Here is a 144,179-nt window from a genome sequence, read left to right on the forward strand (position 1 = left end):
GCAATAAACTCAATAGCAAACACTGTAAGATCGTTTGAAAACTCCAGAAAAAATACAAAATGGATTTAAACAGCACGTTTTCAATCAATACGAGGGTTCGTGGTCCCGGTTAGGCGTTTCATTTTCGACAAAAAGGTGAGAGCGACTAACTAAAAAAGCTGTTGGCTAATGCTAGCTGGCTTGTGACTTTAATTTTACGTGTGAGAAAATTATTTGACAGCACAGTTCATCTCACCTGTTGTAGCTCCAACTAAATCAGCTTTTTTTCTGGTCACATTGTGTTAAAAGTCTAATAGCGCTTCTGACAGAGTAGTGCCTTAAGTTAGCATCACAACCCCAGGACATGTTGACGACAGCGGCTGCAAAGTATCAATTGTGACAAGCAGGTAGGATGTGTCCCATTGGCTTATTGAAATTCAGTAAGTGCGCATCAGTGAGCACAGTAATAATGCACGTAGTTTGTATAAGAAAGTAACAGTAGTAGTATTAGTAGTAGTATTAGTAGTAGTAGTAGTAGTAATAGTAGCAGTAGTGTGTATTGCAGTGCAGTGTCCATAACCCCTGAGTCACGCGTCAGAGAAGACAGGCAAACGTACAAATGATAAACTCTGGTTCAAACATCTTGTCTTTAAAAAGTGGCAGGAAATAGTTTATACACTTTAAATATGTCGACCTTGTATTGGCGTAGTATTCTAATAGGCAAAAATAAATAAATAAAATAAATAAATATGCTTTAAAGAGGAGGCATTACACTTAGTACGGCATATTAATGGATAACATGTAAGCTATTTAGATTGCCATGTGACCTTTTATTCTGAAAACGCTTTATTTGACCAAAAACAATGCACTGAAATGATTATTAGTTTCAGTCGTCGATTTTGCATAATACCCCCTCTTTAAGTTACAGTTTAAATTATATTCATATTTTTTATAATCATATGTCAAATGTGTGATCTTGGATTGTAAATTTCACCACATTCTGATAAATCATGTGTGTTTGTTCAAGTGCATCCGTAAGTAGTTAGTTTAAGTAGTTATAATATTTGGTATTCCATAAAAATACACTTGTTTTCTCAAATGTGTTGCCTTTTTTAGGGTTTAGCCATCGTTGTGATTCTGCCTCAAAGACCGAAGTTTTCTCACAATCATACGGACATATTTATACAGGGGACTGAACCGACAACCTCCTGGTCAGTGGGCATAAGTGTCAGTTGACTGAGCTACTGCCCCTTAAACTGTGTGGCTCGTAATCTATTAGAAAACTATTTTATCAATCATTGTATAAATAGGTCAAGTGTCAGTTTTTTCTGTTTGTATAACGTACAGAAAATACTCATAGCTTATTCAACGGGTGGAATTTTAAAAGGTGCATTATGTAACATTTCTGGAGGAGAGTTCACTGCCTGTTTGCCTCCATGGAGATGTTATTACCTGAAATGTTCCGACACATAGCATTTAACTTATCCATCTCTATGAAGTGAAGCAAGCAGGTGACACCATCAGGCTAAATTATAAGTCAGATCTGTGCAGAGGCGAGCCCACTCACAGTAAGAATGCATGTTTATCGAGTTATTTTTGGCAGTAAAAACACCTGTATTTTATAAAATGCAAGACAGATCAATTAAATGCTATATTGTGTAACATTCCAGGCAAAGTCAAAGCATCACCATGGAGACAAGAAGCAGGCTGATCCTCTATTAGAAAAGTGGCATAGTGCACCTTTTAAATAACTTTGAGGCTTAACTCTTGATGTTCTGTAATGTTTTATAATAGTACTGAGGGGACCCATCAGAACGACCTAAGAAGGATCGGTCTTGAATATTTCTTAGACGTCGCAGTGAGTCTAATGTTTTAATATCATGTGTTAATGACATTAGTTAGGGCATCTGATGTAAAAGATTACAGAAGAATTTACACAGAACGCTTTACGAGTCCTCCAGACAGCTCCAGCGTCTCTACTGTTACAATATGTAACCGATTCTAATATACTGAAAACTGCAGTACTTATTATTATTCCATCACTGCAGTAAACAGTATTATATTCACATGCATGATTATTTAAAAAAAACTTACTTCTAATTTACCAAGCAAAAGAACAATACAAATGTCTGTGCCAGCATGCCGATTCAAAGTCTATGCTTAGTAAAGCACACGTGAGCCGCTATGGGCCAGGGCTGTCCGAGTCTGGTCCGTGGGGGTGCGGGGGGGCGTCGGTGTGGGGCAGAGATGAGGAAGAGGAGGAGGGGAGGATGAAGGCTGGGTGCGTGTGGGGCATAGGTTGTAGCTGCTGTGATTCCGGATGTTGTTCGATAAAGTCCTGTCCCAGTAGTGCTGTAAGGCTGTCCTCTGACGCAGTGGCCAAACTCGAGTCTTTGGGGTCATCGATCGACGGCTCTGCTTTGAGAGCCGGGCCCTGAGGAAAGAGAGAGAAGTTCAGTCTAAATATAAAGCACAGAACTTGTGCTGAAACAATGTTTCTAATGTTTATACAGCACAAAATATGATTTAAGGGTTATGCTAATATGTTGAGGCAGCTGATGATCTTAAACAAATGGATAGATATAGTTTCAATTCTAAATCCATGTCATTATTGGGTGGGGTGTCACCTACCTGCTCCCCCATCCACCACTACTCTGTACTCACTTATGATTATTTAAACATTCAGAGTCCGCTTCATACGTGTAGGGTTCAGAAATTTCACATAGATGCATCTGCAGCTAGTGTAGGCATAACTAGCTGAAGGATTACCCTGTTTTGTGCCGTCTACTGCCTCAAGGAACTCATTATTTCCACAGAATTCACACAAACACACACTCATGCATACATCCGTACAGTGTACACGGACATTGGAGGCAGGTATCATCTTGCTCAAATATATAATGGCACTAACGAGATTGACAGGATTGACTTTAAGATGACTGATGATGTTTTTGAAGGGACTGGGCTCTTGCTGTAGCTGGTCCCAGACTCTGAAACAATCCTCCTCTGTGTCTTAGAACAGTCCAGTCTTTACATATTCTTAAATCTTTGTTGAAAACTCATTTGTTTACACCGGCTTTTAGCACGAGCTGAGTGGGACATTTGGATTACCGGTATATTGTATCTGTTTTGTTTTATCGTGTTTTTGCATGTTTTGTTCTATAAGACTGTACTTTAAATTGCCTTTGTACAGAACTTTGGGCAGCTGTGGTTGTTTTTAAATGCACTTTATAAATGAATTTGACTTGACTTGGTTTGACTAACAGGAATTAAACCATCAAATTACCAACACTACATCAGACATCATGGTTCACTATACTAGAAGTGAACAAAATCTATGCATTTTCTAATTTGTTTAAAAGTCGTACCTGCGCCCCTGTATGGCTGAACAAGTGGCTGGTGGACAGGGGGACAGGCTGGGGCTTGGTGGTTGGTTTGTGGTACTCGGGGCTGGCTGTGACCGTGCTGTAGGCGGGGGGTCCTGTGGTGGGTTGTCTCTGGAGCAGTTGGAGGATGGTCTGGATGTCCGTCATCAGCTGAGTCTCCAGGCTAAACAACCAGTGCAGAAAAAAACAATGTTAGAAAGCTGTAGGGCTAGGCTAGATGGCTAACAATTTAAGAAGACGTTCAGTATGTAGTGTAGGGTTGTCAAAAGTATCAAAAATCTGATACTAATTACTAAAATACTAATTTAAGCAAGTATTGATATTAAAAAGTTACATTCTCAGGACAGAAATGAACCTTTCTTTAATGTTGAAAATCACATTCTTTTGTCTAAAGAGTGTTTTTGATTATCATTGTGGTACCGGAATTGGTATTGAGTAGAAAAAATGAGTTTGAAATGTTAGTATCGTAACAAAATGACAATGTAGTGTGTTTATTTGCTACATTGACTTAAAAAAATTCAATAATATTTTAATAATTTAGTTTGAACCTCAAATTTGAATACGGAGACGCCTTGTTTAGTCATTCAAGTCGAAGCAAACTTTTTGAGGTTGTATTCTTCTGAACAAAAAACTTATTCTCGGGTCAATGAAACTCATTTTATACATTTTCAATAGACGTGTTTGGATAATTACTCTCCTTTAATTTGTTTCACTGCAAAGCAACTATCTGTTATGGTCCAGTTGACAATAGCCACAATGTAAACTTGTCCTTTCACTCACCATTGTCACCAGCAAGGGGGGCATGGAAACTACATTTGAAATAAATATTCAGTCAATTAAAAAAAGAAATAAAGAAAAAAGAAATACCACTGCCACGTCTTTATTGATATTATATTATGATACATTTTCCAACTAACCAGACATTCAGTTCATATCCAAATGTTATTTCCAAAAGTAAAGTTAATGTCAAGTCCACAATCACAAATGCAGTCAATACACTAAATACACTACCCCCAATGCCCACCAGATGGCGCCATTCCTCCACGGCCTCTGCAGAGACACTGTGCAGAAGAGAAACCCAAACACAGGTCCTTGGTGGAGTGATAATTGTCTTGGTGTGGGAGGTGTGAATTCTTGTCTTATTGTGGAAATGGCTGCCTCACGCTTGTGTGGTCAATCTAATTATGCTCTCAGCTATATTTAGGGCTGTGCAAAAATTAGTTCTGCTGAATAACATTTAAGAGCTGTGTAATCCATTAGGCAACACGGGGCACTTAGCTCGTCTCATCCTCTGCTGGAGAAATACTGTCTTCTATTCATATGGCAAAAATTTATGAGGGACTATATATACAGACATTTAGATTACAGTATTTATAGAGAGAGGCCCATTATTTGAAATGGGAGCTGGCAACAACTGGCTGTCAATTATTATTCTGCAGTTTCTTGAGGGAAATGATTTGCCAACGTTGTAGGCTGCTGTCACCAAATTAAAAAAGTTAATATGTTGTTTTTTGGTGAATTTAGCATTTTCAAAACAATAAAAGATAACATGGTGATCTAAATATGTTAAGTGTTAGCAATTAATACCCCATAGCAGTGTAATACCCCCTCTGTAAGTTTGAAGGTTCAATTCCACCTCCTTGCCCATGTACGTAAGTTAAGGCTCTTGGCAAAGATTGGCAGTCACTCTCCTGTCAGTCTGCCCCAGGTCAGCTGTGCCTATGGAAGTATTTTCACCTCCAACTCAATCTTGCACAAACTTGAAAAGCAATTTTGAGTGCTATATTAGACTAACACATACAAAATAGTGACCCTGGATTCAACAAGACACTGGCCCAAGTCCCTATATTTAATCCTGATAATTATGGACATGTCTTGGCAGTATCTCACTATTAATACAAAAAAAAACTAAAACAAAAAAAACAAAAAAAAATCATACCACAAAATCTTAACTTCAATTGCCCTTATTTCAATTTAAAAGAGCATTATGTAACTTTTTTGGTTGAGGGTTTGATACCTGCTGGTCTCCATGGACATGTTAAATTACAGACAACTTAATGGTAAAAACAAACAAACCTTGAAATACAAACATTCTTAGTTTTTGTGACAACAGTTTAAAACACAATATTATAACTTTAGAAATGGGAAAAAAGTCCTCAAAATGTTGCATATTGATACTTTGCAGTGACATCACACAGCAGGTGTTCTGCATGTATGTCTATGGAAGAATGTTCAGCATTCGCCATGGTGACACAATGCACATACACATCATCAAACACTGTCAAATACGTTTTAAGATCCAAGTCTGAAAACATAATGGATTTAAATAACACATTTTCAGTAGCCTGTAATCATTACAAGTGTTCATGGACCCATTTAGGTGTTAATGCTAATGCTAGCTACATTATTACTGTAATATTATTAAAATTATTAAAGAGGGACTTATTGAACAGCACTAAATCGGCTCATCTGTTGTAGTTCCAGCTCATAGTTTATGGTCAGATTGTGTTAAAACAAAGCTCAGGTTAAATTAAGTTTAGCAACAGAACTTGAGACAGAGCAGTGCCTCCAGTTAGTATCACGCTCCCAGGGAATGTTAATGACATCAGCTGCAAAGTGTCATTAACAGGAATATCCGCGCTTGGAGAAAAGCACGTGGAAGACCCAGAAAAGTTCCATAGTACACCTTTAACACCAAAATGAAATAACCATTGTTTATTTCATTTTGGCAACTCAAAACACGTCCATCCAACAGCCAACTCTCACTCTGTAAAAACAAGGTCAGGCAAAGTGCATTGGATAAAATGTACCGCACCAAATGAGGCAGTCCTGAATTTCTGTCGCTATGAAAGCTTCCCCCTCTTTTTCTGTACCAACCCCGGCTAAAAATACCACCTGCTGTCCTGTGCAGTGCTCCAGGTGCAACGTAACTGAAACACACTCAGACACTCTGGTAGGCCTATCTGAGCTTTATAATCGGCTTAATTTTGAATACAGTTTCTATGGAGTAATTCTAAGGCTCGGTGAGTTAATAAGACTTCTAAATGACAGTAGCTTCCCACATTTGAGTCCAATAAGAATTCTGTGCCAGCTTGGTCCTATCCACCTACTCCTGCAGAACTGCCAGCGAGCAAACTGCACCTCCATTACCAAGTGGGATGTGACAACTTAACAAAAAAGAAGGCCCAATTTAAAAGTGTGCGCGTTTAAAAAGATACAATATTTTTAACATGGATGAATAAATATACAGGGGGTTGTTTTTTGGCGATCACCTCGGCTTCTCTGCTGTGATTGGTCACTCGGTGTCCTGGTTTGACATAGCCTAGTTTAATTAGGCGGCATGCTGACTATGTAACAGGAAGTCAGTTTGGGAATAAGGTGTTTCAGGAGTTGGGTAAAAAAAAAAAAAGTAAGCGCCTAACGAACTGTGGAAAAAGTACATTCAGTGTAATGTCAGTTTGATATAATATGCTTGGATAGGGAGTACGACGGTGATTTTTTTAATTAAATGAGTTTTCGTTACGCTTTAAACTACAGTAACTCTACCGTTTTTGTTATGAATAATTGTACAGGTCCAATTAATTACTGCAGCTGTGGCACTGTACCAGATTTTTACTGTCTTAAAAAATGTGAAAACCAGAACTAGTTCATTTTAAACTTACCTAATGCACTGCAAGCACCCTAATTATTATTTGGATGCTTATTAGTTTATAAGCACTTTTCATAAGCTCCAAAGATTAGAGTGTTTTGCCATTATGGTAAAACTAACAACAAATAGCATTCTAACTGCACACTTCCTGATTCTACGACAATAAAATGCTTTATAATTGGATGTAGAGAGGACACAGTGGACATATTTTGGTCTCAAGGGCTGATTATACGGAGGCAAGACCAATTGTGCTCAAATACATGGAAAAAAGGTACAGGTCCGTTAATACTGAAAATTGATATTTTTTGCCAAACCTCAGCACACTTTTTGACCCAGAAATTTCAGATACATTGAAATGAAAAATGTCATTGACAACTTTATACTAGTCACTGTCAAACTGTGTCATAATAATAATAATAATAATAATAATAATAATAATAATAATAATAATAAAAAGCCTAAGACCTATAATGAAAATCAAGAAAAAATACATAAAATAAATAATTGTGTATTTCGTTTCATCAGTTACATCCACATTTATATCCTCATTTGTCCTGTCACTTTAAATCCATGCATGCACTACTCCGTTCCGATTGTGTTCAAGGTGTTTCCCTGTGTGAAAAGTGCACAGGCAGCAGTATGGAATCACTGCAACCTTTGACCTTCTGTGCCAGCATCACTACATCATGAGTCAGTCCATAAATAGAGTTGTGTTTATAAGGTGTGGAGGAGGTTAGCATGAGAACAGTCATGACTTATGAGGGTTTGGTCAGGTCCCACTGCCCTTCAGTATCAGTGCACTTACAGGTCCAGACATGACACCGGGACAAGTGGAAGAAGAGCTGATGTCTGTTCATGTGTGTTATTCACCACGTGCTGTTTTTTATGTTTTTTTTTTGGCTGATTCAGACTATATATATGGACACAGCATTCAGTGGTATCAATAATACGTAGGCAAGGTGCACAGTCCAGAACTAAAACTGAACTGTTGAATCTCCGATTTCTCTTGGATATGCTCAAGGAAGTATAGTATAATCATAACTGACTTTAGTGAGATTTACAGGTTACAAAATAAAAAAAAAATCCAACTCTAGTATGAGATTAAGGGAAAAACAAGATTTAGTCTTAATTTTGGCAAGAAGTTTTAATTTACTTTCAGAATTAATTTTAGCCAAGATTTTGTCACATATAATAATAACAACAACAACAACAACAATAATAATAATAATAATAATAATAATAATAATAATAATAATAATAATAATAATAATAATAATAATAATAATAATAATAATAATAATAATAATAATAATAATAATAATAATAATAAACACAATTGTTTAATTACTTTTATTTTATAAAATATATTTCACATTCAGTTTGTTATGGTCTGATTTGGCCTCTGTCATGATGTCAGTTTTCCCTGTCCTCCCGTGCTCTCTTCCCCTCCCCTACCTGTGTGTCTGGAGCTGGGTGGAGTGCCTGACTCCTCCCGTGCACACCTGGGGTGCATCAGCCTAATCACCACCACCTGCTGCTGAGTACAAGAAGGCTTGGCAGTCTACACTCGGTGCCAGACCGTCCGCGTGTAAAACGTGAATGTTTCTTGCTAAGCTTTGTTATATGGTACTTTCCTGCAAATGCTCATTTGGATTTATGCACCCTCCAGATTCCTGCCTCTACTCGCCCAGCTCCTGCCGCCACGTTCCAGTCCCGGTATCGCTTCCAGCTCGTCTTGTCTCCTGCTCGTCTCGTCTCCTGCTCGTCTCGTCTCCAGCTCGTCTCGTCTCCTGCTCGTCTCGTCTCCTGCTCGTCTCGTCTCCTGCTCGTCTCGTCTCCTGTCCGGTCCTGGTCTCTGGTTTGTCACCCGCTCCCCGCTCTGGTCTTCGTCTGCTCCGCCCGCCCTGGTACCGCACCTGCTTCTATCCCCGTCCTGGTCCTGTCCTGCCCGCCTCTACCTGCACCGCACCCGCCTGACCCGTCTCCCGCTCCCCGGTTCCTGTACCTGCTCTTGTGACCTGTTTAAAGACTGCATTTTCACCGCTGTAAATAAACACTGTTAAAACTGCTCTGGTCTGCATCCTTTGGTCCTATCCGCACCGTTACGACAGAACGGTCTGGCCACTATGGACCAAGCAGGCTCAGATCCGGACCAGACGCGCCGCCTCACGCACTCTCACCCCGAGGCGGTGCTGGGTCAGCACGAACAATCCATTCGAACTCTATTGGAGCTAAATCAGACATTGTCCCAGCAGGTGGCACAGCTTAACCACCAGGTGGCCGCGCTCCTCGTCACCCCGCCTGCTGCAGCTGGAGCGCCACCATGCCTCCCGGAGCCGAGAGGCACGGATCCGGAGCCGTATGCTGGACAACCTCACCTCTGTCGCGGATTCCTGTTCCAGTGCGAGTTCATGTTCCAGCAATGCCCTTCTCGTTTCAGCTCGGGGGCCACCAAGATCCGATATATATGTGGATTACTCCGGGGCAGAGCTCTCCAGTGGGCAGAGGCGCGCCTAATGAAGACGTCTGTGGATAGCCTGGATTTTAATGAATTTGTGTCCACGTTTAAGCTGGTGTTTGACCACCCGCACTACCAGGACAATGCTGCCTCCCGGTTATTGACTCTCAGCCAGGGCTCCAGGACGGTAGCGGATTATTCCATTGAATTCTGGACACATGCGGCGGAGCTGGACTGGACGGACAGCGCGCTGCGGGCTGTGTTTGTGCGGGGCCTGAACGAGACTTTGAAAGATGAATTGGTTTCCCGGGACGAACCCCCCGACCTGCGGACCCTCATCTCCCTCACTCACCGTATAGACAACCGCCTACGGGCTCGTCGCCGAGAGAGACGCCGGTCACCGGCCCCGCCGGAGCCACGCGCTGCCCCGCCCCCGCCGGATGAGCCCATGCAACTCAACAGGACCCTTGTGTCGGCCGAGGAGCGTCAACGGAGGCGTCGTCTGGCCGGGGCTTGCCTCTACTGCGGTGAGCGCGGACATTATGTGGTCACTTGCCCAGTTCGGCCAAAAGGGGGGGCCCACCAGTAGCGCTGGGAGTACTGGTGGGCGAGCAACACATCCTGGACTCTTCTAATAGACTGCGGCTCAGCGCCACCCTGTGCGTTCGCACAGAGACCTTATGCGTTTCCGCCCTTATCGACTCCGGGGCTGAGAGGGACTTTATTGATGCCCAAGTCGCGGAGCAGCTCGGGGTCTACCTGGAGCCCCTCGAACGCTCCTTAAATGCCCAGGGGCTCAATGGACGTTTTCTGGGGCACATCACTCACATCACAGAACCTGTCACCGTGATTCTGTCCGGCAACCACCAAGAGAACCGTCAGTTTCATGTCCTGTCCTCCTCCGCTTCTCCTCTGGTCCTTGGTTACCCCTGGCTACGCGCCCACAACCCTGTTTTCGATTGGGCCAGGGGCGGAGTTTCGGGCTGGAGTCCCGATTGCCACGCCAAGTGCCTTCGGTCCGCCCTCCCTCCGGCCGGGAGGTCCGTTCCTGTCGCTGATCCGTCCCCAGACACCCCCAATCTGTCCTCGGTGCCTGCTGAATATCACGACCTGGGGGAGGTTTTTAGCAAGAGCAAGGCCCTCTCTTTACCGCCCCACCGCCCATATGACTGCGCCATTGACCTCCTGCCGGGTGCCCCACTACCATCTAGCAGGCTATATAACCTGTCTAAACCTGAACGCGAGTCAATGGAGGACTATATCCGTGGGTCCCTGGCTGCCGGAATCATCCGCCCGTCCACTTCACCCGTGGGAGCGGGGTTCTTCTTTGTGGCTAAGAAGGACAAATCCCTGCGGCCTTGCATTGATTACCGGGGTCTGAACAATATAACTGTAAAGAATAAATACCCGCTTCCCTTACTGGACTCGGCATTTACGCCCCTCCACGGTGCGACCATCTTCTCCAAGTTGGATTTGCGGAATGCGTACCACCTGGTGCGCATCAGGGAGGGAGACGAATGGAAGACGGCCTTCAAGACACCCCTGGGACATTTCGAATACTTGGTTATGCCCTTCGGTCTCACCAACGCCCCTGCCGTATTCCAAGCCCTCATCAACGATGTGCTCCGTGATTTCCTTAACCGATTCGTCTTTGTTTACTTGGATGACATCTTGATTTTCTCGCGGTCCCCCCAGGAGCATCACCAGCACGTTCGCCAGGTTCTCCAGCGCCTCCTCGAGAATAAACTGTTCGTGAAAGCTGAGAAATGCGAGTTTCACGCAGAGGAGGTCAGCTTTTTGGGCTTCATTGTGGGGCGGGGCCAAGTAAGAGCTGATCCTGAAAAGATCCAGGCTGTCACTGAGTGGCCCGTTCCTACCAGCCGGAGACAGCTCCAGAGATTTATCGGCTTTGCCAATTTTTATAGACGTTTCATCCGGGATTTTAGTAGGGTTATCTCGCCCTTAACTAAACTCACCTCTCCTGCTTTGCAGTTTGCCTGGTCTCCTGAGGCGCAGACAGCCTTCGAGAAGCTTAAGAGACTATTTACCTCCGCTCCCATCCTGCACCAGCCCGACCCTTCACGGCAATTCATCGTGGAGGTCGACGCCTCCGACTCGGGAGTGGGGGCCGTGCTTTCGCAGAGGTTCGACCCCCACAACCGCCTCTGTCCCTGCGCCTTCTTTTCCCGGCGATTGTCCTCGGCCGAGGTCAATTATGACGTGGGGGATCGGGAGCTCCTTGCCGTAAAGCTGGCCTTGGAGGAGTGGCGCCACTGGCTCGAAGGGGCGGAGCAACCATTCATCGTCTGGACCGACCATAAAAACTTGGAGTACATCCAGTCCGCCAGGCGCCTCAATCCCCGTCAAGCTCGTTGGTCCCTCTTCTTCAGCCGCTTCAACTTTCTCCTCACCTACCGCCCCGGATCTCGGAACGTCAAACCAGATGCCCTCTCCCGCCAGTTCGCCCTGGAGGATAGCCCGGTCACCGCAGAAACAATTATCCCCTCCTCGTGTGTGGTGGCCGCGGTCCATTGGGATATCGAGGACACCGTCCGAGAGGCCCAGACCAACGACCCCGACCCAGGTAACGGCCCTCCAGATAAACTGTTTGTTCCCGATTCTGTCCGGTCTCAGGTGCTCCAGTGGGTCCATGCCTCCCGTTTCGCCTGCCATCCTGGTGCCGGTCGCTCTCTCTCCCTCCTCAGGAGACGCTTCTGGTGGCCCACGATGGACACAGACACCCGGGCTTATGTCGCCGCCTGCCAGGTATGTGCTCGGGCCAAGGCCTCCCACTCACCCCCTTCTGGTCTCTTGCATCCTCTCCCAGTTCCTCGTCGCCCTTGGTCCCACATCGCCTTGGACTTCGTGACGGGCCTTCCCCCTTCCCAGGGGAACACGGTGGTTCTCACCATTGTGGACCGCTTCTCCAAGGCCGCCCATTTCGTTGCCCTGCCTAAGCTCCCCACAGCCAAAGAAACTGCCGACCAGCTGACCAGTCATGTCTTCCGACTCCACGGCATCCCGGTGGACATCGTGTCCGACAGAGGGACCCAATTCACCTCTCAGGTATGGCGGTCTTTCTGCAACAGTTTGGGGGCCACGGTTAGCCTCACGTCCGGGTTCCATCCACAATCTAATGGGCAGACGGAGCGGGCCAACCAAGACCTGGAGTCGGCCCTACGGTGCACAGCCTCCGCCAACCCCGCGACCTGGAGTACTCACCTGCCCTGGATAGAGTACGCTCACAACTCCCTCGTGAGTTCCGCCACTGGTATGTCTCCCTTCGAGGCATCGCTGGGATATCAACCCCCTCTCTTTCCCACGGAGGAGAGGGACCTCGCCGTCCCGTCTGTTCAGCGCCATCTCCAGCGCTGTCGCCGGATCTGGAAGAAGGCCAGGGCGGCCCTTCTTCGGGCTGGAGCGCGCACTAAGGCGACGGCCGATCGCCACCGTGTCCCGGCGCCCGTATACCAACCTGGCCAGATGGTTTGGCTCTCCGCCAAGACGGTCCCGCTGAAGACGGACTCCCGTAAGCTGTCCCCCCGATTCCTGGGACCGTTTAAGATCATGAGGATCATAAATCCATCGGCGGTGCGCCTCCAGTTACCCCCGTCTCTCCGGATTCATCCGACCTTTCACGTCTCCCAGGTTAAACCAGTCCGGACCAGCGACCTGTGCCCTCCGGCCGATCCCCCACCGCCCGCCCGAGTCATTGACGGCCACCCGGCGTTCACCGTCCGCCGCCTGATTGACGTTCGTCGCCGTGGTAGGGGCCTCCAGTACCTCGTCGATTGGGAGGGTTACGGTCCGGAGGAGCGATCCTGGGTGCCCAGGGCACGCATTCTGGACCCCGACATGGTGAGAGACTTCCACCGCGCTCATCCTGACAAGCCTGGGGGTCCACCAGGAGGTGGACCTTAGGGGGGGGGTACTGTCATGATGTCAGTTTTCCCTGTCCTCCCGTGCTCTCTCCCCCTCCCCTACCTGTGTGTCTGGAGCTGGGTGGAGTGCCTGACTCCTCCCGTGCACACCTGGGGTGCATCAGCCTAATCACCACCACCTGCTGCTGAGTACAAGAAGGCTTGGCAGTCTACACTCGGTGCCAGACCGTCCGCGTGTAAAACGTGAATGTTTCTTGCTAAGCTTTGTTATATGGTACTTTCCTGCAAATGCTCATTTGGATTTATGCACCCTCCAGATTCCTGCCTCTACTCGCCCAGCTCCTGCCGCCACGTTCCAGTCCCGGTATCGCTTCCAGCTCGTCTTGTCTCCTGCTCGTCTCGTCTCCTGCTCGTCTCGTCTCCAGCTCGTCTCGTCTCCTGCTCGTCTCGTCTCCTGCTCGTCTCGTCTCCTGCTCGTCTCGTCTCCTGTCCGGTCCTGGTCTCTGGTTTGTCACCCGCTCCCCGCTCTGGTCTTCGTCTGCTCCGCCCGCCCTGGTACCGCACCTGCTTCTATCCCCGTCCTGGTCCTGTCCTGCCCGCCTCTACCTGCACCGCACCCGCCTGACCCGTCTCCCGCTCCCCGGTTCCTGTACCTGCTCTTGTGACCTGTTTAAAGACTGCATTTTCACCGCTGTAAATAAACACTGTTAAAACTGCTCTGGTCTGCATCCTTTGGTCCTATCCGCACCGTTACGACAGCCTCTGAGACTGAAAAGTGGAACTTGGAGCTCCACTTGTTTCTTTCATTAATTTATGTTTTTATTATTCAAAAATATTAGTTATCTTAGTCACTGAAAAAAATCTACTTTTAGTAGTAGTTTTGATTGACAAAATTATATGCAATTAAAGTCATAGTGTCAGTCATTAAGATGACTTTTACTTTGTTTTAGTCAGCACAAATATGATATTGATTATTGACTAAATATTTTGGTTGATGATACTAACACTGAATTTAATATTTTTCTTTTTTTACTTTGTGTTGTATGTATTCTTGTACCACATACCCAGCATGTATTTGTGCATACCACACATCCTGCATGTGTTCTTGTACTCTATATCCTACATGTATAACTTGCATGTATCCTTATGTATAACTTGCATGTATCCTACATGTATCACATACCGGTTGAGGTGCTCTTGCAGCTGACCCAGGCGCTGCTCCACCTCCCCGTAGGTGATTTCGCTGGCCGAGCTCTCGTCCTCTCCTCGCAGCTCCGGGAACTGTGCTGACTCATGCAGGTAGTCTGTGGGCTTCTTACAGCTCCATTTATCACCACACGCATCTAGGGAAGAGCCAAGGCAAACATGCGGCGTGCACATGTGGGCCAAAACAACGTCATCACTAAACAAAAACGCACCCCGGAAATAGAAGCTAATTAATCTCTACAGGAGGGTGGTGTGGGGCCATTTATCAAGGGCCCCGAACGCCGTACAATCGTTAGGCAATGTTTTTCAGTGGCAAACTGTAGTGGTGTTATCTTTGCCAGGCAGATGCTAGCATTCAAGTCATTGTCAAGCTAAAGCTATTGTTAGGTGTATACGGTGGGAGTTTGGTGATTCCAGATGGTTGGGTTGTAAAGATAGGGCCAGACAGTTAAAGGGGATCTGTTATGTAAATCTACTTTTCACTGTTCCATCATCATTAGTTACCGGTACTCAAAGTTGTATTTTGATTGATTCATGCTTGTTGTTGTTGTGTGCTCAGAATCTCCGTCTACTACTCTGTATTTACTTTCAATCAAAAAATAAATACATTCTGACTCCAGGTCAAACATATAGGGTTAAAAAATGTCAGGTAACCATTTTTCTAGGGATGCACCCATCCAGCTTTTTCAGTTCTAATACTGATACTTTAAGTATCTGCCAATGCCCAATATTAAACAATACCAGTGCAGGGATGGAAAATGGCAATTATTACATTAAAACAGTGTTAACTTATTACACAAGTGATCCAACTGGGTTATGTAACTGTTATTTATCCTTCAAAAATATATTGAACAGCTTTGCATGAATAAAAGTTCAAACATTGCTCTAAATCAGCATGTGAATAATCTGTATTCAATTCAAGGTCAAACCAGGATATCGGCTTAAGAGATATCATAGAACCAATACCCGATACAGCTCATTTTTGAGTATCGACGCTGATATTCGATACCAGTATCAGTATTGGTGCATCCCTTCATTTTTCAATAATAAAAATACTTCAATGAAATTTTGAACAGGAAGTCAATGGACCCGTTTCTATTATTGTGCTATTTTAGATAAATATTGCAGTTTACATTGCACAACATATAACATTGTGACCTGCATGTAATAGTTTGATATTAAATACCCGAAAAACTCTTAAAAGTTTTTTTTTTTTAATGTAACCCAAAGATCTGAGTGTTCACTAATGGTGTACATGGTGGTCCAAATAGGAAAAGTATTGATTTTGATTTTAAGGTGGATACATGTTTGTCAGTGATTATGAGAAATGGGGTCAAGGCATTAGTTAAAGTCAGTGGTAACAAGGCTAATATTAGATATATATTAAGGATGCACCAATACAATTTTTTCTAAAGTGAGTATGAGTACTTCATTTTGAGTACTTGCCGGTACCAAGTACTGATACCAGGCACTATTTTTACAGAGGTTCCATTACAGTAGTAAATCCCGATAATGATATTGGTGCATCCCTAATATATCATCACATTTGATCTATGAAATGTCAGGTTTAATCAATAAATACAGGGGATGTTTGAGGTTACATGCAGCATTTGGTCATTAGTGGATTTGAGTCACTTCTGTTGTAATAAATAGATGCTATGAAAATGAAATGTTGTAATGCATGTGGTTAGAAGAATGTGTCGGAAAATTGTGATCAATAAAAGTGCAATTGAAAATGCATGAGTAAACAGATACACAACATAGGCAGTACTAGGCTACTACAACGGTCCTACATAGTTCAGAATAAGACAAAATGAAAAACAGTGAAAAGGGGAGACAAACACTGAAATTATAATTGATTTGGCATTTTTGACATTTTACTAATCACTACTTTTGACTGATCAATGTACAATTAAAATAATGATTAGATTTATTGGACCAGAATTATAAATAATACACATTTATAGTGATGTTCAGTCCTTTCAAGTCAATACAGAATAGATACAACTTACTACATAATTAAGATTGTAAGGCTGAACACCCTTTTGCCACAAATTGTGTTCTCTGGGGACCAGCTTTACAAAAACATGCTGCTACGATGAAGATGCCTGGAATGTTCCACAGTACGACATTAACATACCAAACTTGCATGTACTCAATAAAAAAAACACACTAATAACCACATACTTACAGTGAGAAGGCTTGCCTCTCCACAAATCTGACCTGTTACTTAACTTGGCTGTGTTACCTGCTTGTTTCCATGGAGATCCATTCAATGTCATGCTGTGGAACATTTCAGGCATCGCAATAACATCTGCTCAGAGACAAACAGGTGGCTAACACTCCACCAGAAACTTTAATAGATTTGAACTTAAACTTAATGGTGCATTTTCTTTGATCAGAAAATTAGAAGCTTTGCGTAGCAACGTTGTGTATATTATATGTTTATTTTACACATACAGTATGGTACAGCCAAACTAACTTTCTCAAGGACTCCCTTCCATTATCTCACGTGTTTTGTAGTCTCTGGTGACATGTTGTGTTCGTACCTTGGTAGGAGGAGGCGCACACCATGCTCTCTGTGACCGGCAGCTGCCCCATCAGAGGCACCTCTAGGGCAGAGTTATCCGGGGAGGGGATAGCCAGCACGTCTGAGTACCTCTTCAGACATGAGTTCGACCCCTGCTCCCTCACTACCTCCTTGTTTTCTGCTATACAGGACCACAATTAACACCAGTGAGGGCAAGAACAATAAAGACAATTCCATAGGGAGAACATTATCCTCTAGGGGGCGGCGTACAAAACAATAACAGTATTCTAATAAGGAGAAAATGCAGTGTAGGGGATGTGTAAGGATTAACCCACGTTTAGGGAGATCCGGGGTAAATGAGATTCTTCGTTTAATGGTCTTCGGGGCTTCGAAATCGGACTCAAAATCCTGGGAACCGGAGGCCTGCAAAATTAGGAAATTTATAATGTCATTTTAAGTAAAGAAGCAACTGTATAAGAAGCTAAGTTTGCTGTTATAGAAAGTTTAAGGATATGCATAAATAAAACTCAAAGTTGGTGCCCAACTTTCAGACTAGCAAACGTTATCCATGTTTTTAATGCCTACTGCAAATTGATTAAAGAATTTATAGTTTGTTGGTCAAGACTGGTAGCGTATACACAGAAAATATGAGCAAATAAGGGTTGTTAAATTGGAATACACACAAATCAAAATCTTAAATCTATATTAAGGTTGTATTCTTTCTTTCTTTGTCTTTATTTATACAGGGAAACCCAATGAGAGCACTTCATGGGTGCCCTGTTTAAAATACAATACAAGTAGAAAAAGAAACAAGTATATAAGTCAATATAAAACATTAAAACAGGAGCAGGTGTGAGTATAAAAGTTACCAGATTATTAAATTGCGATTGTGTCACCAAAGTATCCAGTTTGGCTTTACATTTTATTGAAAATGTTTAGAATATTTTTGTGCCCAAGCCAAAGTAAAAGCATTTTTGTAAGTTTCCCATATTGGTCAATTTATATTTTAATTCAAAACATGTTAAACTCATTGTATTGTTTATTTACAGAGAAATTCAGAGATTGCATATTATTATTCTTTTGGGCATTAGACAGAGCAGTCTTTACACATGTTTGAGGATGGTGGGAGGCAGAGAAGGGAGAGAGCTCAAAGTAACAGAAAAACATTTTGACTCCTCTCAGGCCTTATTAACAGGTATGAGGGCGACCCACTCTCCCACTAATAACTACACTATTTAGTGGCAGAAGTGCTTCAAGTGTATTGGTATCTTAGTGCTATGATTTGGGACCATTTTGAAACATGTAGAAAATGTTGAAGAAACTAAAATCTAAAGTAAATGCTGTACTGTGCTACCTCCAGACCTCACAGCTGTTTTCATAATCTGTCTCTTCCTGTTACTCATCATTGTGAGTGTGATGTAACTGTGTGTTGTACTGTGTGTACTTCTTCCCATCTTGGCCAGGACTCCCTTGAAACGGAGGTTCTTACAGTATGATAATGTTAAAGGGAGATAAAAACATAGGCTGTTTGATAGATAATAATTATGAATCGAGAATTTTCCATTAAAGAATACATATTGTGCTTATGTGTGCTATATAGTTATAATCTATGACACCTGTGGAGCATTATGTTATAATTTGCACATTTTAAATCCCCATATTCATCTAAAATGATTTAATAAAAGAAACAAGTCCACTGACTTCAACGTTAGAAAAGTGAGGTGCCTGATGGGAGCTCCTGTAAACATCATCACAACAAAGATCCATGTAGCTCTCGGCCCTGGATATGGACCGCTGCAGATCACACTAGCAAGTAGCGGATATTATTTCATTTGTACTGAAATGACTATGCAAGGCAACCAAATCCTAAGCGTATCAATGATTAAGAAAATAAACTCTCTTCAAACTGCCCTGACACTGGATCTGATGATCTGATCTGTTGAGCTGCAGTGAGACTTTTGTTTAAGCTTTTCCTTAGTCTTGTATTTTACTGCTCAATGTGCTTAAATTGCCCCTCAGGGACAAATAAAGTATTTTTGATGATGACTGATGTAAAATATAATAGCTATACCTGTACGGGGTCGTCTCTGAGGTTAAAGGTCAGCTCTAAGTTGTTGAAGAAGTAATCAGCAAACTCCGGGTACATGTCGAGCACCTCCAGCAGGTCCTCCCTCTGGATGGTGCTCAGGTCACAGTAGCTCAGAGCTCTCACGTCCGCATTCGCTTTACCGGGTTTGGCATACAGGTGGATCATCTCCCCAAAGATGTCGTTTTTACCTACAGTGACACGTACAAGTACATAACAGATCAATATTTGTACCGATACTTGTTTCCCTTTGCTCCAAAGTGTATATTGATATTTGTGAAAAAAGACTGCTGCGTACTGTCTGCATCACATAATGAATCATTTTTATTGATCTCAAACCTGGTGCTGATGTGTACTTGGGCCACAACAAATGCTTTAAATTCAGCTCTCTCTATCTATGGCTGTTTGAGAATGGAAGGACTGGGTATATCAGTGCTTTTAAAATGACCTCCTATATCCTTAATAGAGCCGTTCAACACCTTACTGTACAGACAGTTACTATACATGTTATTACATCTATGATTCTCCATTGTTGTACAACACGGCATGTAGGGCTCGGCGATACGGGAAAAAATATGAGGATTGATATTATTCGAGTTTCAATTTGATCTTCTTCCATCTTATTGAAAACAGACAGGTGGACTTCAGGTATAGAAAGGAGGGTGTCAGGGTCACTGCAGTGTTTATTTTGTGTTGATAGCACCAGTAACTCTGGAGAAATCCACATTTAAAGTTTGGAATTAGTTTGTACAATATATTTAGCCTAAAAGTATGCATGTGATATCGGCAGAAACATGCGCTATGACCGTGTGGTACATGAGTTCTTAAGTTTCACTCAAACGGTGAGGACAATAATTTATTTTTCGTAACTTGGATTATAATGAGGAACCTCGGCTGGATCAGAAAGGTCAACCAAAGTTTAGATCGCAATCTATCGATCTTTCGATTTTTGGAACACTCCTAATTGCACCATAGTCTAATTACTGGAAGGTTGATGGTTGAATTTCTGCTCTATCCACCTGGGATATGGATTTCAATATGCCATAGCAACTGACAACTCAAACCAAATTCAACCAAATATCTTTTGAATCATAGACAATCATAGACATTCATAGATGCAAAGTTATTGCAACACAATTGCTTGACAAGCCGCTGCTACGCAGAGTTATGTCAAACTGAACGTTCCATCACATACAAATGAAAGCCAATTACCATATTAAAGTATATCAAATGTTTATTTCATATTTATGTCATTTATCTCCTCACCGGTAACATATGTTGAGATGAAAGTTGGCTAGCTTTAGCTCAGATGTCAGTTTTACACACTAATGATCTAAAACAAAACATCAAAAGGTTTACAATGACTTTTAATGAGGATTTGACCTCAGGCAAATGTGATCGATGAGTTGGCAAACACCCTCTGCCTACATGTTTACTAATTACATGTGTATGTTTGAAATGGTCAAAAGTCCTCAATATGTCTCTAATAAAGAAGCTGAAACCCATGAATAGCTGTGTCCTTGGCCGAGATACCAAAATACAGTGAAAAGTACTGAGTCTGTAGAGTCAATATAAAATGAATCATGATCATTACATATCCATGTTTTAACTATATTAAATTGGCTATAATTACATGCACACCAAAAATCTGATTATTATCTGATTTCTGGAGTTATCAGATTATTGAAATGCCATGTAAACAGTTACATCTGACGTGAGCAGTTTGGTTTCTCTCTGGTTTCACTCTGATTGAGGGATTACACTAGAAACTTTCGTTCTGGTTGTTCATATCTGTACAGGTTTGACAAGGAACTGTATTTTGTCTTTCAAATATACAACAGTTACTCTAAAAATCCACTGATGAACTGACACATCAAAAATCAGATCTAATTACTGTGTATTTTATTTTTAGAGTGGATTTTTGTGCAACTCAGCCACTGCGACCAAGTAATTTCCCTTGTGCATCAATCAAGTCTAAGCCTGTTTAAACCTAGAGCGTCCTTATGGGAAAAACACATTATACTTGCATTCTCCGACATGTTACCCATCCGATACACAGCAGACTACCGCTGTCCCCATTGCTTGAGTCTCCACATAACACAGCTTTGGCATGTTTATTTTGGTGCCTAATGGAAACCAAACAGAGCGTCTTCTTGCTATAGACCATCTCTACAGACTACATAGTGCCTATCTCTGATTCATTATGTATGCCAGTGAGGAGCTCCTTTCATGTGAGGGAAAAAAGCTGTTCTGATTGTGACGGGTACACTTGACGTTATTGTGCGCTTCAAAAGAAAGATTCTTGATTAGAAAGGCAATGGCGGTAATGAAGCTTCACCCAGAAGTTAGCGGAATTAGGATCGTTTATGGCAAACTTTGATTTCAAACGGAGATGTGAGATGTGAGAGGTGAGGTGGTCTGAGGTGAAAGAAAGAGGAGAGAAGAATGTGTTTGTAATAGTTTTAGGAATGTACTTGAACTTTGAAGTTGTTATTTCCTAGGGTAGAAGTAGAAGTAGTCATAACGATGTTTAATTATTATACAGTATTAATGTCAGTATAGTCCTGCTGTGACAAATTTAACATTAGCATTAAACCATTACCTCTATGAAGATCTATGAAGAGACAGGCCTGCTCACAATAAGAACGCTTTTTTTTTAGCAATAAAACACAACATACGCAACACTGTGGAGCATTCCAGGCAAAGCTATAAATCTACATGAAGACAAGCAAGGAGAAATTATCCAGAGCACCTTTAGAATACACGCTACAATATTGGGTCATTGATAAGAAAACACACCATATTAGTAAATGGCTAGTCCAAACACCTTTCCTCTGGCTTTTCTCCATAGGGGCAAAATATCTAAGCAAACACAATCTTTCTAACTTTGAATATAGTCATTATAATTGGGAAAAAAACCTACAACTATTTTCTCCAACAGTGTAAAATCAATGGGAAAGCCTTAAGCTCCAATTACAGTGTATGTGTTTGAGGCTGGTGCAGTTTGCAAGAGTCCACTGGTCCAGCAGAAGATAATATGCCTGTGGTCAGTGTGGCTTTCATTGTATGACCACATGCAGAGCTCTGTCCGCTAACACAAAAACATTACACTCATTAGATTACACACACTCACATTTGGAAGCTGTGTTTAGTGTTACTGTTGAATAATGTTGTAAAATTATGAATGAACCCAACAGAATTTTACTACTGTCTTTGAGTAATGTTTTTGAGTTCCTCCCGTAGCTCTGACACTTGGCTCTAATTGGACAAATGGAGTAGCACCTCATCTTGTGGGTAAGAGCAGTAGTAGTAGTCTAACAATAATGGTGATTTTGTGAAATGTTTAGGGGCTTTCACACCTACACCATTCGGATCAACTGCAAGTACGCTTCAGTTGGGCTGGCGTGAAAGCGGAGCAGTGAGACGCGGTGGTGAGAACATAATCCACACCAAATGAACCTGAAACAATGTTTGAATTTTTAGTGCCCACTTGAACCAGTTAACCAGACTAGCACCTAACAACGCCCTTAATAATCTTTTCCTAAATTAAATGCTTGTTTTCACCAATGTCTTATCAAAGCAGATAATGCTCTGGTTCAGTGCAGCTAGGAATGAGAAATTATTTTAAAAAGAAATTTGAGTAATGCGCTAAAGGCTTGTAAGCATTTGTATGATACCCAGGTCACCATTTTAAATAATATTTTGCTCTTAATGTTTTGCAATAAAGGTACCAATAGCCTCCCCAAAATCTTGTCACAAATATTGTACCATACTCTTAAGTGAAGACAATATTCCAGTGATTTGGATTCCACTACATTGCTAGTAGGATACCTCTGCTGTAAACACATGATCTGTGTCTTGCATAGTACTATTAGCATGAGGAGAACGCCTGAATCAGCGTTGTGGACACACTATGGACAGTAAGCACATTACTGATAATAAATGCATAAATGCTGTAGTGCTGAAGGAGCAGTATGTTGGTGAGTCCCTCCATAAATGAGCTGATCTGTGAGATCACTGACTGTCCCCGTGTGTTTGTTAATAATGGCTTTTGTGTGATGCAGCAGCTTTTGCTAAGCTTAAACCCCATTCTGTCAGGTGCAGCTTTGCCGGGCATTCATCTCATGAATAATGGCAAGTTTAATCCAGGCTTGGCCCGCTTCAGCTGTAAAGAAACACACAAATACTCATTACTCTAATATGAATGATCACCACTCACCTTTGCTTTGTTTGACAAGAAGACAGATGTTGACAATAAGCATTCAAATTCAAATGCTGTATTATAATTAAACAAACAAAAGCAATACAGCCTAAATGAATCATTGTAAATTTCAGCAGATAAAGATATTTTTGATATATTCAGACTACTTGAGCTGTATTATAATTAAACAAACAAATAAATGCTGTGGATTAGGGCTGAATGATTTTGGCAAAAAGTGCAATTACGATTAGATTTGTGATTTATGTTTTAATAGTTGGAGCCTAGTGCACATTTTAAACCTATATAGAAGCATTAAACTGTAGAGAAAAGACTGAAACGTGAACTGACAAACTAATCTGACAATCACATGTATTTCAGAACATATTTGTAGAAGTCTAAATTTATTCATTCATTTTTTTTTTTTTAGAAAATAAGACTGGATATTGTGTTGCTTCCAAAGAACTTAAATAATTACAGTCTTCTAATCTTGCAACCCTCTATGGATCATGTGTCCGCACTCGTGTCCTTAATAAAGACCAAATGAAAATGAAATAAATAGTGTAATACAAATGCGTCATCGTAATATTTATAGAGTACTTGAGCTAAAGGGATATGTGCTGAAGGTAGTTACATGTTAGGAATCAATGTTAGGTCTCACTTTTTACAGAAAAATGGTAGACTAGACACCAGTGGCTCAGTGGTTAGAGTCTGCCCACCCACCCAAAAGTTGACATTTCAATCCCAGCTCCAACTAGTCCTTGTCTTGTATATTTGAACATGACACTTTCTTCCTTGTCTAATGACCTTACTCCGCCCTGTCCACTTTTGCCTCTAAATCTTTGTGGTGGCACTTCCAGCTAAGTGTGAATCCCACTCATTTCAATGGAGAATTTGAGAAAAGTTTTGCCTCAGACAGACGACAGAAGACAAGACAACAATGCTCTGATTTTCTGGGAGGCTTTAAAATGTCTATAGAACTTATTTGTGGTCAAGATCAGCAGCCACATGCAAAATAATACAACCCGAATGACAATGGTGGCGCCCATGGCAACTTCTAGAATAATGTCAATATATTTATGGAGAAATTGAGTTAGTGACGGTCGGAGGCGCTTCCAATAAGAACCAAAGTGTAGCACTCAGAGGTCTAGTAAACGTCATCATACAATATAGCAGAGCATGTTTTGGAACCACATGGACGTGTCATTCTCCGGCCCTTTCCAATAATCCTGTATCCGAGCCGCTTCCTGTTGCTGTCAAGGGAACAGCAGCGATATTCCCATTTTGTCTGAAAATTGCCAAACAACCTTTTCATGGAGGCACTTAATAGAAATGTCACAGCTTCAAACCTGTCACACCAGTGGTCCCATCGCCAGGAGGACGGCGCGACGCGGGCTATTTTCTCCTATTTCTGTCAAAACCTGAGAACATGTGTTTTAGCTACGATCAAATTGCCGGGATATTTTTTTTTCTCTGATCGGAGCGTTTACAATACAACAGTCACTCTTTCTGAAGGCTCTGCTGCTAGCGCTGTCCATTAGAGACCAGCATTGCCCATTGTTCCCTCCATGACAGCAGCGTTTCAACACCATTCGTATTCGTCAAACAAGTTGACATATGAATTAGTCTTTGATATTGCAGATGTTATTTTGTCTGGAATGTTCCACAGTACGGCATTATATTTAACTATCTTGCATTCATGAAATTGTAGGTGTTGTTGCTTAGAAAATACCTTGAAAAACATGCAGATCTGAAATGCAACTTATCTGCTAATATCACCTGCTTGTCTCCACGGTGATAGGTACAATTAACGTCATACAGTGGAACATTCTGGGCAAAGCAATATAATCTCAGATGGAGGACCGTCCACCAGAAAAGTTACAGAGTGCGCCTTGTAGATAATGTGACAAAGCATTAATACAATTTAAATGTAAAAATAAACTAAGCAGAAAGCTATAATATTTGGTCATATCTACCACAAAACACTTTTTTAAACTTTGAAAAAGAAATCCTGTTTTATCAAAAAGACCATGGTTGCTATGGTTACAGATGGACTAACCTGGACCAGCTGTGGTGCCCAGGTGTTGTTGACAACTCTGTGATAAAATGGGCTGAGTTTTGGACTGTAAACTCAGATGCGCAAATGAATCAACTGACCAGGGGAGTGGAAAGTTTGTCAAACTATTGTGGCTCATTTGTTTAAGCGTTGCACAATGAATTTCCAGAGTACACTATGTGAACAGTTAAACAGGCTTTTTAGTTTTAGCATTAGCATATTTTTTTACTCATCGGTAGGTAATGAACTATTTCTAGTGTCTTTGAACACTTTGAACAATGCCAACGGTATCATAACTTAAATATGTAATTAAACAATATAACAATAGAGGCATTTATTGAAGATGCACTATGGAATTTTTCTGGTGGGGTATCTGCCACCTGCTTGTCTCCATGGAGATGCTACTGCTTTGCCTGGAAAGTTCCACAGTATGGCAATGAATCATCAATCTCACATTTATTCAAGTTCAAGAGTTATATTATTAAAAACATTACTTATATATGCATTCACCTGCTTTTCTCCATCGAGATAGAGTTAATGCTGTATATAAGAAGATCCAAGGCAAATTAATTCCATCTCTAAGGAGACAAACAGGTGAACAGCCCCCGGAAATGTAGCATAGTGCACCTTTAATTATGGTATTTTGTTGCAGTAATTTCAGCAATAATTACAGTTACCTTACAAATATTTCTGTCATTACTTATTCTTAAAAAAAAGCACCAAAATGCATGTCAGGACATATTTAGCGAACATTTCTTACGCCTTTCTAAAATATTTTAAGCCTATGTTACAGTTCAAAAATTAATACCACAATCTGACTTCACAGTGACCCTACAAAAGCTGACAAAAACATGTCACGTTACCTAAAATGGCCACCACAATGTCATCCTTAAGAATCTCGATGGACCCGCGGGACAGGAAGTAGAGCGCGGTGAGGACGTCCCCGCAGTGGACCAGGGTGTCTCCGGGGGGAGCGTGAGTGGTCTGGAACCTCATGGCCAGTGCTCGGAGACAGCCCTGCGATGCTCCCTGGAACGCCTTGGTGTTCTGGAGCAGGCTTCTGTTGAGGTGAAGACAAATATCGGCCTGTAGACACTCAGGAAATCCTTTCAACACCTGTCAAGAGTGAAAACACACCAATCTCAGTAAAGTGCATTAGCTGCTATGCTAGCTCCAGTCCGCACAATTATTCATGACCCAGTGGAATGCGCATACTTGGATGGAATTATGCTAGATGGCACGCTGAGATAGAAATATTGACCCAAAACAAGCTTGTTACATGGAAGCTCCATGCATGTCTATATATATGTGTGTAGGGAGGAGAACAGCATATAGCTTCCATGTGTTTTTCCCAAGATAAACTGGAAAGCTAGCAAGGCAAATATTATTAAATGTGTAAAAAGAATACACCCCCACAACGGAGAGCAATGTGCATGTGAGTGCTGGCTTTGTTAACTGCACCACACTAATGCCAAATGAAGGTGTTTGTGCTTTAAAAGCAGTCAGTTTCAAACGAATCAAGGATAAAAAGGAATCGTTTTAGCTAATGAGGGCTTAACAAAAAAATAAATAAATAAATAAAAAATCATAACAGCTTTATTAGAATAAATGGAAAAATAATTTGTCTACAGTATAGTGCTTAATTTTACCTGAAAAAAAATTGAGCATTCTCTGTAATGCAAATACAAACCCTTAAGTAAGATTCAGTAATTGTGCTCGTTCAGATTATATATATATATATGTTTATGATGTTTAACTTGTATTTACAGTATGGAAAATAGAAAAGTGAATTAATCTGACACGGGATGACTTAAAAAATGTCAGCAGATGGCACAAGGACTCCAAATACTAGTGCACTGATGAGTGAAGTAGTTTTATTAAAATGATAAAAAGAATGGCTGCTAGCATTGAACATTATTAGCTTCATAGTGAAGAAAATCTAAGCAATTACAATGAGTGAAAGTGTATGGACTTTAAAAACATGGAGGAGCACTTTTAGATTATCACCAAACAATGTTAAGAGGTGGACTGCAAGTGTTTTGAGCTTTGGTGAGCAAGTCAGAACTATAAAGGATTACTGAAACATGCGTGGCTGAAACTAAACAACACAAGGTATGCTTTGTGTAACATTATGGTATTACAAAAATATTGAGATTGTTCTGAAGATAGTTAGATAGAATAGTTGAATATTGTAAAAAATGCACCAATTGAGCTGATTAAAAATGGCAATGGAAAAAAATATATGTTCCTAACAAGGTGCTGAAAATAAAAGAGATTTCTGAACTTTTGTGGGTACAATGTATTTCCTTATTCAAGACTAAAAAAGTAAGTAGTTAGTAGTAAAGGACTAAAAAAAGTAGTTATAATCTTACAACGCCATTCAAAAATGCCATTTGAAAACACTCAAAGCGCTACACATCCTGCACTTTGTTTACCACCAAAGGCTTAGTGCTAAAAATAACTCTTTGACTCTAAATAGAAAATCTGCATGTCAAACACACCCAAAAGGATTTAAACTGCTCTGATCCAATCAAACCTCCCTGCTCCTCAACACAGGAAATCCCACTTTATTGTAGCTAACATCACATGCAGCTAGCTCCCATTCCCACTTGTATTATTCTGTCAGCTGCACGCATAGTCCTATTTTTATTATTATTAAGCGCAACATAATAAACACTGTGTCTTCTTGCTGTCAGGTCTAATAAACCAACACATTTCACATTTAAGCAACTGTTTTTCCATTTCTAAACAAATTATTTCTATCCTAAAATGCACAATTAATCTCAATCTGCAGATAATTTAGAAGTTGCGCAGTCATTCCGCTAATTAAAATGATTAAAAAGAGTGTTATGAAGATTCAGAGGGTGTATTGCAGAAAATGGCCAATTTAAGCGTGCAAAATGAAAAGAACAAGTACCTCCTGCCGAAGTCGAGTTCATCCACACGTGAAGCAAAAAGGGAGAAGAAACAGTTAGGAATTTGCATAGTTGTAGTGTTAAACTTCTGATGTTATTATAGTTCTCTATTATTGAGAAATGAGATAAAGGAAAGTAAAATTAGTGTTGCTTGGGACATAATTGGATGGAATTTCAGTAAATGTGATGTGTGCGATTGAGTTTGGAAAGACCAGTGGCACAGATTGGCAGCCACGTCCCTGTCAGCTCTCGCTACCATAGCAATAGTATTAAGTATCCAATGGGATCTTTGAGTGTCCAAAAAGAGCTGTATAAATTCAGTGTGTTGTATTCCTTTAAGCTTTTTTTGGTGGACAGTTCACCATCTGTCTCTGCAGAGATGTCCCACTGCATGACATTAAACTTATCTATGCCCATAGAGACAAGCAGGTGACACCGCCAAGCCAAGTTACAGGCCAGATCCGTGAAGGGTTAAGCCTTCTCACAGTAAGAACGCATGTTTTTAGCAGTAAAAAGTCAATGAATCCAAGACAGATATGTTTAATTCCATACAGTAAAAAGCAATACATAGAACAGCTTTAAATCTACAATTAAAGAAACATTAGCAGCCTTTATAGTTAACTTTTTGAGCCATTACTCAATACAGTTTTAAAGACAAAATGTATTTCCTTTTTATCAGTAATCAGATCTGATGCATACATAGAACTCTTGAAGTCAATTTTGTCCTGTTGAATCCCAGCTGTTAATTTACATATTCCAGGAAGTGTGGTCCCCCCCGAGTACTATACCGTGTTCATATCGATGCCGTTAGTGTAGGTCCACGAGTGTTGGAAGTACTCCTCCAGCCTCTGTCGCAGGGGGTTGGGAATCTGGTGAAAGCGGATGAACTCTTTGACTCGGAGCATTTGGGCGTGGTACCGAGCTGTGCCCGAGTAGAGCCGCTGGATGATGGCTGACACGTTCCCGAATATGCTGGCGTACATGAGAGCTGCGAGACGGGGAGGAAGAGGGGGATTAGGCAAATGTGGTTAGGCTAGTGCTGATGCTAACACAGGTGCTAATGCTAATGACGTGAAAATGTTATATAAAAGTATTTAATTTAGGGGAGCAGGTGAACTGGCTGTTGCTAAAAAGATGATTATGTGATCTGGTTGGAGAAATGTAACATAATTAGGGCTGCAATAGTTAATTGGACAAATAGTGGAAGAAGTACTTGTGGTACTTAAGTAAAAGTACATTAGGTATTAGGTAGTACAGTAACTATTACGTGCAGATTTTGAGGTCTAATAAAGCTTCAAATGTAATGATTTTGATATAGATTTGTGCTGAATTTTTGTGCAAATTTTTTCTAAGTGTTTTATCAGTATATTTTTGTTTCCTCAAACTATGAACGTGTTAAAAAATAAACCCATCTGCCTTTTCAAACAATAATAAAAAATACATTTACTTTTCAGTCCTGTTAAAAAAATGTAGAAAATTAAAAAAGTAGACAAGAGTAGAAAGTACAGATACCTAAAATTTGTACAGTACTCTTACAACTTTTACTTTGTTACATTGCACCACTGAATCGGTCTAATTAGCTATTACAAAATCATTAACACATTTAATAATCAGTCATTAAGGGGCTATACATAAACACTCACATATGCTCCGAAATGAAGTTTTACACAACCAAATTCAACATGGCTTAAAAATATTTTGAGATTTTGATGAAAAATTCTACTCCAAGATATAATTTTTAAAAGGGAAGACAAGACATTACAAGACATTTATACTAAAATAGCGGTAGCAATCATCGACAAGAGGTCACATTTGTTGATTTTTTTTCATGGATATTTCTTTGGAAGTTTCCATATACAGTATAACATAGTGTTGTTACGATACTACAATTTTGATAGTAAGGAATAGACACAATACTCAATACTGATTCCGATACCACGATGATGATAAAAAATGCTCCTTATTTTGTGTGACAGGTGTGATTTTCAGCATTAAATCGTAGTACTTTCTTTTATTACCATGTGGCCTTATATCTGTGTAATCCCTCAGTGTCCAGGTTCCACAGTGGTCCATGGCGTATACTAGTTTATGTGTCTTATACTTGTTCTGATACATCATTATAAAGTTCAGGAAAGTTTCGTTACTAGTTTTAGTCTTAATTAGTATCTGATTTTCAACATTTTTGACAGTCCTGGTATAACGTCATATTAAAAATAAATCATAAAAACAAAACAAAATTATACAGAATTTTAGAATGCCATAATTTTCATATAAGCAGTAAATATAACTTTTTGAGTAAGTGTGTTTGGAAGAATGCAGCATACAGCATCTTCAGCGCACTATTTCTCCATGAGACAGGTGTGGAGAGAGGGCCTGTGGAAAAACATTGCCTTGAAATGCACTAAACCTCCGTAGACAGGCTCTGGAAAATAATAATAATACGTAGTGGGAGAAAACTCCAAGTCAGCGTACTTCAAAATATATTTGTTTTGGTTAAAATGGTCTTCTCCTCTAATACAACTCATACAATACATCTCTGCCATCTTAGCCTCATAGAAAGTAAGGCATAGTTAGTGTATATCACATCTGTCACTGCAGTTATAATTAAGTAAAATCACAAAATATTTCAGTAATCAGCAAGTGCAATAGTTATATCTGAAGGCTTGTAGCAATACAGTATTATGCAATATCCTTGTCAAATATATAAATTAAAATAAATAAATAATCCCCTGTACCTGATTTTTCCCATGTATTTTGAGCAAAATTACAGATATATTCTATAAGGTCAAAAATAAGTCTGCTGCGTGCTGTCTGCATCTAATTAGAAAGCATTTTATTGTCCAATAATCAGGAAGTGCTAGTTGTTGTTAGTGTTACAGAGATGGCAAAACTCGGCTCTGGCCTCTGAGAGTTGTGAAAAGCACAAACTCATTGCTCTGAATGCATAAGGTAAGTGAGGAAACTTTGGAGCATTGCAAACCATTTAAAATAAAATAGGTTTTCACATTTTTAAGACAGAAAAATCAGGTACAGCGCCAGACAAATCATGTTAATGTAGCACAAAACAACAAATATGAATCATATATTTAATAACATTCAATATAGATATTATAAGATTATACCAGTCAAAATACCTTCAATATTATTAGTTTGAATGGTGCGTGTTAGCATTTAGGAAACAGCAGTAGTGTGTAATTTCCCTCCACAGACTGTATAAAGAAGTGGACTAAGGAAGACATCACCCATAGCTTTCAGCTCCAGCCAAATGAAGCTCATCAGGGCTAGCACTTATGGGGCAAATTTGAAATACCGACTGCGAGTATCATAGCAACCTAAGAGCCAATCCGGAGACAGACTGTTGAAGGTAACTCCCCTAACTGCCCCCACAGCTGGTTTAGCAGGGTGTGGGAGCTTAGCAACACTGTCTATTAAACCTGCTGCTAACGCTAACAGGAGCAACCTTGGGGAAAAAAGGGATCTGATTTGTCTGTTAGTAATGTTCATATCCTGAGATACAGACACAATAGAGAAATAAAAATAACAGAGTGGGTTAATACGAACATTTTAAGAGCGAAATAAGGAGCCTGACAGGAGCAGTTATGCAGAGGGGGTGAATTGGAGTCTGAGCTTAAAACACGCCCATGCTCGTTTCCTATATGGAACATTACGGTTAGCAGCTTAGCTATGTGCATTTATATATACAGTATGTTACACTCTTGTAATCTATGACAGTAAATATTGGTTATTAATTGTAACTATTCATCATTTGAAGAGCATTACCCGTACAAATATATGCACCAGTAAGTTACTACTTACTATTTAATACTTGAACAATCAGCCCATGCATCATTTTACACAGCCTGTTATAGTTATTTATGAACCATGAATCATAATACCAAATAATATATGTTGCTCTAGTAACAGTACATTTGTTCTGATCATTTTCTTTGCCAAAGCTGCACTCTGTATGTGTATGTGTTGGAAGGTATTTCATTCTTAAATCATGAGGGATAGCAGTACAAAAACACACAAATGAAAGCAGGGCAAGGACAAACTAAATGTATTTGTTGTACCTATAAATTGACCTGTCACTATTCCAAATTTGACAAACTGCGAACACCAGCTCAAGTTTTATTCACTGGTGGGAAGAGTACTGAAAAATGAAGTAAATATACAGGTACAGGGGCAAAATATTGTAGTAGTAGTGCTGCCAAATGCATGCACAAGTAAAAGTACAGATAAAAAATACAACCAAAAGTGCTAGTTACTTCTTCACACAATTTTAATACAAAACCTGATACAAAAACAGTTTAAAGCTAAGATAAGTAGTTGAAACCACAATTTGCATATTTGTCTGAGTTCTTGCCAATCAAAGGTGGCGATGCAGTGCTGTTATGTGAGTTTGTAGGTTTAGAGGGTAGCAGAGACAGCAGTGAGACAGCCGTGGATTAGGACAACCAGTACTTGTGCTGTCAGAAACTCTTGTAATTTTAAATAATGACATGATGAAAACTATACTTAGTTACAAGTAAAAAAAAACATGTTTCAAAATTGACTTAAAAAGTACACGTACTCAAAAGATCTGCTTACTTTCCACCCCTGATTCAGTAAGTATTTGTAAATAAAATACAAGTTCTGGTACTCACATCCAATGAGCATGACGCAGATGGAAAAGATCTTCTCCGAGTTGGTGTTGGGAGATACATTTCCGAACCCCACGCTGGTCAAACTGCTGAAGGTGAAGTAGAGCGCCGTGACGTACTTGTCCTTGATGGAGGGTCCCGAGGTGGGGTCGCTGTAGTTGTACCTCTTGCCTATGGACACGCCCAGGTTGTCCAGCCATCCGATCTTGTGCTCCAGGTAGGGCTTCTCCACGTTCCCGATGGCGTACCAGATGCAGGCCAGCCAGTGCGCAATGAGAGCGAAGATGCACATGAGCAGCATAAGCACGGCCGCCCCGTACTCGGAGTAGCGGTCCAGCTTCCTGGCCACGCGCACCAATCGCAGCAGGCGCGCCGTCTTCAGCAGGCCAATCAGAGTGGTCGTCTGGACAAAGGACAGCACAGTAGTTTAGGGAAAGGACAGCGAGCGGAAAGGTTTACGGCGCAGTTTGTCAGGGGCAGGTGTGTGTTGTTCTGATACCTTGTTTATGCATTACTATTTTATTTTATCCCAGTTTATATTTTGCTATTATTCTTTGTTTAATATTGCACCATACATTAAAATACAATCAAATCTTCGTTCTGGTACATCACTTAGATTTGTGTTGCCATTTTCTTCTATTTACATAATCAAATAAGGTCTGACATTCTATAAACACTGTCCATATGTTGATGAAAATATATAAACAATTACATTACAAGTGCACTATGTAACTTCTCAGATAGAGGGTCCGCGCTTGCTTGTCTCCATGGAGATGTTACTGATTTGTCTCGGATGTTCCACAATATGACATAGACAGGTTATCTTGGTGTTTTATTGTTTTACTGTTCTTTGCCTATGCATTGTATTATCTGCAAGTTTATTTTTTTTGTTTGACTTTTTATGTGGAGCTCTTTGGGCAGTTGAAGTTGTACTAAATGGTCTGTATAAATAACATTGAATTCAATAATATTTTATCATATCCAAATAAGAGGTGAAATCTGTGGAGAGGCGAGCACACTCATGGTAAGAATGCATGTTGTTTCCAGCAATTTAAAAGCTATATTGTATGACATATTGTGGTATTTCCGTGGAAACAAGTAGCGTACCCTCCACCAGTAAAGTTACACAGTACAGTAGTTAAAGTTTAAGAAGAAGTTTAACTGAGTTTCAAGTCACACACATATTTCATTATAGAAAACTATCTAAAAGTTAAAGTAAATATGCATACAACTTTTATTGGCCCAAGAGTTCCAGCACAAACACAATTATGTAAGGACTATATTTGCTTACAAAACTATTGCTCAAGACCCTGGCAAAAGAAGATCCCACAAGGAAAATATACTATGGTAATTAGAAAACTCTTTTTGTATAATCTAATTTCAGTTCTGCCTCTGCACCAATAATTACAAAACAGACTTCCAGCATTGTCATTTTATAGCATTTTCTTACAAACTGTCACCAAAGTAAATGAGCCCGACATTACAGGATCATTCAAGGGTCAAAATTAATTTCCGTAGTATTTATTAACATTTTGCAGAGATTATTGTGAAATGAAAAAAAATTGATGTCTGCAAGGCACTGATCAGAATCTATTTCAGATAGACTGGGCGCTTTAATGAAACCTGCTTTTAGGTTAAAACCGTCTTATTAAGCCGCTAAATGAATGGGTCGGCTGGGGACCATCTGCCGCTGTCCCGCCTCGCTGTTTTTCTCAATGAAAACACATGCACGGAAATATCGGACTTATTCGTGTAATATTTTTATGATTTTTTGTAACAATATAGCGTTGAACAGCTGCAGTGTTAAGGGTAATGATCATGAGCAACGTGGTAAATAAAATGTGACCATCACCAGTGCGAATGTTACTGATACGATGAATATCAGGAAATCATTTTCATTCACTTAGAGGAGAATGGCCAGTAATTTACATGAATGTCTGGAATTTTAGACTCTCCTGGCCACCGTGACCGCAGCCACTGATCAGAACATGATGTTATATCAATGTGATGTGATTTCAGAATGAGATAATATTTGCACTTTTTCGTACATCGTCTATCCACATTGAATCTACAGCAAAGGCCAATATTTAGTTTTGGCCATACTGCTGCCTAAAGAGCACTCACAAAGCTTTATTTTAATAATTAAAAGTGAAAAGATAGCTGCACAAAACATGACCACACAGCTCTCTTAAAGATTTGCGCTAAATTTAAAGGTGTGTGTGTTTAAATTGGATAATTTGGGGAAAATTGACCATACATATTCTCCCAAAAATATCGGCAGAGCTTCTTGGCCATTGGCTGCTCTGGATTTGAAACAATCGCCATTGGAATGTGATTCTCATTTCAAAATATGATGCCATACTGGATTGTGATTTCAAATTTATTGTTATTGTGGTTCATATTTCAGTGTTCTATTACATTTTTAAGTCATTTCTGAACCTGTAATTAAATAAGTGCTAGACAGACAAGTTTAAAGTCATACTGTGGAACATTCAATAATATCCTCGCAGAGACAACCAGGTGGCGGTCCCCTCACTGGAAAAGTCACATAGTGCACCTTTAATGCTCTTGAACATGTATAAAATGTGCACTTTGAACAGAATACTAGTATTAAAACATAAATCGCAAATCTTTATAGTCAAAAGTGGATGATTTCATTGTTTCTGTTTTTTGTATGTCTGGCAGCAGCACTCAGAGGAAAAGACGATTATGGTCGATAATCGGGAGATTTTCTGGTGAAATGGAGTTGTATTGGAACAATCCAGGCCTGGCACTGAACCTACTCAATGCCCACCCACATCTGTAACCCCTCCTGCACCACTCCCCCCACTCCCCTGTCCTAGTACCACACACACACGGGCAGAGACACACGCCGTTCGGTTGGCCTGCTCCCCACTGAAATGCATCATTGATTGTCATTTGGTAATCCGTATAAATGGATTCAAGAATGAAAACCATAAAACTATTCAAAAAAAAAGAGAAAGAAAAAAAAAATACATGCAATTTAAAGTAATCCGTTCAGGGCAGAGAGTGTAAGATTCGGGCTGTAAGTAGAGGCCTCGGGGCACAAGTCTGGCTCAGAGAGAATGGATAACAAGATGGAGGTGGTGGGCAGCGATGTGGTCTAAAGCTTCCTGGGAAAAATGACAATGCATGAGAAAGCACAGAGCCAAGCCAAAGATAAGCTGGGTCGGATACACATGTCACATTGTCTCGCTGCTTAGACATAAGTGGTGCACAATAAGGCTGATGGAAAAGCGACCTCCATCAAGGCGTTTCAGCAAAAATCACATCATCACAAAGGTCAGCCTTCGTCACGCTCTGAGTGAATGACAAGTGGATTTAACCAATCCCAGTGAAGTTTGAACTTTCAGAAGCAGGTCTGGCTCTGCAAAAGGCTATTCAGATACTTGTAAAAGAAGTAAATATCACAAAAATAATGTCACTTAACACACTGTGAGACCACTCTGACAATGTTTAAATCTAGCATTCAGTTTTCTTTAACTGTGAATATGACAACTGACAGAATCTGATCTCTTTTAAAACTGAATTTTACTATGCATACCTGCGTTTAAATTTTTCTGTCATTACTGTATTAAAATTTTAAACAGATTTTTAGCATATCCTTACTTTTCTGTAACTTCTCCAAATTACTTTGTGTGTGAACTGTACACTACAATAAAATTTTTCCATGCCTTTTAATATGAACACTCAAGCGATAATTTTACTTGTTACATTTTAGTTACTCGCTGTATCTACTATCAGCCTATAAAGCATATGCCACCTCACAATGCTCTTCATCTGACTAGTTTTGGATCACTGGCTGTAATCTGGCTCAAAATCAAAAATCCCTTCCAAAATCCTGTGTGGTTGACAAAATCCCTCTAGCTTTTTAGAAGTAACTCATCATCCAAAGTCTAGTCTTGGGGATAGAACAGACATGGTAATAAAATAAAAGGCAAATCAGATCAAAACACATTCTCAAACATACCTCATCTGATCCCGAGCCAAAGATCAACAGGTCGAACGGAATGGCCGCCACCATGTCAATAAGGAACCAGCCTTTGAAGTAGTGGATAGCTATTCTGGCCGGGTGACTGACCACTTCCTCGTTCTGATTTACATAAGTGGTCCTGAAGTTGATGAGAATGTCAATGATGAACATAATATCCACTATGAGGTCCACCACATTGAGCGGGTTGCAGGAGTAGCCGCACTCGCGCCTCTTCTGGTCCTCTTGATCGTTGAGGAGGAATGCTGCGGAGTATGGGGTGAATATGGCCGTGTAGATGACCAGGAGTAGGATGAGCCAGTCCCACACGGCCTTAAAGGGGCTGTAGTGGAGGATGGTGAACTTGTCGATGCGAGGGGTCTGCAGTTTGTACTCAGGTAAGACATCTGCACCCAGTGAGAGGACCTGGAGGACCGAGAGAGAGATAACTTTATTTATTATTTGTTTCATTCTTAGTGATATAGAGAACTGACTAAAAATTACAATACTACTTTCACGGTTATTAAAACATCTTAAAAATTGCATTTATTAACGTATTTATTTATTAAATTAATTTATTTAATGGCACAAATGGAAGTAAGTACGATAAAACAACAAGAAAAATGCAAGTGTATAAAAGCATAACAAGCCATCTTTGAAATGCATGAAAGAATATTAAGAAAATTACATAACCCTATATTTAAAATGTTTCTTTTCTATAATTTATACATCTGCATGGAGACAGGTCAGATCTGTGGAGAAGTGGCCTGTTCACAGTAAGAAGGCATGTTTTTCAGACTGTTCTCAGATGAAAATATATATAAAAAATCCAGGTAAAGCATAACTATCGCCATCCAACTATCTTGGAACATATACCCGTATATAGCTGACTGGAAGCAATCACTATTATAATACTAACAAGCCAGATTAGCCAGATTTGTGTGCCTGCCTCTCTTCTAATGACACATTACAGTATACCAATCAAACTTTTTTTTTATGGGATGTCCTTTCTCATAAACTCACTCATAAAATAGGACCAAAGTATAATAATGTGACTAACAATTTCTAAACTACTGCTTTTAAGATGACATTTTTATAACAACTTGTGCCTTCATGAGTCTACTTTAGTCTCCATCGTCACAGAGGGAGGCTGTAGAAGATAAATGGGACAGTTAACATGACAATCAGTCAGAATATGCATATAAAAAGATTGTGTTTAATGTTTAATAAGTCACACTTGGCTTTTCAAGTGCTGTCTGCCCCAATTCTAGAACAAAACATCTAGAAAGGTTAACTGCAAAGACAAAAAAGTTCTTTCTTAATACTTTAGTTTTCAGTCATTTCAAATTTCATACATTTTATTCACAAGTCTGGCTCTGACAGCCATTTAAAATGAAAGAGTTCTGATTTTTACATTGTAAGACAGTAAAAATCAGGTACTCTGCATTACACTAGATATGCAACCCACTGTAAGAATTTATGTTTTTCAACATAACTACCTACAATTGAATAAATGCCAGACAGATAAATGTAATGCCATACTGTGGACATTACAGTTAAAGCAATGCCATCTACATGGAAATAGAGTTGGTATATCCCCCTGAAAAGTTCTACACTGCACCTTTGACAAGACAACTCCTATGAGATTTTGAAATCATTTGACCATTGCAGCAAGTATAAAGTGACTATTTCCCTTTCTATTTTACTCTCAGGCTGAACTGAGCGAACCTTTTGGGAATACCAATTTGAACAGAAAGCCACTTTCTTTAACTGCTTTAGAATTTAACCACTTAAGGGATATAGGAGAACGTGTCACTTGCAAACTCACTCGCAAGTTTAAACTAATCCCTTTATATGCAGTGGTCCCTCGCTATATCACTTTTTTTGGTGCAGTTTTGCATGAGTATGAACATGCATTGTGTTCTGCGTCCTGATTGGCTAAGGGACTGTAAACCATTGTCAGTCAGTCTCCGTGCCGTATGTCCTGTACAGTACAGAATGCCTTCAGCTTGCCAAAAATGTCTACACTGACAAATTTCAATAACGCTTTGGACTTAAGTGTTTCTCTGCACGGAGAGGCGCCTCTGTAGATACTGCTGGAGCAGAGGCATATGTGAACAACAAATTTAAAGCGATCATCGGGGAAGAGAGACATATTATACGAAGTTTTGTACTTTGAGAGTGTTTAAACAAGAGAGAAATGTGAGAAAATGTAAATGCCTGTCTGAGGAAAGTGTATAAAGTGTGTGGTGAGGTGTTTTACAGCCTTAAAACATATATAATAATTGTAAAAAACTGTAAAGCTGACTACTTTGGGGATTTCGCCTATTGCGGGCTATTTTTAGAACATAACCCCCATGAAAAACGAGGGACCACTGTATACAATTCTGTCTATATTTTCACTAGCATACATTTGTTATTATCAAGTGTACTCCTGATGTAATTAGGCCTGCACACCAGAAGCTCGCAAACGGCCGAGTAGTATCGTAAAGCTGTGCAAACTTCACTTTCATCTTTAGTCTTAGTCAAACAATTACTGGTTTCAAATGATTTGGTAACAAAAACTAAATCAAAATCATTTGATCAATGTGGATTTTATGTCTCCATACAAACATGGAAGGCCTAGCGGCGAGTCACAGAGACGTCTTTGGCCATAGGATACCTGAATCTTGGTACTAAATGCTATGAGCAGATCATGCTGAACTAAAATACCAAATGTCATCTTTAGTGAATATGGCTGTAAGACAAGAGGAAATCCTAACCTAGCTGTTAGAACAAATGGCAGTTGTAATGAGCTTACAACTCAAACAAGCAAACAAGCGACTTCTGGAGACAGAAGAAACTTTGATTGAAACCGAGATACAAAATGATCAACTTGTGACACAAGTAAGGACAGTGCTTTCAGATGACCTAAACCTCATGCAATCAAAGCATCAAGAGGCAAGACAAACAAACATGAACTGAAAGTTACATATTCAGATTTTAACAAAGCTGGAGAAACCATCTCCAAACAATAACAGGAGCTAGCAGCAACCTTATCAGGTGTGAGTACAGGCTTGACCAAGCAACTTCAGCGATACAAAATATCAACTCTCAAACAAAACAAAGAGAGCGACAAAAGACTTTATCACATGACTTTACAACAAGATATCAGTGACGAAGAAAAGAACTGTAACTGAGAGCAAGAAGACCCTCCTGAACAGGTGTGCTTCACACAAACACTTCAGGTAAGAACAAACAAGACTTTAGGGGACATGTCCCCACGATCTGCTTTGAAAATGGCTTCAACTACACTGCAGCAGAAGTACAAAGGGAGCTCAGAGATCTACAAGCTCATCTCTGAGCTCCCTGATCAATGTTACTCTTCACAGAGAACAAAGGATCCAGGTGAGATCAACAGTGGAAAGTATGGAATGAATTACCACTTGTCAATCAAAGATCTTAGCCACACTGTCATCAGCTGTGTGAATTAGCCATCAGAGCTTTTATGAAACACAAACAATTGATGACAAAGCATCAAGAGCTCACTAATTTTGAGTCAGCTTAAAACAGGTAAGGACTGCAGACTGCAAAACAAGCAGTTCAAATATGCTTTCTTCTCCACCAAAGAAGCAGAGAAATTAACCAAGACAGGTTCATAGTAAACAGAAGTACAGGAAATGTGGGACCACACTGTACTACAATCCTGACACAGTTCATATCAATGAACGTGAATGAGACCCTCATTTGGCTAAAAGATGCAAAATGAAAAGTTTTCATCGGGGGGGGGGGGGGGGGGGGGGGGGGGGGGGCCTCACCAATCATGATAAGAACAAAGACAATCTTTGTGAATCAAAGCTTGACCAAAGTCATATAAAAAGAAAATAAACCATCTCATCAGAAGAACAGAGCACACAATCATTCCTATCTGTCAATCTGAATTGAAGATAGTAGAAACTGAATCCAGCATGAAACAAAAATATGCTTTGAAAACAAACAGTGCATCAAAGGTAGGTTCAGAAAATAAACTTCAAAATGACAATGCACTTGACAGCCAAACCAAATGGCTTTTCAAAAGATTTCTGTGCAACATAAACTAAAAAGGGTCGAGCTCAAAAGCTTTACATGCCCACCATTCTTGACAATGAGCCCCAACAACAGTGTAATTTATTGCCTTTTGCAATCAATTGCAAAAGGCAATAAATATGAAAGGAAGAAAACTGAAATGCCATCCATGCTTTCTTAAAATCCAGCCATATGCCAACACTAACACAATCTTAACAAAAGATTATGTTATTGTTGGCACATTCTTTAAACAATTGGAACCATGACCGTGGTCCATCCATTCTTTTTGTCTCCACTTGACTCGATTCCTCTCCTTATCGATTTAAGCCCCTGATTGATTTTAAACAATTGGCCCTTTCAACACAGGTGCAGAAACTTTTGCCTTTCACACACTGTCAGACTGCCTCAGTGACACACAGCACTTCTTGGAAACCTTAAATAAACTTCTTGCTCAGGGACACAGCTCCAACAGAGCCAAAACGTCCACAAATACACTTAGACGAGACTAAATGTCACCCTGACAAACAAAACTATGGATATTAAAATTAGCAAAGCAGCATGGCACTTATGATGTAAATAAACATGAAACATACAGTCTCTTTTTTGTAAATAAATCAAATTTGACAAATTCATGAACTATTTAACAGTGCATAGCCACACCCTCTTGCCTGCAAATTAGCAAACAGCTAAAAGGTGTCCACAGGTGGATTTGCTTCAAGCATTTCCAACCAAATTTCAAACCAGATTTTAATTTAGTTTGATGTGTTTAATCACAACACTAAAAACTTCCCTCTGTATGTTCACATTCGCTTGAACCTGCCCTAAAGCAAGTGAAAAAATTAAATCCGGTGCGTTAGCCCCCCCTTACAGATTCAAACAAAATTTTATATGGGGAAATTTCAAATATTTCTGAAATTTTGCACAAAATCCACATCTCACAGATCCTCAAGTTTTTAATGCATGATACTTTCATAACCTCCTTATTCAACGTTTGTTGATATTAGCTCAGATTTGGTGAAAATTATCTGGAGAAGTGACCCAACATTTTGAAATTTGAAGTTTGCAAAAATGCCCCAATTTGTGGAGCAAAGAGGATGAGATAATTTGCAGTGGGTGTAATGTAAAGAGGGAAATTGAAGGCACGATGGCCGCTTGTGGCTATATTATTCATATTTACATTTGAAAAGCATGTTTTAAAGTGCAGCAGTCTTTAAGGACAAGCCTGACAGCTGCTAAAAGAGGCACAGTCAGGCAGCATTAGGCTTTGCTATGGCACACAGACATGTCCCGGATCATGAATAATGTGAGGGCTCAGCATTTATGGAGGGTACATTCTGTTCTAAGTGAGAAATAAAGAATATTTGCCATACTGTATAGATTGTACATTGGTTAAAGGTGCAGTATATAACTTTTCTGGTTTACAAGCAATTGGCAGAGCATTCGCCAGGGAAAAAGTGCAATTTCAAAGCCACAGTATATGTAACTTTTAGCCAAAAATAGATTAAAATAAAATATTTTTTCATTTTGGATGTGTTTATTGCACTGAAAAAAACATGCCTTTACTCCCAGCAGGCTTCCATCTCCACAAACCTGACTATTACTTGTCTTAGAAGCGGGCCTTCTCCTGCTTGTTTCCATAGGAATGTTGGCTATATTCTTCCACAGTATGGCGTAAAGCTTATCTATCTCCATGGAGGATGTTCCGAAGTATGGGTTTAACTTTCTATTTCTGTAGTTAATGTGTCACCAGCAGAAAGTTACACACTGTTCCTTTGACCATAAGTACAGTGTACATTATACAGGTACAGTAGATGCTCAAATTTGCACTCAAGTAAAGGTACCCATATGTGTTAGTTGTTTTTTTTTTTTCCTGGATGATGTATGTGTTCTGACTGTTGCCATGATACCTATTAAAATTTCTATTTGATACTATGGGGAAAACTACATTTTTTAACCTTCTGATACCTCAGTGAGAGGGAAAAACTTTATTTTTTGTGTTGATGTTTTAGTCCCATATGCAGTGAACTCAACCTAGAATAACTAATTATTTAATTTTACATTTTGATCATACTAAATCTGCAAACCTTCACGATCTGCTCTTATTAGTTTTGATACTAGCATTGATCAGTATCTGGGCATCTCTTTTTTGACAACTTTCTCTGGCTTTTGACAAGGAGATCATGGGTTAATTTCTAGGACTGAAACCTTGATTGATTGTGACTTGTTTTTCCTGCTTCCTCCCAGACCTAATGCATTTTAGGTCCATTGTTGACTCTAAATTAGCCATAGTGATAAATCTGAGGTGACTGGTTGTCTGTCACCCTCTCTCCCTCCACTTTTTGCAACCACTGCACATCTAATAATAATGTTTCTTATATATTCTTGGCCACTTAAAATCACATCACAATGTAATCCTTACACTTGGTGGCGGTAACTTTGCAGTGAGGTGTCTTGCCCAAGCACACAAGAGTGTGGAGGTACAAGTACAACTCAGTGTGGAAGTATTCTTAATAGGGACGGGCGATACCACAAATTTTGGTGCCATTTTGATACCAAGTAATTTTGGGAGTCACCTTTTGATACAGATACTTGATACTAGTCTAACCTTATAGCTGAAGATATTTCAGACAAGGTCAGGCATTCACAAGGTGGTATGGCCATAAGCATGGCAGGAAGGTATTTCAATAAATATATGTATACCCAAGGGTTTCAAATGAGCTCAAGGACAACAGGACACCTGACACACATGGATCAGTCCAAATGCTGCTGCTGAAGATGTTTTGACACAAAACAAAAAAGAAATGGCCCTAACATGTCTAAAATTGATCCAATGCCTTAAAATTTGTTAATTAGTATCGATATTTGCAATATCGATCGAAGAATATCGATACTCACATTGCAGTATTGATATATAGATACGTCAATAGTGATATTCCCATTCCTAATTCTTAGTATTCAGAATACAAAACTGATTGGACCAAAAACACTACAATACATTTTAAAACCGGAAAGCCTACTCAGTATTCTGTTGGTGAAAACATTTTGAAAGTATTCATCCCAACACTACATATTTAACTGAAAGTTTTACATGCACAAATGTAAAGTAACTCTCCAGCAGCAGAGGCTTTAATTCCTCACTGCGCTGTGACTTGACTTTGAATGGGGCTTTTTTGAGTTTTTATCAATTATGAATGCATATCTGTAAGTCTTCTGCGTGGTCTTGTTTTAGGTATAATCCACTCTGGCAGATAAAAGGATAGGGCATGGTGAAGTCAGAGCTGGAACAGGGACACGCTCCATTCATTTCAACACATCTCCGGCCCATGAATTATAGATCCCCCTATGGCCGACGCAAAGAGGCTAGCTAGCGCACTGTACACATCTCCATAGTGAACCCAAAGTACTAGGACTGGGTGGGAGGGCATTTAATCCCAATGATGGTCTCTCGTAATTTATGAATGAGAAGTTGCCGCTGAAAGAAGTCGGAATCTAAGGTTTCTCCAAATCCCCCTGTGCTAGCTGCTTGTCGCTATGCTAGTCCTCAGATTGCGCTAACAGGGTGAAAGTGCGCATTTTAATATGCAAAGAAGTCGGAATCAAGGTTTTTTTTTTTTTTTTAACCAATTCCCCATGCCAGCTGCTTGCTGCTATACTAGTCCTCAGACAGAGCTAACCGGGTGAAAGTGCATGTTTTGATATGCAAAGAGGTCAGAATCCGGGGTTTTACCAAACCCCCCTGTGCTACATGCTTGTCGCTACGCTAGTCCTCAGATGGAGCTAACAGGGAGAATGCATGTTTTGATATGCAAGGCTCCACAACGGGAACAGCAGGCATCAAGCGGAATAAAAATGTTACTGCCACCATTGTCCATCTGTGTCTTGTCTGTGCGAGAGATGGAGCTAGACAATGGAGGAGTAGCATATGTGAGGATGCGTGCCTGACTAAGCACATCTCTCAAAAGTGGCTATTTGCCTCAATAAACCTGTCTCCCCTTGACTTTGATTCATAGAAATGTGAGTAATTATACTATTTTTTACAGCTAACATGGGGATTAACTTTCTTTGATGTCTAGAGGGTACCTGTTGGCTCAGAGACAGGATTTTGAAACAGAAAGTTGGGGGAAAAAATCCAAGACACAATGAAGACTTTTTATCGGCATCCTCAAAGCAAAACACTGAGTAAAACACCTGAGGTCGTCTTTCTAAACATGGGAAGAAAAAAAAAACACTTTCTGCAGCTTGCAAAGTGGACAACAAAACAAAAAGTGACAAATATAAAGAGCTACAAAGATAAGCTGCAAAGATGGCAACTTGTTTTTATTTATCGCTGTAATTAGGAGAGTTTTAATAGGTTTTTATACACGTTTGAATTTATAGGCTAATTCATGTTTTATAACTTAAAATGGCATACACGTAGGCCCTATGGAAAATGTCTTCCTCAGTGCCTGTCCCTTTGAACACCAAGATTAAAGGCCCAGTAGCGGACTTTTATTTCTTTGAGTTCTGAAAAAAAGCATGATGCACCATGCATTGTAAAAGCAGCTATTTGGCAGAAAAAAGAGAATAATATCCATTTTGTACATTTAGGTACATTGTTGGATAGAAATAATGTGGAAGCAACTGCCAATACCAGAGTGGGTTAACAAGGGACTAAACGGGCGTAGCCACAACAGTTCACACTGAACCATGTTCCTTACAAATTTTTTTCAAAATTTGGCACAATGGCTGTATGACATGGCGGTTAGTCAATTTGGCAAAATTAACTTTTTTTGAGCTTGTAAACATATTATAACATTGCTCCCTCATTAAAAAACAACAACAACAACAAAAAAAACCATACCATTCATGTTTGCTTGAAATTTTCCAGTACTGTTATGTCAGAGCTAGTGACCCTGCAATTTGTCAGTCCATAAATCATCACTAGACTTGTTTTCCCCATGCCCTGCTGCCAGGAGATGGAGGCCTACACCAGATTTGAGTATGGGGAGCACCCAAGCTGAAAAATCATGTTCCTTACAAAGCCATTATTTTAAGTTATAAAACATGAGATGTTAAAACTGCATAATATATGTTTAAGATTCACACCTCACACTCAGATGGTCTGAAAAGGGCCTTTCTGCACAGACTTTGCTATTACCTATGAGCCAGTGTTTATACAGAACAACTTCACTACCAAATTCGTCTCACCTGGGTGACTTTCTCTGTCACGTTGTGCGTCCTCTCCTTGACTTTGGGGGCTATGATGGGTTTCTCGGACGTGGGCGGAGAGTGCGTCTTCTTCTCCGTTGTCTCGGTGAAGTTGAGAGCGATCAGTGGAATTTTGTTGATGGTGCTGTACTTGTTGATGTTAGAATCCGAGGTAGAACCAAGCAGACTTGACTTGACGTGATTGAAAGGCCCTGCCAGGTACAGCATAAAAACACATTATTATTATTATTAGCATATTCAAAAATAAACCACTAGCTTAATATAATGACGCACACACATTGTCAAAAGAGAGTTGAAATAGCGAGCTCTAAGTGCACTTAAAACATGCATTAGAGTGAGGCTTTTGTGGCTAAGGATAAGTAAATAGAGCATTCTGAACTGTACCTGACTGGGAGACTTTAATTAGGGCTAATGAAATATTTAGCGGATTAGCTTGGAGATGCGACGCAAGCCTTTTAGATAGACAATTCTACCTGGAGGGGTTAATCACAAGCACTATATGCATTCCCCTGAGTGTACACTTTACTGCACATATATTATGTCAAAGGGAACCTAGTCTTGTCATGAACAAAAGTAGAAAGTTAAGTAGAAAGTAGAGGAGAGCATGGTTGGTGGTTAAAGAGGTGTTATCAAACTGTAACAGAATTTAGGCCTAGAAGATACACAGATTAGATTAGATTGAGGTAAGGTTATGTCCAAAAGTAGAAGTAAAAAGTACAAAAAAAAAAAAAAGTCAAGAATTTAGTATACCTGCAATATGACAAAACAAAACAAAGCAAAAAATAAATAAATAAATAAAATTGTGTGATCTGACCCCTATGACAATATTGCTATAAACTAAAGCATGGGGAATTTGTCTTGCTAATATACTCGGAATAAATGTAGCTTGCTCATTAAAAACTGTTGAATTGGCAAAGTTTAGGATTTTATAAGGCTTATAAAAATAATATGTACTAAGAAGTTTGGTCAACTATTTAGCATTTAACAGGGTGGGGTAAAGAGACTGATACATTGATAACAGCTATGCACATATTTGTACAGTAAAACATACACAGACTACGTTACTTGCATAAGGCCCGATAGTTTTATCATTGATGTATGTCTGTCAATCTACATGTAGTTATGACAAAACACGGCCCTGCTTTGCTTCTCAGTAAAAATATCACTTTCTTTTATGCACACATTATCCCGTTCCTCCACCCCTCCCTCCTCCCTCGCTCATAAACACATCTCAACAACAGCATGAGGACACTAGGACAGTATGATGTAAGTTTAATACACGCTTACCTGTTGCCTTAACTTTGCTCATGTCAAGAATTCAGGCAGTTTGGACTGCAGTGGATTACTTACTGTTGTTAACAAGAGAAGTTTTGCCTTTGCTGGGTGAGTGAATGACCCATGAACAAACTGCAAAAGCGCATATGTTTTCGCGTGTAATTAATGAGTTTTGCGCTAGGGCAGGCTATGCGTAAATCTGTGTGAATTTTATAGCCAATGCATATGAATAAGTTAATCGCCACCTAATTAGTCAAGCATTAATCTGAAGTTTTCCTGCAACACAAATAATGTGATCACAAGGTGAAACTAAAGTGAAAGTTTTCATGGCACTGTATAAGGTCCTAATCACATTATAATAACGAGACAGTGAGCCTATATTATTTATAATGTGTAGGTCTAAATCAAAATGTTATTTTGAAAGTATTCATTTGGTGACCATTCTAGAGCGTGTTCAAGGGCTTAGTGTGGCAATACTACATAACATTTTATAATATTACAAATCCTTAAATGTGATCACATTTTAGCCAACCTGAATACATTAAAATGCACTAGAAAACAGGGGAAATGTCTATAATATCTCACATTTTCTGATGTGAGATACACAAATACATTTAGGTGGATGTCGCCTGCTGTGCGTCATGTTGTGGCAGGTGAACCCGAGTGGCACTGAAGTGGCGAGTGTCAGATTTTGCTTAGGGCCGTCTGAAGGTTAGATCCTGCTCTGAATATAAGAATATAAGTATTCAGTTGTCCCTACCTCTCTGCCTGCAAAAGGCTTGTCCTGATATTTTAGTTTTATTCAATAGTGACTGTATGTTAACATTTGAATGCCAAACTATTGCTTCAAGTTCATGCATATTTCATAACAATTGCATCACCGATAGAAAGTAGTCAAGGTAGTGCTTGAGTGCAAATAAATATTTTTGGAGGTGAGTTCTGAGCTGGCAGGTGTAGTGTAGTGAACTAAAATCATTTCACAATATTTTTCTGTTTGCTGTTATCATTGATGGGGTAGTAACTGCAATGTAGTTGCAATAAAAAGCATTTTGGTGGTGTCTCTTTACATAGGAAGTACTATAAACAGTAATATTGATAATACTTTATGCAGAATGCATAAAGTATGCAAATCTTCTTTCTATATAAACCATAAATACATTATGAGCAGTAATAAATATATAGTGCAATGAACACACACCTATATCAATGATATGGTACTGCATGTTAATTATGTGAACTTTTTTTCATTAAAATCTGGTCCAAAAGGGTTTTTATCTTAATATTTTCTGTAGAAATATGTCACGCTTCAAATTATAGCAAAAGGAAATTAAATTATGTCAACTGGACAAAAGTTTTAGAGTCCTTGCGTTTTGACACTCGCTTCTTCAGTTCAGGTCAGACTGCTAGTGGACACTGCCTTATATTTATCTGAAGGGAGGAGCTGACTACACTGAAACTAACACCTATTTGTTTACAGTCTTTGCGTATTGGCTAGGTCTAATGAGCTACAGTAAGTGTGAACTGTGCCTGAGTGAGGCTATATAACAGTGATCACTTCAGGCATCTCTCTCTTTTTTACTGGTTTCATGTAGCAAACAAAGAGAAACTGTAAACAAATAGGTGTGTTCAGTTCAGTTAGCTCCTCCCTTCAGACAGATATAAGGCAGTGTCCACCAGTAATCTGACCAAAACTGAAGAAGCATCTTTAATGATCAGCGAAACAGCTTCACTCTAAAACTTCTGTCCAGTTGACAGAAATGAAATGTTCTCTAATTTATTGAACAATACACTGACATACACATGAACATGACGAGCCTTATGACATTGGCATCCTAAATGTAAACATTTATAGCATGACATGAACCTTACAAAACTATTACCAGGTGACAATTCTTTTTTTTGTTCAAATTTTCCTGAAAATGCACAAACTCTGGTCTCCACAGTTCACTGGTATATGTGATGTAACCATGCAGTCACATGACACAGTGTAATTTTCATGCAGTGGTTTTCAAAAACAACAGGCTTATCTACTTCAATCATGCACATGGGGCTTTCTGCACACACAGTAACTACAGTGGACTTAACCATATCAGCATTCTCCATAATTAAGAACAGTAAGTCCACTTAGGCCATGCACCCATAATGGAACAGAAACAACACTGATTGCCGAGCTTGAATAACATGCTCCAAAATAGAGATTATGATATTACCTCTGACATTGTCTAAAGACGGCAATTGGGAAGAAAAAAACAAGTCAATAAAAATACAAAAACATAATGTAAAGAACAAATTCCCAAGATTAATGATGTACTACACTACAACTTTTATTGTGGAGGGTCTGCCACCTGTGTGTCTCCATGGAGATGTTATTGCTTGCCTGGAATGTTCCACAGTATGTTATTAAAAGATCTCTATCTCATGCTTGTACTTTTTCGCAAAATAATCAAAGTAGTGTTCAGCTCTATGGATAGGCGAGCCCTCTCACAGTAAGAATGCATGTTTTTCTGGGTATCTAGACTATAAGAAGAAAACCTATAATGAATTAAGTGCTAAATAGATACTTTTAATTCCAAACTGCGTAACAGTCTAAACAAAGCACTAACAACTCCATAGACACAAGTAGCAGCTCCCAGACTTTCTACCAGAAAAACAAATAAATAAAAATGACAGTACTTTCTGATCTACCTACCTGATCCAAATAATTAAAATACAAGTATTAGAGATATGTAATATGAAACAGTTTGGATTTCTGTAGGCATCTTTGCCCTGGGGTAGACTGATGTAAACAAGGTCTGACCGCTATCAAGCACTTATTCACATACTACATTCATACAGAAACATTTCAGATGAAGTGTCTAGCCCAAGGACAACCTTTGGACTGATAGATGAACATAAAAGAGATCTGAAAATTTGAAGAAAAACTACTTCACTTAGAGACTCACCCATTCTCTGAAATATATACCTGAAAATTTTACTCAAGCATTGTTTAAAAACTACTAAAAACATGAATCAAACATGAAACTACAGGATTTTGTCAGATTCCATTATTCATCAGGGAGTAAATGCTTAAATGCTTACAAGATCACTTTACTTGACTCCCTTTCACCATTAGCATGTTCAGCCTTCTAACAGTTTATTCATGCGCCATCCCCCTTTCTGAAATTACTTGTACAAAAGAGCAAATATGCCTGATAATTGGAAATATGGTAATATGATCCGCCACTAACAAAAAAAAAAACTTATTGATGGTAATTAAATGCTTAGCATTGGTTAATATTGCATGAGGTTGACACTTGACAGGTCTAAATGAAGTCTGAACTGGAGACAAAGCAGAGACATGTGATACTGGTAGTGAAGTGAGGTAAGGATCAGGGCTGGGCACACAGCACCAGTCTGGCCAATGCATGTATGTGGCATTTACCAGATGGATTAATACAATAATTATGATCCACTGTTCAATATTTGATGAAGGCTTGTTTAACACCTGCTATTATGCGTGCATACAGTGTGTTGTTTACTTACTCAATAGCAATATGAGCTATGTGAACTTTTTTTTTTTTTTGCAGAACAAGAGCATGCTGTCGTATCTTTGGGCATGAACTTTCATCCATAACAAGGCTAGCAGGTAAACAAATACAGCAGTTTCAGGTGATAACTCCTTCCTTAGGGTAGGACTACTCTAGGTCAGGGTAGGGTTGTCAAGATAATGGAAAATCAGATATTAATCAATAGTAAAACTAATATCGATACTAATACTAGTATCAATACTAATACTAGTATCGAAACTGATGAAGAAATCTGAAACCCACGTGTGACTGTTCTTAAATTCTGACAAAACATGTCTTTTGAGCAAGTATTGATACTAAAAAAGTCATATTCAAATAAATCTTTTGTACCAATGAGTTTTTAAATGTATTTTTTTTTTATTATGAGTATTGGAATCGGTATTGAGTAGTAACAAACAAATATAGTAGTAATTTTATTATCATGACAACACTAATTTAGGGCAGTATAAATTCTAGCTCCTCAGACCAGTAGATTATAGTAGTGTGTAGTGTCCTTTAAAACCTTTTCTACACTGGGTTTACTGTTCATCTCTTTAGTTGACTTTAATTTTTTATGTACGATAGTTGGATTAGATAAACTTGCAAGTCTAAGACAACGATGCTGTCATTGAGGCCCTAAAAACGTTTTATGTCAAATCAATAAAAGAATAATTTCATACTCGACTATGTGTTCCTATATTTTCTGAAGTACTTGGTTACACCATAATTCTACAACTACTCTCTCTCTTTGGATAGTCTTGCAGAGCCCAGCTTGCAGTAACACATGGCAGTCATGACTGGACCCTGGCTCATCCCATCTGTTCTGACCCAGGCCAGAGACCCCAGCCTCACCCTGAATCCACACACTCAACTCCTCCCCTTCTGCTGGACTTTCAGACGACTGTTGTTACGGTTACCAGACGAAAACTGAGGCTCTAAAAAGAAGCAAACACATACTGTAGACACATATTTAGACACCATTACTGGAGTGCCGGAACGGTTTGCACTTTCCTGCAATTTGGTGGTGATACCAGGAGGCCAGGGGGTGAAGAGCTGGCCCCCCTTAGGCACAGAAAAGTAGTCCCAGTGAAATAATTGAGTTTAGACTCAAGCCACATGTATTTCTCATCAGGCTCTGTCGTTTAGTATTGAATCTTCCCTAACCCAAACTTTCACTTATTCATTTGGATCTGACTCGCCCCTCTCCCGTGCGTCTTTATGTGATAGCAACAGCTCTATGAAAGCTGTAAGCCATTGGTCAATATCGTTACATGCCTAATAAAAAACACCCATGATTAGTGAGCCGTACCTTCACTTGTGTGTCGATCTCTGAGGACTGCATTCTTGGAGTTACAGCTGTACCCTTCTATCTCATGCACAGAGGACGCCCTCCTCATGCTGCTGATACTGCCCCGGGGAAACGTGTTGGACAGGGACGTGGACGACTGGTGCGGCTCAACCTGGTACAGTTTGTCCCACAGGAGCTTAGGAGAGGAGTGGTCCACCGGCTCGGGACCCCCTATGCTGGCCTGGGAGGAGGGATGTTATGATACACAATTTTTATGTTAATTATTGTGAAAAAACATCACAACTCAACGGTTGTGAAAACACTGAAATCCTGAATTTTCTTTCATTACCACTATATAATACATTCATATTACTACATAACCAGTTTTTAAAATTTTTCTGAATGAAAATCTAATGTTTTGGAGAGTAGACTGAATGAAAATGGCTTAATTTTGTTTGTAAAATAGGTTGTGCTGTGTTATAGAATTTCAAATCGAGCACAGGGGCATAAACCTATGGGAAATTTAACCGCCAAACGTATGATTCACAAACTTTTGTTTTTGTCATTGTGATAATATTGTGGATACCTGGATACCTGGATAATCATGATTATCAACTAAATCCTTTTGACATTGGTACCTGTGAGGAATGGTGGCTGGAGCTGATAAGAGCGTGCGTGTCGTTGGCCTCCATGGGGCTGCAGATGCTCTTGGTGGGGGAGGGGAAGCTTTGCAGTGCCAGGCAGTCGTCCGTGTCCTTAGGAGAGTCCACCATTACAGCGTCGGGATCCTCCTGCGGTAGAGACTGCTTGTTGGTGTTCATCAGACTCAGAGCAGCCTGGCGGAATCGGAAGAATCGGCTCCTCCCTATGTGTTTAAGGACACAAATATTACAGTTTTACTTAGTAAAATGACTTTTCTGTTGTTCAACAGCATGGCATTAAACTAAACATTAACTCCATGGATATAAGTAGGTGGTGCCACCAGGTCAAGTTACAGGTCAGATCTGTGGAGAGGCATGCCCTCTCGCAGTAAGAATGCATTTTACAGGTATTTTTGAGCAATGAAAACACCCAAAAAAATGCTGGAAAGATGACTGCCATACTGGAAATTTCCAGGCAAAGGAATGACATCTCCATGGAAACCAGCAGTTGGTGGACCCCCTACTGGAAAAGTTAGCCTACTTAATAATAGTAGGTTAGGTTTATACACTACTGTACATGAGAAGTGGGAAAGCATTATAAACATTTGATCGGTTGTCTGTTCAGTTGTAAATTCATTCTGCATCTATCCCTGCAAATTCTTGAAAACATAATTAAAATAGACACATTACAGTATATTTATAGTATATAATTGAGAGCTAGTTACAGTAAAACACTATTTTTACAACTTTTGTTTTAAATTGGAGCACAGTATTTAACTGTAATATTCTGTGCCTGATCATTTGGGGAATTATTTTTCATATAGTGATAAGCCAAAGAGGACAGCACATGTTCTTTCTTATTTCTCATTTAATTGGTCTCTATGGGGTTAAGCACACTACATCTTACTTTTGATATAAAGCCCAAAATTCTTATGTAATTGCACAGGCACACATGCAATACTACAAGAAATGTGTTCCGTCCAAGCCCTGGGGCCTAAACATGGCCGCCCATTGAAGTCAGTGGGCCGTGCTTAGTGCCGCATGTCTCTACTTTAGCCTTTAGCGGCTAGGTACATCCAGTCCTGCCCTGCCCATTGACCATGCGCAGTTGAGCTTCACCCAATGAGACTTAGCTCAATGAGAACAAGTAGAGTGGCCGCCAATGAGGCAAGGGAATAATAATAGATAATAAATTATGTTTCCAGGGTGCTTCTGAACCATGTTCTAAACCGGCGGCTCGTTCACGACGGTCGGTCGTTCATGTTGTACCACGTGACCGCCCTAACCAATCAGAGCTTGAGCTAAGCTAAAGCGGACATAAAACAAAACACTTTTGAGTTGAGAAAAAGTGTATGATCTGAAAATAGATTAAAATTGCCATAAAATTCAACTTTTTTGAAAGTTGTAGGTGCCTTGTCAGCCGAACACAAGCAATGTGTGATTACATTGCACTCTATGAGAAAAATCCTCACTGGGCAGGAGGGATTTTTTTGTTTTGTTGTAGTACCAATGAGTGCCCACTAATCAAACTCGCAGCAGCTCTAAGTTATCTAAGCTCCAGTTATTTTAATAGATCCATGATTCCGTCAAAAGGGACTAAACTCGAAACTAAACCATAAACTAAGACAAAAACACGACCAAACCAAGTCTACAGGACTAAACCAGGATCAATCAAGGACCAAATCAAAACAACTCTGAAAGCAGCATTGAACCCACCAATGGTTATTTTTGACATTTGATTTAGGAATAGGTTGATCCAGGATAGCTTCAACATTTAAACTGTGAAGTAATTGTTTGTAATTTGTTAAAATAAAAAAAACAAAAAACAAAACAAACAAACAAACAAATAATTAAAAAAATAATACACAGAATCAGCTCAAATCAGAGCTTCATTCTTCACATTGCTGACCTGAAAATTGGGATACAAATTGAATGTGTAAGGCATCAAACATAGCAGTGATTTTGACATCACTTTTTCATTCACTTGTCAAACCTAAATCCACTTGGTTTGTTTATTTCCTATTTTTCTGGGCGCCATCTGTTCGCATGCTCCAAAAACAGGAGTGTCAGGTGCAGCTAACAAGTCACTGGATGTTGAAAAATGCACAACTTTGAAATAAATGTTGCCGTTCCTATAGCCATTAGTCAATTAATTTTTATCTTAAATGGATGGCTGGAAGGGCCATGGGTGAAAATTGACAACCACTTCTCTAACTATCAGTTCATGGGCAGCTGTGACTACAGAATATAGTTTACCAGCTTCCATGTTAATTTGACTGAGGGGAGACTTAAGAACAGACAATGTAAATGTTTTTACTGAGCCATATGCAATTCTGAGACATTCTGTGTTCATTTTGACATTTCTTTTAATGTGCAATGTACCTGATTTGATGATATATTTAATATATTTCAACATTCAAACATAATTTTGCACTGTGAAATTAAAGGTGTACTGTGTAACCTTTCTGGTGGAAAGATTCATCACCTGCTTGTCTCCATGGAGAGAAGGGAGTGACATGAGAATGCATGTTGTTTTTTGAGCAATAAAAACACTACAAGCAAAATATACAAGTTAAATGCCAAACGGTGAAACATCTCCATGGAGACAAGCAAGACAAGCAAGCAACAGACCCTCGCCGGAAAGGTTACATAGTGCACCTTTAACTTCTTGAATATAAAAAATATAAAAGGAATATATTAACACTAGTCGAAGCTTGGATCTTTCCTCTATATACATATACATCCACACTTTTCCCTTCAAAAGATATATTTTACTTTAAATTGTTAATTGCTATGGTAACGATCCTCATTATTAATCATTCTGAATCGCATGGATAACTGAACTTTCCTGACAATGGAGACTGAGCTTAATATTTACACTACAGCTATCATATATTCAACACACAGCACCTCCACATGCAAAGACGCCCTGGCAACAACATGTGTTCCTTCACCTAACACATGCACCCTTTCAACTCACTGTCCATATCACTCTATTCATACCATACGACTTCAAAAACATGAATTAGTTATAGCTACAATGCTACGTGTCCATTAACAGCTCTACAGTGACCCCAGGTTCGCTTATGAGACTGCGGGCTTGGTTCAGCATCTTCCTTACATAATGTCAGTGCCATCTGTTCCCATTGTCAGGGCAAATGTGCTGATGTTACAACCGTCTGACAATAGAGCTGTAGCACTCAACAAGTCTCCCACACAGGAGCCTGGTGACATCCTAAGCTGGCAGAGGAAACAGAGGGCAGGCCCACCGCTACGAAGGTGACTCTGAGGTAGGGTTGTTAGAAGTATCAGAAACCAGATAGGAATCAATACGAGATGCACATTTGAGCAGGTATCAATACTAAAAAGCCATATTCTCAGGACAGAAATAAACCTTTCCTGAATAGCTTTAGAATGATCTTGAACTGTATGAGACCACATATGCCCATGGACCACTATAGAACCTGTCTGGAAGACTGAAGGATTACATAGATATACACCACATGGTAATATAAACAAAACTACTACTACTTAATGTTGAAAATCACATTCTGTTGTCTCAAGAAAGAATGTTTTTTGTGTCATTGTGGTATCAGGAGTATAGAGTCTATTCCTTATTATTGAAATCAAGTTAGAAATTTTAGTATCGTGACAACATTAATATGTGCGCTAGCGTCATCTTAGGAGAAGGTGGTTTACTTCAACTGTGGTAGAGCGGAATGATTAATTAAAATCAAATCAAAATGGCTGTTTCAAGGGTCATAATCAGCAAATTGTGAAAGCTGTAATTATTTTTGTAATGTAATGTCCAGCAGAGATCAAAATATTCTGTAGACAAAACCGTCCTCCAGCAAACATGATCTGAAATGCATATTATTCATGTATTAATTAACTTATCTCACTGAACTCTCACATGGTACAGTTAAAAAATGTACAATAAGAAAACGAAATGCTAATTGCTAATGCTAACTCTTAATTGTCCTTAAAGGAGCACTATGTAACTTTACTGGTGGTGGGTCCATGACAATGTTGCTCTTACTTTGCCTTGAATGTTTCACAGTATGGCATTAAGCATATTAATTTCCAAGTTAAAAGTCAGATCTATGAAAAGGCCACACGACTCAAATTAATGTTTTTTGATATATTTTTGGGAAATAATGTAGTTTTTGAGAAATATAAATGCTAGAAAGAAACATTTAATGCCATAATTTGAATTTTGAAATGTGAGGAGACAGCACCACCACAAAAATGTTGTGCAGTGCAACTTTAATTCATAAGATCTATATTTGCTCAATGTCTCTCTCTCTTTCATAAGAACTGTAGATATTATTTTGTATTGATCAATGTAATTTTGTATTAGAAGGTAATTTTATAGCAACAGATTGAGGTACCATATATAGCTCCATTGTTATGATATGATCCATCTTCTAGTTTTGGCCATTAAATTAAGGCTAGTCACGTCTGTCAATTCCCTTCTTTTTCCCGCTCTTCATCCCCACTCTTCCCCAGACACAGGGGGATCATTTGAAAAACCAATCAATCCCATGTAAAGACAGCTGCCATGGTAACCAGATAATCAATAGTGTATCAGCTGTATGTGTCAGAGCTTATAAGGCACAGATTGACTGGTGCCTGAAAGTTAAGCACTGTCTGAAGAGGCGCTGGGTAGAATGCTATTTCAGAATCTGCACTGCAACAACACTTGAAATACCTGGATTCAGATAATTAAATTGTAATTCCTTTGCTTGGAATGTTCCACTGTATGACATTACTAGTAATACAAATATACCTATCTTTTAAAACAACTCTAATATAGCAAAAAAAAAAAAGTGACAGCCAGTATGCTAACAGGTGTGAGGGCGCCCATTAGGGGCCTGAATGATTATTCTAAATATGACTCAGGCAGAGTTCACACTTAATGTAGTTCAATAGACCTAGCTAATAAATGGAAACTGTAAACAAATAGTTGTGTTAGTTTCACTGTTGTTAGCGCCTCTCTTCAGACAGATAAAAGGCAGTGTCCACCAGTATTCTGACCAGAACTGAAGAAGCCGCTTGGATGAGCAGTGAAATGTCTTCACTCAAAAAACGTTTATCCAGTTGACAGAATATATATATATATATTTTTTTCATACTTGGACAACTGAGGAAACACACAGATGTCTAATACACTAAATATAAGATCTGTAAGTTTAAATATCCATTTTTCATGTATTTGAGCAAAATGCCCTTGCCCCACTACAGATATATTGTATAAGCAGCTCTTTAAGTCAAATTATGTCTGCTATGTACTGCCTGCATCTACATCTACATTCACATCTACCAATGCGTATTGTTGCCTAATAATTAGGAAGTGCGTGGTTAGCATGGTAGTGGGTAGCTGGTTATAAACTCATCGTAGTAAATAATTAAGATGCTTGGAATGCATCAGGTAAGTGAAGAATAACTTAGGACGACTGTAAACTGTTAAAAATGAACCAGTTCTTTTTTTCCCCACATTTTTAAGGTAAAGCACCTTTAATGCCATACTGTGGAACTTTCTGTTAAAGCAGTTATACATTAATGGTGGCTGACCCATCACCAGAAACGTTATGAGTAAGAATTTGATTTTTGTTTTATTTCAAGGATTTTTTTTTCCAATTGTTTTACCTGATTTCAAGATATCAATGCACTAGGAAATTTAAACTTAAAATAAGAAGGAGACGGTGTAATCCCTCATTCGTCTAGGAGTGGTTTCAGCTGTGGTCATCTGGACAATGTTTCTGCAATCAAACGTTTCAGAACTGACGTAAACATATTGAAACAAATACAAAAATCTATACCTATAAAAGCATCTAAAAAGAAATTAAAATCCTCAAATCAAGATAAAAATAAAAAAAAACAGTATTCAAGTTGTTTTTTCAATTGTCAAGAAATTCTGTTTTTGCAGTGTACGGTGAACTCCAAGTATTTTCTGACTACTCAGAAGTTGGCAGCTAGAACGTCACTTTCCACTGGCGCAAGTATAACCCCAAAATAACTCTAACCAATTAGTGCGGGGGTAAAATGGAAGTTTGGGGACATAAAGTGTATGTGATATAAATAGCTGATCAGAAAGTCAAGCGTACATTTTCTGCAGACTAATCTATCATTAGCGAGTGTGATGCCAGCCGTGGGCCATGTTAGCCGTGGGACTGGATGTCTGCTCCGGTGGCAGTTCTGGGAGAGGGATTATTCACCTCCAGCTCAGACGCCATGACACCTGCGGGCTCATGGACCACTGTCAGCTCTTTGCTATAATTAGTCCCTCAATGTCCAAGTAGCTCCGGATCACATCAAAATGCACTGAAGGTTTTGGAGTGGGATGTTTACGCTACAGCCGTAGAGGTATTGTGTAAACATATCATAACTTTATCACTAATTGAAAAAAAACAAACATCATGATATTTACAATACTAAAGGAATTGTCAAACCTTTCACAGCTAATGGCATCTCAGAATTGTATCAGCACCTGCACAAGACTATATTAGGTTTAAAGGCGTTGTACCTGATTGTTATTATCATAAAAACATGAAATAATAATAATGGCTTACACTTGTAATGAGTTTTACAGGCTTGTCAAAGCCTCTCAAAGTGCTACACTATCGTCATTATTCATTCATTTCCACACTTGGTGATGGTAAGCTACTATTGTAGCCACAGCTGCCCTGGGGCAGACTGACGGGAGCAAGGCACCATCGGCCCCTCCAACCACCACCTATCATTCACGCACAACCTTCCTCCAACCTTTGGGTTGGGGGACCAACACTCTAACCACTGAGCCACTGTCGCCCCCATGAAAAAACATTCCAAGCATATAAGCACTTTTCATAACTCTCAGAGACCAGTGCAGAGTTTTAGCTAACAACAGCTAGCAGGCTAACTCACGCATCTTAATTCTTGGACAATAATGTAAGTAGCACGTACCATATTTTATTTCTACCTTAAGAGCTGCTTATACAAGACACAAATACATGGAAAAAATCAGGTACAGAACCTTTAAACAAGGACTGAAAGACATTAATATTTATTTCAACTACCACAAAAACATGTTAGCTTCTAAACAGGAACCATGTCAAAACTTGGTCCAGTCCAAAAGTTTATTGTTCAAGCCCTATATTATCTTTGTGCCATTGGGCAAGACACTTCATCCACCTACCATAAATTTCTGAGTACTGAGCGCACCTGAATATAAGCCGCACCAGTTAAATTTGAAAAGAAAATACATTTTGTACATATATAGGCCACAGTTGAATATAAGCCGCATGTTATAAATATGTTGTAAAATGTACACAGAAAGATGGTACACTGAGGGTTTTTTGACTTTTAAGTTAAGACAGGTTTTTTTTTCAAACTGTGCCTGAAAATCAGCAGTACGGCACCAACACGCCATCAACACGGGATGAACATACCTGCATGTTTAGAAAATAAAACAGCACCAACACAGGCTGCTTTTCTTCTTTTATTTCCTCTGAAAGCTTTTTACGTTGCCTTTTTACACTAAATTCTTCCTGCTGCCGCCTCCAACATTACACCATTAATTCATTGATGCCAAGCTCACGTGCAGTGGCTCTATTTCCTTCTTTGATGCCAGATTGATTGTCTTTAACTTAAAAGCAGCATCATTTGCATTTCTTCGTGTGTTTTCCATGATTACGCTGTGTGCATGATGCTCAAAATAACAGTTCAAAATCAAAACTAGTGTATTCTTCAGCGCATAATCTTTCCCCACTTTCCCTCACTTTTGCGTTTACAGCTAAAGAGTGCGACCCGGTTGCCGTTAGCCAGTAAAAATCTATAAATTAGCCACACCAATATATGTATAGGCCGCAGGGTTCAAAGAGTGGGAAAAAAGGAGCAGATTATAGTCCAAAATGTACGGTGAGAGCTTCTATTGCTCTACAGAGGTAAGAATATGATTTAGTTACTTAATATGGAAAAGCAATAAAGTGTACTTTGTAACATATTTCTTTACATCAGAATACTGTATTTTATTCATCACTCATTAGAAAAGGAAATATCTCACACACACGCACACACACACACACACAAGAGCAGTAACTACGTATCATTACTCAAAGCTTGTACTCTAAATATGTATTTTTGGTATATGTATTTAGTTATTTCCAAATACCGCTTGACATCCAAATACCAGTAAATGCGGTGAACTGGATGACCACCAGATGGCAGTCAGGGGCCCACTGCAATCCAAACGTACACATTGCCAAGAGTTATCACATAAGAGTTCCAAATGCGTTTTGGACTGTGGGATCTGTTCTTTTATTTCATGGGTAGATTTCTGGTTGAGGTCAATAAAAATCCAGTTTTGGAGCCAGAGAAATTCTTATCAGCGTCTTGCACATGCTCATGTTGGCTTATCGACTCAGACCTTTAGTGGGTCTTGGACGGGTTCAAAAGGCAAAAGTGAGGCAGCAGATCCAGCTCTCCAAGGCCATAGTTTTGTGTCATAGATGGATGGATTCCTTTGTTCAGGTTGAGGGAGACTCTGCGCCAAGTTGAGAAGTTTTCAGATTCTAAAATTGATAGATGCAACTTCTACACTAAATGTCTATGTAGAGAAGAGAAGATTTTATGCCACAGATGTATGAAGCACTTTCCAAGACAAACCAAACAAAAACAAACAAAAAAACAAACATGGGTTCCAGTCTTTGTCAACAGCTTCTCCAAACACTATCACTCACTCAAACAGCATGTTCGCGCAGACAAGGAAGGTGAAGTGTCTTGCTCAAGGACCAATGGCAGTTTGCATGGGTCTTTCCTGCATGTAAGCAGCTTGGTGTAGAGCCACTGCTCCCTGTCTTACAGATTCTGACAAAAAATGTATCCATCAATGGCTTATGGCAGCAGTTAAAGACATTATTTGGATTGATTTGAAAGTCCTGTATTCTGCGGATAAAGATGAACGATGTAACTTTTCTGGTGGAGGATCTGCCACCTCCATGGAGATGTGATTGCTTTGTCATGGAGATTAATGGACAAACCAATCACCTTTATGCATATCCAAGAGCCAATGCTTCTTCCACAGTGTCTATATTATTATATTTCAGCTTTCTACATGCAACATTTTGAGGACTTTCTTCCATTCAAAATATACCACATTTTGTTCTATATTGTTAATCGCTATGGCAAGGGTCCTAATTTTTCATCATTCTGAAACCCCCATTGATAATCTTGGTTGTCCACATTTCAGTTTCATTGTGTTGTACTGTAACACCAAAGACAGTGAGCAGACTGAATTAAAAGTCCTGTCGAGCCTTCTCTGCTCTACATTCATAGCCTGGAACTGCCTAATACTTCTCAAAGACACAGCACAGTGCTAAGGTCATGCTCAGAGTGAGATGTTCCAGTGTCTAATGTAACGTCACTTCTTCCCCGTCACATATGCCCCCCCTCCCGTTCTACATCCTCAAACCGGGACACAGCCAATCAGCTCTCATTAGCCATGTTAGCGGGGGCTCACTGACTCACATGCACTGGAACACACACGTCTGAGTGCAAGTGGTGAGCAGGGCTAGACAGGGCTAAAATACATGGTTTGGTCTGAGAAAAAGGAAAATCACAAGATGGTAACCGCAAAGAGGGGATATTAACATGAGTAATGCACTGAACACTGTAATCTACTTCCCTCTTCCCGTACAAGCTCAGGGTCGTTTACGTTGATTCAGAAATCATCCAGTTCACATACAAGCCTTAATTATGTCTTGACTTGAATACAGTGTTATAGTAAAGTCAATTAAACATTGTAAGTGATTTTTTATGCATGATTTTCACTTTTGTTCATTGCCCTTTTCACACCTGGGATTACCAATGAAAATTAGCTTTGTCATGTAACTCAGGCACATTTACATCATTTGAATCTGAAATGTCCCTTCAAATAACAAAATAAATTAATTAAAATAATATATATATTTTAATGAAAGATATTCCATGAATGCAAATTCATGAGGTTGCTGATAACTTTGATATTTGTCAAATTAAAGACACATATCTTTAAAAAGATACCACACTGAAAAATGTTTAGAATGGCTCAGATAACTTGAATATAATAATCTTTAATCTATAATGGTTGTAGACTATTTATTATCTTAAAGATGGATGGTTTCTCTTTTTTATTTCTCATTTGAAAACAAAGATCTTTCACAAATGCCATAAATCAAATTACTACTTGAAACAGCATTACTACTTTGTACAAAACCCATTTTAATCCATGCTAGATTTTTTCCCCCTAGTGCAAATACATCAAAAGATCAATTTCTGTTTTTTTTTTAATGGATTAAAATGTTAAAATGCTATTTAAAAAGATAATAAATTTTCTCTTCAGATTTGGTCATATTTTGGTCATATTCTTTGGCGCTACATAAGACATTGCTGGTTTAAAATAACCTGCATAAGAGTTTCATTGTTGCCGCCCTAGACCTTGGTGTTGGCTTGTTTGTAGGTCACACAGACAGTCCAATCACATTCCCTGGTGCTTAATTAGGATAGCAGATCCACAGGGCCATTTCACTAAATGATCTCAATTACACTCTTCCACTTCGACTGTCTGTCTGAGGCACAGGTTCACACCGTCACTAAACAGAACGTGACAAATACTGTTATCTTTTAGGTGGATTTCAGCCCTAAGGTGTACACTCATTATAGTCACTTTATTACTCATCTCTCATGAAAATAATTTAGCATAAATGGCTATAACTTAGGGTATCCTTGTTTTACAGCAATAATTGGAGGTGGATGTATGTAGGCATAACAATAATATCTCCATAGAGACAAGAAGGTGGTGGACATGCAACAGAAAAGTTACATAGTTCACCTTTAAATATCAAATATAATCATGAGAACAGTTGAAATGCACGTGATACAAAGAAGTACAAGAAAATTACAATACTTTTTTTTTTTTTTTTTTTCTGTAATAGTTTGAATACTCACTCTGGTCGGACTTGGTGGGCGACGTGGGACTTAACCTCTCCGTGGAGTTGTCACTTCCCTCGTCCACCACATAGTCAAAATTAAGAATGAACATCATGACTATCCCCTCCTCATTCTTCACTGGGATGATGTGAGTGGTGCACTGGAAGTCTGAACCTGCAAACAGACAAAATACATCAATTCATCTTGTGCACAACTGCATTACATTCACAATGACACAATGACAAAATACTTTTTAGTAGATTGTAACTTTCACTGGGAACCTAAGAATGAACTATGTAATAACTTTTGTAGGTAGCAATGAAGTAAGTACATATGTACATGTTAATAAAAATATAAAACATAAAAGAATTTAATTTATTTAACTCACTAATGTAAATAAACTCAATGAAAGCAGAAAGGTTAAAGTACATATATATATATATATATATATATATATATATATATATATATATATATATATATATATATATATATATGCATATATACAGATATATGTGTATATATGTATATATGTATACACACACACACACACACACACACAATCAGCTTTTACCAAGTCTCAACCCGTTGCAAATCATAACATCACCCTATTTCACCACCTGCTTCACCACACGAGATTCAACCTTTGTATTTCTCCAACTTCTCTGGCTACTATTAGAACTCTCCCTGTGGCTGTTGAACCCCATAGCCCTTATATGTGTATACATTACACTTTATTATCCAATCCACCAATAAAGCGGAAGAAAGGGCCATGATGCAAGACTGAACCTACAGTTGAACCCGGGAGGCGATGGGGTTAAGTGGAACATAGCAATCGGACACAGCCTTAAGCTAGTTCGGAGTGTTGCTGTGTGGAATTCTGTGGTCATATCATCGAATAAGAAGAGAAAAATGAGGAGCGGGAAGCATCTTGACAGGCAGTGAGGCGGAAAAACCATCCCGGGTCTAAACTTAGCCGGAATATTACACAGCTCTGCAACAGCACTGGTCTGGGATCTGCGAGGGGCCGGTGGGAACAGACGCAGCTCTGAAATTTTAAACAAGCCAGCTATAAATAACAACAATTAAAGAGACAGTTGGCCATCTTTTTCCTGTTTTTGATGGAAACAGTTTTGTCATAATATGAACATAATTGGTGATTATGAAATATTTACTAGGATTATGAGTAAATGGGGGTTGGTTACATCAACTAAATGAAGCAAGTTGAAAACACAGAAGTGACTATTATCAACATAAAAAAAAAAAAAAAATCAAGAAACTACTACTTGTACACTATGCAACCTTTCTGGTGGACGGGCCGCTGCCTGTCTCATTATTGATTTACCAGGAATTTTCCGCAGTATGGCAATAAGCTTATCTCCATGGAGGCAATAAAGTGGCACAAAGTTAAAGGTCAGATCTGTGGATAGACAAGTCCTATATTTTTTTGCCAATAACAGCATCTGTAGTTGAATAAATAAAATACAAGACTAACACAGCACTGTGAAACATTTCAGGTGAACAAAAACATCTCCATGGAGACAAGCAAGCCACACACCCTCCACCAGAAAAGTTACATGCTCCTTTAAAGATTTAATATGTAAACTCAGCTTGCTTTTAGTTGTGGTATAATGTCTCGTTATCAAAAACATCACCTATAACTGTGTTTTGTTTCATTCTACACTTTATTGTCTGACTGATTTAGGTTTTCTCCCATGTCTCAAAACATTTGATTTCAGCTTGTGAAGTCATGAAGTGGCACCCCGGGAAGTGCTCTTCCATGTTATTAAAGGCCATGGACTTTCACCAGAATACTAATGATATTAGTGCTCAAATTACCTTCCACTAAATGAAGCTAACAGGTAAACCATTGTGTCCTCTGCTAACAACCAGAGTATTTTGTATGAAAAGGAATCAGAGCAGAAGTGATTTAAAATGTCTATAAACTAACATTTTTAATTTCATTTCATTTGAGAACTGAGTTTGAACATTTAAGTACTGAGAATCAGAATAATAAGATATTTTGTTGCTGTCAAAAGAGTCCATTCTCTCTTGATTATATACACAAAAACTGTTACATTGGTTTGAAATAAAAGCTAATGTAGTTTTAGTAGTAACAAAAAAAAACAAAAAAAACCCCAAAACATTTAAGACCATATGGCAGCAGGTCAAAACCCCAAATTAAAGCATTTACACGCGCTCCTAAGCAGCCCTCTCAGTCTGCTCTGTCTCCCATAGCACAGATCAGCAGCACCCAGCCAGCAGCGTTCATTAGCAGCCCGGTCCCACTAAATATAACACGTCCTGGTACGTCTGCCGCACATTTGAAAAACCCTCCAGGTGCTAGCTGCCCTGTCACCATGACGATACCAGGATGTGACTTTGACGGATAGGAAACAATGAGGCGGTGAGTAAGAGCGTGTCTCATACAAGCCTGCAGAATATTGGGGTCAAGAATAGGGCGAGCAGTGTAAACAGGTTGTGTTCAAGTGCGAGGATTTGAGGTAGGAAAAATGCAATAAGCAATAAGAACAGTGCCAGCCAAAAATACATAAACCTTCATTTGCATGGTTGTAGTTATACTATATGAGCCTTGTTGTTGGAATTGCAAGTGTATTTGGTTTACAAACTTTTCTGAGTTAGAAGAACCAATTAGCATTGCCAGTGTAGCAAATTACAGATGTTGCTCTGCAAAGAACATGCTAATGCTAAAATGTTCTAAGGCCTGTACTACGAAGCTGGCTGAAGTTATCCTGGATATGTTTCTCTTACTAGGATGCACTAAGCCAGACATGGGCATCTCTGAATAAGTGGTACTACAACGCAGGTTCACAACTCTGTCAACCCCAGATTTTCTGAATGAAGCTGTATGTGTTTAGACAACAGGAGCAGAGTTAGCTCCAGTGGAACGATTACTATACTACAATAAAATGAAAAAAAATAAATAAATAAATAATAATAATAATATTTTTTTAGACAATGTTATTTTGACAAAAGAGCAGTTCGCAATTCACTCTTCTTTGAACATTTCAAATGCACAGTATGATCCAAACTTGATTTTAAAATATAAATTGCAAATCTAATTGTAACTGTAATACTGATTAGAGAAATTGCTAATGGATATATTTCAAAGCAACCCACAGCTCCAAAAAATATATTAATAATTGGTGACTTATATCTTCTATAATGTGTTAATCTTTTTAACAATATAGATTCCTGAAAAACTCATTTCACCCTTTATAAACTTGAGAAGAACACTTTGTTTCACGTGGACAGACCCAGTACTAACAGCACTGTCCATAAACCAAAACATCAGTGTTTTGAACCTAGCATTAAATTCTACCATTGATTTGACCTTTTTAAACAGGCTTTTTAGAACATTATTTATTTTGTATTATAAGTGAAGTGGTGAGGCAGCAGTTCAGCGTGTAGAAGTACTGAAGTGGGTTTAGACCGCAAAGGGTCAGTTCTTTAAAATCAAATCTACTTTGTACTAAAGCTCAGTGTTTTGCTAAAATCCTAATGCCTGTGTCCAAAGTGACCATAACAGGCGGCTTCTGAGGGAACTTTGAGCTCTGTGTCATGATGGCTCAGAGGATATTAAACATATGGTGTGTAGGCTGCACACTGATTTAAAAAGAAGTTACAATCACAACTTGATCTGAGTTAACAGCGCTATCTACTGCAGGCTGTGACTGCTGGGGTTTTGGTAATAAAAATTCTGTTTAGAGAGAAGCCCTTTTGGGTTTATTTCCAACTGGTTTTAGTCGTGGGATCTGGCAACCCAAAGTGCTGCTTAATCACTGGGATCGGTGTGAACCCAAGCATAAAATGGAGACAACATACAAGAACATTTACTTATCCTACAATGGGGGAAATTCCAGTGTTGCAACATATAGTTCAAGAACAGTAGCAATGCAATCAAAAATCAAGATAAATAACTACTAAAATAAATGTAAATTAAACACAACAACAGCGAGGTAGTAGAAAACACTGTGCAAGGCCATTTGTAGTTAAGAATAAATCAACTTCACAATGGTGGTCTGTAAAATCATTATTGGATTTGGATAATTAAGGACACAGATAGATGTTGTAATGAAATATTAAATAAAAATAGCCTAACGTAGCCTAACGTACATAGGCATGATGCATAGACCTACACTACTGGACAAAACTAAGACACATGACAAAGCAACTTATTTACCTTCAATATAGTCAAAATGCACAGCTTCTACCCAACAGCACCAGCTCACATGTTGCTAATTCAAATTACACTATAAGCTTTCATAAAGTTGCATCATATGTTCAACCAGATAGACAGTATTTAAAATAGGGGTTGGAAAATGCCAAAAATTAATATCACTATTTTCTTAGATCATGTTTTTGATTTGATCACAGTTCATGTAATCTTAAAGAGGGGGTATTACACTGCTATGGGGTCTTAACTGCTAACACATAACATATTTAGATCACCATGTTACCTTTATCGTTGTGAAAATGTTATATTAGCTGAAAACAATGTGGTAAAATGTTCAATATCTTTTAGTTTCATTTTTGATGCTCAAATTCCCCTGCTCCCCACGCTCCAGCCTTCACCTTCAGAGTGATATCACAACGCTCAGCTAATGAAACTACTACACATCACACCACATTTGTGAAGTTGTATCTATGTACTATTGTATTGTATCATGATTTTGTATATTTACGGAAAATTTCTGTGCTGGAGCATGGGTTACGTGGGTTTGTGGGGAGTCTTGTACAGGTTAACACTGCTAACCGTAAGGAGGGTTTGAATAGGGCCCAGGAGAGATCCCTAGATTGCTCAAAATATGCATGGATGACATTTCAAACCTCTTCAGGCATTTTTTTGAGGAGGGAATAACATTATCATCAAACGTTGAAGGTAGAAATGTAGCTCTAAAAAGTCGATTTTGCAGAGAACACGCTCTTTTACACGCCTAAAAGATAAGTAAATGTATGTATGTCCTTCAAGGCATTTTTGACAAATAAAAACATCTGTAATTGAACAAATACTAGATAAGTTTAATGCCATGCTGTGGATCATTCTGAGTAAAGCATCAGCAGGTTATGTACCCTCCACCAGAAAATGTACATAGTGCGTTTTAAAACATGTGCTATTGTGCTGAGGACCTAGACCACCACGATTCACAGCACAAGATCAGCCATTAGGCATTTTAAATACAGTCTTTCCACAATTTGAACTGGACAGCTTGAACAATCAGCATTTATTTCCCTTAGAGCATATGAAATGTTTTGCCATGCATTTTCCATATGTGTCATTATGTAACCTTTTTAACACTAAAGGTCAAACAGCACTGGACTGGGCAAAATGACAATATCAACACTTCTCCATATACGCAAACCTCTGCTGACATGACTGTATGCCACGGATATTACATGTTTCTATTTTTGTTTTACGGCGCATCAGCAATCCACCTTCATTCCCCTCATAGTCAACTCATAAACTTTGCATTAAATATGAATTAGTAGACAAAGCACCTTGCATAAATAAAAAATTGCGTTATAATTGTTTATAGTTCCATATTGTTCAGGTTTAGGATATTAAAATGTATGAATATTACAATCCAAGCATTGATTTGAGTTATGTAAGAGGATAGTTCCTGACAATGCAATCTGGTGACACAGGGTAGAAAACGAACAAAATATCAATCTCATTTTGTTAGTTATGCAAGATTAGGGATGGTCTGATATTGATTTTTTTGAGCCAATAACGATATCCAATATTTGTGTTGCTGTTGTGGCCAATAAGGTATTGAAGTTTACAAATTAACTTATCGTTTTTGTAGAAATACAACAAAAAGGTATTTATCTGGGATATAAATACATATTTTTATGAGTCTGTTCAAAAAGACAATTATGATCTGGGAATGACACATGGACAAACACACTAGAGCACTGCAGAAAAAATATAACCAAAATGTTCAATATCGGTACCAAACACCTATATCGCTAATAATTGATACCAGGAGATTTATGCAGCCTGACCACGTCAATGCATATTCTGTTTTAAAGGGCAACATACTTACTAGGGAAAAGACCTGTATTCACAACAGCATGCTAGCATTCTAATGAGACTCAAATGCCACGGATTAAAGACAACCGGTGGTCAATAATAATTTTGTTTGGGTTTTGGGACTAAAGTCAGCAGTGGCAATCTGGTTTGAATTACAAATATGAAAGAGCTGGAACATAGTCTTCAGTTTTATTTATGGGTATAAGATTAGTTGGTGGTTGTAAGAAGCCAACAGTGACAGTCACTTGATAGACAAAATTATCCAAAATGTCTGTAAAAATACATAAAACAAAGTCTGCTCTAGGACTGTCATGATAATTACTATATTGACTTGTAATTCAACAGATGAAAGCTCGAACACTATATTTAGGGCTCAGTTCTTACCAAGGGTAATTTTTTTTCATATTAGTGACATATGGGTCCCATACTGACATGTTTTCCATACTGACATGTTGTTATCAACCTACAAGTTCAAATAGAGAATACTTGGCAGTGAGTTTGAGCAGGGAGGCCACAGTGTTTCCCACACTGAGACGGCGCTCTCTTCGCCCCCACATAGCGCTCTCTTTCTCTTCAAAAGTTTACAGCGCTCCTGTCAACCTTCAACCTGTCAGACTGTTCCCTGCACAAGCGCGAGGAACTTGGTTCTACTGTCGCAGCGCCAGTACAGCTAAACGGGTCCGAATAGCACTCCGATAATAAATAGCAAGTACAGATGGATTTTAGCCATGTGCCAGTGCACTTTGTATGCTCTTGTCTCAGTTTGTCTCACAACTCTTGAAGTTTGTGGGGAGCAGATAAAATTAACCCTGTGGGTCAAAGCTTGAGTCAAATGCAGTGGATTTGTTGGGGAACTACGACAGGCCTATAATTGCTGTGCAAACCATAGGCTACTTGAAAATGTATATTTATATTTTTATTAGTAGGCGAAGCATTTGTAGCAATCCTAGTTGGTCGTGTCAGATGAACAAAAAGACTATGCTTTTTAATAATAGGCTATAACAAATTATAAAAATATTAAATAAAACATGCCCATAACACGTCATACATAATAATAATACATAATACCCCTTCCCATCCCAATCACAAAAGAGATGCCTCCAGTGAGTGGCGAGCTGTCAAGAAGAATAATTAGAAAACAAATTATCTCAAACATTGAAAATGGAGACAATAATAAACCCAGTGGAATTGATGATATTATGTTAGATTTTCAATTTATGTTTTGATGAAACTGTGTCCCCAGACACAGATATCGAAAGTAGTCCCTTTGGTAAAAAATCCTCAACAACCACTGACTGGGCAAAATAGTAGACCTATAAGCATCTTATCTGTCCTGCGTAAACTAATGGAGGGCGTGGTGTGCAAACAGATTCACAATAATTTTGCTGAAACGTGTATTTTCTCTGTCCAAGATGCATATAAGGAACCAGTACAGCACTCACAGCTCTTACTGAACAGTTACGTGAAATTGATAACAAACAATTGGTTGAAGTTGTGTTTCATGATTTCAGGGCAGCCTCTATTGTTTTATCTCATCTGGACCATTGTCCTATTGTGTGGTCTAGTGCTGCCAACAAAGACATGGACAAACTCCAAATACCTCAGAATTGAGTTGCAAGAGTAGCTCTCTGCTGCCCTTTTAGAACTAATGTCTCTCCAAATGAGTGTTAAGACAGCTGCGGTACATCCAGAATGCTGCTAGACTAGACTGACTAGAACTAGGAAGTACGAGCACATGCATCCTGTGCTCAGGTCTCTGCACTGGCTCCTGTGGCTCAGAGAATAGACTTTAAAGCAGCTCTGCTTGTGAACAAGTCTCTCCATGGCCTAGCACCAAAGTACATCTCCCACATGTTAGATCCATATGAACCATCTCACACTCTGAGGACTTCAGGGACCGGCCTCCTGCTGGTGCCCAGAGTCAGGACTAAACATGGAGAATCAGTGTTTCAGTTTTATGCAGCTAAAACCTGGAACAGTCTTCCTGAAGGTGTGAGACAGGCCTCTACTTTGACAAAGTTTAAATTCAGGCTCAAAACAGTTCTGTTTAGCTGTGCATATGAGTGATTTTTTTTATTCTGCACATTTCTCCTTTAATGTTAATTTTATGATGATTGTTTGTGATTATTTATGTTTTGATTTGGTGTATTGCAATTTTAATGTTTTTCTTATTCTGTAAAGCACTTTGAATTATCTTGTGTACAAATTGTGCTATACAAATAAACATGCCTAATGTTAATGCCATGCATAAGAGACATGGATGAAAGTGAAAGACTGACTGACATGGAGTGTGGTTCTGTCCTTAGACAAAGTCTGAGCGACACACAGACATGTTCTGTTCTCACTGGTACAGCCCATCTGTAACAGACATGGGTTTAATACAGCCCACCTGTAAGTACCAGTGTTTCATTCTGCCATTTAGTTATCGCCACTCATGGTTTTATAAAAGGACTTGCTGGGATTATCCTGTTTTAAGGTTATTATGTCAGTGAAATAGAGTAGTTTCAATATTATCGACTTTCATTATAAACCAGTGTACCAATACTTCAAAATGTATTATCGTGACAGGCCTAGTCTGTGCTACTTCTGTTGTTCACAGGTGATGAGGGCTAACAAAGCTTCCAGAGATGAGCTCTCTGCAGTAATGGCATTATAAGTGACTTTCAGTATGTGTCCACAGTCTGACGTGCTACGTAACTAGGACTGTCACAATAACAGATTTTGAAGAGTTATATATTGCTTAAATAAATATAGATGATAAACAATAATATTGAAACCAAACCATAAGGCAGACTTATCTCCAAAAAGGCATTCAAAATGTGCAATATTGTTAAGAAATATGATCTGCAACAAATAAATAGCAGGATGCAACACTATGACAGTTCAAATCTTCATCATAATGCAAACATAAATAAATAAATTAAAAAGAAATAGCCAAAAAAACAAAAAAAAAAGTGCATCACTAGTACAAAGAAAAGCTACATATGATTTATGAAAGAAATGACTGTTTCATTTATCATTTATTGAATGTTATGTCTATTTAGTCATTATAGTGACAGGCCTGTCTATAACTAAACAGAGAAAAGTGAACCAAAAGCACAAGGTGGACTTCACACACAGTGCGCTCTGTTGGCACCAGAGACTACAGCATACGGAACCTCTCAACTGGACAAACAGCCCACCCACCCGCACTCAGCACTAGGGCTCTGGAAGTATCATCTCAGGGTGGGGAAAATGGAGGTGGTGGACATATAACCGAGCACTCTGCAACTGAGCAGGCTGAGGTCTATGTGCATGTTTGAAAAGGTCCTTTGAGTGAGCAAGAGTCAAGCATATCAACATTATACAGTACAAAAGCACATTAATGTAGTCAACTGAAAACCACAGTAAACATGGCTATGTATTTAGTTTCACACGTGACTGAGTTTTGGGGTTGTGAAAAGAAAATCTGACACTTATCCACACTAAAACTAGTATAGAAACTAGACACTAGATCGTAAGTAGGTACTCATTTGGGAAAGTATTGGTACTAAAAAAAGTCACATTCACAGGACAGAAATGAACCTTTCCTGAATAGTTTTAGAATAATCTTGAGCTGTATCAGAACAAGTATCAAACCACATAGACTCATAATTACTTTACAGTAGACTCTAGAAACTCCCACACATCACACCGTTTTGTACTTTCCAGAAATTCTCACTTAACAGACTCGGTAATCTACATGTAATACTGCTTGTACTGCTCATAGACAGTAAAATGAAACCATATGTGTCAGTGAAAACAAGGTAATGCAATTTACTAAGGCGAACAAATGAGTGCGGTGTGGACAGCTCCCGAAGCGATGGAGGAGACCCAGCAGTAACATTACACTGATATACGTGCTAAAAGTCCTGCAGTGGCTTCTCTGCTCCACCAGCGCTACAGTGTACAAACAAATGAGCACATTATGAGACAAACTTATTATTTCAGATGGTTGAGTGCTTAATGGAGAGGAAATTAAAGTATGCAGCTCAGCAAGCCAGTCTAAGCTCACAACTACATCTATAAAAGGAGATATTATGCAACTTTCATGAGATTTTAACCTAATTATAACAATGTTTTTCAATTTCCTTCTGAACAGACAAAATCTTCTTCATACAGGAATTGAAACAAGAAAGTGTGTAAGTTATTAAAGTGTGCCATCCTTTCACTACTTTCGGGGCTGAGTTGCCGTTACAACAAAGGCTTCTTCAGTTCTGGTCAGATTGCAGGTGGACACGCAGGTGGACACGGCCTTATATCTAACTGAAGGGAGGAGCTAAATATACTGAAACTAACAGACCTATTTGTATACATTTTCTGTTCATTAACTAGATCTATTGACAGTTTATACTAAGTGGAATTTAATAGACCTAGCTAACAAACAACACTGAAACTAACAGTTATTTGTTCACAGTTTGTTAGCTCCTCCCTTCAGACAGATACAAGGCAGTTTCCACCAGCAATCTGACCAGAACTGAAGAAGCGACTTAGATGAGCCGCGAAATATCTTCATTCTACAACTTTTTGTCCAGTTGACAAATTGAAAGCATTATTCTCTTGCTAGCTCACCATGCTCTTTTAGCCAATCCAAACTTCCACATCCCATTGTTACCAGTATAAGGTCTTAAACACAAATCCGAACATTCTCCGTACTAAAAATTAAACTGAAAGACCGCAGTGCAGTGCAGTGAGAAAAACTAATGCAAAGGTGTTCATAAAGCACAAAAAATGGATTAACCCTCCTTAAAATGTTCTATTATAGCCTACATTATACGTAACAAAAAAGAAACTACAACAAAATTACGCAGTCATTGATGGGACGAATACTTTTAAATTGTGTTTGTACAGAATTGTTTGTGTGTTGCATGTCTTATGTGTACACAATACTAATGTGTTCCGATTCATGGTCCAATTGGAGTACTGTATTCTGCAGAAATATGTTAGGCAAGTGTGGAAAATGTTGGACCGCTGCAACCTGATTCTCTTTTTCAAGTTACAACAGTCAAAATTAGGTACAGTGCTTTTAAGTGACCCTGTACTCTAAGAAAACCACTCATGGAACATAAGTTGTGGATAGCCAAAACAGCAGAAGCGCAGTGGGCTGGTGCACCTTCTTCAGCAGATGGGAGACAATGGTGGTGGTGAAAGGCTACTCCGTGGGGGTCCTCTCTCATGTGGCCTCCCGCTGAATGTCACCTTTACTAAAGCACTTCAAAGGGAAGCGTGCTCACATCCTCCACCTTTTAAGCCACTGTCTACACTATCTGGGCTGAAACTTCTATACAGTTTCAAGCACGTCGATCGGTGCTACATTGAGCAGAAATGAAGGAAATCTAATCTTGAAGCAGCTAAGACAGCGCCATATTGTTGGGAGCAGTGAGTCATGTGACCAGCAGGCCTCCCATGACCTCACCAAGTTTGACCTTTGACTAGAACAACTGTGATGTGCATCTGCTCCTCCTTCTTCAAGCCATTCCACGCTCTGTGTAAAAATAGGAACAATTTTGCACATTTTGGAGCACCAATAGTTTAAATATTTGAAAGTAATTTGCACATTTTCAGATGACAATTCAGATCATTAAATATTGGCAAAACACTAAGGCACTAAATATAAAACGCACCATTTTGAGGGAATTGTCCAAACTGAAAATTATTATTGAAACTGATTTTTTGAAATGTCAGATAGTCTGGATACACATAACTTTGATATGCCATTAATCTTGTAGTTTTATTTTATCCAATATATTACCACTTTCACACTATATGAAAAAAACAAATAAATACATAAGTAAATAAATTCATTTGTTCCATGTTAATACTAGGTCCAGAAATTTTAAAATAAAATACTAACCATAAACCATACCAGGACTTGCTCTTCTACCGCAGAATTCTTCCCTCCCTCCTTGAACTTGAACCTACAGGCTCTGTGACATCTTGAGCACATAACCTCACGTCTTCAGTCTTGCAGCACTGACACATACAGGGCTCAGTGTCTGGCCCATAGGCATGATGACAGTGTGGTCAGAAATATCCTGAGTGCACCTTGAGGGTACCAGATGACCCTGTACCGCCTGAGCCACCATAATCCCTAGAGAATGTAGTAACAAATGATACAAGTGAGCACACAACTTCCAAATATAGCATATTTCTGTGAACTGCTGGAAAAGATATCCAGTAATCACCACCAAGTAACAACATTTTTGGAATTAGTGAAGTTCACACATGTCAGATGGTAGGCAATGTCTACACAAGGTATTGTAATGGCTGTTTTGAAGATATGCATAATCTGAATATTGTATAATGAGAAAATAATCAAAAAGATGAAAAAAGCTTGAAATAGAAAATAAAAAAATATGTGTAAAGATGCACTATGTACATTTCTGGCCATCTCTAATAGCTTGGCCTGGAATGAAACATACCTTGAACAACGCATACATTCTTATTGGGAATGGGTTTGCCTCTCCATAGATTTGACATGCAACTTGTCTGAATGGGGACAGATATGTTTTAATGCCATACAGTGGAACATTCTAGACAAAGCCATAACATCTGACTTAATTCATTTCATTAAAAACAACAACTTTTCTTTTCTACTCTTGTAGCAGTTCTTGTAACTATATCAATAGCAAACATTTTCAAATGCATAATTTGCAAGGAGGAACCAATTAGGCTTTGAAATGGAATGTGAACCAAGTTTGCTTATAGTTAGTCAACCAAGTTTTACCTGCATGACTACCAATTAGCGAGCCAGAACAGCATGGAGCTTGTTAATATTATGGTAATACAGGTTTTAATCATCTAGCAGGGGACGAAAACACTCTTTAAGCAGCAATCTGTGTCTAATATGCTGTTCCACCTTGCGGTAAGATTCCCTAATGCTTCACGTTATTACACTTTATATGGTAATGCAACTTTCTCTATAATTTCCTCCAGCCAATCAGGAAACAGCAGAAGCAACATCACATTCGTTCCCAATTCACTCTTGTATGAGCACGATGCAATGTCTTTTGTGAATACATTTTCGTATCTGGTATAGAGTTGTCAAAAGTATCAAAAATCAGATACCAATCGATACTAAAGTTATCAAAAACACTGATTCTCATTTGAGCATATCGATACATGCTCAAATGAGAATCAGTGTTTTTGACAGACTTTTGACTGACAGTTAGATTCACAGGACTGAAATGAGCAATAATAATAACACTTGTGTAGCACTTTTTAAGATACCCAAAGATACCCAAAGCTTTATATGAAGAGACAAACAAAAACAAACTGAAGAAACAAAAATATTAACTAATGAAAGATGATGGGTTTTCAGGGCTTTTTGTGGATGAGCGTCTGATGTGTTTGAGCAGGGAGTACCAAAGGGTGGGGGCAGCAGTGGAGCAGACCCTGTCCCCCCAGGTCTTATGTTTAGCCCTGGTGGGGGGAGACAGGAGGTTGCATCAGACTGGTTTTGACGAGGGTGAACAAGACGGGATCAAGTGAACAGGTGGACATTTTCATGCCCTCCAAGAGTTCAGACAGGTCAGAGGGGGAGATCAGGGAGAAATGGGACAGGGTGACACAAGTGTTGGGAGGGCAGAGAGAGGTAGGAGGGAGAGATGGATGGAGATGCTGAGAAGTGGCTGGAGATGTTACTGACTTTGTTTTGAAAAAAAAAAAAAACGAAGGCGGTGCATTTTTCTGCTGTGAATGATTGTGTGCTATTCTCCAGGCGATTGAGCAGTTTCTTAATCGTGGTGAAAAGTGTTTTGGGATTTCCAGGACCAGACTGGACAAAGTGGGAGGAGTAGGTGGTCCGGGCATGAGACAGGGCTTCTTTGTATAGTTGCAGATGGTGTGGATGATGAGACTGGTCTTTTTGATTATAACTGACATCCTTTGGTTTTTATGTAGTTGAGGAGTGTACCAGGGAGCAGAGTGATTGAATGATATGAATGATGTTTTGGTTTTGTGGGAGGTGAGTTGATCCAAACAGGAGGAGAGCGTGTTGTTATAGAGAGTCATGAGTTCTGTTGTGGACTGGGAGTCAGTGAGAGCGGCTTTGGATAATTATTCAACTAGGAGGGAAGTGAGTGTAGAGGGTAATTTGGTACTGAGCTTGCGGAAATGTAGAGAACGTGTCTGTTTTTGCTGAGGGATGGGGATGTCATTGGTGAAGGTGATGACGAGGTGGTTGGATATGGAGAGATCAGTGCTGGAGAGGTTTGGTATGGAGAAGCCTGAAGTGCAGACAAGATCTAGAATATGGGGCAGAGGTTATCAAAATGGGGCTGATGGAAAAATCCTGCTTTAATACTGCAAAGCCGCCACCACAGCCTTCAGAGCAGGGAATGGTAGAATAACTGTATCCATCAGATGTCGTCACATTGAGTGCTGGTCTTGTTTCTGCTGTCAGTTTTCATTAAGACAGAGAAGTCCAAGTTATTGTCTATGATGTATTCTTTCAAAATGTCACTTTTATTGTTTAGGGAATGGTTGTTGAACCGAGTGAATTGAATGGATTTTATGATTGGAACTGACAGAGACTTTGGGAAGGGCGCAGAGACAGGACACATGCGGTTTGTTGTGATGATGTAGCAGTAGTGTTTTGAGCTCAGCTGAGCAGATGGACGGAATACGTAGACTCTGGAGTGAATTTGTTTTCTGTAAAGAATCCGAGGGGTTTGATTATTGAGATGCACTGGGGAATTGGGGTGCGGGTGAGACAGAGTATCTGAGAGTCATGTCGGGGAGCGGTGGTGCAATGAGGTAACCCTTCAGCAGCAGGCAGAGCAAGGTGGCCTGGCTGAAGGACATGGATCACAAATCGTCTGGTTTTGAGCATGCAGCAATGGTGGCGGAGTTAGGAGCAAATCCTCGGCAGTGCTGGAAGCTAGTCCCCGACAGCAGTACTACAGCTGCAATGCTAGTAGCCAGCTACCACTAGATACAAGCACCTGACAACTGTGTTGCCTTTTGACACCTGACGGATGGAGCTCGGTTAACCAGGATGATATTATGGGTTTGTAAGATGGATAGTCCAGTATATACTTGGAAAAGCAGCACACAGATCTGATGACAGGTAGTCCAACGCCAGGAGATGCAAAGGAGTAAGATAAAAAAACAAAAAAAGAAACTCCAAATACGTGATCCATAAATTGATTGACCACGGTCCAAATACGTGATCCATAAATTGATTGATCACGGTTACATTGTTATTATTATTAAAATAATAATAATAACAATGTAACAAAAGGGCAGAGAAGAGGTGAACACGCAGACACCTCACATTCTTTCCTGAATAGCTTTAGAATGATCTTGAGCTGTATAAAACCACATATAATCTATACCTGGATGACTGATATAAGGCCACATGGTAAGTACTATGATTACATGTCTGTGTATATACTATATACTACAACTACAATTAATGTTGAAATTATATTGTCTAAATAAGGAGTTGTTGTTTTTTTTTTTTCAATCGTGGGATTGGAATCAGTACTGAGTATTCAGACTAATATCGTGACAACACTAATCTGGTAAGAGACTTGGAGACTTTTAATTCTCCATTTCCTTGCTACTATATCTAACACTCTGAAAATATCATCTGTAATTTCAACTGCAATAACTCTCCATGTATGAGGCATTGTTTTTAGACATGTGTGGTACCCCCTGTAGACAGTGAGATTGGCAGTCACAGCCTTAGCACAGAAACCATTATGAAAAATCTGTCAGCTGCTTTTATGAGGCGCACTTCTCACATTTATTAGTTTTCAAACAGCCATGGAGTTTTAATAAGACCAGAAATGATGAAAAATTATAACCCAGGCTTTGTTGTTGAGTTGTTCGGGTCTCATTCGGTGCCAAAAGAGACAAATATATAACAATTAGATAAAACCATTGGTGACTAAAACTGTGACTGAAACTTTAGATATTTTTACTAACCTGTTAAAATATGTGTAGACTAGACCTAGGCTTCCAATAAAACTGTACTATTTTAGCGTATTGCTTTTCAATCAAAGATCCATACCACACCAAACTCTGCATCAAATGAACTTCAAAGGTAGGCGCTGTATCTGATTTTTACTGTTTTAAAGAAGACATATTGTACTTGTGTCTGCTATATAGTTATAATCTATGACATCTGTAGGTCATTATGTAATAATTTGGACGTTTTAAATCCCAATATTCATCTAAAACGACCCAATAACCCAATAAAAGAAACAAGTCTGCTGACTGCCCAATGGGAGCTGATGATAAACATCATCACACCAAAGAACCGTGCAGCTGCTGGCACCTCCTATGGATAGCAGCAAGTCACATTAGCAAGTTGTTGTTTTTTTTTTATTTGTACCAAAATAATTATATAACACTGCCAAATTATATGTGTTTCACAGATTAAGAAAATAAAATTGGAGAATAAAGTAAGTACAGAACAGTGTGTGTATATCGATGGCAATGAAATCAGTAGTTGGTCAGCAATATGGCATCTTGAAAATTTGCGATTAAAAATTTTCTCAAACATGCATGCATCACTCCAAATTCAAGGTAAGGTCAGTAAACGGTGAGGGCACATAACTATAAATGGTTAAATGCTCTGAAAAGTCAATTTTGTATAATAGCTTTTGTTTTTAAAGCTATTGTACAAAATTATACCATACTAATTTCTAGCCTCCTAAATATTCACAGCTATGAGTTTATAAGCGTTTCCCAGACTTTCAGAGGCTGGTGTTTTGCCCTCACGGTTATAATAACAACAGCTACCATGCAGCCTAGCGAAGATGCTTTTTCAATGTATCTGTACTTGGGACAAACTGCAACCATGAGTGAGGAATATGTTTCAGTTTGAACTACTAGCTCCAAGTATCTTCTTCTGATATTGCACAATGATAGAAAAACAACTTTCTAGCAAAGTCATAATCAGTTTTTTCCACACAACTCATTTGATTGGAAAACATTGAACGTGCCTGGCTGTTTCTTCCATGTGGTTCTCACTTCAAAAATATTTTTAAAACCATAGGTGATATCATTCAGTTTCTTTTTTATACAAGAAGCATATATACTGCAATACAAGAAATAGAAATTAATAAATCCTTCAATTCAATCCTAAAATCAGCCAAAATTACAATAAGAGATGGTCGAACATACAATATATGCTGCAATGTAAACATGTCCTATTGCTGCTGGACACGGTTAACGTCAATGCCATTTTCTTCCTTCCGCGTGCACACATTAATTCCTTGACCTTTACGTGGCGTTTTGCTGCCAGCCAAGAAGAGTTACTTACACCTGCCTGAACTGCACTAGTGTACAGTGCAGCCTTCTCATAATTTTTATTTCCGTCATTAATTATATAAAAAAAAAACAACAACTCAGTATTTAATTGAGTTATCTTGTGTCATTACACAGGCGAAAGAATTAGAAGATGTCATAATAATAATAAGATGGTACAGTAGCTGAGAGGCAAGTACTCTCAGCTCACAGCTAGAAGATTGCATGTTTTTACCCCCGTCTGGGTGGGACTCCCCCATCACCCCAAAACACGCACAACAGGTCGTCCTGAGCAAACCTAGCTCAAGATCTGGAGATGGGTCCTCAGGCGCTGCACTGTGGTCGCCCACTGCTCCTGGTGAGGGGCCTCTGTCGTGTTGATAGGCTCTAATGCAGAGGACAAAGTTCCCTAAAGGGACAATAAAGTGTTTATTTCTAGGGGTGGGCAATATTTTGTGGGTTTCCCTAGATGATGATATTATGGCAATCCATTTGCCTATATGTCTTGGTTAAGGTAGGTTAAGGTTTAAGTATAACATAAACGTAAATGGTCTCTAACATCACAAAAATTACACTGTAAGTTTCAGTTTATAAAAATTGTTAATCAGCTCTTTTTGCATTCTTTAACAGAGTTTAAACATACAACAACATTTCAATTATGCATCTCTCCAAAACAACCATAGTAGTTATATACATTTTTCAATATATCTATTAACATTAAGAGGAAAACTGCATTTTTTTTTCAAATAATTTAAGATCTATATCAACCTATAAAAATGCAATACAAGTAAATACTATAAATATATAACGTAACACATGCCATTTTTTAACATCCTTGCAGTATAGTAAAGCATTGGGCTGCCATATTAATCTGACAATGTTGTAACACCCTCCACCCCAGCCCAGCCCCTGATGTACTAGTGGGAGATTTCACAATACAACCACAGCCTATTGCCTGGTAGTAGTCTTGTCTAATGTAATCTGACATGCTCCTCGTCTCCGGCTATTCTGCTTAAGCCAACGCTACTGGGGCATAGCCAATCAGAAGCGGCTATAGGACCCTTTATTTAGACCCGGGTGCCCTTTAGCCATCTTTCCCTTGCAGCTATATGCGCAGCCTGGCCTAATTTCATCTCCTATCAGCGTCATAACTGTAGCAGCTATGTGTGTTTTTGCATTAGATGACTTCAAATATACAGTGAGAATGGTGTATGTTGAGTCTATTGCTTAAGAAAGCGTGTGCATGGCTGGGAAGACAGAACCAAAACACAGATGGTGAGGAGAGGAATATTAGATTAGCACGTTCGGGGCGAGATGAAAATAGCCCGTGGATGAACATTCCTCCTCAATGGAAATCAAGACTTGTATTGTTAGAGTGTGGTCCCCCCCGCCCCCTTCTGCTCCTCCCCCACAATGGCCAATGAGAACAGATTGGCACTTCCTGGTTGGCAGTGGAAACCTTCAGATATAGACTGGAACATATAGAATCCAACACATAATCATTCTAATAATCCAGCTAAAGGTGAACTACTAGGTCACTGTAAGGAAGGAAATGTTAATGCTATCTTGTGGAATATATCTCCGTGAAGAAAAGATGAAGACACTATGTTACAGGACAGATCTGTGGAGAGGCAAGTCCACTCATAGTAAAATGCAAGTTTTTGTTTTTTTTTCCAATATATACACCTGTAATAGAATAAATGCAGGATTGTTATGTTTAATACCAAAGAGTAGAAGATCCCTGGCAAAGCAATGACAACTTAACTGGGCAGTGTTCTGAATTGAGTTCTACACATTTATCAATCTGGAACCGTTCTCGCTTAAAGTGATCGGGAAAATGTAGAACGTCATGACTAAAATTTACATTTGATTGGTCGAAGCGTCAAAACTGTAGAACAAGCTGTTACACAAGCTGTTACATCCAGTCGAGAGAAAAGTAAAGACATCTTCCCTGTTCACAAATGCACAAAGTGCTTACCTTCTGCACATTTTTCACAAACACAATAGTCCATATTTTCATCAAAATAGACTGAAGTGTGTCTGTTGGTGTTGCCTTTGGCTTCAACTTTGGCTTCCACTCAAACCTCAATGCTGCTCAGTGATTGGTGCACCAACCAGCTGGTGGGCCCTATGGCACCAGCGGGAGCAAAGATGGATTCTCATGAGTTTGTGAATTCACAAATATCGTAAGAACCCATTAGCTGTGCAAGGCTATGTGGCATACCTTCCATCGGAAAAAGTTATATAGCACACATTTAAATAACTAAAACTTTGCAAACTGTTGTGTCCCGATAGGAACATTTATCACATTTTGTACATTTCATAAACCTTTAAAGCAAAATAAACCCATATCTCAAAACCAACTAATCTCAATGTATATTTGAAAATCTGAAACACAGCCTATGTAAGCTATTAGTCTGATATGTAGAGATTTTATTGACGTTTTGGATCCTTGAATGTTAATTAAAGATGCTACACATTTTAACTTTTTAAGACTTTGCTAGCTTGTCAAGCTAAATTCATCCACTTTTTTCTCTAAAATTTGTCTCTGAACCACCTACACCAGACAGACATGAAATTTTGTGCTGACTGAGTGGAAGGGGGCAGAAGACGGCCATCCAACACTAGTCACATCTGTCTCCACAATTTGAGTGAAAGTACTCGTTTAATTTTTAATCAGCTCACATGGTTATTTATAGTCTTTAGCAAAAGCTTTTCAATATTAAATTAGCCCCAACTATCTTTTAAAAACAAAGAATTGTTGTTGTTCCTGATTACTGATTACTAATTCACACATTATGCAAATGAGCTAACGTAGCTATTTTGGCTAACACAGCTAGCCACAATGCTACGTTCTTGACTGTTTACATCAGTGTTCGCATGTCAAAAAGTTTTTAAAAAGATAGACAGATAAACAGTTAGATGGACAGATAGACAGACCGACATATAGATAAACAGTAGGCTTTGGAGTTTGTGTTTTCTACAAGATCTTTTATTAGCTCAGTTTCAGTGTTGAACAATAGCTGAGCAGCAGGTGCAATTTCCCCCAATAAAGCAATTAAGTTTGAACGCTTCTTCGTGCAGTGTTCCCGGTCTCTAACAATGATTAGATAGAATAAATTACATGCCATAAAATCTAACTGTTTTGAGAAAGCACATGGGAAATTTACAGGTAATTGTGACATTTTTATTGTGGGTTCACCGCATTTTATTCTTTCACTACCTGAGCATTAGGAAATAGTCTGTAAGTGGATGTGCAGTTCCATCAATTAGCCAAGTGAGCCAACTTCATCCTTTTTAAAGAAGGTTTATTCTGATATATAAAACATTTAAAGGCACTACAGGTCTAACTTATGTTTACAGTCTTAAAACTGAAAATCAGAACTAGTACATTTTAAACTGCAGCTGTTCAAACATATTCCTCACTTTTTAACGCATTCAGAGCATCCTATTTTTTCTCAGTTTTTGAAAGGGTTTCACAAATTTCGGAGGCCTGAGCAAAGTTTGCCGCTAATAACAACTAGCATGCTAATAGCACACATTTCCTGGTTTGCAATCAATAATTAGATGCAGATAGCACACAGTGGGCATAACTGGCTCCATCGGCTCTGCTGCTGCTTGTTAGCAACGTTGCACTTTGCCATCGTGCAGTCCGGCTCTGCAGCACGCTTTTGGGACAGACCCGGCGCTAAGTGTCTCCTCTGCTCCCGGCTGTCCTTGCACTGCAGGCGGATGTCTAGACCGTTGCTCTAGCCTTGTGTGGACATGGTGGTAGAACGCTTATCTTTGGGCCTTGCACGAGGTATGGTGTCGCTTGACGGCTTGATGCACTGTGACAGCTGTCTACTCTTGAAAGCAAGGATGACAGAACTAGAGAACCACATCTCCTTACCCACTCAAACCCAGAGCAAGTCTCGTGAGCAGCTCCTTGGTTCAGGGGTGACAGTGGGAAAATCTAAGTCCATGTCCATCACAATGATGAATGATTAGATGCGACTGTAGCTGATCCCTGTGTACATTACACTCCTGCTGGTGCAGGATGCAGTGAGCCAACCTTTACCCTTGTTTGGCATGATACATGGGGTCCAATTTCTTCTACTCTCTCACACAACTGGTCCCTCGCTACAAATAGTAAACGAAAGGGAAAGCACTCATCATGCAACTCAGAGGCAGCCATTGGAGCCGTCAAATAGATTTAACATGCTTGACCTGAATGAGTTTCCATGTCTATCAAGTCACGAGATGTTACCATCCCCTCTTAGATCCTCGCGAGACATCACAGCTGCATGACGACAACAAAATCAGAGTAATTCCCATGTCCATAAAGTACTACAAAATGAGGAAAAGAGGGCAAAAAGTCCCCACTGTAACACGTGATTAATCATCTATCAGCTCTACCTCAATTGGTAAGGGAACGACGTCCTTCACTGAATAAGGCCTGAAACTGGCTCGTCATCTGTTCATCTATGGAGTGCCATGTAGCCATACCACAGGCTGAAACAGAGTGCCACCCTTGAGTTCAGGTATCACACATAAACACCGTGCTCACAGACGCACTGCTCAATCATTTGGACATATCCACTGTTATAGTGCCCATCGACTCCAATGACACCAAACTACAATAGTCTGAGGTGTTGGAAAGTGACTTCAAATTACTTAGAGACACTGTGCTAAAGTCGGGAAAACAATGTGTAATGTCTGGTCCAATTCCATCTCCCAGTTTTGGTGACAACTTCACGTCTCACTGAAGGGTTATTGCAGTGCTCTAAGAATTCCTTTTGTAGATATTTTTTGTGGATTCTGAAGGAGGAATAATCTATTTGCCCATGATGGCATTCATTTAAATAGGGAGGGAAAAAAACTGACAGTGACAATATCAATGTCAACTGAAGTGACAATATCAAACTAACACTGCAGTCTGCACCCAATAGGCCTAATGCCTGTTGAGTGCCTAACTTCTTACACTTAGAATAAACAGCGTCTCACGTGACCCTTTGACAAAATCAGTGCCCACTGGCTTAGATTCTGCATTAAAACAAATGAATGTGCAGATTTCACATAAAATATCTCACACACATGAAAGAAATGATCTGCAGTCGTGTAATTTGATTGATATCTATATTACTAACAAACGTAATTCCCAGGCGTCAAATTGCTCCCGGACAATCTCAAAATAAGCATAGTATCCCTAAAGAGTTAGGCTTATCTGTTATGCAAAACTTCAAGACAAGGATGGGACTGGGAATTATACACATGAATGTATGTAGTATCACATATAAATTAGATTACACTAAATTCTGGACAAATCAAACAGATCCAGATATATTAAAATAAGTGATAAGGAAATCAGTATATTGAACATGACAAAGTTTCTTGTTGTGACAGGTGATCTAAAGGAGGTGGTGTTGCCATTTATGTTGAAGATCACCTCTCTGTGGACGTTCTGTTCTCCTGCTCAAAGCCAAAATGTTTTAAATATCTGTCTATTATGTCTAGGTATGTAAATGATTGTGATAAAACTTGGCTATTGGTGGTAGTTATTGTGCACCTTCAGCACTCAAAAATCATGATCTATTCATGCTGCTGGAAAATTATGAGGTCTAATAATGGGAGATATAAATATTAAGTGGCTGGGGAAAGAGACCAAAACTTTGAAAGATCTATGAAAAGTCCTAAAACTCAAACAAGTAATTTATTTTCTGACGAGACCTGAACCTAGAAATTTAAATAAAGGCACACTTGATATAATCTTAGCAAACAAACTCTAAACTATAATTAAAAGGCAAATGGAGTTTTCCCACTGGATTTTAATGGCCACTGTCAAGTTGGGTGTACACATAAAGGTGGGACCACTACAAATATAAATCATTTTCAGCTAATATGTAAATGACCTTGTCTTACAAAGGTTTTAGAAAAGTTTAGTTGCAAATCAAGTTACAATTTATTAAAATAAATGCTCCATTTTGAAGTCTTATCATTTGGGTTTCAGAAAAGGGCATAGTACTGTCCCTGCAACCACAAAAGTTTTAAATGACATTTTCACAGCCCTTGATGACAAATAAGATCGTGTAGCACTGTTAATTAATTTAACTAAAGCTTTTGAGTCAGTAGATCATAAAATCCTCCTGAAGCACCTGAAGCATGTTGGATTTGACAGAATCCAGGCAGTTTTTTTTTTACTTTAAGCAGATGAGTGCCCCAAGGCTCAATTTGGGCCCACTACTTTTTACTATATTTATTAATTCTATTGAATTTAAGAGAAAGCCTCATACATTTATATGCAGACGATGTTTTGTATGCAAGTGCTTCATCTGCTGATCAGGCAATTTTAAAACTGCAGCAAGATATCAATGAAAATTCCCTCAAAAAGCTTACATTATCATTTTTTTCTAAACAAAAAAAAACAACAACCCAAAAATAACTTATTTTTTAAAATGCATGTCTTGGAATTATGTACCAGTTAGAAACAAATCTTGTATCCCAGTTACAGAAAATACATTGTTCAATTCTTTCTGTACTAGATATGGAGATATACATGCAGGCTTCAGCCTCTACTTTGAACCCTTTAGATACACTCTTTCACTCAGGTGATGAATTTAAAACCCATCACTGTACACTCTGTAAAAGTAGGTTGGCCATTGCTATCTGTCAGAAGACTGTATAAAATGTATTTATAAGGGACTACTTCATAGACTGTCTGAACATCTCATTTGTTTGCTGAATTTTTATACAGGAGCTTTTAATACAAGATATCATGATTGTCTACATCTAAAAACTAGCCACACACACTGAAATGGCAAAAAAGTGCACCTTGTTTGTTTTTTTTTTTTTGTATTGTTTTGTATTTTAAGAAGGGGCTCATGAAAAAAAGTCTGGTTCTCTTGTGCTCTTCCTGTATAAATAAAGATAAATGAAATACATTTTGACCTTAAGAGCTGCTATCACAATATATCTGTACTAGGTCATTCAATTCCATTACTGCAATGTACTGGCAAAGCTTTCATACAAGTGATAAGGTAACATGTTTTATTCAGATAGGCTGTATAAAAAAAACAAAAAACACCTGGCTACAGTAAAAATATGCATACCGTTGTCAGATACTGCAATATAACCTACCCTTAAGTGCACATCTGCTATTTAGTTTAAACAAAACAGAACACACGTTTTTCTTACTTTCTATGGTGAGAAAGTGGCAGGGGCAGTAATAACAACGATGCTGGGTCTTGCCATGAGTTCACAACCTTTGAATAAGCATGAATAGAATATATTAGGTAAGTGAACTAGAAAGGTCATATCCATGTTTGCCTTGTATTCCAGTTTCGTGTGTACACCTGGGGCTGCTTTCTACACTGTTGGTGATTCTTAGCTTCACAGACACGCCACTTTGGCTCGTAGCAAATGAAACCTGATGATAGCGTTGTGTGTGCAGTCACCTCATACCGTGGAGCTGCAGAGGCTAGCCTGTAATAAAATATAGATCTCTCTCTTTGAAGGCTGTTCATGCAAGTGTCTAAGTACACACCTCATCTACTGTCACAGCTCCCTGGCCCTCCTCCCCCTCCTCTTCACTCCAGCCACGGGACACTCGGCAGGGGTGCACACACGGGTCGTCCGTATTCTCAGTGGGGAGTCACCTATGAAACTCTGCACCCACGCACACCACATGTCCCGGATCATTCAGCGCTCCTTGCTAAGCTGCTGCTGTTATGTAGCCATTATCCATTTAACTTCTCCCGGCCGCACGGTGTCAGCTTCCCTTTGTTAAGACTCATTGAAGTACAAAGTATTATTACACCCTGCGGAATAGGATAGCTTTTCAGAGTCATCATGGTGGAGCATTTATCTCATTGATTATGTATGGTAGAGGGGTGGGGGGGGCACTTGTGGGGTACCTTCGTGGTTCAGCAGAGGGGAGCACACCAAATGAAAAGCAAACACAGAGCTACAGGCTGCCACGGTGCACTCCGGCAGACCTCATTGTTCCACTACTTTAATTTCTAAGCATAGGCGTAAGCAGCTTAACTTTTTGCCTTTTCAGTGCAAAGAGCCAGAGCTTTGTTGCTTTTCATGTCACATGGCTCTGTAAAATCCTAACCTTGCTTGATGGAGAGGAAAAACAAATAGAAATACAGTCAAGCAGATCTTAATGACTCCCCCAAAAGTGCCTAAGACAGGAGAAGACAGCTAATGCTGCCCAGTGTCGCACCACCTCAGGAGACATTTCTGAGAGCTTTAATAAGACGGATTATTTGATTTGCAATGGAAGTGATGGCTTCAAAAACACAGAGAAGAGGGGAAAAAAGGAACCCATCCTCTTTCAGGCCAGCTTTCATTTGAAAACAGACTTTAATCAATAGGGCCATCGTTCCCAACCAAGCCATGAATCTTTCATTGGTCTATAGCAGGAGCAGATTGTGTCCTCCCTCCATACCAGTTTAATGCATTTACTCTGTAAGCTGCTCATTCCCAGTCACTGCACTGTCAGAGCTGACATCTTTATTCATGAGCGCTGAAGCTCACTCCAAATTCCTCTGAGCAGTATTAGGAGTAGAGTGTGAGGCTCTGTGTGGCGCTCTGGGAGGATTGTGAGAAGACAGGGGCCGCGCTTATGTTCAGCAGGGTCTATGCTGCTCTCATCTGCCAAGCTTTAAACATTTACAACATGACGTTTGGATGCACCTCAGAGGAGAAGGAGCTCTGTGTGCAGTAGGGCGCGCTAGTTATAGTAGATGGAAACAAGTCTATGGGTGGTTTAGCAATAACAAAACCATGGAACACACTGTACTCTAACATAATGGGGCCGTGCTATACTATACTATACCAGAGCAAAGGCATCACCCAATAGTTGAGGTTGGATGTCATGTTGTTGCAGCTCTGACTGTCTAGAAAAGGTCTGCAATAATTATATAAAGTCACGTTTGGGATTCCAAACCACCTATTAAAAAGAAACACATTGCTCATTTGCATAAATTAACAGGTCCAGGGTGCAGAGGTAATATGACTTCTCTGGTGTTAATTGGTGGCTGTACCAGTCGGAATCATTAGGCTGAATATACTGGGGGATGGGAGGAGCAAGCCGTATCCGTTGCTGTATTATGCATATGCGCAGATGCAATAAGACTTCTGCTAACAGGAGGTACAGTACATGTGGTACAGTATAGAAAGACGGCATTAACTGGCATCATGGTGGAGATTAAAGAGTGTAAAAAATCACCCAAAATCCTCTTGCAGCTCAGTAGCTCTGTTTTGATCAAGTCAACACAAATCATGGGAGATTCTAACATCAAGCACAAGTTCACTAGGTAAATATTCAGTGCAGAGTCAGAAAATATTGTTTTCTACCACTGCCACCATCTTGATTTATGTCCAAATGTTCAGTCTCATGTTTTCTTTCATTTTTTTATTCCAATTTGGATTCAATTAAGGATTCAACCCTGTTAACACCTTCCACCTTCTGCTGTCGGCACTTCTCAAGCCATTACTATAAATGCACTCTCTGTCCATGTCATCATCCTGTCATTACTCACAATCAACATTGCCACCATAGCAGCAGAACCGTCAGCCACCTCAGCCTCATCTCCTTGTCTTCATTACCACAGTGACTAGGCCTTGGAGGTGATATTTTCCCTTCATTCTACTGCAGTTTAATGGCTATGTTTATCCAGTTAGTAAACTATGCACGACACCACACTAATCTGCCAATGAATGTCAATTGTAGATACTAATGTAATCTTACTTTAATGATTTATCTCATCGAGTGGTTGGTATTGACAAAAATAATAATCCTCTCAGTAATGATAAAACTGATTATATTTTGCTGTCCCTTAGAAAACCAAGATCAAGCAAAAAATTATGATCTGAAAATGTTAACACAAAAAAAGCTAAAATATCACCACATTTGACACGTGTTTGGATTTTTTTGTTTGGCAGTTAGCTTAGTTGGCTTATTATAAACCTTAAAGCTACCATCTGTAATTAGATGTTGCCTGTTGCATTCTCACATATCACCACTAGATGCTATCTATGTTACTGCTCTTTGATAGTGTGCCCAACAGAAGAAGACCAGGGAGCACAGGTGTGTCTGAACAAAGGCCAAATGAGGGGAAGGGTTAGAGGGGAGGGGGACAGATTTCTGCCTATTGGTGAAAAAAAAATCTAATAAACTTGCAGGTGGTAGCTTTAATATTGTAATTTTCCACACCTTCAAACTTACAATTTCCATATTATCTTGCGTAGACAATATATCACCAACCCATAATCTCCTCTCCATACTTCCAATTACTCTAAACATCTCCCACTTGAGAGAGCAAAGACCTGGTACCCTCTACAAGTAGCCCTCAAGTGCCTCATATAATTGTCTCAGGGCCTTTTGGAAACACTATTTTGGTGGTGGAGCAGCTGGCTCTTGTTTTCTTCGTGATTATCAAAAAGAAGGTCGATGATGGAAGATTAAACATGTATCTCGACCTGGAATCTAATTAAACTTTCCGCACATTAAATTAGTATCAGAAATGGGTGATACGTCGACTATGTTACAATGTTACAACAATGTTACAACAATGTTATCGCCCAAACGTGAAATTTCTGCACTTGTGTTTAAAGGTGCACTGTGTAAGTTTTCTGGTGGAGGATCTGCCAGATGTTTGTTGCTATGGAGACATTACTTTGCCTCGAAAGCCCTGCAGTATGAAATTAAACTTATCCATGTATGTAGCACCACCAGGCCAAGTTAAAGGTCGGATATGTCGCTCCGCTCATAGTTGCATGTTTGTTTGCTTGTTTTTTTGTAATAAAAATCTATAACTGAATAAATAGGGTTTTTTTTAATGCCATACAGTGGAACACCCCAGGCAAAGTAATAACATTAACATGGTGATAAGCAGGTGTGTAAAGTTACATAGTGCATAGTGTTCATTTTCCAGTTCATTTGTGCAATACTTGATCCTCAACCAAACCACATTGCAGATTACTGATTATCATTAACAATATTACAATATGTATTTTGTCAAAATCTCCCACCCGCAAATGCACTTTAAATAGTGTGAGTATCTGGTTGTGTCTCTATATACAGATGTCTTCTCTGGAGGTACAGTGCCAAGGATGAGCTGTGGTCACTGGCCTACATTGCGCTGGGGGCTATGTCGTGCTGACCGTACCATGTGATCGCGGCAGGAGCTGGACTATCGGGGGATTTGTGCCACTGGAAGCTAACATCGCATTAATTCTCTGTGACTCAGGCAACGCAGTCTGTGAGCTTCACCATTCATATATAATAGCACCGACGGTATGAATGGCTATGTATGAATGTATGAAAATGTACTGGGAAAGACAGGTATAAAGGTGCACTATGTAAAATTTCTGATGGAGGTTACACCAATAGCAAGGAAAAAGATGAAATGTTCCACAGCATGATATTTAAATTAGCTATTTCAGTGGAAACAAGGTCAAGTTACAGGCAAAATCTGTGGAGAGATAGTAATAAATTAAGTTAGTTTTGAAGAACACCCGAATAGGGAAATAAATGCTCTATTTAAATTTAATACCGTACTGTGGATAATTAATATTAAGTAATAATATCTCTACGGTGACGTTACATAGAGCATAGAATGATGGATTTGAAAAGATGATCGTAAAGTCTAATATTGTTTTTAAAGTTTTCGATGTTCGATCTAGGGTTCTGTACTCAAATGGAGTTTAAACAATACATTAAAGGATCTCAAACTAAAAACTTATATAAAGTACTCTATTCAACTCAAGCAAAAAGTACTGCAATAAAAAGTAAAGCTCAAAGTATGGGTACAAATACAATTTATGGTCATGAAACTACAACAGGTGCTTTTATCACTATAACAATTACTACCACTACTCCAATTACTCCTAATACAACTCCTACTTCTACTATTTCATTTGACTACACTACTCTCTGCATCGATGAAACCAAAAACCCTTTCTCTCCTCAAAAGGAAAAATACAATTTTAGAATTGGCAATCTGCATCTCTCACATTGTCAAACTCCAAAAACCTGTGAATTTTTGCTCTTGCTCTAGATCTCCCAGGCTCATCCTGAAATCACCCAGTGCATGTAAAACAAGGCACAGATGTGATGCGTGCTTTTGCATTCTCGTCACACCGGAGGCATTTGAAGTATCTGAGAGAGTGATGATACAGGGGTGAGTTAGTATAGAGGGGGGTCGCTGGTTGCACACTCAGCACTGGGGGATGGAAGATACTGGTGTTCTGCTGTTCTGCCATTATTAAATATTTTATACATTCTGTGAGCTTACCAACAGCTGCATGATTGGTGACACGCAACAATGATTAAAGCTTCTGTATTACACAAAATTTACTCTTGTGAGCTTTAAGCCATGTTGTAATGTTGCTACCTCCTCAAAAACACACCTGGAGTTGTGTTTTGTTTCATTCACACATTTGAGTAACGCTTTATTATTCCCTTTATACCCTTTATAATAGTCTGTTTACATCTACAAAGCTCAAAATGCTCTGTTCCAGCTTGTGATGTCATGTAGTGATAGTTTTCAACTTAACAGCTACGTTTTACCGTCCTAGTTCAGTAGAGCACTTCCTATATTACCACATGACATCACAAGGTGGAACAGAGTGTTTCCAGTTCAAGAGAAGAAACAACATTATAACATAGATTAGAAAACAGAGTAATATTCGTTGTTGTTTCTTTCAGTCAATGAACAGTCGTGGTTTTCTACATGTGATGGGACAGAGGACGTTTTTCCTATTTATTACATTGCACCTTGCCATTAAATATCCAACAGGTAAACGCACAAATGCTCATTCTGATCATTTCTATTACTGACCAGACCCAAGAACTATAGTACAAAAAAATCTGCATTTTAACAACATTCATTTTAGCTGCCCCACATCTGTCTTAAATATTATTGCTCTATAAAATGTTGATGTCTTCTGTAACCCTGCGATAGATATCATTACATCTATAAACACAGCATATCAGGTTTTTACAAGAACATTTTTCACAGGCAAACAAACCCATACCTTTTTATATCCAGTGTTCGTCGGTTAGATCTGGCCAATTTGCCAAAAAAATTAATGATTTCTTTTCCTAATGTAGATTATAATTTCCTATTTAATGCTGAACACATTTTTAATGAAACTAAAGAAATGCACTTTCCTGAATACCAACGTAAAGTAGATTTTTAATAATGGCAGATTTTTAATAATGGCAGTTTAAAACAAAAAAATAGTCCACCAAAGTCTGAACTCTCCTCCAGACCGCATGCTTTTACTGTTAAAAGATTGGCAAACCGTACATAAAAAAACAAGCACTCGTATAAATACCTTATTCTCGATCTGCACTGAAATGTACTACCACTCAAAATGCTACTAATCCTAATTACAGCTTTATTGCTATACCACGAGAACCATCACTACCATTACTACAGCTGCTGCTTAAGTTACTGCTACTACTGGCTAGTACTGACACTGCTACCTCTGCTTCCACTATTATTGTACTAATACCAACCAATCTGACCAACAATCAAACAATCTCTGTCAAAATCAATCCCACCTGACCAACTGAAGCCTGATACCTAAACGTGTCTCAAATGTACTATCCTGGTCCCTTTACCTAAATATGGAGTGATATATGGGAATACACAATTGTTTTTTCGTGGTGATTTAGATATCGTATATTATTATTTCCAATAGAAAATCTGGCACACAAAAAAAACATAAATGCATGCAGTGATGGCAATAAATCTATCTACAAACTAAGATTAATGTGATGTGGTGTCAAAAAATGTACTGCAGCTAACAAAATCAAAACGTAAACAAAATGTAAGGTGACACCATAATTCAAATACAAATAGAAGTCCTATCATAAATGTCAGAAAATGTATGAATAGATTGGAAGTTGAGCTCAGATAGTTTACAGTTGGAGATTGTATCTACTGACAAGATTAATACTCAGGGAATATGCCCTTTTAAATATGATTAAGGTCAGATTTCACTATGAGCATGGACTTAATAAATGACCGGAAATATAAGTCATTATATCTTAATTGGTTGCTCTGTACCCGCCCAGATATGGCCAGCACAATACAGCAGTCAATGCGTACTAGACTCACAGGTATGCAGAGTATTAGGAGTAACTGGTTTTACTTAAGTATGTTTATGTTACAAGTAAAAGAAAACTGAGAATATTTTTGATCTATATTCCAAAAAATAAAAAAAAATCCAAAATCAAAAGTTGGATATAAATATATATTTTTAGGTTTTAGTCACACAAAAAATCTATTGCACAGAATGAATGAAAGAAGATGATCTTTTTTGTTAATGCGAATCGTTATTATCTAAACCAGCATTTTTTCTGCTCATTTTAAACTTTCATTTAAAAATCAATATTCAGATCAAAGGTCACATTTCACACGTAGTCAGGATGATTAACATTTGAGGTTTTGAGCTGCGGGTTTCATCACTCCATACTTTGTTGTTTGCAGAGGAAATCCTGTATCATGAATAATTGCTGCCTTTGCGATTTGCTAATTTTGACCATTTGAATTGCAATTTGGATCTGATTAATATTGCACTCCTATTTCAGACTCTGATTGCCTTACAGTCATATTTTGTAAGGGAATCACTCTCGTGAGATGAATTCTCCCATCTCTCTTCTATATATTTGTGGTGTATTCCTTCATTACAGTTCTAGGGTTGTAGTCAACTAAAGAAATTCTTGGCCAACGAAGACATGTCTTGCTGATTGGTTGGTCGACTAAAAAGGGGGGCGTGGCAATAGCGGTCAAAAATACCCAAACTGCGCTCACAACTGCACAGGGGTTAATGTAAAAACAACAAATTATACAGAAAAAGTACTAGAAAAGAGTGTATTTATATGTAAAAGGTAGATTAAACTCATAATTCACGCCCATCTTCAGCAAACAAACTTTTTTCTGCTGTTGTCGCATACAAAATCCTTGTAATCTAAATAAAATAAATGCAACACAAATTTTTTATCAACTAAGGCGCCATCGACTCATTAATTGACTAAACAACTAAACTGGCTCCATCGGTTACACCTCTTCACACAAACCAAGTTGAACACCAGCTTTGAGGTTCTTCTGCTGAATATATGATAGTTCTGACCTGGCGTAAACACAGCCTCATTTCCAATCCTCTAAATGAGCGCTTTTGGAGTGACAGTCTCATTGTGTCCAAGTGGCCCCAGAGAAGCAGCACCCAAGGGATCCACCTGTCACCAAACCACCCCCCTCTCACCCATCAGCACCCTGTCAGCTCAATGCCCAACTCAGACGGGGTTGTTTTTGGCACTCACCATCTTTCCGGTAGTAGGTGATTTCAACTTTGCGCTCCTCCGACCCGGCCACGGCCTGGTTGACCTGGTTGATGGCCTCCTTGTCTGTAAGTTCTCCGTGGAGGAAGTCACAGGTGCAGGGTTTTTGCATGATGTCCGGTCTGGAGAAGCCGGTCATCTCGCAAAAGCCATCGTTACAGTAGATGATCGCACAGTTCTCCACCCTGGCATTGGCTATGATGAATTTGCGATCTGGAAAGGAGTAAAGGGAAGTTGTATTGATTATAGCTGCAATGATTGATCGGAAGAATCATGAGTCGTCCTGGGGCGACAGTGGCTCAGTGGTTAGAGCAGTGGTCCATCATTCCCACTCGGACCAAGTTCTGTAGTTGTGTCCTTAGGCAAGACACTTCACCCAGCTTTGCCTAGTATGAAAGTGGTGTGTGCATGAATGATTGGCGGTGGTCAGAGGGGTGCAGAATGGCAGCCTCGCTTAGATCAGTCTGCCCCAGGGCAGCTATGGCTACAATAGTAGCTTACCACTACCGAGTGTGAAGGGAATGAATAATGACCATAGTGTAGCGCTTTGACGAGTTTAGACAAGCCTGTAAAGCACATTACAAGGGTAAAGCATTATTTTTATTATTATAGTTGACTATTAAAATATTTGTAATTGTATTTTAATAATCATGATTTGGACTGGAGACTGTAAAACACCCTTTATAAGAAATATGAAATACATTTTTACACATTCTAATTTGCATAAATATTCTCTGTCTAGAAGCCTTCAGTTGCCAAATACAACCTTCGCTTGATAAAAAATGTATTTACAACAGAAATAATCATTTGACTATTCGAAACAATAATTGCAGACCAGTCAATCACTAAAATCGTTAGTTGCAGCCCTAACATTAACATGATAGAGGCAATTGCCCATAATAACATCACCAATTAAGTCATTGATTCAGACATATCGTCTATTGATTCCAAAGTGTTGTAAATGCTATTTTAAATTTAAACACATATATGGTTTTAAGTTTGAATGAACGCCATGAACCTAAATGAATAATAAACTAAGCCCAGATGCGCACTGATGGAGCATAGTGCGCACTTACGCAGAACAAAACGAGACAAATTCTAAACAATACAGGACTCTGGTCTATGGATTTTCCCGACTTTCCCGGAACGACTCAATTAAAGATACTGGAGCCAATACCGCGCGTAACTTGTAACAAAAGAGACTCACTCTGTCCCTCGAATTTCCGGATGATGAGGCCAAGAAAAGTGTTTTGTGGAGCAACGTGACCTCTCCTAACAGGCATTTTTAGACTCCGGCTGTCCCTCCGCGTATCCCGGGGAAAAAAGCGCGCGCCTCGCTTCTCGCTCCTCGTAAATTCCCAACTTCACAGATGTTGTCTTGGCGGTCCTCCCTCAGCCAAGTCTCATGGCTCCACTCGCCGCGCCACTCTTCTTCTTCTTCTCCTCCTTCTTCCCACTTTGAATGACCTTCGCCTGTTAATTGCTTGCCGGTGTAAGGTTTCTCTTTTAGCCCGCTTGTATGCCACTGCCGCTCGCACACGTCTCCTCGCCGAAGCGCACGGGACCGAGGAGGATCGCCGGAGTTGGCCCGAGTTCGTAGAGCATTGCGCGCTGAGTATCGTGCCGTTCTCCGTGGCGCTGTGCTGCTGGACGCGGACAGCGGAGTGTGGGTATTGTAATATGCCAGGGGGAGTGACGTGGCTCCCAGGGGGCTTAGCTGCCTCCACCTCGGGTTAAGGATAATAACCAGCAGCAGCAGCAGTAGAAGCAGCAGCAGCAGTCCCAACCAAAGACACAAAGAGAGAGCGGAGTGTGCGCGTTTGAGCCCGATCCACTTTGGACAAGTATACGCTCAGAATAAACCCACATATGACTTATTCATTAAAATATAGCCCAAGTCTGTGTGTTGTACAACAAAGGGGTCGCGTGTGTTAAGTAAGAGATGGAAATAGACTGATAACCCAAGGCTTAAACTCCCCTTAAGCGACGCATTACAATGAAAGGACAAAAAACAAAGAACTATAATGGAGAAATAGCACGTTTTTCTCTAAAGTTGTATTCAAATAGAGTTACTGAAGTGACAAGTAAGCCCTTATATAGGCCTACATTTGATAAACAGTTAATCTAATCTGTAGTGGCTCGCAAAAACAAACAAATTCAGGAATATAAACAGTGAAATGCACCTTTCTGGTAAAGATAAAATGGGTAGTATGGGTGTATCTTTGGATCCACCGTGAACCAGGGGCAGTTCAACATCCACAAACCCATAATACGTTAAAAAACAAAAACAAAGTGCTACTGCCGTTTTTGTTCTCCCAGGAATATACGCTTTCTTCTTGGTTATTTTAGTGTGTCCTTTGATACTGCACTTTTTAAAATCTGTGAAAAATAGATTAGAGGTAAGAATTAGCGTAATATAGGCTCTTGAACTAATACTATTTTCTGATATTTTAATGTTGTTTGCTCATCAAAAACAAACTGAGAGTTGTGTTTTGTTTCACTCAAGCATGTTTAACGCACAAACCCTGTGTAGTTCTTCTCTCAAACTGAAAGCACTTTGTTCCACCGTGTGATGTCATCATGTGGTAATACAGGAAGTGCTCCACTGTGTTTTTAAACTCTATACACCGTCACTAGAATCATTTGAGTGATTCAGCCCTGGAATCGCTAACCTCTACTGAACTAAAGGTAGCTGTTAATGTGAAACTACCACTAGATGTTATCACAAGGTGGAACAGAGCGTTTTGAGTTTTGGAGATGTAAACAGACTAATAATAAAGTGTTACTCAAACATGTGTGAATGAAACAAAACACAACTCCAGGTCTGTTTTTGAGGAGGTAACAACATTATAACATGGCTAAAAGCTTGTTGTGTGCAATATAGGGCCTTCGAAGAAACAATTCAGCTGACAACTTTCCCTTTCTGTGGTGAATGAAAACCGTATTGATTTGGGATGAGTTTACTGATACACCACCTTGGTCAGAGCCACACACACACACACATTCCTCAGTCAGTCCCAGGGATTCTGTGGCAACCAAAAGTACCACCACAGCAGTTATTACAGTAGTTGCAGTTACGACACATTAAAAATCTGATTATTATGATATTTTTTGGAGTTATTCAAGTATTAAAATGACAGCAAAGACATCAGATTTATCAGTGATCATGGTCCCTCTGATTACTCACATCAAAATCTGCAGTTTGCCAGTTATTTAAATAATCTTAAAGGTCCAGAAATCAGATAATAACCAGACTTTGGTGTGCATGTAACTTTCAGAGGCGTTGTAAAGCCTTTGTAGCCCAGTACAAGTGTAAGAAATTATTATAATTATAACATTCAGAACTACATTTGGAATCCAAGCTGACCACTAATGACTGATGACTATCTATTCCACGCTTATTTTCCTCAGAAATATTGTACATGGGTGTGCACATTTATCATATTGTTTTAATTAAGCTGATGTACTGTCAAAACACCGTCTCATCTTCTGAATTGGAAAAAGAGATATTGGCTTCAGATGTATTTAAGCCAGGTTATAATCATCATGTGCTCTCAATCGACATCTTGACCCTTAGTTCAACTTGTCGGTCCATTTTTCTGAGCAAATGAACATCTACTTTAAGCATGTCGCTAATATATCCAATTCTTCTGCTCCTCCTTGGAACCAACCGACTAATCTCCCCCAGTTCATCTCCATTAACAGTCCCAGTGTTAACGGCTAAAAGCAGTTGGAGCAGTTTAAAATTCCGAACCCAAAAGTCAATACGTATATCATTATGTCAGCACTCCACGTGTATTCCCAACAGAATTCCATCACACCCATGTCCAGTGATTATATTGCCTTTTTAAATGCATGATCAAGTTTTTTTCCACCTTTGACATCTTGGTGATTTCAATTCCATTCCATTAAATACACACATTTTCCATTAACAGCGGGCTTAAAGTGACAGCTCTATCAGTCTTTCAATGCGTAGATGTTTATGTTTGACACAATTTAGCTGTAAAAATAAGACAATATGCAAAAGTAATCATGAGAAAGTGTGGGATGAGTCTTTGAAAAGCGCTATGCATTTGTAACTACGTCCGCATAGCATCGCCTTAATGTTTTAGTGCATGTAAGCTAGTTATAGACACATACTGGACTCACTGAAAGAGCTAGTAGATTGGGAAACTCAAAATAGTGTTCCAGTTTTTACCATGATCCACAAAAGCTGTTGGCTCAGTAGCTGTCCATGGTGCTGAAATGTTAAAATTCCTCGGTTGTGCTCTCATTTTTTTTGTAGTAGCTATTACAGTCATAGCTCAGCTCCCAAAGTAATAATCTAACACTATAATTAAAATTCTATTATGAATTTAGAATGATTTAAAGCTGTGCTGTGTAACATTTTTGGAGGTCTGCCACTTCAATGAAGATGGTACTGCTTTTCCTGGAATGTTCCATAGTATGGCATAAACATATCTATCTCTATAGGGAAAAGGAGGTGGCATCTCCAGGCCAAGTCACAGGTCAGATCTGCAGAGAGGCGAGCCTGCACATAGTAATAATGAATGTTTTTCAAGGTATTTTTCAGTAATAAAAAACACTTGTAATTGAATAAAAACAAGATAGATATATTTAATGTCATACAGAGACACAAGCAAATACTAGCCCCTCCACAAAAGAAGTTACATAGTGCACCATTAAATGAAAGCAAATTATTCCTGTCCATGGTGCTGAAATGTTTGATTTTCCATGTTTGATTTCCAACAACTATTGTAGTTGTGCCAGTCCCAAGTATTATCAATCATAACGGAGCTGGCTCAGTAGCTGTCCGTGGTGCTGAAACTTACCCATTTTTGTTTTTTTTGCTGTATTTTCTGGCTTTAAGCTACCATTTGAATTACACTGACCAAACAAACTCTGTTGTATTCTTGCATATCACCACTAGACACTATCTAGATTACTTTTGCCAAACAGTATGTTAGCTTTGGCCTGGCAGAAGAAGACCAGAGAGCACAGGTGAGTCTGAACAAAGGCCAGGAACAAGGAGGAACAAGTTTCACATCTGCCATCTACTGGTGAAAAAAAATCAAATAAAGTTACAGATGGTGGCATTAAACCAGCAAAACCTACTTAACCTAACTAACTATTGTAGTAAACCTAATATTAATGAATGAATGTATCTACAATTTGCACATTATGCACATTATGTTTAAATTTGAGTCAGGATAAAATGGCATAAACTAAACTAAAACAGCGAAGATACTACAAATTTCAAATCAAATTAGAAAATTATTGTTCTAAAATAACATTGCTCGAATATAGTCATTTAAATAATTACTCAAATGAAGCGGCAGATGGCACGCTGCGGCAATAGGAACAGCTGAAAAGACAAAAAAACATTATACATTCTAATGAGAATATAGGATCCAAATGAAATCAAACACATCTTAATTATTTACAATGTTGTGATTTAATTATGTTATGTAACTGAATTCGACTATAGGGCTGCTGGAGTCGTTGCTATGCTATAAGTTTGGCTCTCGGCACAGCGGCCCGCACTGTGTTGTTAATTAGCCTTAGCAGCCAGAAGTGTGGTAGTTTCATATGGTTCTCAGCAGGTCTCTGGATAATGCTTTGTTGGATCGGCAGTATAGCCAGCTGCAAAGTGTTTGACTAAAGAGTGTGAATGTTGCACCGAGTTGCACTTTTAATGAGTAGGATAAATGAATTGATGTAGAATGATTGAATTTTGTAAATAAATGCAATTACGTTATTTGCAGCAGTTTATCATTTGTTTTGTGCAATACGCTAAAAAAAACAAAAAAAAACCAACATGTTGAAGACTTTTCTTGTGGGGGGGTGAGCCATTTGCTTGTCTCCATAGTGCTAATCTTACTACTTGTCTAAAATTGTCCTCAGAATGGCATTAAACTTGTCTAACTTGCATTTATTCAATTGTTTTTTTTGTTGTTTTTTTTAAACCATGCATATTTACTGTGACCAACCTCTCCACGGATCTGACTAGACCTGTCATGATAACAAATATTAATGTACGATATATTGCTACAGAGGAATACTGCGGTAAAAGATAATACCGAAACTACTTTATGCCACTAATTAAGATTTAAACAATGCAAGATAATCCCAGTAAATCCTTTTTAAATAATTAGACTATTTCATTAAAAGACATGAGCTGCAGCAAATAAATAGCAGAATGAACCAGTAATTACCCGTTACAGGGACTACTGCCCCCCTCCACAGCTCAAATCTTATCATATTACAACAAAATACCCAAACCTTCCCCACGTTTGCGAAGAAAAAGCACCCATGATAAATCCTGAGGCCCAAAGTATATTGTTCCAACTTTCATATACTGAACAGTAAGTCAATATAGTAATTATCGTGATAGGCTTAGATCTGACCTATAACTTTGCTTACAACATCTCCAAGAAAATAATCAGGTGGCACCAGAAAAAATACAAAGTTCAAAAGGGGCTTCTATATTAAATACTATTATATGTCTCTTCATAATTACTTGCAAACCAATTGTTACTATAAATAGTTCCTTTTCTTTCAATGTCTTAAAGGACCCATACCTGATTACAAACTCGCCTCTACCTTTTTTCTGTTTCCTTGTAGTTCTCCAATCTCTGCTTACTATTTGTTTTTTGTCGCTCTTGAAACTGCACCATGAGAATTAGGTGTCTAAGAGGTGTCTGTTAATGTTGGTTTCCCATGATTCTTAGCACCAATGTGCCTGACTGGATGAAAAAAGTTGACTCAGTGAGTAAATTCTGTGTTAGTTATTAGAAAATGAAAAGATTGTATTTTACACTCTAAATTTGTTTCTTATTTAGCAGCTTTTACCAAACAATGCATGATGGAAAGAGCATTTATCTTGACAAGAATACAGTAAAATCAGGTAGAGGCTCTTTAACTTTCTTCAGATGTGTTGCTGCAATGAAATAGAAAATATTTACTATACTAATCCAGTTGAAAAAAAATCCCATTTGGTATTATTGATTGTTCTCAGAATATGACGAGGGGGCAGTACGAGAGAAAACCCGACCATTTCTATTATTGACGAGGTTCATTAACTGACTGCATCAGGACAAAATCTGCTTTTTACCTAAAGACATTTTACCTGCTCCCATCTCACTTTCAATTTTCTGGTGTACTTCTTCTTTTTTATGTGTTCTGCAATTTAATATATACATTTTGCATTTATATAATTACAGGTGTTTGTATTGCTCAAACAATACCAAGAATACATGTACTGCCACTGAATAGTAGATCGGACCTGTAACATGCCAAGGTGGCATCATCTGCTTGTTTCCATGGAGGTAAGTTTAATGGAATACAGTGGAATATCAAAGGCAAAGCATTAACATCTCCATGGAGCCACAATGTTAAAGGTGCACCATGTAACTTTTCAAGTGTGTATGTATAAATTTGTGTGTGTATAAATTGTATTATTTGGAATGAAAAAAAAACAGAGTCTTGTGTGTATTATATTACTGTTTTATTGCTAAAAAATATCTTCAAATACATGCATTCTTACTGTGTATCAGGCTTGCCTCTCCTCAGATCTGACCTGTAATTTGAACTGATGGTGATTTGCTTGTCTCCACAGACACAGATAATTGTAATGCCATACTGTGAAACATTCCAGGCAAATCCAAAATCTTTAAAAAGTTAAAACCTTTAAAAGGTTTTAGCCTTGATTTTCAAACTATGGCAAAGTTTCTAAACTTACTCAGAAGTGTTAACAGTATAAGGTTATGTTCTTATCTCATATAAGTTCAATGTAAGTATATTTAGGGTTGTTACGATAATAAATTTAAAAAATGATACTGATTTAAAAATTTAAAAATGACAGATACTGATTTTTGATATCCAAATGATCATTTTAAAAGCAGTATGTAAATTTTCAACAAAAAATTGTGTTTGTTTATTATACCATGTAGTCTTACACTGATGAAACTCAAAATGAAACTTTTCAGGGTCCAGTGCCTAGTTTTGATACTAGTTTTAGTATGAATTAGTATTTGATTTTCAATACCTTTGAAAAATCAAATGCTAATCGGGTTTTGACAGCCCTAAAGTTGGATTTTTTTTAACTTTTTTATTTTATTTCCCAATATTTTATGAATGATTTGCTATTGTAACTTCATAATTACATTTAACTTTGAATTTGCACTTTAAATACTTGAACAAAGTGACTTCTGCTTGGAGTTGGCACTGTGTTTGGTTCTATAAGTGTTTGTGCCACGGCGGAAAGTGAAGCTCACCTTATCCACAAGGACAGTTTATCCGAGTCGCTGTCCATGGTGCTGCAGCCTCCAAACCACTTTGTGCACCCCTGGGAGGTAAGGCTAGTAGACTTAGCCACTCAATTATTTAGTCCGTCAATCGCTCACAGGATTTCTGAGAACGGGGCACCTGATAAGCACATAAGACAACGGTTAATCTCTGCATATTAACTCCAAGCAGGTAGAAAATCAAATAGGTTCTCACATCATTTAGACAGGTGTCATACTGAATCAGGGCAATGGTGAAAAAGGCTTAAAGGGTGGAAAGTTAGCACATTAGTGTCACAGAGTACTTAATATGTCATTCATGTACTCGTGTAACTCTATGGAGGTATAGACGAGTAATTTGATAAAAGTGAGAGTACTGTGGTAATTGTTCTTCACCTATTTCGAGTTTGGAAAAAAGTTTGGTAGAAATAAACTTGGATTGTGCATTTCTTATTTAACAAATAGCTTACAAAGTATATTAGACAGAAGTAATAGAATTGTTGAATAGTTTTTTTCAGCAATTTCTTCAAAATAGTTAAAGATACACTTTTCTTTTTCTTATTGTTAGACTACCTAGGTACATATTTGTGCTGGCTGCAACTGGAAGGGCATTTGGCTTTAACAGAAACACAAACTGCAAAATAACCACGCTCTTTGGTAACAATAACAAAAGAACAAGCCGATTATTACTACTATATGCTAGCATTGTAACTATCTCAACCAGTTCACCATATACGGCATTTAAAGCTACCATCTGTAAGTGTATTTGATTTTTTTTTTTTTTTTTTTACAGTAGTAGGCACGTGTCAAACCTGTTCCTCCCTCCCCTCACCTGGCCTTTGTTCAGGCTCACCTGTGCTCTGTGGTCATCTAGTGGCGGTATGTGAGAATACAACAGGGTGAGTTAGGCCAATCGAATTACAGATTGTAGCTTTAATAATGTTATACCCAAATACACTTAACTCAGAGTTGCGTACGTCATCAGCTTGTCTCCACTGAGATGTTATTGCTTCATCTAGTTTGCTTCACATAATGGCATTAAACTTGTCTATCTCCATGGAGAAAAGGAGGTGATGTTATAGTAAGACTGGATGCCCCGTTAAAAACACTGTAATTGAATAAATAAAAGGCATAAGGCCAATGTGACCTTGTAGACAGACCTTTAACACTCCAGTGCCTTATCCCATGTTCAGATAGTACATTCTCTTGTTAGCCATAACCATCAAAGCAGTCACCCATAAAGTGGCTAGTGTGGAAAATACCTTCCCTGCTGACCCAACTGTGAAGCTACTGCGTCTACAGCTATGGGATCTAGTGAAGAACTTCTGTGCAAGCTCTCGAAAAAAAGAAAAAAAAAACATGGGCATGCATCAGCAACCAAAGAGAATACTCAACTATGTGACATCTATTATTTACGGAGGCTGTGTTAGGTCTGGAATATGAAACACTTTGTCAACTGCGAGCTGTTGTATATGTCATAAACAGAATGTGACTCAGTGAAGACTTACTAGGATCAAGTATGGGTGTAAGTGGATCCTGGCCCATATTTAACCCAAGTGCTGCGTGGACAAGTTGTTATGATCCAAAAAGGCAAACGTATTAGAAAAGTAAAGTATTTGGTCAATAGAAATATGTCATCACACCTGATAGAAATTTTAATTAGTTTAAAGAGGGAGCATTACAGGACTATGGGGTATTAACTGTTAACATATAACATATTTAGATCACCATGTTACCTTTTATTGTTATGAAAATTCTATATTCACCAATAATAACAACATATTAACATGTGTAATAAGTTTAGTTTTCGTTTTCAACGCTCCAAGTCCTCCCTTTGCTCTCCATGCTAAGTCACTCCCCCTCAGAGCGCTATCACAACACAATCAGTGTGCATCCCACAAATGAAAAAAATGCACATTGCATCAGGTTTGAAAAGTTGTAGAGTATTATTTTGCATCATGCTTTTGTATATTTATGGAAAATTGTCACATGAAAAGATGGGCGACGTAGGCTTGCGGGTGGAGCAGTGGACCGGATCGTACTACTAAGAACAAACATGCCAGTATGGCATAAAAACTCTTAGGGAATGTTTTTGATGAGAGAACAACGTTGTAACATGGGAGAAAGCTCCAAAAGCTACAATGGTGATTTTAAGATGCTAAATATTAAACTTAGTGTAGCTTCATTCAATCTAGTTATAAATGTATTTACGAGTAGTGAGCCCGCAGCTTATTAGGTTGTTCAATGACTCTTCTGTGTTTTTTGTTTGTTTTTTTTATTGTTTTTGCTAATGCATCTCTGAGGATGTTTTGCGCAGCTTGCTAATAACATCGTTCACATTCAATCCTGAGCTCTACGCTATTATTATTGACTTATCTATACATAAACCTATTTTTATTGCTACTACGTTGGAGTAGGTAACAGTATTAAAAATTTAAAACATACAAATCCATTATAGTAACCTTTCTGGGGCATCCGTCACCTGCTTGTTTCCAGGGAGATGGTATTGCTTTGCCTGAAATGTTTCACAGCATTTTTACAGATCTGAAAGCCTTAGAAACGTGCGCTCTTAAGCTGAACTGCTCACCTCTCCATAGATCTGACCTGTAACTTGGCCTTGTGGTTCCATATAGATCTGCTGAATGTCATGCTGTAGAACATTTCTGGCAAAGTAATAACATCTCCATGGAGACAAGCAGGTGGCTGAGCTTTCTACCTGAAAAAAATAAATAAATAAAACAAATAAATAAATAAGATCACTATACTGCATACTAATTTGTCAGATATAACAATAGTATATGCTGAGAATTGACTGCCAAATATCTCTTAACTTCTATTGCCAACATTTGCACAGAAATATTCCAAAACACCAAAAACATGACACTGTTGATAAATACATCTCCAACTGTGTCATGGTGATTTAAAAGTACCACTTGTGGGGTTTAATTGCAGTAATAATTTAGCATAAGCAACATCTTTCTCCATTTTTGTTTACTTGTTCTCCTCTCCTTCCTCTTCCCTCACTCGTCAGCTGCAGGTGTGTCCTAGCGCCAAAAAAAAAAAAAAAAAAATCAACAATTTCCTTGTGTTGTTTCGCCCTACATTTACAAGATTAGGGCAACAACTCTGCAATGTGCTCCCTGGCCTCTCTCGCCATGTTGGGAACTGGAGTTTTACTTTCAAACTCAGCTGTGAAAGCAATTTTGTGACTTGAGCAACTGTGCCTAGCTAGCGCCGCCGCCGTTAGCATTGCTCCTTCCTACTACCACAGACTACAGTACAGAGACCACCCCCAGGCTACACTGCCTTGCTCCCCGGTATTTTATTCAATCATTCTTGCATTAAGCCAATCCTGCAGCGTCTGGCCATTAGTCAAAAAACAGCAGTCCCCATTACTCAGAACAATTAAGTTAGAAAAGCGTGACATTGGCTATTCGTATTTTCATATTTTTGTTGCTTTTGTCGGGCTGCAGTTTCCAATGATCAAGTGTTCATGGCAAAGTCCTTACAGTAGCAGGCCGACCGCTAACCGCTAAGAAGGCCGTTAGCGCGTGCATCCCTATGTAGGAGCATACTAGATTAACCCTGGCATATTTGCTGACTGGGGAAACATAGGGTAGCTCCAGGTCGAAGGGGGTGGGGAGGAGCTGGGGAAGCACGGAGCACATGGGACACGCAACGCTCCCGGTACAGGTCCCTATAGGGAAAAGTAAAATGTGTGGTAAGCATGATGTGATTTCCGTGTTGCCATGTACAAAATACAGGCTAATCGTGTAGCAGAGGATTTATGGGCATGTCAATGTAATACAAGATAATAGAGTGAATCTTGAATAAGTTGTTTATATTTTATAGAATTTACTTCATTTCTGTGTGTTTTGTCAGCCATAAGAATAAAAAAAAAATAAAAACAAATGATTTTACCACTAGATGTGATTAGGAATAGAATATAGAAGCAACATCGGATTTCAGTAAAATACAAAAATGATATATATCTATAGTTTGTTTGTTCTGGTTTGGTTCTATTTTAAGCCCAGTTTAGTCCTGATGTAGTCTTAAGCGTTTCATGGCTTTTTGGGGGGATGTTCAACTGTTTTTTCAACTGTGGATATTGCTAAATTAAAAGTGAAATGAATAAGGGGTCAAATATTTATAATTTTCAAATTTTGGGGGTTAAAAGGTCCTATATTATCCAAAATTGACTTTCACAAGCTTTAAGCCATGTTGTAATGCTGTTACCTCATCTAAAACATACCTGGAATTGTGTTTTGTTTCATTCACACATATTTGAGGAATCCTTTATTATTAGTCCGTCTACATCTCCAAAGCTCTAAAATGCTCTGTTCCACCTTGTGATGTCATGAGACGGTAGTTTACAGGTTAACAGCTCCTTTTACCTTTAGTTCAGCTGAGATTGGAAATTCCAGAGGTGGAATTATCTAAATGATTGTAGTGTAGGTGTATTAAAACACAGTGAAGCACCGCCTGTATTTTCACATGAAATCACAAGGTGGAACAGAGTGTTTTCTGTTTGAGAGAAGAACTCAGCCTAAATAGGATATGTGTGTTAAACATGTGTGAATGAAACAAAACACAACTCCAAGTATGTTTGCGATGAGGAAACAACATGATAACATTGTAATATTGGGCCTTTAATGTTATATCTTTGATGGTCAAATAATCATAATTACCATAGCCAATATAATGACTTAACCCAAAATATTCTACAAAGCAGTATTTTTTACTTATTTAGGGTATTAGAACTTTAATACAACTGTTGTTCCATTTGAATTGAAACCTGGTGTCTGCCCTCTACGAGTGTCTCTTCACTTCACTTCAAATGAAGGTAACAAACTATCCACTGGAGACGTGATATTATAATTCAGGATTGTGAGTCTGTAGAAAGCAAAGAAGAGCACTGAATGAGCTGAATGCACTTTTGACATTGTAAAGTATATGCTGGCACAGTGCCCTCCTATAAATAAGTAAAGTCCATGTGATCATGAGGTGTAATATGCAATAGGCAGGTGCCACGTGGAATAGATGGGACATTACAGTTCCACTTTAATAATGTAACAGGGTAGGTGTGAGTCTTCTGAACAACTAACATTGAGGTGTGGACTTCGAGAGATCTTTTGTAAGCAAGTTCTGTTCCAATGTGAATGTCTAATTAGAGCCACATAAGCTAGAAGGTGACGAGATGCTCATTTACCAGTGCTCAAGTCACAGAAAAGGGTGTTAAGTCTAAAATGAGGCCATCTCTATTGAAAATAGGCACATAGACAAAATGTTGTAATCTACTGTAATTTGGATTTGCACAAATGTATATAAAAATAGTTTTGGTTGTCACTAAAATATCTATCCAATGTTGACTTGAATGATATTGCCTTTCACAACAACTGTAAAGTGTGTAAGTGTGTAATATGTTTTGATGCTCAGTAATACAGTACGTTATAAAAATGTATATACATTTTTCGCTCTTTTGTGTATGCAGGGCTGTTTATGAGTTTAGGGCCCCGTATTTTCCAAACTGCAGTAGTGTACTTGATGTAAATGTGTATGTTCATATACCATATCTGTTAAAAGTCAATTTAATAATAGGAAAAAAATGACATTTTTATTACAATATCAACAGAAATCTATAAAAATAATCTTGTTCATGTTATATTAACTATCTACAAATGACTCAATTTCTACTATGTTGTGGTCAAGTCTTGAAAGGCAGATCGTGCCTATAGTGTGCTAATATCTAAAACTAATTCTGTGTCTATCCTTCATCACCTCATCATCATCAACCTAAATAGTTTTAATTACAACCATAGAGTGTATATATAAATGGACATAGCTAACCTGCTAGCTGCCACGTTCCAAATGAGAAGTGATAATGGGCGCACTTCCAGCTCCATCAACTCACTTTACATTGAAAAATTGTCACCCCCTCTCTCTGTAAGTGCCACTGTGAGCCTCATCATTTTGGTCTTAAAATGTTCGTATTAACCTGCTCTATATTATCCTGGTATTTATATTTCGCTATTATGTCAGTAATTCAAGACGGGAACATTAATAGCAGACGACTCAGGCGCCTTCTTTCCCCGAAGTCACTCCCGCTATAGTTAGCAACAGGTTTGATTGACAGCGTTGCTAAGCACCCGCTCTATGCTAAACCAACAGCACAGGCAGAAAAGGGCCTTCATTCTATCTTTATCAGCCTCGCTCTGGATTGGCTCTTTGGTTTCTATGACACTCAAGGTCAGAATATCAAGTCCAAATTCGCCCCTATAACTGGTAGCCACAATGAGATTCATGAGCTGGAGCCAGACGCAAAGGGTGACGTTACACTCTCTTATTCCACTTCTTTATACAGTCTGTGATTACATTTTTCACAACTGGAGTAGCTCCTCAATCCATCTAGTGGCACAATTTAGTATTACAAATCTGTTGCAGTACACTGGGCAGTAGAAACCCATCCATCAAATTAAAACAACTAGGATTTGGAAAAAAAATGTCATTTTTGAATCATGCTTTTGTTTATATAAACTGCTAACTGCCATTAACAAAAGATTAAAAGCAGATTACATAGCATTGTTAGCACAGTTAAATTAGAACAATCATTGTGTATATCTATATTGCTCCATTTGCTGCGTACAATCCCACATTATAAGGGCAGAACAAATCCACACGCTAATGCTCTTGTCTGCTTGTTTAGATACTCGCGCAGCCGTTTACCCATTCATCTTTTGCTCCTGTCATTCATGCATTCACCGAGCTTAATCTGGGAGAATTGAGAGCGATTTGAGAATAAACAGCAGCCATGGCAGTGCCCCAGCCAGTGTCGCGGCCTAATCCCAATCTCATGCTAACCCATCCCCCCCCTCTCCTCCCCCTCTCTGTCCCGCTCTCCCCTGTCCCGGGCCCATGCTCTCCACGCAGGGCTTACACGTGTAGTAGACCATTACAGAATAATCCACTAGTGAAAACCACCGGTGCTCTGCTGCCACTGCTTTTTGCTGCTGTGCCTTACCCCATATGCCACGGCCGAGCCATCTGCCCCACGTCGGGTTAAAAAAAGCAAATGAGGAAAAAGGGACCACCCTGCACTTTGAAATTTGACGTTAGAATATAGTTTAATCCTGTCCAGATGAGTCTTATTTGGGTGTGTTTACCCAAATTACACTCTTCTCCTATTGGGTAGATTATGGGACAAAAATGTACTTTCTATTTTAGGCTACTGGATTATGTGGAAAACTACTATTATTATTTAAAGATGTGTTATGTAACTTTTCTAAAGGAAAAGCCATCTGCTTGTCTCTATAGAAATAGCTGCCTGGTAAATCCAGAATGGTATCTCTCTCTGTATTTTTTATATAAGATGGATATCAGTCTGGCCCCCACACCCTCTGATGTGTCCTCATAAGCAGATTTTTTTTTTTATGCACAAATGGACCAAAAGTATCGAAGAAGTATGTATTCTAGATCATAGGGAATGGAAATAGTATTGCTTTGATTGAGATGATCCAGAGGAGGACACCAAGCCATGTTCTAGGTCCTAGGTCTGTGGGAAGATGACGCTACACAGAGCATGATTTTTAAGTTTTTTACCAACAAAAAAAATCATTAATGCAAGATCGAAGTTTAATGCCATACAGTGAAACATTTTAGACAAAGCAATATCATTTCCACAGAGACAAGCAGGTGACATACCCTCGTCGACCAATGTTAAATAATGCACCTTTAAGTGTTCACTACCAACATACACTGCTTATGCATTTTGGGTTTAAATTTGCAGAGAGAAACTGATCTTTAATGTAATGTCTTGAGCTATACGATCATATACGATCATACCAGCTGGATGATTAGCCAACTGTGCATGGTTTAGATTGATGTAAAAATATATATATGAATGGGAAACTATCGAGCCACAGGGAGAACGCCATAAAGATATATGCCAGTCCAGTAATTTAACCTAGGATCTTGTCGCTGTGAGGTGAGAGTGCTAACTATTATACCACTGTGTTTTCAATGTGTGAGCAAAAATAAAACAAAGCATGACTTGGCAAAGAGTAGGACATTACATAAATTGTTTGTGTAACTAGTAGTAATAATAGTGGTAAGAGGTTATGCAATTTTCTAGCGCATCTAATAAAATGGCAGAGCACCTTCCTGCTCCAGAAGTGCTGAGCGAGGGACCAAAATAGTTAATATAGTTGGGGGCATGGGGACTAACAAGGTTACAGAGGTTCTTTAATAAAGCTACAGTAATATTCCTGAACATGCAACACCACTGGCTACTATCACAACTCGCACTAAAAACACTCAAATTTCAGCAATAGCCATTTATACTAGTTTTGATATACAGCAAAATCAAAACTGGCAGAGTCCTTTTTTGTTTTTTGCTTTTTTTCAAAATCACTAGCTTTATTAGATCTCAAAATCTGCATGAAATACATTTACTTTTTACTCTTTAATTACATTTTTAAGTGGATACTTTTTATTTTTGCTTCTAGTATAACGTTGTTGTTTTTTTAACAGGCAGAGTCACCAAAATTATACTCAAGTTACTTCAACAAAATACTCAAGAAGAAATACAAAGTAGTGGTCTAAGAAATTACTCAAGTAAAAGTAGAACATTTGGAGAGTATTACTAGCAAGAGTAATTGTAAGAATAACTAATACTCTTATTAACGAACAATTACTAACTAACTACTCACTACTAAACTACCAAAATTTAACTTAAAAAGTTATTCAAGTAAATGTTACATCTACAGAAGGTTACTCATGATAAAAAATATTGTTTGCAGCCAAAAATAGCTGCTCATGCTGTAATAAAGTCATAAAATATCAAGAAAAATGGCCACCATGAACTTCACAATGTGACTTTTGCAATATCATTTAATCCCATAGCTCCCTCTCTCAGGAATACAAGTATTTCCCTTTACTACACAAACTCAACATTGAAACCCCCTTTCTTGTATATATCCAGTTGATTGTTGTGGTCCAGTGCATTGTTATAGTGTGACCACAGCTGCAGTCTCCAGGCGTCAGCGCAATATTATTAAAGTGCTAATAATGCAAATCAACATTTTGATCTTAAATTGTATCATAATGTTAAATCCTCATTCAAAACATATCTGAGGTTTCATTTAATCTGCACACTCTTGAGTAAACTTGCCTTATTAGCTTGTCATTTTCTGCGCAGCTCAAAATATCGGGTTACACCTGGTGACATCATTAGGTGGTAATCCAACCAGGAAGTGATCTAATGAATTTTCCATCTGCTGGCTGATCATTCTGTATGCCTAGAAATAAAAACTGATTTACTTTCACTTTTTTTTTTCATACAGTTACGATATTATAAAGAGTAAAAGATGAAATGATGAAATAAACCAATAAATCAATCTGGAACGCCTTGATGTAACTTTTTAAACTATGAAACATACATACCTCAACCTTTGTTTAAATTTTTGTATGGGGGCCCAAGCTCATCTCCTAGGTGACAAATGAAAAACAAACAAAATATATAGATTATAGTTATAATATAAAAGTTATTCAAGTAAATCTACTTGAGTAAATGTAACTGGGGAAGTACTACTCATCTCTCTTTTTAGAAGAAGGTTATTGATAAAAATGTATTGTTTGCAGCCAAAAATAGCCACTCACTTTGTAATACATTTTTAAAAAGATCAAGATAAATGACCACCATGCACGCACTTCGCAATGTGACTTCTACAACATCACTTAATCCCATAGCTCTCTCTCTCAGGAATACAAGTACTTCCCTTTACACTCCATTGAAAACCCCCAAAGCCTGTAAGACAGCATTACGTTCACTAGTTTTTCCATACAGTTACTATATCATAAGCAGTAAAACAAAAATAAAATGTAATATGGTGAACTAAATATGTTGTGTTGACAATTAATACTCCATACAACTGTATTCCCCCTTTAAGAAAATGTAACTGGAGAAGTACTACCCACCTCTGTTTTTAATACATCTACGGAAGTTTACTCGTATTGTTTGTGGCTTAAAAGAGTCTCACTTCGCAATAAAAAAATATATATATATCAAGAAAATGACCACCACGCACTTCCCACTCCAAAAACACTACAATGAAGCTTGTATACTCTGTGCATTGCTGGGGTCAGGTGTATTCCGTTGTTTGGGGAGACTTCAGTTTCTGCAAAAGTAGCACGTTGCGGGCCTAGTGTGATCGCAGCTGCAGTCTCCAGGCACGAAGACCATATGCCGCCACCCACAAATAAACCCAAAGTCATCTGACAGTGAGCTCCGGGCTACAGCAGGGCCGTGTCCGCCCCTTGACTGCTGAATCATCACCAAACTCATGCCATCTACTCCCCTATTTGTCAGCTACGCTCATATGTAGACAAAGTATAGGACAGAATTAGAAAAGATAATAATAATAATAATAATAATAATAATAATAAATTGGTTTAATAAAGCACTTTTCACAGTAAATCTTCGGATCAGTGGACAAATACTCATAAGATAAAAAAAAACCAAGGACAACAAAAATAAAAACTAGTAGTAAGGAGGCAGTCATTTCTGGTGGTTATATTGGTTATGAGGAAAAGGTGAGTTTTCAGCATTTTTAGGAAGTGTTCATTGAGTCTGATGTGGAGGGGGAGAGATTTCCAGAAGGTTGGGCTAGCGATGGCGAAGGCTCGGTCCCCCAAGATCATTTGAGTTATGTCTTGACCAGCGGGTGCTCAATCAGGACAGAGGGGGGAGTGTCTTATCCAGTTCTTATAATAGATCCATGTGTTTTGCCTAGATTAACAATTTTGGAGAAGTTTAATTTTACTTCCTGGTTGAAAAGGTGATACAGATTATGCAGAGGTAGCATCCATACTGTAAACGAGAATAAATATTCTACCTATATTTTTCGTGAATGTTTAAACTGATTGAGGTCCTTGCATGTCAATTCTCCCCACATTTAAGATGGATTTTCGCTCCTTCTTTGGATTCCTTTGGAGAAGCACTGAATGTTTCAGATCTTTAATTCAGATGCAAGTAAACCTGCATCCTGCTTCTGATCAGTACAGACGCCATTCTTGCTTGCTCCTGCTGCTTCCTTCTTTAGTTGGCTTTTTAATCATTCTACCAAGACTTTTAAACTTTTTTTTTTTAGATTTTTAACAAGTTATCTGACGAGCCAGAGACATGTCCAGGGGAAGAAACCAAAGGAATTCTTTCTGTGAACAAAATTAATGAGCTACAAGAACGGGGTGAAAAAAAAACTGCTTCTTTCAACTTAAACCCGAGTGATATTGTGGTCGTTCCAAAACTTTGTCTCCTCGGCCCTCACCTGGTCCCTGACTCAAACTCCCCCTTGCTCGTTCTCCCCTGTCTTCCCCCAGAGCTGTTATCACCGAGAGCTAGGACACACAGGGCCTCTGATGTCCCAGGTCGTATACTCATGATAAAGGTAATATCAGGTTGAGGTCCTGTGATGGAGTTATATCTACTGTTGCATCACGTAGACTGGTTAACAGAAAGACAGTTACAGTGTATGTAACAAATCATTTCTAATTAATAACTGTATGTCTTCTTTTAAGCTTGACTTTTGAAACATGAGCAAACAAAAAGAGTGGGGGTGTGTGTGGAGTATTTTGAGATAATTTAGTTGCTCACAGGTTGTTATTTGGGTCATTTTCATCTTTTGAGTATGTTCCCTATAAAATGGAGCTAAGACGATCACTCTCCATACTTAGTTATATACAAACCTTTCCAGCATTGTCAAACTTCTATTGATGATTTTACTGAGATGGTTTCAGTCATATACACTTATACTTTGATAGTTTAGTCATTAGAGAGGTATTTTTCTGATATTATTGGAAGTTGCAGTAACAATGCATGTGTTGTGCAACATCAAACAGATTAACAAATCCTCCAGTTCTGCTGCTGTTAGAACTAATTTCCACATCTAAGTGCATTGAGTTTGCAGTATTCTTTAATGCCAAAAAATGCTATCAATTCCACAACACAAATGACAACTCTGCAGCCACATAGACAATTAGAACTGAGTGACTGTGCACCTGTAACTGACAAAACTGTCCAAGAGATCATCACCAGTCTGAGTGACTCGAGGATATACAACCTTCACTGTAGTGTTTTTGGAGTTTGCTATCACCACTTGCTTGCATAGTTAACATGTCACTTCAATCTGGAGCATTCACAAAGCTTTGACTGCGGTTATTAACCCTCTCCTAAAGAATAGCAATATAGTTTGTCTTTTTTTTCAAGCTCAAAATCCCTGGTTGCAGGTTACCAGGTAATAATCCATCCAGGAAGTCATCTAATGAATTTTCCATGCCCAAAAATTTAAGACTGCATTACTTTCACTTGGTTTTATATAGTTACAATATTATAAGCAATACAAAATGAATGAAATACCAGGACTAAGGTGTGCAAATGTTTAATAAGTTTGTCTGTAATAATGCCTTTAAGTAGCTTTTTAAGCAATGAAAAGGACATACCTTGATATTTGTCTTTTGTTTTGTATTAAACAAGTCCAAATGGATTAGCTCCTCGGTAAGAAAAACAAAAACAAAAAAGATTATAGCCAACTAATCTAATTTTCAGCTTACCATGTTTACATGATCATAATGATGTCTGAACTTTAAAAACTCACCTGTATTAACTGAATTCTATGAACATCTCCCTCCCACAAAATGACCTGAAAGGCATAAAAAATTTGACCATTAGTTGAATAATTATACAATTTATCTTTTTAATACATGATCAATTTCAACATAGAATTTTAAGTGTATTCCAAAACACCTAAGGAAGTCTAGCTCATACAATCACTAAATCCCATTAAATAAGATATACGTTGACAGGCCTGACATGGATAGTTATTATTCCTTATTTGTGCTCTCATCCTATGGTGCAGTTGACACCAGATAATGAGGACTTTTTTCTATTTCCCCTATTAACAGAGTATTCCACGTCATTCAATTGGACTAGCAACAGCCGGTTTCCTGAATTATTTATGGCCAATAGATAAAATGATGCCAATTAAAACCAATCTCTCCAGTGACCTCCTGATCCAAATGAATGATTTAACAGGCCTGATAGCAGATACTGTTTTGTAAGAATCCAGGCCTCATCCAGAGAATTGAAAGTAAGGTGATGCAAGTGACAGTGTTTAGTCATGTTTAGGTGGCATTGGTGAGACATTTTGGTACAGGGGACTTGAATTTCTGCGGCCTGGAAGGGTACTGACAATGGCTAAACAAAAGATGACTTTTTGTTACTAAACTGTTTATCGGTGTTTGAATAGAAATGATTACAGTCAGGTGTTTCCGATTACAAGTGTGGATAACGGTTTGATAAATTACAGTGTTCCTCATATCCAGACCCTGCCCCTCCTCCCTCCCTCTGCCCTTTAGTCCTTCAGGTACTGTCCAATTTGTCAGTTCTATTTGAAATGTGGTTGTGGGAGGAATCTAGGTGTTTAATCCCACTTTAACTGCTTTTTAATTTATTTTAACTTTAGACAGTAACACTTAGTCTGATAATAAACAACTACTCTTGGACACCACTGCCAGTTATTGTCTAACTTGATGGAAATATTATCTCTTCATTTTTAGTGTCATGAGAGTTCTTAAAAAGACTAATTAGCAGAACGAGAATGGCTATTATCACAAAGATAAATGTTTGGCAGTGAAGGAAATGCAATTTGATAAGTATAGAAGCAGCCATGCCTGTAGAAAAAATATTGTTTTCTCTTCACAGTCCAACATGGTGGTGCTGCTTTGAAGGCAGAAATATAGCTGCCAGTTATTATATTCACACAGGAAAGGTAGAGATAGAGCTGCAACAATTAAACCTGGGCTACCTAATTTTTAAATTGTGAAAATGTAAGTATTTATTTAAATCTCTCTCTTAACTCCTTAGACATTTCATGACACCATCATATTCACATGCAAGAATTATTTGGCCACTAACTCAGCTTTACAACAGCTTTTTCAGATGAAAAAGTAAAGCAGGGAAGACCATCCTTGCTCAACCAATCCACCCCTCCCCCTTTTGCCACAACATGCTACTAAACCACGTTTTATTTGTGGTGGTAGTTCTGGTTAAGTGGGAATCCCATTAGTGTCAATGGAGAATTAGCGGAAAGTTTTGCAGCTAGAATATGATATAAAGTAGGTTGATTTGAGTAAAATGTTCAATGTCCATGTCATGTGCACCAAGTCAACAATACACCGATTCTCTGAGAGGATTTAAAATGTCTTTGTAGTTCATAGAGAGCATATTTGCTGATCGGCATCCCTATGCAAAATAACATAATCCAAATGACAATGGCAGTGCCCACAGCAACTTCCAGAATAAGGTGAATAATGACTCACATGGCTCAAGTTTGCAATAAATACAATGTTTTCTAATTAGATGACAGCGATTTTTGTCAAAAAGTTCTGCTATTATAATACCCTTTCTGGGGAAAAACACTGATTTTACTCATTTATGAGTTGGGTATTTCAGCTTTAACTGTGTTTTTTATTGTGATACAATAACATTTACGCTGTAAAAACTTTAATATGTGACTAATTATAAATATTCTGTATCTAGCAGTCTCTAAGTACCATATTCTAACCTTTATCTGGTTAAAAAATATAAGTAAAAAATGTTTTGGCTAATCAATTAATTGCTCACTAATCGACTACTAAAATAATCATTAGTTGCAGCGCTATTGGTTGACATTTCTTGCTTCAAATCAGTAGTCAGTAATGGTGCTTGAACCTTTAAGCTAGTGGATATATATCTCTGCAAACTGAGCTATTACTGCCAGACAATCTCCTCTTTGGCTTCATCCATTCATCATTAGCCGTGTTCAGTTCTGTGTTAGTAACTGTACCACTCAGTTGGGACCATGGTGGAGTGTACTCTTACCTAACATTTTAGAGCACTTACGACTATGGAAACACCTCTAAAAGGATGCTTTAGAGATATCACCTTTACTGCACTACTCCACTCTGAAAATGTGTTTGTTGGGTTCTCTTTCCACGTAACCTGAATGTTCCTCGGTCCCTAAACATCTCGCCACTACACTCAGCTCTAACCAGAGTTAATTGTTTGAGGAAGGCATGATTGGTTCCATTTCTGTCATAATAATAAAAATAGCACTTGTGTTGGCAGCCGTGTGACAAGGCGCATCCAGAACAGACGAATCACAAAATGGCTCTTTCTCACTTTCACATAGAAAAATTGAAACTGACAAATGCTCAAAAAGACAGCGTTCACCAGACTGGACAAGTGGAAATGTTCAATTGTGTCCACTTTTAAGGGAAGACTACTTCATCAGGGCTTTTGTGGTGGAGTGATTAGCTCATTTAGATCCCTTTTCCGATCTGAGGTAACCATGACAACGTGCTTGCCCCATTACCCCCACTGTCCCGTAATTGTCGTCATAACTCTTCAAACAGAATTATGGAGTTAACTTAAACGGTTATTATCATTAGGTTATTCACGGGCTGGGTCAAAGTGGTGAGAAAGAATGGAAAAAGTAGCAAATTGTGGCAAACTTTTTGAAGCTAGCATAGCATTTGAAAATTATTCTAACTGACCGTCTCCTTCAACAATAAGTAGACTACAAACTACTGCAAATAATTGACAATCTTATTTCCCTGGTGACTTAGATTATAATCACAAAATAGCCTTACCAAAATTGTCCATCGTTATATTCCATAATCTTCGTTGGTGATTTTTCCTCTGTAGATGAGGTAGTAGCCTAGATGTCATGAAAGAATGAGAAATGGTGAATAAAGGAGAAGTTAACAATAGTATTTTTTGTTGTTTTTTGTTTTTTTTACAAATAAAGAGAAAAAAAGTAGTTTACAAGTAAAAATCTATTTGTCTAGACCTGGGAACTTCCAAGTTGTTCTGAGCAGGCTTGTTCTGAAACAATGAACACTGGAAGAAATGGGAAACTAATGCTCTGTCAAGTGCCTTGCCCAGGGACACAACAACAGCATTCATCTGTGGGTCGCTGGATCGGACCTTCAGTGGACTCTACCAACTGAGATACTGTATTGTTTTCTGATTACAAGCGCAAAACTAGAAAAAAATAGCTTACTATGTACTAAAAGCTAATAAGCTAGTTAGCCTAACATCACTGCACTAACTAACCACCAGTCAACTAGCATAGAAGAGCTAATTTGGTAGACCTTTACTTTTGTAGTTAACCCAATTCATATCCAAAATCTGCTAGTAGTTTTGATGCTTGATAGGCTACTTTGTTTAGTTTACTTTATTAGGCCTGTCTATCATTAGCATTCTTTAGTTTTCATGTGATCTGGACTTGGGGCAGATGTAGCTACACAGGCTACATGAGAAAGTTAGCTTTTTCTTCAAGCTAGCTAGGTGCTGAGCTAACGGTTTCACACAAAACAAGTTCTGTTCAAACTGGTTGTGAATGACCATCGTTGTACTAAACAATAACAAGAACATTGCATATGATTTAGCTAATACAAAACATACTGTCAAATTCATCTTACCACTTCATGCAGTATCATCATTTGTTGAGTACTGAATTACCATGAATTAGAATTGAGACAAAAACATGCTTATTTTCAGGCTACTAAAATATTACATAGGATATTTGCAATCAAGGACCCTAATATTTGAAATAATAAAATCTAATTATCCACTAATAAAACGAGGGCATGTCTTGCTCATGCTCGTTTCCTTAGAGGAGATGAAGTCTGTTTTGCACCACTGGCTGCCTCTGGATTTTTAATGAATATTCCCTGGTGCTACTGTGCGCTTCTCTCTGATCTTTTTCCTGTAGGCCTAAGTATATCACTGATGCTATTAATGACAGCGGCTAAATATAGCACACACGTGACTTATGATTTTTAATGTCCATATAGAGGCATAAGGAGCACTGTAGGGTTAAATACGGCTGTGTAATGGAGGCTGGAGGAGAGATTCTATAAATACAGCACACGTGGCTAATATGGTCCCATAATCTTGGTAATAACTATAATATCCTTTCCTTCTAATTGTATTGCCTATCTAAGCTAAAACTGCATGAGGTATTGGCCAAATTAAATTATCTACGGACGAATTCTTCAAAAACTAAGTAGTCTAAACTGAGAACTGCTGAATTTGAATCAAAGTGGGGTAAAACAAAAAAAAAAACAAAAAAAAAAAAAAAAAAACACTGCATTTTGGTGGAAGATGTGCTTGTTCTGTGCTGTCATCTTGTGGCCAAACCTGTACATTACATGAGTTTGTTGATGCAGCTTCACTTCTGTTTGAACTAATTTCCACATCTAAGTGAAATGAGTTTGCAGTATTCTTTAATGACAATGCTGCTTCGATGACTACATTTTTAAAGTGTGCCAACAGTTTGCTCTTGTTTGCATAGTTAACATGTCACTTCACTCTGGAACTTTGAAAACTGCAGTTATCAAACCTCTCCTAAAGAAGAAGAGTCTTGATGCCATTATTTCCATCTCAAATCTGCCGTTTTTAGCTCTTGAAAAAGTTGTTCATCAACTTATTAACTTATTTCCAAATAAACAACTCCTTTGATGTTTTCCAATGAGGTTTTAGAGCACAGCACTGAAACTGATCAAGGAGACAAGGACAGTACAGTTCAATTTGACTCTCCATCCCCAGCCGCACTTCTCTGCTGCTCCTCTGAAGGAAGGTCTTCTCCACATAACTGACACATTTTGCACTGACAACACTGACAAGTGATTTCTACAATATTGGCAATATTTTTTTTAATGAATGAAGGAATTAAGAATATCAGCCCAGTGCATAGATTCTTTATCATTGGTTCTGTTCATTTTCAGAAATTCTAGGTGCAGCCCGATGGGTCGCACTTCCACAATGTGGCCACCAGTGATCTGACCAGAACTGAAGAAGAGACTTGGATGAGCGAAACGTTTTCACTCCTACAACTTTTTGTCCATTTGACAGATTTTACTTTTGGCTTTTACTATAAATAGTGAGCTACTTTCAGGGCTAGTTTGAGTGAAATGGAGGAGTATGATGCAGCGTAATGTAATGTAAAGATGGTTTACATTTTACATTTGGGATGAAAACAAATCCTGACCCGTCGGTGCCATAGCAACCCCAGCACACTATACAAGTGGAAGTTGCTCACTTTCACTTTAACGCTCAGCGGACAACTGTAAGTAATTTTGGTATTCTCTTATTAACCCTTCGTGGGTTGTAAAACAGTCACAACGCTTACTAAGTCTCTGATATCACTTTTTTTTTTTTTTGAAAGTGTGAAATCGCTCATGCTATGGCTCATCACAGCTCTGACCTGGCTCTTTACTGGCGCCGCATCATGGAGTCTTGGCTCATCTCCCCAGAAGTAAAATCAATCAAATATCATTCAATTATGATCAGTTATGATAACTATTAACAAAATAGCCCAAATACTTGAGTTAAGAACAGCTTTGTCCACATTCTACATAGCTCCAAACATAATCTAGTTCTCAGGTCTATGAAAATTGACAGCTACATTTAATAGGTTGAAACTTTTACTGGAAGATTTCAGTTTGAATAATGATGAATAGTTGGTTAAACTGGTGTGAATTACATCAGCACCAGTGCAAGTCAAGAGCTGACACATGTCACATTTATGGGAAATCAGGTGTGATTTATTTTCTGGACGTCAAAAGTCATCAGTGCTAAAGTGGCATTTGAAAAAACAAGATGGCGGCCCTTCTGAAATGGAATGTTTAAAATATGCTTTGAAAACATCTTCATAGCAACGCTTGTTTTAGTTTGAGCCTTCCATGTGAGGTTTGTTTGTTTTAGATGGGTTTCACATATGTACATAGGCTAATTAGTATGAATGTCTATGTAGCAGACTGTCTGAGCAAATGAGCAAAGGCCAGACTCTAAGCACTGTAAGAAAACACATAGGACCAACCATAGAGACTGGACTAGCCCAGTGCTTCCCAAACTTTCAGTAGTTTTGAACCACCTGAGAGTTTTGAAGACTGGTCGCGTACCCCTTACTGCCACACACTTAATGTCTGTTGACTCTGAACACACGGGCTATTATATAATAGTTGTAGTTTTTTGGGGTTTTTTTTCTAATGAAAGCTTTTTATTCATGCAATTGTATTTATTTAGCTGTATTTGTGTAGGCAGTAGTTTGACATTTTTCCTGCACATATTTTGTGCAATATTAGATATAATCGGTTTCATAGTGCAGCCTAGAGCCGTGTGCCCCCTGCTCGTGCTCAGGGCCTTATATTCATACAGGACATGAGGTAAAAATAGGCAAACAATATAAACATAAGTGCGGACAAAGTGCGACATGGCCACCACCTACTGTGTCCCGTACGACGCTCCGCATACTCCCAGAGGTACCACATTTGGGAACCACTGAAATAGGCTATAAAAACGTGCTTGATTCCAATTAATAATCCATTACTCTATTCACAATTATTAATTCATTCATCAAATGGCCCACATGAACTAAGTAAAATGTAGTGTAGCCTAATGTTATATTCTCAAAAGCTACAGCCATGTAGGCCTATTTAATCCCAATATTTCTACTCAAGTATAATTCAGAGTAATAATGTTATCTTCCTTATAACCTATTTAAAAAATGATGTGGAACAACTGTGTCCTGTTAGACATGCATTTTTAATTACCCAAAGTGCCTCAGGACAATGTTATACATAACCAAATTCAACAAATCTGAATCATACAATGCAGTATTTGGAATGCACCACAAATAATGAGTTATGCGCCAGTGAAATAGTAGCTGTGTCATTTGAACTGGTCCGAAGTGATGTCATGCACTTACAGTTTGGACTGTTAGTTAGTTTGAACACAAGAATCAAAATAACAAATCGTGCCTACAAAGTCTGTCCCATCCAGATAAACAACAGGCCTCTTTGATATGTCACCTAAGTAGCTGTGAGGAGTAATAGTAGTAGTAGTAGTAGTAGTCATTAGAGCCTGTGGTAGTAGTAGTGCATAGGCTGTGGACCCTCTGGACCATCCAGACCTTCTGGAGGAGGAGCGTCCAGACCTCTACTCCTTGGATGAGGACGACCAAGGTGAGTTAGATTTCGGTGGTTACAGGCTTGCACTTGGGTCGTCTGATGAAGAGGACTGGAGCGGCTCTGGCTTCGAGAGTCTCTCTGAAGAGGAAGAGGAGGAGAAGGACGAAGAGGAAGAAGAGACCGAAGAGATGCTTCACCTCATCAGAGCCTTGGAGTTGTTGAATGTGACCTGGAGGGGGCCTCCTGCTCAAGATGTGGAGCCAGAGGGTTCTGCCCCGACCCCCTCTCCTCAGCAGCGAGCACCCTGCTCTCCTTCTGCTCCTTGCCCTGCTCTGGACTTCAGTGGACGCAACCGCGACAGGGATGAAGACGATGAAGACCCCATCACCAAGTGGCCATGCTTCTCCTCCTCTGACCCAGGCTTCTGCCTCGACCCTTGCCCCTCCACCTCTGCTGGGACGTCCGGAGGTGTCAGGTTCTACTGGCACCACCACCAAGACTCTGAGTCAGACGAGGACTGAACTCAGCCTCTGAGACTCAGAGCTTGGCTCACTGAGGCGGCAGTTACCACCTTCAGCCACACCCACCATCCAATTCCTTTCTTGATTGATTTCTTGATTAATTGATTAAAAAAAAAAAAAAGAGTAGTTTGAATTTGAGGAATGCTATGTAGGATTTCATTAAACAACAAACATTAATGATAAAAACATAACCTTTTCTTGTTGGGTTTAGTATAATTAATATTCTGAATTGAATCTTAGTATTGCAGTTTTACCGAAATTCCTGCTTAGCCCTTGTACTTTCTGGGCACAGGAGGGTCAGAGGTGAGAGTGGTTTTAGTTTAGCTTCAAGACTCCAACTGTTTGTTTCTATGGAAAGAGTTAGGTTTACTGCCATACTGGGGAAAATTCTAATCAAAGCAATAACGTGCCCAAAGAAACCCTTTACCAGAAATTTGAATTTGATTTCCTTTATTGGTATGAACACACAGGACGTTGCCTTAGTTTGAACCCACTCATATAAACTATCCATTGTTAAATGTCTGGTTTGTACATGTGTTGATGCAAATTCCATCCATCCATTTTCTTCCGCTTATCCGGGGCCGGGTCGCGGGGGCAGCACTCTAAGCAGGGACTCCCAGACTTCCCTCACCCCAGACACGTCCTCCAGCTCCTCTGGTGGGATCCCAAGGCGTTCCCAGGCCAGCCGAGAGACATAGTCCCTCCAGCGTGTCCTGGGTCTTCCCCGGGGCCTCCTCCCGGTGGGACATGCCCAGAACACCTCCCTAGGGAGGCGTCCAGGAGGCATCCTGAGCAGATGCCTGAGCCACCTCAGCTGGTTCCTCTCGATGTGTAGGAGCAGCGGCTCTACTCCGAGCTCCTCCCGTGTGACCGAGCTCCTCACCCTATCCCTAAGGGTGTGCCCAGCCACTCTGCGGAGGAAACCCATTTCGGCCGCTTGTATCCGCGACCTTGTCCTTTCGGTCATTACCCAGAGCTCATGACCATAGGTGAGGGTAGGAACGTAGATTGACCGGTAAATCGAGAGCTTTGCCTTCCGGCTCAGCTCCTTCTTCACCACAACAGACCGATACAGCGACCGTGTCACTGCAGACGCTGCACCGATCCGCCTGTCAATCTCACGCTCCATCCTTCCCTCACTCGTGAACAAGACCGCAAGATACTTGAACTCCTCCACTTGGGGCAGAGACTCACCACCCACCCGGAGAGGGCAAACCACCTTTTTCTGGTCGAGAACCATGGCCTCAGATTTGGAGGAGCTGATTCTCATCCCAGCCGCTTCACACTCGGCTGCAAACCGCCCCAGTGCCTGCTGCAGGTCCTGGCTCGAAGAAGCCATCAGGACAACATCATCCGCAAACAGCAGAGATGAAATCCTGTGGTTCCCAAACCAGGCCCCCTCCGGCCCCTGGCTGCGCCTAGAAATTCTGTCCATAAATATAATGAACAGAACCGGTGACAAAGGGCAGCCCTGGCGGAGTCCAACGTGCACCAGGAAAAGGTCTGACTTACTGCCGGGAATGCGAACACAGCTCCTGCTCCGGTCATACAGGGACCGGACAGCCCTTAGCAAAGGGCCCCGGACCCCATAGTCCCGGAGCACCCCCCAAAGGACACCACGAGGGACACGGTCAAATGCCTTCTCCAAATTCACAAAACACATGTGGACTGGTTGGGCAAACTCCCATGAACCCTCGAGGATCCGATGGAGAGTATAAAGCTGGTCCAGTGTTCCACGACCAGGACAAAAACCACACTGCTCCTCCTGAATCCGAGGTTCAACTATCGGTCAGATTCTCCTCTCCAGTACCCTGGAGTAGACCTTACCGGGAAGGCTGAGGAGTGTGATTCCCTTGTAATTGGAACACACCCTCCGGTCCCCCTTCTTATACAGAGGGACCACCACCCCGGTCTGCCATTCCAGTGGTACTGTCCCTGACCGCCACGTGATGTTGCAGAGACGTGTCAGCCAAGACAGTCCCACAACATCCAGAGACTTGAGGTACTCGGGACGGATCCCGTCCACCCCTGGAGCCTTGCCACCGAGGAGCTTGCCAACCACCTCAGTGACTTCAGCCAGGGTGATGGACGAGTCTGCCTCCGGGTCCCCAGTTTCTGCTTCCTCCTCGGAAGATGTGACAGTGGGATTGAGGAGATCCTCAAAGTATTCCTTCCAGGCCGTCCGATAGTCCTCCTCCATGGCCTCCCCAAACTCCTCCCAACCCCGAGTTTTTGCCTCTGTGACTGCCCGAGCTGCGGCACGCTTGGCCCGCCGGTACTCATCAGCTGCCTCAGGAGTCCCACGAGCCAACAAGGCTCGATAGGACTCCTTCTTCAGCTTGACGGCATCCCTTACTTCCGGTGTCCACCACCGGGTTCGGGGATTGCCGCCGCGACAAGCACCACAGACCTTACGACCACAGCTACGAACGGCCGCATCGACAATAGAGGTGGAGAACATGGCCCACTCGGAGTCCATGTCTCCAGCCTCCCCCGGGATCAGGGAGAAGTTCTCCTGGAGGTGTGAGTTGAAGACCCCTCTGACAGAAGGCTCCGCCAGACATTCCCAGCAGACCCTCACAATGCGATTGACAGCTCAGCCCCTCTCTTCACTCGAGTGTCCAAGACACGCGGTCGGAGGTCAGATGACACGACAACAAAGTCGATCATCGACCTCCGACCTAAGTGTCCTGGTGCCACGTGCACCGATGGACACCCTTGTGCTCGAACATGGTGTTCGTTATGGACAAACTGTGACTAGCACAGAAGTCCAATAACAAAACACCACTCGGGCTCAGATCAGGGAGGCTGTTCTTCCCAATCACGCCCCTCCAGGTGTCACTGTCGTTACCCACATGGGCGTTGAAGTCTCCCAGGAGAACAACGGAGTCCCCAGTCGGTGCACTGTCTAGTGCCCCTCCCAGGGACTCCAAGAAGGCCGGGTACTCTGCATTGCTGTTTGGCCCGTAGGCCGACACAACAGTGAGAGACCTGTCCCCGACCCGAAGGCGCAGGGACGCGACCCTCTCGTTCACCGGAGTGAACCCCAACACGCAGCGGCTGAGCTGTGGGGCAATGAGCAAGCCCACACCAGCTCGCCGCCTCTCCCCGCGGGCAACGCCAGAGAAATGGAGAGTCCAGCCCCTCTCAAGAAGTTGGGTTCCAGAGCCCAAACTGTGCGTGGAGGTGAGGCCGACTATATCTATTCGGTAACGCTAAACCTCCCGCACAAACTCCGGCTCCTTCCAATTTCACAGTGTATATTTTTTTGCGTCATGATCCAGGGTATGAATATTATTAATATCACAAAAGCTTGTTTAAAAAGTTCAATGAATCCTTGTACCCAGTGTGGCCAGAAGAGCAGTGCTGTGTGGAGGGGCTCGGACAGGATGGACTCTCTGGTCTCCATAATGACTGTACCAATGTCCCAATTCAACAAAGGACACATCTGAGCATGGTCAGATGTTGGAAAAACATGTAAGTACACACTTTTAACTTTATGAAATCATTACTAACACAACTGTAAACTTGACATGAGGCTAAAATGCCCACAAAATGAAAAGTTTGACTGCAGCTAATGCAGTGAAAAGTCTGCTCAAACCTTCATATTTGGACAGACTGCCAACAAACACTAATCATGTTTTTAACTGACAGTCATAGATTTGTACTGACACACTGATGTATATACTAGATACATCAGTGATACATCAGAAAGTATATTCTATACTACACCTGTGTCTGTCTGTTCTGCCCATCAAACCTAATGGTATAGTAATGATGAAGTTGTTTAAAATGTTTGATATAGAGGCATAAGGAGCACTGTAGGGTTAAATACGGCTGTGTAATGGAGGCTGGAGGAGAGATTCTATAAATACAGCACTCGTGGCTAATATGGTCCCATAATCTTGGTAATAACTATAATATCCTTTCCTTCTAATTGCATTGCCTATCTAAGCTAAAACTTCATGAGGTATTGGTCAAATTTAATTATCTACAGGCGAATTCTTCAAAAAACTAAGTAGTCTAAACTGAGAACTACTGAATTTGATTCAAAGTGAGGTAAAAATAAAAAAAAAGAAGAAAGAAAAAAGAAAGACTGCATTTTCATTTTAGTGGAAGATGTGTTGGTTCTGTGCTGGCATCTTGTGGCCAAAGCTGCACAATACATGATACATTTGTTGACAGTTTTTATGCTCAAAATTAGCCTTTTATTTGTCTAGAATGAGAAGGATAAATGTATAGATTCAAAAGTGAACAGTATAGGTTATAGCTTCATTTTGATTACAATCTAATACACCTCTAACTTCACTTAAACAAATGAGATTTTGATTTATTTATTAATTTTATTTTTTTGCCATGTAGTCACATGTCACCGTTATTTTAATTTTTCTTGACAATTTGATTTAGGCTCTAAACTGATTCGATGTCGCAAATGTCTGAATGTCATAGCTTTTGGTGACGTGTTTGTTTCTGTTTTTTTCCACATTAAGCCAGTTTTTTAATAAAAGTTCAAATTCAAGATAAATAGCCTATGTTTTATGACATACTGTGAAACCATTGTGTAGGATTCCAGGTAAAGTAATAACATGTCCGTGGAGAAAAACTGATGACAAGAATGGAGCTAAATGATGAGATTTGGAGTCTGCTTAACCTCTAATCAGACTTGCGAGGGGACATTAGTATTCTGCCTTTGTCAATAGGCTGATCTGTGTACGCCGCACTTGAAATATTCATCAGTGCTGAACATAAGACTTCTCCTGGCTGTGATTTATAATTGAGAGGATATGAATGTTACATAGGTATGGCCACCGATTCCCCCTCGCCAGAACAACTTTGGATCATCAGTGGCACACTTAAGAATGACTTTTAGCGCACTCCGGCCTTTGCTTCATTGGAGAGGCTGCTTCAAAGTGGCACACGGACACTTCTCATTACAAAGGAAAAAGAGGCTCGTCATAATTATCATGTCCTAATCAAGTCTTTCTCTCTAAGTAGGTCTATATGTAGAGATACTGATCTGCAGTAGCCCGGTGAGTGTTTTACAAATGGTTTACCTTTTAAAGATATGACTTCATTTTGAGTCTTTATTTGTCTTCTACATGTCTATAACACTGCCATTCAAAGTGTCTTTAGATTCTCTTAACCACATAGGAATGGTAGTGTCTTTCGATGTTACCACCTAATTTTTCCATCTAAATCAGGAGAATTAAACACCACAAGGGTCCACACTTACAGGTGCCTAGAGGTCATAATGGCCCTATAAGTTAGACTCAGAAGCATAGTGTTATGATCAGAAGAGCCAAGAGGGGGCAGCACTACTGTAATAGAACCATAGCATAGTCCTGTGGTTTTATTTAGTCTGGTAAGTCAAGATACAAGGACAAGGCTTTCGAAACTGTTGTGGCTTCAGAGTTCACCTGGCTTGTCCTGTAAAATGTCATTAGAGGATTTTTTTATACAGTAGTGATGACAAAAATGGTACTTATTATATTTAATTTAAGTGTTTATAATTGAAGACAATGGGACTGAAGAGTGTGACTTTTTTCCCCTTGAGTTGAACTGGAAATTACATCAAAATTATTCTTATGTATAAAATGTATAAAAATGTGACCATTTAACTTTCTAAAATGTTTAAGAATAGATTATCATTTACAAACATGACCTGGTTAGAAGACATAACTCAAACGATGATTAATTCAATTTGCCTGTATTTATTTTACATGCAATCACTTTTAGTTACTGCTATGATTTGTAGCATTTTATTCATAAAGTATGCACATTTTTACATTTATTTTTTGCAGCTGTCAGTTTTCAGTAAATACCACCGTTTACCAGAATGTGCTACAGATTTTGATATCATACACTAGAGGGCAGTGTTGCTTAACATTTAACATACATGAAAAATGAGATTGTTGAATTTATGGGTCTGTCTTTTGCAATAGCTGTAATTAAGTATTCAAGTAGAAGTAGTTTCGCTTATGGGATTATTGGGAGTGTTCCAACCTTTCTGGACAGCTAATATCCTCCCCAGAATCCCTGTCTTGTGCAGTCTCAGTAGCCTCGACACAATACAGTTACACTACTTTGATGAGTCGTGTTATGTTGAATCAAAAAGCTCAAGGAAATGCCTCTTCAAATGTGTAAACGCCAAGTTAGTGTGGACACATTAGAGACACATTAACAACAGTGATGTTCACACTGAAATCAGATCATCAAAATCAATCAGAAAATATGTGTTTACATCCCAAAGTGTTGTTTCATAGAATATGAAAGCAACAGAGTGGGGAGGTCCTTGTGGTTCCTGCTGTCCAGTGTGGATACAACTGAGTGACTGTGTGATGTGTTAGTTCTTGTATTTTCTTTTCTTCACATTTTTTTGTCACCTTTCAACTCTTTAACACCTTATCAAAATTACACTTGATACCTCAGATTTTTTTCCCACATTCCACATTACTTTTCACATATGTTACTTTTATAGTTTTTAAACAATTAATTAAAATAGATTTTTAATTTTTTTTTTCAATTGACTTCCAAGCGAAGATCTCCTCCTGCGGCATTACTCTGCTCTTCAGCAAATACAAATAACCACAAGATGGAGTCAAAGTGTCTCTTATTGACACTTCTACATAAAAATGTAGCTGTTTTCATTGAAACCATAAAACCCTGGTTTGGTCATTGGTTTGCACAGTGGAGGGGCTACGGTGGGATTTAAGGGAAGCTTGGCTCATTTTGTCTTGTTGAGTTCTTGGCTTGGTGCTGTGCTCTGGCTGGTACTGGGTCTCTGCACTTTTTTCCCTTTTTGACAGTTTTTCCTGCAGTGTAGCTATTTTGCCCTTTATACCACTGTTCTGTAAAATAAAGAATGGACTGTAAGGGGTATTTGTTGTGCTGGTTTTATTTCAGATGCATCGAATTACTAAGTAAACTGATATACATTTAAAAAAAAACAAACATTTTAACGTATAGCTGTGAATCAGTATCACACAGTACTTAAAGAAATCATTCAAACTACATTTAATAACAAATTAAACCCTAAATTAATTCATGGTAAACTGAAATTCTGCATCAATTCTGTATCGAAAGGAGAAATGGCTGGAATAAAAATCAGCTGAACTGCATAATAACTGTATTTTGCATATAACATAATGACGCATCACTCCAAAATGCTGCAGGTGTCCCCTCTCCTGGCCTTTGATCAGGCTCATCTGTGCTCTCTTCTTCTGTCAGGCCAAAGCTGGCACACTATCAGACACTTTTTACATATGTAACGTATATGTACATGTTAGCATATGCTAATAGTCACAAGATGGAGTGAAATTGTCTTTACTTCTACATAAAGATGCAACTATAACTATTAACCTTTTAAAATAATAAGACATTGGGCTCGAGCTCTGCGGACTGGGGTTCGAATCCCGCTCGGCACATCTGCTTCAATCTTTTTTGAGTTTTATTACTCAATTAAACTAGATTGTGTGAGCAGAGAAACCTACTCCAAACACAAAACTTCCAGCATTCATCATGTCCTGTGTAAGCCATAGTTTAGAGGTTATATCATACACAGAATAGTGGTTTGAGACCAGACCCTGGCATTTTGACCTTGTTGTCACTTGAATCAAAATGACTTCAGCAGTGTCTAGTACTTATTTCATATCAATTAAAAAAAATCAACATTTAAAGCATCTTGCTAATTTCAATCTCCTGTGTTGCTGCAGTGTTCTCTTCATCACTTTGGAACCTCCTGTAGAACCCATGAGACACAGTAAGAAAAGTAAAAATAACATGTATTAAAAGTATTGAACACAATCATGTCTTTTCAGGAGGTGCTGTTCATCACCCGATAAACAAGAGAGCCAGACCCGCTGGCAGTTGTCTTTGTATAAAGTCAGTGTAAGTATCACAGTCTTTCCTTATTTTTACCAGAAATAGTAAAACCAGTGAATACTAAGTGTGTTTTTCTTTCTGGTGGACCTCAGATTGCTGTGTTCCTGGAGCTCTTGAGGCAGGAGGATATGTGTCTGCTGTGCTCTGTGGTCACTACTGACCACATGACCAGGGAACTGCTGGAGCGGGAAACAGCTCCCTCTGTGCTCAGTCTAACTCTGTTTAACACTGATGGAATCAGAGCTCAAATATCATGAATGTGTTTATGGCTTCAGGCTGAGTTTGGCTAAATAGGAATATGTGTATACAAAATAAAGTTATTGTGGTATTCAATAGTTTTGTTTTTTTCTCATAGACTATACAGAATTCGTTCAAATTCATAATTAAAATGATTGCCCTATTCAGTACATTAGACAAGTGGTTCTCAACCTGGGGGTCAGGACCCTCATGGAGGTTTGGGGAAAATTCTAAATGCAATAGTCTCACCTGTCTGACACCCTTCAAATGCAGTTGTTAATGCAGATTTGTATTTGTTGGCCAAACAGATTAATTTATCTAGGCTTATGTCCTGAAAAAGAGAGACTTGACTAGGACATGATAATTATGACGAGCCTCTTTTTCCTTTGTAATGAGAAGTGTCCGTGTGCCACTTTGAAGCAGCCTCTCCAATGAAGCAAAGGCCGGAGTGCGCTAAAAGTCATTCTTAAGTGTGCCACTGATGATCCAAAGTTGTTCTGGCGAGGGGGAATCGGTGGCCATACCTATGTAACATTCATATCCTCTCAATTATAAATCACAGCCAGGAGAAGTCTTATGTTCAGCACTGATGAATATTTCAAGTGCGGCGTACACAGATCAGCCTATTGACAAAGGCAGAATACTAATGTCCCCTCGCAAGTCTGATTAGAGGTTAAGCAGACCGCAAAGCTCATCATTTAGCTCCATTCTTGCCTTTTCCGTACTCACTTGAATATAGAGATATGCTACATGCTATAGGTGGTGCATGTTAATGACAGGAACTTAATGATGTCTGAAACTTTTCAAACTAAGTACAGATAAGATGGACTTTCAGTGAAGATTGTCCTTTGTCCCGGGAGACAAAGAAATACAGATTGTCAAAAGTTATGCCACATTTTTTTCACATTCACTACGTTTACATGCACCCCAGGAAAACAGGGTAACTGGCCTAGTCCAATTTAATGCAAATCTGTTATGCAAAATCAACTTTTCAGAGCTTACTTCCTTCCTTCCTTCTCCAATTTTATTTTCTTCATTGAGGTGTCGTGGTTTGAATGTCCCAGATCATAATAACACATCTGAGCCTTGTTTGTACTCGGATGCTTGTTGTATGTAACAAATATACTTATATTATGGGCCACAGTCTAGGAGAGGCATTCAACTGCACAAGCTAAAAACAACCAAGACGTGTTTGAACATTCACACGCTCATTTTAGATCAGCAGAAATGACACAAACTATGGTCCCTCTATCGTGGACTAGCACATGTTGTTTAAATTTTTTGATCTGCTACGTTAAAATGAAAGTAAAATCTACAATCTCTATCTCTGTCTGCCAAAAGTGTCGTTTCGTCAGCAACTACAACACACCTGAATGCTTTGTAGCCCTCCGTTCAGCTCTTTGACATCGTGTAGACTGGTATAAGAGTGATCTGACCGGTGTTGGGGCAAAAACTCTTGGCGTTCGGTTAATTAGCGCTCTCTGAGTTTCTCTGCGCATGTAAACGTAGCAACTGCTGTTTATTTCAGTTCACATCAAAAGAAATGGCTACGGGGCCATAGTAACCACAGGGCTACAAGGCCATCTGGAAGAGCGCAATAGAAAGCGAACGTAAAGGCCATGAAGAGATTGTGTAATAGTTTGTGTGTGATGTGGATGTGAATATGTGTAATGGCTCTTTTCTTTCTGTTCTGTCTATTTACATTATGTCCCTAATGTCCAAGATCATGTGTAGATTTAGTGAAGATAATAATCACTTTCAACTTTTCAGATCACTTTAATCATAATAATCACTTTCATATACTTTAAAGTAGCTCTGCTTGTGTATAAGTCGCTCCATGGCCTAGGTCCAAAGTATATCTTCCGACATGTTAGTGCCATATGAACCATCTCGCAATTTGAGGACTTCAGGGACCGGCCTCCTGCTGGTGCCCAGAGTCAGGACTAAACATGGGGAATCGGCGTTTAAGTTTTATGCAGCTAAAACTTGGAACAGTCTTCCTGAAGATGTGAGACAGGCCTCTACTTTGACAATGTTTAAATCCAGGCTCAAAACGGTTCTGTTCAGCTGTGCATACGACTGAAAGGGTTTTATTCTGCACTCTTCTGTTTTAATGTTAATTTTATGATGATTATTTGTGATTATTTATGTTTTTATTTGTGTGATTTTAATGTCCTTCTTATTCTGTAAAGCACTTTGAATTACTTTGTATACGAATTGTGCTATACAAATAAACTTGCCTTGCCTTGCCACTTTGTACAGAGTTATGACTGTATAATGACCATTTTAGTTATTGTTTTTTTGCTTTTTAGTTTGAAAAAAACCCCCATAAACTAGGGGGTTGCTGGTTCAAGATAGTACATCCTGATGTTATGGCCCGGGACAGAGTATTCGGGACAGAAAAACAGCGAATTATCGTCCTCAACGCTACTCTCAATAATGCTATGAACCCAAATATTAATAAGACAAATACGCAATTGATTTGTTGTCAATGAACTTGTTTCTATTTTGCCATGATTGTACAGTTTTTTCACATTCAAATCAAATAAAAAGCTTCAACTGAGGACCAAATTTGCCAGTGGAGGAAGAAAAAAATTAAATGGTAAAATCTCCTGCAGTACAAACAAAGCAACATTTAGTTTTATGTATGTTTTTATGTTTCGTCTAAAGCCATTCAGAGTCAGGAATCACACTGCTAGCAACGCAACTCGCAAATTTCACAACAATATTAAGCAAAATTCAATACCTAGAAGTTAAAATAAGACACAGCACAGTCCTCTCCAGTCTATTATCCTCAATGCTGCATTAAACTGCTTTGGAAACCCGGGTTACACCACTTTTTTTTTTTTTTTTTTAACATCTCTAGTGCTTTGAGCTTATTCTGGACCAAGAAGAAAAAGTGTGTGAGTGCAGGTGCGAGTGTCCAAACGCAGAGGAAATCAATATGATGTAAATTATTAAGAGCGGAGGAATGCGCCTGACCCCTCCTGTCTGCACGGGCCGGCCAGGAGCAGCTCTGAAGGCTTGGCAGGTGCTCTCCGGCTCGGACCAGGCTCCAGTCCTCATTAGCGGCTGAGAGTGGAGCGGTGAGCAGGGAGGCAAGGGGCTCAGCGGTGGGCCTGGCTTCCCTCTCTCTCTCTATTCTCACACACATAGACAGAATTGTGCTTAGCGTTTACATTCAAACATATGCCTACAGAATATCACAAGTGTGTAAATTGGACAAAAAGCTGTGTTTTGTGGTTTAGGGTATTATAAATAAAATGATCAAAAAACATTAAAAAAAAAGATATCCAGATACTAAAACTATTACTGAAAATGCACTTTTTGATTGCATTTCCCCCCTGTAAGCTCCCCTGTTCTTTACTCTTTTAATATATCAAAATGGGATGGGACCAAGGAATATGGTACAGTGATGGAAAGCACTTTTAAGGGACTTTGAGTTATAGTGGGAAAGATATTATATTTGAACTGGAAGGAATGTGTCTGTATAATATTTGTTTCTCTCCAAATAAAAATAAAATGAAAAGAAAAAAACAAAAACACACAAAAACACAAAACACTGTAAACAAAAGCACAAAATAAATAAGAAAAGAAAAGAAAGAAAAAAGAAAAGAAAACTGCATTTGAACAAGTTTAAATAAATAAATAAATAATAATAATAAATAAATTAATTAAAGAGATCACATATATGGGACAGAAATGAACCTTTCCTGGATAGTTAAAATGATCTTTTCAATCTTCTCAATATTAGCACTATAAGATCACATGGTAATATCAAAGTTACTACTGTGGCTGTTGGCTGAAAATTTAAATATATCCATTAAAATGTTTTATTATAATTGTGGTAATGAAGTCACTATTGGGTACTTAGCCTTTTCCTTAGTATCAAAACTGAATTTGAAATTTGTATTGTGAAAATATACATTTTAAACAGCGTATCGCCCTCTTCAGTCTTGATATTTTATTGCATAACTTAAAACATATCTCTAATGGATAAATATACTGTGTTAGGTACATTTTAAAATCAATATTGTGATGTAATAAATGTATTCATGGATTCCAGTCAAATAGCTTTTTCCTGTTTATAGGCTTTTTTTTTTTTTTTTACCCATTCAAAAGACATTTTTGTTAAATGTCCTACTTTTAGTCTCGCTGATATGTTCACTTTTTGTTATATCTTTATTATTGCATTGTCAGTTGAATTATGCATCATTATTCACAACACAGAGCTATGTTAATGCACTTAAATGTGGATTTCAAATGACAAGTACTTAAATAATCTATGCATTGGAATCACAAGTTAAAAAAAACTTGACTTGTGCCTCTCAAACACACATACACACACGCGCACACACACGAACGCACACACACATGAACGCACACGCACACACGCACACACACATTGAGTGTCAGCCTCTCACTCCAGCCCTGCCAGCACGCTCCCTGGAAGCTCATTAGTACGTGCACTGATGCATAAGAGCTGGTCATTAGCCGGGCCCTTTTTCCCTCATTTTGCGCCGTCTTCATCCCTGTCTTTTCCCCTGTCGACTCCAGACTTAATCCAGATTTACAGACTCAAGGTCTACTGATGCCAGATCTACAGGCTCCAGATCTACAGACTTTAGATCTACAGACTCCAGATCTACAGACTCCAGATCTACAGACTCCAGATCTACAGACTCCAGATCTACAGACTCCAGATCTACAGACTCCAGATCTACAGACTCCTGATCTACAGACTCCAGACTCCAGATCTACAGACTCCAGATCTACGGACTCCGGATCTACGGACTCCGGATCTACGGACTCCGGATCTACGGACTCCAGATCTACAGACTCCAGATCTACAGACTCCAGATCTACAGACTCCAGATCTACAGACTCCAGATCTACAGACTCCAGATCTACAGACTCCAGATCTACAGACTCTAGATCTACAGACTCTAGATCTACAGACTCTAGATCTACAGACTCTAGATCTACAGACTCTAGATCTACAGACTCTAGATCTACAGACTCTAGATCTACAGACTCCAGATCTACAGACTCCAGATCTACAGACTCTAGATCTACACACTCCAGATCTACACACTCCTGCTCGACTGACTCCAGATTTACAGACTCCAGTTGATCTACGGATTCCAGATTTCTGTAATAAAGATCTAGTGACTCCTGAGCTGCATGTGACCACAGCAGCAGTGCACTTTATGTGAGTGGGTCCAACACAGCAGCCACAATGACTCTGGGTGCAGTCTGAGCAGGGAGTAAATCATGCCAACATCGCTCACATACTGGAGTTCTTAATGTTAAATTACTGTAGCCTTGAAATGGACTATTTTTAAAGACTTTTTTGGATCTTAATTAGCTTGGGATCCTGGTTAGATGTTGGGTGTTTGCTCTTCCTCCTCAGCTGTTTTACTTGGGGCGCCGTGGGGTAAAATATCTTTCCTGTGTGAGTGTGTGTGGGAGCTGGGTGAGTCTCCTGAAACTTCTCCCAGCTCTACTGCCCCTTCACTCAGTTTACAATTACATTTTGTTGTCCTCCATTTGAGTGTTGCCAAACCTAATATCCAGTACGTTTTTACAGCTGGATGTTGTAAAAAAACAACAAATTAACAGTTTTGTATTAACTTGTTATCATTTTATTATTACATTATATTTATTATGTTAATGAATCAGGCTAATACAAAGCTTTTATTACCGCCAGTTATGCTTGGGAAGTATTTCCAAAAAGGTATACAAATTAACACGTTGCAATGATTTTTAAGATCTTAAGACAGTTTCCTCTTTTCATTTCCCCAAAGTCATCCCTGTTTATTAAAAATCACACAACTTTATTTTCACCTGAAGTTTAACGTATCTGTGTTGTTTGTAATTAAAGATTTCGTTTTCGTCAAATCGGATCACTCTCTCGTCTCCTGGGGACACTTTGGCATTTGTGTTTTTCCGACTGCCATACAGATAAATGATGATGATGGTGATAAGCTGTAATAATGTAATTACACTCTCGATGATAATCCTCCGGTCCCAAACAAATGGATTTCATATACTTCTGAAAGATGAAGCCATTTAGCACCTGGTGTCCCCATGACTTATTAAAGAGAAGCAGGACCAGCAGGGACCGCTACAGGTTGGTGACTGGGTACAGTGGATAAATGGACTTTACATTATCGGTCAGTGTGGACAATCAGTTGGTTTCATAACTGCACTGTACATTATAATGGGATTCTTATGTAAAATGATGACTCCTGATCCTCTGTGCTTTTGAATTACACTTACACAGATGTAGATGTAGATGTAGCGAGACAGATATGACTTTATTGTCCCAGAGAGAATTCGCAGACGTCATGACACTTGTTGAGATTTCACTCCGTAAACATAGCGCGCAAAAGACATGGACAAAAAACAGGAAATCGTAAGTCAGGGAGTGAGTTTGTTGAGGATGAAGTTGGCTGATGGTACAATGATCCGGTTGTAGTTAATGCGTTTCGACCCAGCTCGGCAACAAAAAAATGGATAGAAAAATGGTAAAATAAAGTAGTAATTTAATGAACAGGATTGTAAAAGTTAAGTTAACAAAAGTAAGCTAAAATAGGTCAATTAAAAATAACCCTAAAAACTACAAGTGTCAGTAATAACGAGTCACACAGGCCTTTAAACAGAATCGAGTGACAAATGAAAATGAAAGACACGTAAAGCAAAAATAAACTAACTGATGTCTCAAAACACACACAAAACAAAGTGACTGACACACAAAAGACACGTACAAAATGGCAGACTGGATACTAAGTCTAGCAGCCTCGAGCAGGTGCGCAGAATCTCCTTAAATAGGGGAGGTGACTGCAGGTGAGACACAGGATTAGCCAGGAAGGAAAGTGTAGTCCTCAGTCTGCAGCGAAGGATCACACAGCCACGATTCCACGGGGAAAGAAGACAAGGTTCAATCACGCACAAAACATAACAGACAGATGCTAAAAAAGGGAAAGAGTTTAAGGCTTGGGGCCATATGCAGTGTTGGGCAGTTTAGAGTACTAACTATACTCCCGTACAGATACTCTTTCATGTTTGTGGTATTCAGAATATAGTTACTTTCCTAAAATTGAACGAATACATGGCGGTACTTGATCATGCAATTTAGGCTTTAAACTGCAGGATATAAGTAAACAGCGCTTTTTAAAGTAATATAATACAGCTCATTGTGAAAATATTCTGAATGTAGTACTCTGATTGGACCATATAGTGTGATTTAATACATTTTTATGCAGGTATTTAGTATTCTGTAACTTGTATTCTTCCCAATGCTAGTTACTAAAGATGTGAACATTGTACTAAATGAAATTATCAGACAGTCTCAAGTGTTAGCGTTTTATACAATTTGGTAATTACAATAAGCGAAACAGAAAAAAACATTTTGAAAGCTTGAAAATGTATACCCATGTTATTTCTTATTGTTGTAAACCTCTTCAGGCCTTTCCATTATCACACCGATTAAGAGACCTTGAGTTTTTGTTTATCAGCTACCAATCGCGCTCAGTTGTGCTCAATTTAGACATCTAAGTTCATTTCTTGTTGGCTCTAGATGCTGGATTTTGTCATTGGGCGGGTCTAACTGGGGATATGCCTTTGTTAAAGTCTACCCAGTCAAATCCCATCAGCCTAATGTGATCTGGCGTCGGCCATGTTGGATCCCCTTACGCCAATTAATCCAGGTTGTAACTCACGGGCTCCCGCTGACCCGTTCACATGCACTGTTGAGCGATTTTGGCTGCTGGAACCTCCTTGTTAGGGCCAGAAAACTGCACCCCGCAATTCTTTATCCAAACCGCCATATTGTCCGTTGATTGCGTGCACCTATTGGAATCCATGCTCCTATAGCGCTACTTTAACCTTAAGGGTGAACTCTGATGCACTAGCTACAGAAAAGAAAACAAGATATACGTGGCAGAGATCGATACCCAGTTAGACTTTCAGTGCGACATGACGTTAATGTGTTTTTATTTGCCTTTAACCCGGGTCACTGATGGATAGATGGATTGCTGGGTTGGCGGTGGTGAGGAGTGAGCCCTTGATTAGTCGGGGTGACGCGCGGCAACACGCAGGGGCTGATGCAATGACATGTCACCGCGGCAACGGCCAATCGGTCTCCAGGATGGATCCCCGCTGCTGGTGTTTACCGAGCGCCCATTTACATCCCGCAGTCCGACGGTGAAGCGGGCGGACTAATGACGGAGCACTCACGGAGGTCTTAAGTGAATTACAATGGATGGGTTCACAACACTTCTCAGCTGGTTTTGAATGGAGGTCTCCTTGACATTGGATCCGGGGGCTATTTTGCTCATTTCAATATGTAGTTATAATAGTGTAGTGGCTTATTTTAACATAGTGAGAGTCATTCCTAGCTTTGTTTTTTCCTTAAACGATCCTTAAACCAGGATTCAATTCAAATTTCAGGAGATTTAACCAAGTTCTAATGGCATTCCCTCATCGTTGGTTTGCAAAAAGTTGTAATATAACTCATTTATACGTTTTTGGGTAGTCCTGTTTTATCCTGCATTTCACATATTTTCATTTTATCTATGTTTTTTTTTTTTTAATTTAGCACTTTTCCACCTTCAAGGCACTCAAAACGCTTTACATCAAAGAACCACAGACACTGGGGGCGAAGTGGGTTAAGCGTCTTGCCCAATGATTCATCTGTGGGAGCTGGAATCGTGCGGTCAACCTGTGAGTCAGTGGATCTAAAAACTCCACCAAAGATGTTTTTTTTATGTCGAGACCGAGATTCGAACTGCAAACCTTCAGATTACCAACTGAGCTACTGTCGCCCAAATTGAGGGTGAAGCGCTCTATCCCAGCTTGTGATTATTTGAAAAACTTTGATCCATACACATCATACACATAGGGTTCACGTTGCATAACCAATTTTCAAAAGTAAAAAACAAGTAAATGAGGCTCCACTGCTATAGTCAAACATCTCATTTCTATTATTAACCCATTACAATGAACAAAATGTATAAACCTGGTCTTTTTATGGTATGTTATAGACTATGTACTTGTAAAAAATGTCATAGTTGTATAGCTGATTGTCATAGACTGCCTTATAATTGTAAAGGTTGGTTTACTGTTTACTTCCTCACCAACATTATTTCTTTACCTCTTCTTGTCCTTAAAACACAAGCCTGCTCTTCACACCTGCTCCTGTCCAAACGACTCAAGAGCAGAACTAGCTTCGGTCCGCTAATGTACATTGTCGCCTGTTATTGCAAAGTGACTGACGGCTGCTATTCGCTGACAAGTCTGGACAATAGGGGAGCAGTTGCCAGTTCTATTTCTGGAGGTGCATTCTGGGTGATTGGGAGGCATGTGAGACAAACTGGTGACATGGGCACAGACTGGCCTCAGTGACTGTTGGGCCGGGAGCCAGAGGAGTGCCATCTTCCCCCCATTCACTCGCACTGATGTCTGTAACACGCTGTAATGGATTCTAATGTGGCCGCTGGGAGGAGTTAGAACAAGCTTCGACATGGGGTAGTCAACGAGGCTGTTTTGTACTGATACATGTTGAAAACCAATCACCAGTTATGTAAATAGAAATACATTAGAATACACGATGTAATGCAAAATTGAGTATTTGTATTTCAAAAAACAAAGTATGTGTTGAGACCGTAATCTTGACTTGTCACTTTTTTTGTCTTTCTAGTGCAATAAATCAGGTTACCCAGGTTATTTCATATTTGTATAACCCAGTAAACACGATTTCATTTGGCAAACTACATTTCTAGAATATAACGAACCCATCTCAAAATAAACACTACTTAATTCAAGAAATGTACTTTTTAAATATTGTTTTTAGCTCTGTCGATTTTTAGTTTTAGCTTTCTACCATGTTATAATGTTGTTCCCTCATTAAAAACATGCCTGAAGAGGTTTTAGATGATAAATGATTTAGGTCCATGCATGTTTGAGTCATTTAGCGATCTCTTCCAGGCACTATTTGACTACTATCTTACGGTTAACTGTAAGTATGTATAATGCTCAGTCCCACATGACAATTCTCCATAAATATACAAAGCATGATACAAAATAATGCACTACAACTTCACAAACCTGGTGTCATGTGCAGTAGTGTTCTGAAGGGAAGTGACTTAGCCTGAAGAGCAAAGGGAGGGGAGATTCAGAACATCAAAAAAGAAAGTCACATTTATTAAACATGTTAATGCATTGGTGAATACAGCATTTTCAAACAATAACAGGTAACAAGGTGATCTAAAGATATTATGTGTTAGTAGAACCGCATAGTAGTAAAATACACCCTCTTAATTTAATTCTAAATCCTGCTACATTTGGTCCTGGTTTAATGTATTTTAAATTCTTGACCCTCTTTGATTAAACTCAACTCCTAAGTGAAAACCCAAAACTTTACAGAATTTACCACCAATTATGTGTTAAACCCTGTGAGCACTGCCACTAGAGCAGTAAACTTTGATTTCAGCGGACTTGTATTTTGTAAGTTCCCAGGCGGCAGTGTGTGTTTGTGTGTGTGTGTGTGTGGGGTCACTATATTTCTGTGTACGTAACATCCCACTCCATAACACTTGTACACAGTGAACTTTCACTCAGGCCTAAAGGCAAACGCAGTGACAAAAG

The 144,179-nt window shown here is 39.2% G+C and overlaps 1 protein-coding gene across 1 annotated transcript; it reads right to left on the reverse strand.

Moving 5' to 3' along the window:
• Positions 1-1,862: 1,862 nt before the first annotated feature.
• Positions 1,863-97,881, reverse strand: LOC117388868 (potassium voltage-gated channel subfamily H member 7-like). The gene is made up of 17 exons (XM_033986423.2): positions 97,806-97,881; positions 96,581-96,811; positions 63,945-64,100; positions 52,977-53,203; positions 52,360-52,579; positions 46,210-46,421; positions 36,979-37,404; positions 32,991-33,390; positions 29,133-29,332; positions 28,347-28,349; positions 26,293-26,545; positions 19,161-19,366; positions 17,425-17,512; positions 17,109-17,270; positions 14,537-14,696; positions 3,348-3,528; positions 1,863-2,413 (listed from the first exon to the last, which is right to left on the reverse strand). Exons 1-17 carry the CDS (start codon positions 97,879-97,881, stop codon positions 2,162-2,164), a joined length of 3,453 nt encoding a protein of 1,150 aa, XP_033842314.1. The 3' UTR covers positions 1,863-2,161.
• Between the last annotated feature and the right edge of the window lie 46,298 nt (positions 97,882-144,179).

The sequence above is a fragment of the Periophthalmus magnuspinnatus genome, chromosome 21 (genome assembly GCF_009829125.3).
Source record: "Periophthalmus magnuspinnatus isolate fPerMag1 chromosome 21, fPerMag1.2.pri, whole genome shotgun sequence".
In the NCBI taxonomy this organism is placed as follows: Eukaryota; Metazoa; Chordata; class Actinopteri; order Gobiiformes; family Gobiidae; genus Periophthalmus; species Periophthalmus magnuspinnatus.

Coding starts and splice junctions, on each gene's coding strand:
- LOC117388868 (XM_033986423.2), bottom strand. CDS start 97,881: ATGCCTGTTAGGAGAGGTCACGTTGCTCCACAAAACACTTTTCTTGGC. Junction 64,101..96,580: donor CACCTACTACCGGAAAGATG/GTGAGTGCCAAA, acceptor GTCTGTTTGCAG/GTTCAGACTTCCAGTGCACC. Junction 33,391..36,978: donor TTGGCTCGGGATCAGATGAG/GTATGTTTGAGA, acceptor TCCTTTGTCCAG/ACGACCACTCTGATTGGCCT.